The 141,652-nt window shown below is 35.7% G+C and overlaps 10 protein-coding genes across 12 annotated transcripts; 6 read left to right on the top strand and 4 right to left on the bottom strand.

Annotated features, from left to right (window-relative positions):
- Nucleotides 1-13,942: 13,942 nt before the first annotated feature.
- On the top strand, nt 13,943-28,450 carry LOC124531064 (protein abrupt-like). Of its 3 annotated transcripts, none has more exons than XM_047105510.1 (14): nt 13,943-14,027; nt 14,835-15,064; nt 18,093-18,235; nt 18,824-18,939; nt 19,028-19,169; nt 19,459-19,631; nt 21,466-21,598; nt 22,110-22,269; nt 22,343-22,387; nt 26,141-26,282; nt 26,383-26,520; nt 26,589-26,782; nt 26,898-27,083; nt 27,168-28,450. In XM_047105510.1, exons 2-14 carry the CDS (start codon nt 15,049-15,051, stop codon nt 27,578-27,580), a joined length of 2,001 nt encoding a protein of 666 aa, XP_046961466.1. In that variant the 5' UTR covers nt 13,943-14,027; nt 14,835-15,048; the 3' UTR covers nt 27,581-28,450. The 3 variants fall into 3 exon arrangements, with proteins under 3 accessions (XP_046961466.1, XP_046961465.1, XP_046961467.1); XM_047105509.1 differs by having other exon boundaries at nt 18,078-18,235; XM_047105511.1 differs by lacking the exons at nt 26,141-26,282; nt 26,383-26,520; nt 26,589-26,782; nt 26,898-27,083; nt 27,168-28,450 and adding an exon at nt 23,159-23,515 and having other exon boundaries at nt 18,078-18,235.
- A 2,536-nt stretch (nt 28,451-30,986) lies between these two features.
- LOC124531065 (mitochondrial fission 1 protein) lies at nt 30,987-34,048 on the bottom strand. Its single transcript, XM_047105512.1, has 5 exons — nt 33,789-34,048; nt 33,598-33,711; nt 33,291-33,461; nt 31,845-31,981; nt 30,987-31,329 (listed from the first exon to the last, which is right to left on the bottom strand). Exons 1-4 carry the CDS (start codon nt 33,831-33,833, stop codon nt 31,859-31,861), a joined length of 453 nt encoding a protein of 150 aa, XP_046961468.1. The 5' UTR covers nt 33,834-34,048; the 3' UTR covers nt 30,987-31,329; nt 31,845-31,858.
- Nucleotides 34,049-37,100: 3,052 nt separating this feature from the next.
- Nucleotides 37,101-41,792, top strand: LOC124531029 (ubiquitin-like-conjugating enzyme ATG3). Its single transcript, XM_047105434.1, has 7 exons — nt 37,101-37,325; nt 37,638-37,826; nt 38,184-38,297; nt 39,092-39,241; nt 39,661-39,810; nt 40,814-40,941; nt 41,530-41,792. The coding sequence occupies exons 1-7, from the start codon at nt 37,254-37,256 to the stop codon at nt 41,681-41,683; spliced, it is 957 nt and encodes a 318-aa protein (XP_046961390.1). The 5' UTR covers nt 37,101-37,253; the 3' UTR covers nt 41,684-41,792.
- Nucleotides 41,793-44,610: 2,818 nt separating this feature from the next.
- Nucleotides 44,611-74,143, bottom strand: LOC124530880 (transmembrane protein KIAA1109 homolog). The gene is made up of 53 exons (XM_047105235.1): nt 73,991-74,143; nt 73,678-73,901; nt 72,599-72,742; nt 67,164-72,296; nt 66,941-67,086; nt 66,372-66,871; nt 66,114-66,294; nt 65,884-66,045; nt 65,672-65,797; nt 65,461-65,566; nt 64,970-65,026; nt 61,904-61,996; nt 61,300-61,442; nt 61,009-61,186; nt 60,775-60,933; nt 60,482-60,693; nt 60,126-60,249; nt 59,835-60,044; nt 59,135-59,342; nt 58,940-59,068; nt 58,685-58,852; nt 58,412-58,589; nt 58,162-58,335; nt 57,840-57,986; nt 57,597-57,726; nt 57,381-57,511; nt 57,141-57,263; nt 56,930-57,073; nt 56,428-56,527; nt 55,814-56,031; nt 53,450-53,554; nt 52,619-52,883; nt 52,176-52,292; nt 52,013-52,092; nt 51,693-51,916; nt 51,448-51,588; nt 51,208-51,371; nt 50,988-51,135; nt 50,747-50,911; nt 50,523-50,664; nt 50,140-50,374; nt 49,870-50,071; nt 49,507-49,766; nt 49,290-49,434; nt 49,071-49,153; nt 48,578-48,995; nt 48,297-48,505; nt 47,576-47,752; nt 47,141-47,491; nt 46,762-46,947; nt 46,511-46,641; nt 46,331-46,422; nt 44,611-46,247 (listed from the first exon to the last, which is right to left on the bottom strand). Coding segments are annotated over exons 1-53 (13,983 nt in total). The 5' UTR covers nt 73,993-74,143; the 3' UTR covers nt 44,611-46,054.
- Nucleotides 74,144-75,344: 1,201 nt separating this feature from the next.
- On the top strand, nt 75,345-84,026 carry LOC124531159 (cilia- and flagella-associated protein 43). The gene is made up of 31 exons (XM_047105632.1): nt 75,345-75,406; nt 75,520-75,683; nt 75,763-75,861; nt 75,943-76,105; nt 76,499-76,709; nt 76,805-76,933; nt 77,481-77,668; nt 77,743-77,845; nt 77,938-78,189; nt 78,266-78,401; nt 78,478-78,641; nt 78,748-78,901; nt 78,985-79,206; nt 79,288-79,499; nt 79,573-79,719; nt 79,869-80,026; nt 80,123-80,342; nt 80,428-80,548; nt 80,634-80,752; nt 80,921-81,088; nt 81,300-81,473; nt 81,539-81,666; nt 81,794-81,988; nt 82,121-82,246; nt 82,325-82,430; nt 82,517-82,675; nt 82,796-82,909; nt 82,997-83,140; nt 83,210-83,362; nt 83,437-83,573; nt 83,645-84,026. Exons 1-31 carry the CDS (start codon nt 75,345-75,347, stop codon nt 83,784-83,786), a joined length of 4,770 nt encoding a protein of 1,589 aa, XP_046961588.1. The 3' UTR covers nt 83,787-84,026.
- A 2,601-nt stretch (nt 84,027-86,627) lies between these two features.
- LOC124531225 lies at nt 86,628-90,347 on the bottom strand. The gene is made up of 6 exons (XM_047105723.1): nt 90,128-90,347; nt 89,941-90,055; nt 89,781-89,866; nt 89,557-89,710; nt 88,831-88,955; nt 86,628-86,824 (listed from the first exon to the last, which is right to left on the bottom strand). The coding sequence occupies exons 1-6, from the start codon at nt 90,137-90,139 to the stop codon at nt 86,693-86,695; spliced, it is 624 nt and encodes a 207-aa protein (XP_046961679.1). The 5' UTR covers nt 90,140-90,347; the 3' UTR covers nt 86,628-86,692.
- Nucleotides 90,348-91,121: 774 nt separating this feature from the next.
- On the top strand, nt 91,122-95,866 carry LOC124531367 (phospholipase A2 group XV-like). Its single transcript, XM_047105917.1, has 6 exons — nt 91,122-91,544; nt 92,179-92,553; nt 92,629-92,856; nt 94,104-94,275; nt 94,819-94,941; nt 95,585-95,866. The coding sequence occupies exons 1-6, from the start codon at nt 91,460-91,462 to the stop codon at nt 95,805-95,807; spliced, it is 1,206 nt and encodes a 401-aa protein (XP_046961873.1). The 5' UTR covers nt 91,122-91,459; the 3' UTR covers nt 95,808-95,866.
- Nucleotides 95,867-100,995: 5,129 nt separating this feature from the next.
- LOC124530881 (TBC1 domain family member 20) lies at nt 100,996-108,012 on the bottom strand. Its single transcript, XM_047105236.1, has 8 exons — nt 107,762-108,012; nt 107,478-107,606; nt 107,238-107,344; nt 106,829-106,966; nt 105,850-106,052; nt 104,991-105,207; nt 104,789-104,898; nt 100,996-103,643 (listed from the first exon to the last, which is right to left on the bottom strand). The coding sequence occupies exons 1-8, from the start codon at nt 107,910-107,912 to the stop codon at nt 103,451-103,453; spliced, it is 1,248 nt and encodes a 415-aa protein (XP_046961192.1). The 5' UTR covers nt 107,913-108,012; the 3' UTR covers nt 100,996-103,450.
- A 1,179-nt stretch (nt 108,013-109,191) lies between these two features.
- LOC124531393 lies at nt 109,192-110,059 on the top strand. The gene has a single exon (XM_047105962.1). It carries the CDS (start codon nt 109,242-109,244, stop codon nt 109,953-109,955), a length of 714 nt encoding a protein of 237 aa, XP_046961918.1. The 5' UTR covers nt 109,192-109,241; the 3' UTR covers nt 109,956-110,059.
- Nucleotides 110,060-113,428: 3,369 nt separating this feature from the next.
- On the top strand, nt 113,429-130,772 carry LOC124531409 (transcription factor SPT20 homolog). Its single transcript, XM_047105992.1, has 6 exons — nt 113,429-113,584; nt 124,736-124,850; nt 127,839-128,054; nt 128,361-128,585; nt 128,708-128,911; nt 130,359-130,772. The coding sequence occupies exons 1-6, from the start codon at nt 113,574-113,576 to the stop codon at nt 130,503-130,505; spliced, it is 918 nt and encodes a 305-aa protein (XP_046961948.1). The 5' UTR covers nt 113,429-113,573; the 3' UTR covers nt 130,506-130,772.
- Nucleotides 130,773-141,652: the final 10,880 nt, after the last annotated feature.

The raw sequence follows: 141,652 nt of genomic DNA, 5'->3' as shown, positions 1-141,652 counted from the left end.
TTCGCCCGTTATGCTATTCAAAGTAAGGAGATGACATCTTATTAGGAAATACATGATTTCAACTCTTTCTGTACTCGACTAATGTTCAATTTTTACAACATAGATGGCTTATCACGAAGTGTTACCAGTTTAAATTAGTTAAATTAACATAAAGAAAATATAAAAAAAATTGTACCTAACCATTCAATGTATATAATTAGAACCACAAAAACGCAATAGTTTTAACCAAGGAATCTGAATTCTAAAGCGGAAAAGTGCTACTCATTTTTCATGTGCTTTTGAGCAGCTATCACCTCGAAGAGAGAGGAATTATTTGATTAAATAAAGGACATTTAGTTCTCTTCTTTACAAGATCTGTACATGCTTTAGTATAGGTAATTATCGCGTATATATTATATTCATTCTTCATCACAAGTCCATCAGTGGACCTGGTCCTTGTCGCATAGTGTTGTGCCAAAAGATTACGCTCACTGGAGCACGCGTCTCATGTTGTCCTGTACCAAGTGATCTGTAAAACCGGATTTCGATACCTCGTTAAGTTTTGATTACATAATTAATCGTTTATTTAATTAAATTTAAGTCACAAATGCGATATCATAAATAGTATATTTATTAACCCTACGTAAATCATACGAGATCAAATTATATTATTTAAAATAATACGAGTATTTTACCTAGGTATTTATGTATTATATAAAGAGATATAATATACTTAACATTTAATGTACATATCATAACGCTTACAGAAGTATTGCACAATTTATGTTTTCTTCCTAGTGTAAATAAGTATGTTACGACGATTTATATTATATTAATAATCTTGCAGTTCTCTTAATGCCAGATTAACTTTCCGATGTTTTTAACAAGGATACAGGTTACTAGGAGCAGACAGAGGTTTACCAGATAAAACGAATAGTTTGCCATCTTCAAATATAATAAATAGAGCATATTGAGGAATGGTTTATATATAATAAATATTCTTATCTATGGGTACGCACATCACGATAAAAGTAAAAAAATTAGTAACACATAAATCAGTTCGTCAATAAACCACTAATAACGGTCGCCATTTGAATAATATCACGATGTCAATTAAGGCAGCGCCCAGCACAGCCGAGCACTTAGTAAATAAAACAGCGGGAAGGCGGCGAGCTCTGGCCGATAACTCGCTAGATGTCGTGACGGACGCGCGTTACGCTGCGAAGACAACGAGGTGCGGCTCAGGCCTATTGACCGCGGTTCACTCGTAAACACCACCAAAAATCTTCACACATACAAGTAAAACAATACAACTATCGTATTGTACGACGTCCATTTCCCGCTGAGTGAGACCGACTCATCTACGATGCGGAAGCGTGCAGCGATGGATTGCATGGGCAACAATACATCAAACTCGCGCTAACTCTCGATGAGTGCGTACAAATCACGTTTCGCGCGAATCAATACTTAAGTTCAGGCGATCGTCCCCCTGTTTATTGCAGGGAGTAGTTGGAGGGGGGATGGGGTATCGACCGCACCCACCTGACCGTCACTAATCAGGGCTCATCCCGTGGACACCTAGAACAATTGTACGCTTTATTGCGCGTGTGTACCTTGGGGGGGTGTACGGTCGCGTACACAAACACAAGTGAACGGCGACAGGTCCAACTGTTTTGAACTATAGATTTAATCTGTGCAAACCCGATTACGATGACCCCTACTTTGATATCAAGTATATCGAAGTAAGGGGATGAGGTCTTCAATCAATCCGCCTAGTTTTCTTTGAGCTTATCGATAGCATAGTAATTCTTCAACTTTATCAGGAACGGAACCATTAGAGAAAGTTTAATTATTATTTTTGCTTTCATATAATCGACTGTATAATAATTGGATTTACATATTTTACGATAGTTTATTAATTCGAATTCTATAACTCAATTTGAAGATTTATCAAACTATAATACACTCATAAAAAAATAAAACTCAGTCTTCATAAAAAATACATCAAATCAAAATCTATATCTCATATATTTATATGAGTATATTTTTCATATTCATAATAGCTTTACAAACTAACCAGAACTACTTAGTTTTATTGCATTTTCAAAGAATAAATTCATACAATTAACAGCCGAGATATTGTTATTTACAAAATAACTCGTATGGTGTTGGAAATGTCCGTATTTTCATTGTATGTTTGATAACAATACTTCCTCTCATGTAACCAATAATCTTAGCATATCTATAAGTGAAGAAAAAAAATGTAATGAAGTGATAGGATAAATCATTAATTAGAAAATTTAGACAAAAATTTAATTTGCAGTTTTAACACTAAATCAAATTCATTAAATGTTGCAGCAACGGGGGTTAACGCGAACTATTTACCATACAGGCAAAGGCAATCGAGGGGCAATTTAGTGGCGGAAGCAAATAGAAGTCATGTCGGAGCAATCGCAGGCGCGTAACGCGCCGCGCCGCACGCGACCGGGAAACCGGGACGTATTACACCATTACGTTATAAGGGTTCCGCACACTTATTAAAAACTACGAAATCAACGCAGAATAATCTCAAGAAATATCGGAAAGTCATATGCAATTGAAACTATGATAATCATAACATTTAAAGGTTAATAAAGAAACCTCATATACAAATAACGAATGAAATTGATTTATGTATCCATACAAGACAACAACCACAACAGCCTGTAAATTTCTCTCCCCTTGAAGAGAAGGTTTGGAACATATTCCACCACGCTGTCCCAATTTGGGTTGGTGAAACACACATGTGGCAGCGTTTCTATGAAATTAAACAAGTTTCCTCACGATGTTTATCTTCAATATATATCCATAATTCTATTTAATTGGTTATTTGGTAAAATGCCTACTCACTGTTGCTTGTGGGAGCATACTTGATAAAAGTTAACTTTAATTTTGATTTTTGGTTATGCTACAGTAACAGTCTGTTAATACTCCATTGCTGGCCTTAGGCATCCCGTCCTTCGAGGGGAAAATTTGGAGATTATTCCGCCTAGACAATCCGTGCTCCGCCGAGCACCAGATGAATTATAAACGTAAATTAAACACGTGTAAATTCAGTGTTGCTTGCCTGAGTTTGAACCCACAATCAACATATAAAAATACCAAGTCATGTCAGTTAAATACAGTTATATACGTATGTAATATACATATACTGCATGAAAGGCAACAAGTATTAGCTCCACGCTTTTTTACAAAATATATAATTATGTGTGTAATTAAACGGTATTACTTCTTTTATTCATTAAACTTAATAATTATTTAATTCATCTGTCTTAATTATAGTCTCACGTATACAAATAGTATGTTAGCTAAAAAAATTTAATATTGGCTGCTACTGAATATTTTAAATATCTCTTTACCGACCAATATGTGACAGGTCAGTAGTTTTCCGCATAAAGCTGACCACGTAACCTTCAAGTCTTTAAGGAGCGAACTAACTATATCAGTTATTAGATGAGGGTATTTGCTAACTCGACCAATGGAGCGAAAACACTTCCAAACGCCTTTATCACCCTTCTAACTTATATATCTATTTTTAATTTATTCGTCTATTTTCCATTTTACAAAATTAAACCATGGAATCATTAAAAAAACAGATTCTCTATTTATTGGAATATTCCAAAGATGAATAATTCAAACTCTAATCCCTGGGCACTTTAGAATCTGAGGTTACCAGACATTCCTACAGAACCCAAGCCCCGTGCCTCCGTAAGGGCACGCTAAGGCTTACATTATTGGCCCTTAAATTGTGTAATTACTCACTGCGTGACCCCGTGCCTTGTTCGCAATTACCGCAACCATGGAACTAAAATACAATTTGTATTTGGTCTCATTAAAACTCGAATTAACTTTGTACTGAACGCGTGCAATCGTATCCTCTGGAATTAGAACCGCCCGATTAGGGCATATTATCGCTTATACTTTTAAATTAGAATCTAATTAGTTAAACTTAAATATACGCAATTAGATTCAAAACCAAATTATATAATACAAGCTGTGCCCGCGATCTTGTACGCGGTTGAATAAAAAAAAAATATTATTGTAGCTTACTTACTTTACTCCTTGAAATCAATTATCCCATGAAAGTCCTATCTAAATCGATCCAGCCGTTCCAGAGATTAGCCGGAACAAACACACAAAAATTATGAAAAATGTTATTTTGGTATATATACCGTGTATACATTCCTATGCATTGAGTTAAATAGAGCTATTTTTATATTACAAGCAGACACTCAAATTTTATCACAAGTAGGTATAGAAGATTTCAAACAAAATTATAAAAAAATTGCACAAGACACATATAAATGTAGTATCAACCAGAATAAGGATATTTAATTAATTGTATTTGATATATAATTTAAATAACTTTATAATAGGACATTAAATATTCTTAAGGTTTATCTCGTTGTCAAGAATATTTATCAGTACAGAGGAATAAAAACAAATTTCGAATTTGTTGCACCTCTGTCGGTCCGTATCAAGCGGAAGCCAGTCGATAGTATATCACATTTCGAATACTTTTATCTCTTGAAATGAGAAGCGGCTTTTATAAATAAGAAAGCATGGATTCCTTGAGTTTTTCTCATATGCACCTCCCATTCCTTATACTGGTGTACTTTCACTACAATGTTAGATATTTGAACACTTTTAATTGTACAAATCAAACAATATAGTATTGCACCATTTATAATTAACACTATTTATTAGCGTAAAATATATATTTTTTAAATATTATAATCAGGTTTTACATATTTACCGTATGTCTTATTCCAGGATAGATAGTTTTTACTTTGACTAAGTATCGAATTTTTTATTAGAAGCCGTCTAATCTTTTGCGTACCTACATTAAAATTAATAGCAAAATAAAACATACAATTTACTCTTTTATAATTTATCTCTATGTCTTCTATTACAGAGAGCAATATAAATAACAATTATTATCACACAGTTAACCTGCCACTGTTGCTTTCATTATTTACGAAATGTAATATACAGATTGAGACAACATCACATACATTACTCTGATCCCATTGTTAATATCTAAAGCACTTTACACACTAAACGTGTTATGAAAAATCAGACGTAACGACGTTACAAACACCCTGACCCAGGACAACATAGAAAACTAATAATAATCTACATCGACTCGGCCGGGAATCGAACCCGGGACCTCAGAATGGCGTACCCATGAAAACCGGTGTACACACCACTCGACCACGGAGGTCGTCAAAACAGATTATGACATAATACTCCTTGATTATCTAAAGAGGATTGAAAAACGACATATGACTGTTAACTGTCAGAAGAACATAGCGTTGATGATCATCTTCAGTATTTAATAATTAAATTAAAGGCCTCCGCCTAGTGGTCTATATGAACTAATAATAACGTATTAGAGTCAAACTGAGGTGAATTATGTAATAATACAACACGTAAAACCGTTGATCTTATGCGTTAACTCTATCTAGAGTGGCAAATTTGGAGAGAGAAGGAATAAGGGGCACTTGTGCTTAAAAGAAAAAGGAGCCGATATGACCCAGTGGTTAAAACGCGTGCATCTTAACCGATGATTGGGGGTTCAAACCCAGGCAAGCATCTCGTGCTCGGCGGTGAAAAAAGACATCGTGAGGAAACCTGCATGTGTCTACTTTCATAGAAATTCTGCCACGTGTATATTCCACCAACCCGCATTGGAACTGCATGGTGGAATGTATTCCAGACCTTCTCTTCAAAGGGAGAGGTCAGCAGTGAGAAATTTACAGGCTGTTGTTGTTATTGTTGTTGTGTGTACACACACATGCACGGACTGAAAGCAGTCAGGAGGACAGAATTATCATTTCTATAAAAATTACCGCACTTATATTTTATTAAATTCGAGGTGGCGGTGATACCGCGGGCCAACGAACGGAAGATTATCATCGTACTAATATTATTAATGCAAAAGTTTGGATGGATTGACGTTCGTTACTGAATCACGCCAGAACGGCTGAACGGATCTGAACTAAATTTGGCACTGAGATAGTTTATAGTCTGGAATAGTATAAGTTACTTTTTATACCTAACACCTACCACCCACAAAAAAAATTAGAAACTTATTAATTTATATTACTTAAAAAAACGCATAAACCTTTAGTATACCACATTTTCAGAGGGTAAACTGAAACCAACAAAACAAAAAATAACTAATTATTTTTAATATGTAATGATAAAAAAACTACTTTTTTTCAGTATCTAAAACAACAAAAAAGTTTCATTATATTCATGCGAAACTATCAAAGGTTTTAACATCAAAATGTCTTTTACGTAAATTTACAGCAAAGCTACGCATTCGACCCAACTGTCACAAGAACAAACAAATTCGGGCCTCGTCACGGGGAGGGGGCGCTGTCCACCCCGGCTATATTTAGAAGGGAGAAGGGGTTACGTCGGAAGTGAGGCGATGTGCGAATCGGATGCGTCTGGCTTGATGTTTGCCCACTACAATGGTTAACGTTCAATTTTTTGACAATATTTAATGACATTCTTAAAATAGTAGCTAATGCTCTACTTGGGTTAATCCCCCTTAATATTATCATTTGATCGCGCGACGTTGAAATATTTATGTAGACGAAAATATTTATTTACTCAGAACAATTGGTAACTACTCTCTTTTTAAAAAATATTGTTCTCTTATAACAAAAACACTACACTTATGTATGCTGTGTATGTCCTTGTCTAACTCCCAGTCTATTTAGTGGTTAAAATGTCATTACTACGGTTTCTTTTTTTTTTTAAAGAAAATTATGAATGTCCCATTTTTGGAATTACTTATATTCCTAATAAGCTTAGTGCTTACGCATACTAGGAGTGGGTCTCCATTTTTAGCTTAAGCTTAAGCACTAAGCCAAATTAAAAAGATTAGCTAAAGGATTCAGAATCGCACCTACGGATTTACTAATCGCGTTGAAGTTAAAACTGTCCAAAGGGACTAACTTCGATTAAGGAGATGAATGTTTTTCCACTATTACTCCACAGTCTTCTGTGGTGACTGAAATGCAGCTAGCATTCCTTACATTTCATATCAATAAATGAATTAAGTATACTTAAATAGTAAGTATCGGTCTGTATAATACACACTTACTCTGCTGGAAGTAGCCTAATTATAATAACTACTTCCTTTTGAGAGGATTTGCTTCGATACATTTTAGGTCTATGCAGCCTATGCAAGTTTACGGACAATGTGTTCACCTCTGAGCATGAGATAATTAAAGAAAACAATTACGCACAAGATAATTTACTGATAGGTGCCCTAAAATATGCATTATTTTTTTTTTAGAACCGTACATATAATGTAGGATTACAAAACCTCTACAAACATTATCTTCTCGCTTCACACTAATCAAAATTTAAATGATGATGAATAATTTAATTTAGTTTTCAATTTTAATGTAAACATTTTTATTGGTTTAATTCATCCGTCTGTTATTAAGGAATATGAATTGCCACTTTTTTAAGTGACAATTCATATTCCTTGTAAAATACTTTGGCATTTCCTATATTAAATGTCAATAACAAATATATTAAAGTGTTATTTTACGTATTGTTTGAAATACACGATTAATTATTCTGTTTACGCGGTCACCGCGGCGGCAGCGTCGCCGGCGGCGCTTGAAAAACATCACATTATACATAAAAAATATTTGGAGGATATCTTGAGAAATCTTTTATATTTAGCAAAACGAGTATTTTTTATATCAATTACAATTTAAAAATCATTTTTTATTCTCTTAATGTGGCTATTTGTCTGTGATAGAGCAACCTATGCGGTATTTTTATTAGAAGAATCGGCGAATTGCTAATATTAATTATTAAGAGTTTTTAAACATGATTGTGACATTTTATATTGAAATACTCGCTGGCCGTCTTAACTTCGTCCGGTTTAAATGAGAATTTTATTTATCTTCCAACCATTTATTGGGTAGGACCCAAAGATCTAAATCAAACCCAAATACATAAAGAAAATCATCGAATAAATTGAACTATATAAAAACTAATTGTATTAAATATATTCTATTCTAAAAAAACTTTATTATAGGAAAACGTTACAACTGCAGATTTCGAAAGTTTTGGTCCAAGTAGAACACAAAAATATATCTTTAAAAATTCCCATAATTTAATAATACAAGAAAGTACGATGAATCAGCATTTATGCGAAGGTAAATACGCAATGATTCATGATATTCTGCGTTAAAACAAATGAAATAACTCGGTTGGCGTTACAAATAAACGCAAACACTACTTGATGGTAGGTTTACACAAAGCCCTCTAAGCGTGAGTAAGTAAGTGTCCAAGCACAAGGGACATAACATCTTAGCTCTCAAGGTTGGTGGCGCATTAGCGAGGTATAGTATGGGTCATTTTATTTACAGGGTCAACGTGTATGCGTCCCATTAAAACAACATCCATTAATTATTGATTATTATAACTTTCTAATACACACCTTCAACGTGCGATACAATTCTAATGTTTTAAATACATTTAGAATATTATAACTTGAATACTATACTCAAAACAATGATTTCGTTTGTTTACATATCGAAAATTCGGTCAAAAACCTTTTCAATTATTATTTTTGTAACACTAAACACACAAGATATTAGCATTTCGTATAATACGTTTAGCTTTCCGATATTCGTAGCCTCAGAACAGTAAGTATCCAAGTAATTATCCTGAGTTACGGTTTGTAAACAATTCTACTAATAGTAAGCAAAACGAATACTTACTTATGTAACATACCTAACACATTTAATGTGCGTTAAACGACCAATGCCAAGACAACAAAAATATGATAATTGTTCTTTCTTTGATAAGTTTATTTTATTAAATGCCGATTTAATGGGAATGGCGCGCCTTCATGTTGTAGGTAAATAGATCTATAGTAAAAAATTACGTCATGGTTTAAGAACCCGAACTTTGAATATAATTGACTCGTTATTCAATGGCAAGCTTGTACAGACGCATATTATAGGATCCAGTATTCGAATCCATAATATAGCACAGGAAACAAATAAATTCTCGAAATAATCTAAACAAAATAGTCATAAGAAATAATTATATTTTTGGTCCATATAAATGTATGCCAAATGGGCCACCTGATGGTAAGGGGTCACCACTTCCCACAAACATTGATGCCGTAAAAAATAATCACTCCTCATATTGCCACTGCGCCCTGACATTGGGACCTAAGATAATATGTCCACTAGCTCACTCGCCATCCAAATCTGCTTGATGGTAAGTGGTAATAGTATGATAAACCCATACACCAAGTATGTATAGAGGTATATTTTAGGTCGATTTAATGTTTCTTATCCGATATATTTAATTATTGATATATGTCTGGTGCAACTAGACATAACTTATGGTACATTTGGGTTAATTATCATAAATTCCGCGATCTGTTTGAATACTTCTACAATGAAAAGATAAAAACCATTTTAATCGACAAATCAGGATACCATAAACAGGAATTATTCATAAATCATTTAAATTGGTTTATATATGGAATTTACTTATATTTTATTAATTTATGTAACGTATTTTAAATTATTAGCTTAGTAGGAAGAATGAGGTTGAAGTTAGGGTTTTTGTAATATGTGAAATATTATTGGGTAAAAGCGTCTTATGTGCCAGTGTTATATGAAATACACGCAAAATAGGTGTCCATTACCATGCAGGTTTAATAACGACGTATAATAAATATGTGTTCTTAATTTAAAAAATCTAACCGTGTCTTGATTTAAGCCAATAAAATTCATTTAATTTCACGTGTTATCCATTTTGCGAACAAAGCGATGGTGTCTCTAAATTGTTATAAACAAAATGCAACAAGTATCAAGATGCAAGGAAAAAAATAAGCAAATTCCGATATCCTATAGCCAAAACAACGAAAAATACATTTTCATCTTATCACCACATCAATAACGTTAGTAGTTAGATACAATACAACACTCCCCCCTTCCGCCCTCCCGAAGCCCCCACACCCCCTCTCCCTGCACTCACAGCTACTGAGAATCAAACGGATACATCGATTCACCGACAAAAGCCTTCCGCAGAGTACTTTTACAATAGTAAGACTCGTGTATACAATAAAATGCGATTATTGAACATTTCAGTAGATTCTATAAGAAATTGTGCTGTAACATAAATTCCTCGTCAAAACATATGAATCATAGAAGATTAACGAAGATTTAGAGAAGACATATATTATAATTGATTACTTAATAAAGAAACTGACAGAAATTCAGTAAAAAAGAAATTATTTCATATATTTTTAAATATTATCGTCTGACTCTACATAGAATTCTTTCTCTGCTCTACAAAGATATTCGATTTTACATTTTTTTAAATGATTGTCACTGATTTGGATAATTCACTTGTTTGGATTATACTTCGTATTTAAATTAAAAGAAAATTGTCGGCTAGTTTTTTTTATCTTTATACAATTTTATCTATTAATATGTCCAATTTTTTTTTTTATTTTTTAACATAGTGATTTTTTATAATTTACTGAATTGATATATTGAGTAGAAAATATGGACAACATTTTTTGTACTTGAAGTGTTATAAAAAATCCTTCGGCGATATAATAAAACTAATTTAAAATTAACATATTTTAATGAATGCAATTCAATAGTTAAAGATTATTCGTGAGAAAACTCATTACCTAAGAAAAATCGTTTATAGGGTTGCAAAAATCTGAATTTTAAAATAAGTTTAATGACACGCGGGGGTTGTCAGCGACACCGGCCTTCGTGACGAATCACCCTCTGGGATGGGGTGGGTAATGTTTAACTTTTTGTGCATACTAGATAATTAGTTATACCTCCCCTTGCGCTCTTAATAAATAAGTCATTGATCTTACTGATAGGTTTAAATTGTTCATAAGTTATTTTGAATACTCTTTCAATTTATTTGCAATAAATAGTTAAAATAATGCATACGAAATCATGTATAAATCTTAGATAAAAATAAATAAAAAATCGCACTGTCACACTTCAATACTTTTTTATTTTTTTCTAAATTTAGTTAACTTTTTTTATTTAATTCAATACAATAAAAAGGAAAGTAATAGTGTTGATCACTTTTTCCATCTAATAATTAGTGGTACCCATTCTTATTTTTCCTTCCAAATAATCATCTTGCTTCTGTGAGTTGTTACTACAATAGCCCATGAATCCAGACAGGAACATGTGACTTTTACAAGACTAGACCACATGTATAGCCGTGAGCTATTGAGGCTAGAAATAATAAAGGTTACATTAATAAAGTAGCACTGTACTACACACCTAACAATATTTAATATTATATATCTATTAGTACCTACCTATATAATCTGAAAGTCGATATTGTTAGCCATATTCAATTACAGATTAGCAAATCACGTAAAATACCTACCTAATAGATTATAAGAATTACTCAGCAAATACCATAAAAAAATCTGGACAACGATAAAAATATACGATGGTGTACACGTTACAACGATTCCACTAAACTTACGCGTAGGGGTGTTTACCCCACAGTGAAAGATGACCGCGGGCGATGACAGGGGGCGCAGCGAGGTCAGGGCGGCGCACAGATTAATTATTGTCCATACTTATATTTGCAGGTGAACAACATATATAAATCACTACTCTATTTTATAGTTTTCTATATTAACCATTAATGTGTTGTCCCTTTAAATGTTACAGAAATTGGACAATGGAGTGAATACAGCCAAGATCCGAAATAACTGATTAATAGGTAAAGAAATAAGGAGCTAAACTGTGCTAAATATATTTATAAAATTCGGTGCTGTCAAAAACCTGTGCTTCTGTTCGTCGTATATAAAAAAAAATATATATCCACTCTTACCTCCGAATAATACCTTAAATGGTAATTAGCCAATAAGCTGGTCAACCTTGGCAATAAGATATAAAAAACCTCCTTTATGCATGTAGTATTACTGTTTGACAGTACAATATGTGCCAACCCAAAAGGGTTAGCACAGTACGAGAAAAATATGATTAATGAGTAATACAAAAACATTTAAACCGGAAACGATATCTTGCACAATTCTCTTCCTTTTTTGATTATAAACAGATTCGTCCAAAGAAATCGAATCTCGAGGGATTTACTGGGAGGCATTAAAGACTTCTGACCATAAACTGTTATACCCATAATCAAATCAGGTAGCTTTTTTCAAATTGACATTCGAATTATATAATCATGTAAATCAGTAAGTCACTATGATTATTATAAATAGATCTCTCCAGATTTGTTTACAGAGTATTTTTATTAGTTTTTGCAACGGAATGTAATATAAAGTGTGAATAAAGATTTTAAATGTTACCTATATCGTTAAGTTTCGAACGAAATGAATAATTGTCGTATCGAGGATTTGAAGTTTAGTTGTACTGACCCGGATTTGAACCCTTATTATTTATCAAGATCTACGTTTTTTTTACTAGACCAACTCGATTAGGTAATAAAAAAACAAGATATGGATAATTAAGGCGTGATTTACAATCAATTGCTTTTGGCTGCGTATCCATCGTATTTTATTCTATCTGAGAATGTGTTAAGTTACGATTACGTAATGTTTTGAAAACAATAATTCAGTAAGTTAAGAAAATATTTTAATTGAAAATATAATCTATAAATTGACAATTGTATCTTTGTAACATCAATTTCGATTTACATTATCAAAACTTCGAAACAATATATCCATAAACTAAATAATTCTATAGGACTTATAAGTCTTAAAGGTCATAAAACATATCGTCCCCTAGATATCTATCTAATAAAAAAATAAATCTCACCAAGCAGGTATCAATGTAACGCGCACCGCAAACGGCGCAGTACCATCTATTACGCTACAACTATCATTACGACCACTATTGATTCCTAATCCGCACTTCCTGATGTTACGTAACACCCCACCCGTAACACCCCACCCCACCCCACTCGTAAGATTTACGGCCGCGCGGCCCGTTTGACGAATGATTGGCCGGTCGGTTGCCGCTGAATTTACAGAGATCATTTCTGTTTTGTTTTCGGATGTTTCGATTGTAAATAGGATTGGATTACGGGTTTTGTTCGACTAATTTAGGCCTGGGAAATATAGAGTAAAATTAAATACCTACGTTTAAATAAAATTACATATATTTGAATATAATAGACCAAATATTTTAAGTTTATTTATTTATTTCTTCATACATTTGTACAAATTAATAAAAAATAGGCACGCAGTATTCTCTGTTGATTTCTTGAATTGTTTATTCAAAGCGTATATAGAGAGCTCAATTAATTCTCAAATATCCGTCGTCAATAAAACTCTAATAAATTTAAAGACAACGTACTAATTTATTTTATAAGTGTGAAAAAGGTTTACCATTTTGAGATTAATCGTAAAATATTTTCACGAATGCGATAATGATAACAACAAACATTATTTTCAAGCGCCAATATTACCTTAACTTTATCTCTAACTTTTGATCTTCATAAAATGTCATGGCGTACATGTCCAAAATCAGGTTAAAGAGTTTTGAAAGTGTTTAAATGCTCGAAAAATCGTGTAAGAGTAAAAACGAGTCTAAACGCAGCGCTCGTATCTGAACGCATAGTAAAAAAGCTCTCATGAGCTGTGACGCCGAACGCTTTTCATGTCCGCGTCAGTGCGTCTCGGTGCTGACACATTCAACACTCCGCTGCCGTCGCGCTTTTCATGCAAGTATCGCCGGCCGTCGTGACGCCGTCCGCTACCCGCTGCCCGCTGCCCGGCGCGGCCGCACTCGCGGGCCGGCCTGTGGGCGTGCAGGCTGCACCGCCCCGCCCCCCGCGACCCCCGCACGCTCACCCCCGCTGTTTATTCTCGGCCGAGTGGCGGGGCGACAGTCGCCCGCGTGACGCGCAACGGATAGCACGCGCGTTCTCAACTCGCAAACATAAACAGCGAGGTGCATTCATTATCGGACGTCGCCGGAAGAAAAATTGTACGAATTTTTAATACGTCCGATCGCTCCGACGTAAATTATAACCGGAACGCGTGCGGGGTGAAAAGCGGTGGTATCGCGGAAAATGCATTTCCCGGGTGCAAGGCGCAGGCGGTACGGACCGAGGGGAGGGTGCAAGCGATGATGGACATCGTATTGATTTCTATCTGCCCGCTCCTCCCTTATTGTGGCGATGCAGGGCGCGCCATCGATCGTTGCACCGGTCCCTAAATTAACACCCCTCGTGATCAGCGCGGTCGTAATTGCCCCGTACCTCGATTTTTGCGCTGAAGTGTTCGAGTGCGTGTTATGTGTTAATCGAGTTTTCATTTTCGTCTCCGTCACGTGGACGTCGACGTACGTTCGTGTTATTTGGACTTTTCGGAACGCGAACGATCTTCAATAGTAATTAATATGACATCATTATTTATTAATTGACTATAAAACTCAGCGATTACCCAAATTACTGTACAATTAGACTCTCGCGGAGTACGCGTAGCTTGCTTTTATTGTTAAAATTTCGTTGCGTTATGCAATTGAGTGCATTTGTTCTGTTTTCATTTAATTATAACAATTGTATTTCATATTTTTTCTATTAAACATTAGGATATAACGTGACTTCATCTGTGTTTATTTGACATTATAAAATACTTTATAAAATAGAATATCCAAGTGCATATATTAGCAATCGTTTAAAACAAATTATAAAATAATAAAACGGAGCCGCCGCTTCTCACCCCGCACTGCAAGAAAGTCATATAAAAGTTCCTCAAGAATAAAAAAGTTAAAACCAGAAATTATTTTCAGGAATCCAAAACAAACAATACTCAAAGCTTTACAATAAAAATACAAACAAGGGTGAGCCTTGCGAACGCACACACGCATACGGGCCATAGAATAAAAATCGGCAGAAGTGACAATCGCTAAAGTGGCGGCGCTAGGAAGTCGTTTGGAATGCGCGGGAGATCTGTTTAGCGCGCGCGCACGCCCCGACACCGTGCCGCCCTCCGAACAGCCGGCCATGGCGACCGAGACCGGTGAGTATCGTCCCACGACATTAATCAATGTGTTTACTGCTACAATAAATATTTCATAAACAATAAATACGCAGACGATGATGTTACATTGTTATGAAACCGTAATATTTTTTTAATTGTTTATATTTGTATGGCTTTTTACAAATAATGTAAAAAGGTAAAGGTGTAAAGGTATTAGGAAAAATTTAACTTCTTAAAATAATTTAAATTGAATTTTTACATAACTTCAAAATATTTAAATAACTACCGAAGTAAAATAATAAGATCAGCGGTTGCATTTTAAATTTATAAACATAAGTAAGTATACATATGTAGTTACAGAAAATGATAGAATATATAATTTGCTACTTAAGGAAGTGCTTGTAAAATATATTTAACAGTGAACATAGGAAGATACTCATTACAAAATATTTCGAAGTTGCATCCTAGTATGAGCCTAAAAAATTAAATAAATCACATCGAAATGATTGAATTTTCCGAAATCGTATGTTAAAAAAAAGGAGGTACTACTATCTTGAATCGCGTCATACTTAATTCAATTTTATATATATTTATATATTTAATAAAAACACAGTTTACATGTGTTGCATACGCTTAAGCGAATACAAATTACAAATTTCTAGCTATATAAACTTACACATAATTGTAACAATTAAAAGCAATTCGTCAGAATGAAAACGTAAATACCATACAATATTTGTACGCGATACGCAATTGTTTACCAACAGAATCTATATGAGGATCGTAAGCGTCCAGTCACTCGTACGGTACATGAGTTCGTTGATATTCAACCCCCACCCCCACCCGACACCCCCTTGAGATCCTGGGATGATCCCCCAGGACGAGGGAGGCAGTCGTTTAATGACAACGCTTTTATTTCAAGATTTCGAATTGTGATATTCTTTTTTTATTCTTTAAACGTATTTTCTTTATCGTTTCTTTTCCGCTTCCGAATTCGAATCGAAGATTTATTCGATTACAATCGAATGGTAATCGATTTTATTTTTCACATATGTAAATGCATTATAGAATTGTTTTGTACGCTGTGACACTCAACAAATTAAATAACATATAAACTATCCATTAAAAAACTATTTACTATAGATAACTAAAACACCACTAGTGTGATGAAAATTGTCTAAAAATACTTATTTTTATGTAGGTTGCTTGATTTTTACTATTATATTATTTTTTATTTAATAATTTGGATGTAAATATTCTATTGCAAGGGGTCAATGAGTAGCGAAGAGGTCACAATTCGACAGACTCGTTTGGGGTCGAGGGAGGCAGACTTGAGCGCATTCACACTTCAATGTTTGTACAATTAGAGAGTTCTAATAAAGACTTTTAATTTTTATATATTATAGAAACGGGAGCAACATAGTTAAGATATATTCGCGAAATAAGTAATTTAAATTCCTAAATATTGTCATTAAATAATATAAAAACTCTAGTTAATGAAAAAGTACGTATTTCAACTCTTTGTTAATTTAAAACAGACAATTATAAAAAGCTAATGGGTAACTTGATGGGTACACTATATCAAAAAAATGTAAGTGATATCTATTGCTATTGAAAGAAATATTAGGATCAACGTGAAAACATATGGCGCATTTTTAATTTTACTGTTATGCAAGTTTAATCAGGTACGATAAATAAGTACCTTGGGAGAGGATTACTTAAAATATAGGATTCGTTAAAACGTAGTATAATCAGTGGTATTGATACTTTATAATAATAAGATGGATTTTCAATTTCCGAAGACTACCTATAAAATATGATATTAAATATTAAGCTTTGAATAGAGTCGTTTTTTCTAGTACCTAATTTAAAAAAAAAGTAATATGGATGCATTGCTTTATTTTATTTACAGTAAATTCACTACCTATTAGATAAAAAACCTGAAACTAATTGATTTTCCTTTTAATTAACTAGGCTTTGTTATAGTTTCAATTAATTTAAGGGCTATAATAATTTTTTTGGCTGTGTAATAGACTGCCTTAAACAAAAAAATCAAATCAACTTGAAACTCACATAAATGACATTTATTTCAAACATAATTATTAATTATACCTACTTACTTATCTAAAATAATATGAAGTCGTTATAGCAAGTACCTACCTACTATTATAATTTTGACGATATTAACCAACCAATCCGTAAAAATCAGTAAAATAATTCAAACTGCGTATAAATAATTTATATTTGACGCGATTTCAATTTCAAAACTGACCCGTTTTTTTTTTTAAATTTCGCATGATCTTTTGATTTAAACTCTTTGAAAGGTCAACGCAGTACAACGCTGTAAATGTAAAGGTCACTTTGAAATACAACAGATTCAATAAAATTATATTCATAATTTTTCCGCGCCATTTTTCAGCGACAGACAAACAAAAAATATTTTCTATTAATAATTAAATTAAGGTATCATTATTTTACTTAACTTTAATTTACAATTTTGAAAAACTGTTTATTTGATTTTATTATATCACATCCAATTAGTTAAATATTCAGTGATTTTAAAAGGTCTTCAAATTTATTAACATCATAGATAGGTGACATAGAAACTCTATACTCAATTTTAGACTTTTATTAAAAACTTTTAAATTATTGAAGTAACATTATAGGTACGTAGCTGATTAAAACCTCTAGATTTAAATTTAGTGTTGCTATAATGATAATTATTAAGTTAATATTTAGTCATGTACCTTTACTTAATTGGTTGTATAAATTTAATTAACCATAATATTTAACCAAGTAAATACATGTTATCTACCTTTAAATCTACTCATGAAATAAATACACCTTTTTAATTTAATTGCAGTTTCAAATAATTACAAACTACCAAAAAAATAAAACCTTACAATACAGCTTACCAAAAATATGACATAAGTAATTGGCTTTGCTTATGAAATTATGATATTGTATAATGTATAATATATTTTTACTTTTTAAATAAATGTAATCGTGTAATACTTATCGATGTCTGTACATTACCACGGGCGTCTAACAGCTCGGTTGCACGCAGGCGCCGCGGGCGAGCAGCAGTACTCACTGCGGTGGAACGATTTCCACTCGGCCATGGTGTCGTCCTTCCGACGGCTCCGGGATGAGGAGGATTTCGTTGACGTCACGCTGGCCTGCGCCGGCGCAACGTTTACCGCGCATAAGGTATTGTGACAACCCAAGACACTGAAGGTTTACCTACATTTTTGGAATATTTCTTTGCTTAAATCGATATTTAAATTAACCGTATCATATCAAAGTTAAACTCTTTATTAAATATAGAAACGTTGCACTTGCTTGTTGACTGTCAAAAATCTACCCTCGGTTCGAAAGTAATGACTTCGGATCTAAGGAGAACCGTCGAAAGAAATTCGGCGGGTTTTTTTCCTTTAATATTTAGCAAGTTGTCGGTCTTCCAATGACAAAATTTTAACGAAGTTCGATAGTAAGAATAAATTCGATTTTCACTCTTTGATATGAATAAATCTGTCTGTACTGAGTAATTTCCTAGCGAATCTTTTTAAATACATATAACTTCTCTGAAATTACTGTCATGGTTTCAGGCGGACGTAAAAATGAACAACATACCTATATCAATATTATGTTTGAGCCAAAAAGCAAGTCGAGAAACGTGTACATATCTATAAATAAGCTTCTATAAATGAACATAGTTTAAATGAAGATATACCACATTTAACTCCTATACCTAACCTAATTTGAATTTCATTATCACAGAGATCATGTTTTGCCCAGGTGGTGCTATCAGCCTGCAGTCCGTACTTCCGAAGGTTACTTAAGGCTAACCCGTGTCAGCATCCGATAGTTATACTACGAGATGTACACGACAAAGATATGGAGAGTTTATTAAGGTAGAGTTGAGATCTGTAGAATCTAAAACAATGACATCAGTCTTATAGTTTAAATATAACAGAAATCACACAATTCCAAACATTACAGGTTCATGTATCAGGGTGAAGTTCATATTGGACAAGAGCAACTAAAAGAGTTCCTAAGAGCCGCTCAACTTTTACAAGTCCGAGGGTTGACCGATGTTCCTCCACCCGCGCCGCTGGCTACGCTCGACCAGAAGGCGTCTCCGGTAAGAGGACGAGCCGATTAAACAATATCGACTTCGTTTAATACACTCATTAATACGCTTAAAAAATAATCGCCAGACGATCAATAAAATTCTCACATAAGGACATCGCGAACATTTCGAATATGGTTGAACGTGTATTTTAATGAAAATAAAAAAATATTCCAATTTAAAAAAATATATTTGTTTTAAATTTTACTGCCATCATTAGAAAAGTTTGTAATTGAAATCAAAATGAAGGAATACAATTCCAAATGTGAAATGTGCGCTCACGCCCCACTCGCGCCCGCAGTCCGCGTCGTCGTGGACGGAGACGGGCAGCGGCGGCTCGCGCGAGGGCCGCGAGGGCCGCGACGCGCCGGCGCGCGAGGGCCGCCGCGCGCGCCGCGCCGACGACGCGCCCTGCACGCCGCCGCCCAAGCGCGCGCGCTCCTCCGACCTCTACCAGGCGCAGATGAAGACCAGGTTGCTACCACTGCACTGCTCACTCAACCACCCCCCCCCCCCCCCCCCCCCGGTGACTCACCGTCGGATTGGTGACGATGTCGAGTTAGCTTCTAAAATAATTCAACTGTGGCGTCATTTTGGAAACGTGGGCGGTGATTTGTATTTACGGCACTTAGTCGTATATTAAAAAAAATAAGGTGAATAGTAGAAAACGAGTGAGGTGAACCAGTTACTTGTGGAAGGAGCATAAAATCTTAGAAATGCTTAAAGAAATGTGTGACCACAAAAAATATGTAAATTCTGATTGTTTGTACAGAAATGCCGTCATCAAACCGGTACAGTAATTGCAGAAGACCATGTAGAGAATAGAGATGCGAATTTAAATTGCTATTTGAAAATTGTATTATTAAAGGCTGATTCTCTGAATTTAGGCAAGGCCTATAAATGGCTCACGTGAGAATTGTCTCGCTGATTCATTAATAGGTAATGAACCAAAATATGTGATTATGTCGTAGAGCTTAAGGTAAAAGAATCATTAACAAATATTATGGATAGTCTTTACTATAGACGACGGACTTCGGAGAAGCATTTTTCCTTTAATAGAGAGGTATAAATAAACTTTTTCCTATTCCGGACTCGTGAATGATATCATCATTTAAATTGAATTATAAAGCATATTGCCTTTATGTTTCTGAATCTCAATAAACAGTAACGATTTTAGAAGTGAACTAAGCGATCATTATTACTACCTCTAAATATATGTAGGAATCTATTCTCTAAAAACTCGTAACTCACCAAAAAATACCATCGTAAAATTTTCCAAAGTTGTATCTGATATGCAACATTGACTATAAGTTATAAAACTTAAAAAATCGTCTTAATATCATATCACCGTAAGAGATAGCGCGCACCGGTGATTTTTGTCAGGGTGACTGTTTCGTCACTCTTGTCAAGTCCGTGAATATGTATGGATTTGCGCGCATGTTACGACGTGACAATTGGGTGACATTTGTGTCCGCTGACCGGCGAACACCGTGACGAAACTGTCAGCATCTTTACGTTTTTTATAGCAATGCTCGCACTAGCGACAAATCTGTCACTGTCTTTCGCCATTTGCACTTAGACTGACGACTTTGGCGCGCGCAAATGGACTCACCGTCTATTCAAAACGTAAACATTCAGAAAATGAAGACGATATTGATACTGATGTTCTAATAGAAGAAATGGAAAATAGACCAGCTCTTTATGATAAAAAATTGAAAGAGTATTCAGGTATTCACGTGAAAATTAAAGCGTGGGAAGAAATTAGTACCCAGTATTCTCTTCGCTTCCTTTTTCTCCCGAGTGTCACGAGTTCACAGAGAACGACCGTCTCTTCGAAATCCATAGTGGCAAATTCAATTCGATGTCGAAAATGTCTTGTCACTGTCTCTATTAATGAGCGCACTCCACTTTGGAAACGTGACGCAACAATGACAAACACTTTTAAGTCACCGTGACAAAAATCTAGCTCTAAGTCGTTTTTCAACATTTCCAGAATGACATATAAGCAGGAATAATTTTCTTACAGAATAGAGCTCTAAAGTTAGTTTAAAAACATAGGTTTCTCTTTGTTCCGCAATATTTAAAAAGCCCAATAAGTTATTTTATACTGTCGTTACTTGTAGTGACTAAGATAAATTATATTTTATTATAAAATTATCCATTAAGTAAACTTGTCAAGCGATCAGCATTGCTTGAGCGGTCAACGCCCACAGCGTCTTAACTCAGATACTCGTAGGCTAGAGGTGAAGCAAGTCGGAGTTGGTTCATAGTGAGCGATGCTTATAAGAGATTCCCTTTACTGGTGTAGGACGGAGCAGCTGCTGGCGGCGCAGGGCGCGAGTCCCGAGCGCCTCGGCACCAACGGACACGAGCTGGCTCTCCTCAGCCAAGCCCTGGAAACCGTACAGCACCCGCACCTCTCCGGAGTCTCCAACAATTTGGTAAGATTAGATCAAAATCAAATCAAAATATATTTATAACTATACATATCTCAAAAGGGCCCTGTACATCTAAACTAGGAGAACCCGTATCTTCGGGGCCAGTGACTTCCCAATCAGTGTTTTTGTTCAAGATATTGAGTTCTTGTAAACTTAACATTCAATAGATTTCCTATTTGAGGCAAATTGAATGCCATTATAACATGGCGCTAATTGATATAGTCTTTAAAGATTAATTTAAGTATTTCATAATATGTTACAATTTACTAAAGTTAATTGCATAGTTTGATTAAATCAAAATAATTGATAGCTACCTCAGGGTGCTACATGTACCAACACTACGGTGATGTGTAGATAATACATACAAACATACATTCTCTAAATTTAGCGATAAATTTATTTCAAATTGTTTTTGGCAACAGGCAATTATAATGCGTTTCATATGCACAATTAGGTACAGAACTTACAGGCCAAATTCACTGGACTGGTCATACTCAATTTGTGTTATTTATAGTCAGGAGATGGCGAAGAGTCATCTTCAGACGCCGGCGCGAGCGATACGGAAGGAGAAAACAGAGCCAAGCAAGAACCTGTGGACTACGACGACCCCGCGACCATGGCCAACACTAACGGAGCGCTCCCTCACAATTTCCCCGGACTTCTAAATTTACCAGGTCCGTAAGGCACCCGCATAGTAGCTTTGCTCGAATAATCGACACAGGTTAAAGGTTACATTTAATATTACAGGATTTCCGGGACTCCCAGGGCCTTCAGGAATACCAGATAATTTCGGTGAGTACATTCATTTATGCACTAACATTCTCATTACGTGACTCAGTAGCGACGTTAATCGCTCACCGATCGATATAATTGCAATTAGATTCGACAAAAGAAATAATTCGAAACCCAATAACGCTAATGATTCGTAATTCAAAAACTATCGCCGTCATTAATCGTTCATTACCGAGTCACGTATCGCACGTTTTCAATAACACTAACAATCGAATGACCAAAATGCGACCGATCGATCTGTATCGCTAAACCGAATCGTCAGGCACGAATAGTTCCAAATCGAGAATCGATAACGATAGCAACAATGGAAGTGTACCGGCGACCCGTGTCGGCCGTGTCGTGCGGTGCCGTGTCGTATCGCACCGCGGACGTATCGGAGCGCGCAACTGACGGGAGTCGTCTGCCCCAGGAGCGAGCTGGGCGGGCGAGGCGGCGGGCGCCAAGGACGAGCGCTTCTTCGGCGCCGGCCTCGCTAACGGTGAGCCCGGCAAGCCCGCGTGCCCCGAGTGCGGCAAGCTGTACAGCAACAACAGCAACCTCAAGCAGCACATCCTCAACGTGCACGCGGCGCGCGACCTCTCGCACTCGTGCCCCGTCTGCGGCAAGGGCTTCAAGACGCGCCAGTACATGCAGATACACATGAACTCCATACACGGCGTCAAGCAGAGGAGGCGCGAGCCCGCCCCGTCCGCGGAGCCCGACCGATACACTCACAGTAGCGCTTAAGCGACCGCGTCGCGGACTGTTCTAACCGCCGCCTCTGTGTTACAGGGGCGGCTCTCGCGGGCGGGGCGGCGATGGGCTACCGGCCGCAGTGTCCGCTCTGCGGCCGCGTCTACTCCTCCACCTCCAACCTGCGCCAGCATATGCTCAATGTGCACTCGCAGACCGACCGCGACCAGTGGTTCCCCTGCCAGCACTGCGGCAAGAAGTGCAAAACGAAGCATTACCTCATCAACCACCAGCTGCAAGCGCACGGCATCCGCCAGCGACAGAACTCCTAGAGTCGGCGCGCGCCCCCCGCGCCGCCGGGGCCTGTGCCCCTCGGGGCCCCGCCCCCCGGGCCCCCGTCCGCCGTCTGGTGGTAGCGAGGGCCCGTCTCGTGCCAATGACCCGCCGTAGGGACCGCGGAGCGAACTTTACCGATATACTATATTTGATATAACGTAATATTTTTAGACCGTTTATCGTGAACGTCGTCGCGTAGTAGGGCCGATCGTCGGATTTGCCAACCGTTCTCGACGTTGAGTAATTTAGTGCTGTGGGCATTGCAGATGCCGCGGCGCGGGACGCGTTGGCAAAGCCGGCGATAGGCGAATACGGCGAGGGGCGGGGGGCGGGGAGCGAGTTGCTAAAGTACCTGGAGGGGGGCGACTGCAAGAGCTCGCGGCTGCAGTGTCCGCTGTGCTTCGTGAGCCTGGAGTCGCTGGCGCTGGCGCGGCGACACCTGGAGGCGCACTACCCGCGGGACAGCCCCGTGTGCCCCGTGGCGTCCTGCGCGCGATACTTCGCACATCCGAACTCGGTCCGCAACCACATGAGGATTAAGCATCGGCGCCAGTGGGAGAAGATGAAAACGTTGAAATGGAGCTGCGGCTGGGCCAACTAACGCCCGCGACGCGAGCCGCGGGGGAGGGGGGACTTGTTCGCTATTCGGCAAAACTTGCTAAAACGGCTGTGAATCGGAACTACGAGTGGGGCTTTTTATATGTTACTGAGGAACCCAGGAAACGATGATCTCCACGATGCATTTTCATATTCAGCATTAAATATGTTCGTACGTAAACGATGTATAAACCGGTAGGGTAAATCGACTGAAAATTATTTTTGTAGTAGTTATAGACTGATATTATTTAAGTATATGTATATCTCGGGAGATGCTGTAGCGATCTGCGAACGATGTCGTTAAGTTAGGGCCATATATACGGCTGATATATTACAGAAAAGTCATTCGATTTTTTTGCATCGAGAGCATTTAGCTACAGATGTTCTGAGCGTTAGTTTTGTAAAGCGCATTATGACTTGTGATGATTGGTGCCATTGATAGATTACGAAATGCAACTAAGTGAGACGACCATTCTGTATCTTTCTCGAATGTGTCTAACTTCCATTGTTGCTATTATTTCTTGTAGGTTTGTGTTTTATCTGTCGTTATGTTCCTAGTTATGTCCTGATGTTACTGTGAGACTCTTTTATTGATTTGAAGTATTTCATAGATTATACATTTGTTCAATATGAACGCACAATATGTTCTATATTTATTTGATATTTAACTAACACTTTTGATATTTTTTTGTGTAGCAATCAGGACCTTTCGAACCCATCTTCGGTTCATAGCAGAGTTCGGTACAGATCCTTCTAAATTAGTACTAGAATTTTATTACAATGAAGATTAATTTCGGCTAATAATTGTCACTGATATTAATCATTTTATAAATATGATTATAGTTTTTTAGTGGTTGCAGGATTACGAAGTGCCTAGAAAAACTGAAGTATCTGCACCGTGCTCTGCTCTATGTATATTTTCGACCATAGATAAGACAATACGAAATAGATTTTAATGAAATCGAATGCCTTTAAACGCAATAGTTAATATGTTCACAAGTGATAGGCTTTATTTTTTAAAAGATGTTCGTTTAGAGCCCTGTAGGCACAGAGCACAATCAAAAACATATCTAGTCATAGTAGAACGTATGAGAATAAATAACACGAGGGATTTATTGTAATTGTATATAAAATTCATATTCCGTTCGCATATATTTTCATACAAAAATGCTATAAAGAAAATACACCAAACAATAAAATTTAATATATATATTTTTACAATATAAAATTTAGCTAGAGTACCAGGCCTAAGTTGGCGTAAAAATATTTAATGTATAGTCTATGGCAAAGTCAAACGCACACAAATAACAAAACTTTCATTTCCATCGGTAATTGTTACTATTGTAATAAATAACATAATTTTTTTGGGATTTTGTTTTTTGATTCCGACATTATTTAATTATTCCGAAATCAGGAACACAATACTTTTGGTTTTGTTTTTTTTTTTAATCCATAACTATACATCATAATATATACCTCTTTTTATAATACACATATATTTATGATGTATATTTCTTTTTCGTCTTTATAGATATATAGTTAATATATACATGAAATATAAATGTAACGGACAAATAAAATATATATGCAATAATGTACTGTGTAAAGACTGCTAGTGTATACAACGGTCGAATGCTAAGGCCGCGTGTGTCGCCCACCGTACGCCTACAAAATATATGCGATAGGAACTCGAACATAGATCTCCAAGACGATTAAAATAATATTGGTAAAATTTAGCGAGTAGTTAAAATTGTTCCTGACGCCTGTGAGGCAATGTCGTATATCTTTATATTATAAAATATTTCTAAGCGTACAACAATGTAATTAGTCATTTCAATAACCAAATGTTCAATGTGAGTAAACGATTCTAGTTGCGATTGTCTTAGTGATACGATATATACGTAATAATTTAATTTTTACCCGAAGAAATATTGTCTGCTTATATGAAACATAAACAATAAAACTACGAAGTAGAATCAGTGCATTTTTATTTGAATTTAGTAACACGGCCACGGTACACGGGATCGGTTTTAAAAATTACTAACCCCTAATTTATTTTATTAGTTAAATAATCAGGTAAGATGAAATCACCCGAAGCCAAATGAATAACGATTTACAGTCTGTAGTATATCTTTTCTTTATCATCAGGAGGTTGTCGCCGAACACAAGACCTGCTGCGCGTGAGAGCCACCGACCCGAGGCCTTGCCCGAAATGTGGGAAGATCTATCGATCGGCGCACACCCTGAGAACTCACCTCGAAGATAAACATACAGTGTGTCCCGGTTACCGGTAAATAAAAATATTGTCTAATCTTCTTAAATTTCTTGATATTCTAAAAGAACGTGCACCATCGTTTCAACTTTTATCTAACGCGCTGAATGCCCTGCAGCTGCGTGCTGTGCGGGACGGTGGCCAAGTCGCGCAACTCGCTGCACTCGCACATGTCGCGACAGCACCGCGGCATCTCCACCAAAGACCTCCCAGTGCTGCAGATGCCCACACGCTTCGACCCGGAGCTCGCAAGCCAGTGAGTATGATTGCGGTGCCCCGGGGAGCTCGCTGGAGCGGCCCGGCACTGAGCAGCGCGTGTTGCAGGCTGCTGGCCAAGGCGGGCGTGAAGGTGTCGGCGGAGCAGCTGCGCGCGCGCGCGTCGCCCACGGGCCCGCGCCGCGCCGACATGAAGCTGGACGCCAAGTCCGCCGCCTCCGAGACCAGCTCGCTGTGCGGCGACAACGACGACGACCTCAGCCAGTCCAAGTACCAGGACTCGCTGCCCGTCTCCCCGCCGCGTGAGTACCGCCCCTGTCCTTTGCGGCCTAGCTCACTCGCTCCGGCCTGGACCGACTCGGGTCGGGTGGTCCCGTCTCTCGTAATCGATACCTAATTGATGCTCTACGTTTTCAGATATAAACAACCTAACGAATACGACTATCACTAAAGTGCCGGCGGTGCGAGCGGTGACGGCGAAGGCGGTGGAGAATCTACCCCACGGCCTCTCGGGGATGAAACATGATGACTACCCGCCGGGATTCGGGGGCGGTTCGGCGATATTGGACACCTACCTCCAGTACATTGGGGAGAACGTTTTTGGTGAGTGAGCTGTCGCTTCCTTTTGGAGAATAATTATTTAAAATTTTGGACGCTCAATACTGACTGACACGTGCTCATTTTCAGGTATGAACGCCGCTAAATTAGCTCAAATGAACGCTATGCACATGGACAGGAAAACTTACGACGAGCCCTCCCCTCAAATGGGGTCACTTCCGCCTCCCCCGACGACACTAGCCCACCAGCGTTTCCTGAAGCAGATGCAGCGGCAATACACCGAGAACATGGGCAAGCCAGACATCATGCGCGACACCGACGAACCCTTAGACCTGGGCAAAGAGAGACAGAGGAACGACAGCATCAGCGAAGCGGATATCGACAAGCAGGATATGGACAAGGACATGAACAAGGATTACTACAAGGGCTACAATGACGACGACAGGAACCGAGTCAACAGCTCGGAGGCGGACCACGAGACCAGTGGCCACGACGACGGGGACTACTCCGAGGACGAGCACAACAAGATCGCGTCCTCATGAAATGATGTCCACGTCGGGTTGTCGAACTAGCATGCGAGTGAAACTGTTCCGACAGTGTTTTGTTGATGGTTACGAAAAGGTGCTTGAGTGTTATGTTACGTCGTTAGCTGATTCATTTTAAACGTTTTATCGTTGACCCGTGGAATATCGTTGGTGCCATTGACCGATGTATGTAAATTTAACTTTAAGGGTCGGGTCGACCAGTATCGGTCGCAACTAGGTTAACCGGGAGGAGTAAAAGTTATTTGGCTTAAATGCCAGTAACGGACACGACCGATCGGCGGTTCACGTCGACGGCCGGTAGTTACAAGATGTTAGACATTAGGAGGTTCGCCCGAACTGTGCCACAGAGCCGTCACCGACTAGCGAGACCCGCGTACACATTAGATATACCGTCGACTCGTCACTTGTGAGATTGTTTAGTAGTAAATAACTAGTGAGTAGTAACTTTTAACTTATGTGTAAGGTCCCTTCGCCGAGGGCCTCTTACATAGTAATTCCATCCAACTACCTCAACATTCGGGCCAATAAGGCGACGTTATAAATAAAAAAAAATATCCACACAAATTGTGAAATTCCATCCATCTACCTCACTTCAATAGATTTTATTTAATATTTTATACAATTTATAGATATAATAACTGTTGTTTTATGCATTTTGCAGATTGCATTTATATATACTATATAGAGTATATCGTAGGTAAAATATAAAGCAAGTCATTAGGTGGTTGTTAGCGCTGCCCGTAGGTTATATCTGTACCATTTTATTTTTATAGAAGACGCACTCACTAGAGGAAAATTAGACTGTCACGACCGTAGCGAGTTGTATGTTACCTTATATGAAAAATGCACCTATATTTAGGAAAATTAGAAAAAAAAAAAACAAAATATCTTTGTATACGAACAAAAATAACAGAGCTTAAAAACTTAATAAATATTTATCGATGTGCGTAAAAAGAGATCGCCGATTTTTATATCGTATTGAAAGGACGATAATGTTATTGTTTAAAACATTACGAGAATTTTTAAATTTTAACATCTACTGCCTCGAGACTGAGTATAATTTCAAAGGGTAAGTATATTCCGATTGCGGTTCTCGTTTCGTAAATTAAATGTTCAAATTCGACCTTAAAAAAACGATGCATTGTATATAAACATGTGGTGATATGTAAAGTACATAATGATAAACAAATAGTAACAAAAGCAATAAATAAAGTATACCTTGATGTTGCCTTCGAGTACGTGTATATATGTGTAAGTGATAGTTACGGATTGCGTTGGGTCGCGGGCAGACCGACCGACCGACCGACTAAACGGTGGAAAGTTTTATTCTGTAGTAATGATGAGGGCTCGTTACTTGGATAACAATTACTGTGATTACAATCTCATAATTAGCCTTCGATAATTATACATATTTTTTAGAGTACAATGTTATAGTTATTTAGTATATTGTAAGATTATATGTAAGCGAGTCACAAAAATATTTACTTCCCGATACATTAGAATTCACTTTATTTAAGAATTTAGAGCGATAGGTGAAGCATTTAATCTTTTTTTAATGTGAGATAAATATGGACGTTTTTGAGTTTTTCGAGTCGCAACACTGCGCCGTGGTTGTCACGCGTCAGTTGGCGGACTGCGATTCGTAAGTTTAAGAGTACGGGTTGATTGAATATTATTTTTAGTGTGTTAGTGAGATTTGACGGGTATCGTCAGTTTGGTTTGAATAAACAATAACCTTGTTGACAGTTAACGGTGTTGCCATAGTAAGTAATTATTATTTTTGACTGTAAATAAGTTTTGATTGTTTAGAGAGAAGTGTGCTTATTTTTCTCATTATGTTATAGAAGATTGACTTCTTTATTTAGATGATACGCAGATAAATAGATGTTGAAGCACGGTACACTTTACAATAGTCAGTTACCAGATTGTGATTAAGAAATATATATTTTTTCAGAACACAATTTTGCATACCACATTTTAAATATAAGAGACGGTACTGAAGTTACATCGAACATGTAATGTTTTTATAAAATGAGGCTATTTTATGAGTAAATTATAAACATATACATAGTTAAAACGTTTTGAGCCTGTCGCTGGAAAAATCTGTTGTCGTTGTAAGCTCAACACTATTCGATGTAACTTCAAACAACATCTCGACGTTGTTGATTATACTTATAATTATATACCAGTGAAGAAATTATGATAATTAGGACTTTAAGTCGATCATTATGCTCTTATTGTGTAAAAAGTATGTTTAGTTACCTTTTGAACTTTGAAAGTTCGATATTAGCAGTTCTTTATTTTTAGTCACCCGACTATACCTCATTAGTCGCATAAGACTCATAACTTGTTTGCTGAAATGAATAACTAGTAAAGTTTTTATTGTTAAGTCCTTTTCAATATTTTAGCAATTACTTGAATTCATGAGAAGCAATAATTTAAATATTGAACAAACCATAGTAAGTCGTTTAAATGTTTTGCAATATTATGTTTCTGTTAGTTATATTACAATTTCCAATAGCTTTTAACATGATTTGAGTAAAGGAATATATTTTACTAGAGAGCACAAATCATTAAAGAATATTCCTTGAAATTAAATTGTATACAATCACTAGTTGTTAGATAAAATACAAATGTTTCCATCGCACATGACAAATGCAGGTTGTTACTATACCATAGAATTATTCCATCTCGGCATAAGTTTAATTTTATATGCACATTTAGTTTTTCAACTTAGCAAAAAATATATTTTGCTGTCGTTTAAAAAAGAAAATATTATTTATATTGTAAGAATAATTCTTATTTATCTTCCAACTTTGAAATTAATTAAGTGGCCCCACTATATACGATAGAATACTCTTGCCACTATGAAAAATTCAAAACTACTATTTAAAAAAAAATATGTCTCAGTTGTTGATAGTATAAAAAGTATGAAATATTTTTTTAATTTTAAATCAATGCCACGCCTCTGCCATTGTACATTAGTGTACTAGATGTATGCTGCTTCACTACATTATTATAAACAAGATAATAAAAATAATTGTTTTGAAATTCCCGTTTTTTTTTACTCAGCTCTTAATCCCATAGATAATAGACAATAAAAATGTTTTCATAATAACAAATAGCTACTCAAACTCGGGAAAAAACCAAGAGCTAGATTAACATTCTGTTCTTGATTTAGGGGCTGTTTTGGTTCACGTTGAAGGTTAACAATTTGACAATATATTTTTCTATTAATTTAATAATTTATTAAAAAAATCAACACATAAATGACATCAATGTATGTATTCACATATACACATACTCGTTAAAATGTAGAAATATTTTTTAGTCATTATTTTATTAAATACTTGAAGTGTATGTGTATTGAATTGATGAATTTGCTTAAAAGATATAAACCATGTAAAATAACCACATTTATTAAATGGAATTACATGTGCAAAAGATTTAATCACTTGTTCTTAACTACAAATAAGCCTAGAGCTAGAATAAATTATAAACATTTGATGACACATATCAACTATATTCATTCTTATAAAATAAATACACTACAATTTTTAAATAAGACATTATAACCTAAATAGCTTTTTTTAGAGTAAAAAGTATTTACTCTTTCATACACTTTGGATAATCTAGCGTACAGTGTGAAAAATTCTTAAATTTGTGAACATGGAAAATCCCACTAATCCTCTTTTAATTTCTTCTTCTTCGTCAGAAGATAATGAACACCAACTAGAGCATTCATTCTGTAACCAAATGATGAATGTAACTTATACTGAAATAACAGTATAATACTGTAATTAAAATATCTTCTCATTATGATCACAGCACAATGCTCTGAACAGTTTTTCTATATAATATAATAATCATTAGAAACAAAATAAAATTTGTACATTTGCCAAAATTAACTATAAATAAAAAAATAAAAATTACTTGAAAACAAAACTCATTACATTCTAATGCATTATAAATATACATGTGCCAAGTGCATTATTCATACACTATATAACATAAAATGTATGTACATATATCTAACCAAATACATTACTGTAATTATCTACAAATAAAATTATTACAAAAAAAATCTGACCAGAGTAGAAATGGTATATTGGTGTTGCACTATTTCAAATACTCCATTATGATTTATGGTGCTTAGTTAGAAAAAAGAGTTTTCAAAGAATTCATCAATGTTAATTACAGTTGCACTTTTTTCATTATTATGAGTTCTAAAACAGAATTGTGGTTTATAATCAATACTCACATGAAGGCCAATTGCTATTTCTTTTTAGAGGCGAGCGCTATGCCGAGGCCGACGAGACCGCCTATAGCGAGGACCGCGCCGCCCGCCACCGCCATACCCATTAGGCCCTCCTTCTCCATGCGCTTGTTAATTTGGTGCTGGAATATAAAGTTTGTTTTATAATTCTAATGAATGTATTTTCTTATGAATTTAACATACATACGTAATTTTACATAAACAAGTTTAATATTTTCAAGATAAACATATTTGTTTTTTATTATTAGTAATAAAAATAATCCTATTTAAATTTGGATGTTGTAATCTGTTTTTAATTATTCTGTTTTAAATTAGTCAAGCTATATGTAAATAAAATACTATATAATTTGTCAGTTATGACACAAAGCATTTGGCCATTATCAAATTTATAACATTAGCATGCTACATTTGTTTCAGCACATTAACTATTATCCAACAAAATTTTAAACAAATCCTAAAATATACTTATAATTTCTATGGAATTGGATTCTTTATCCTCCTCTCTGATCCCTTATTCTATTCTTGACCTTTAATACCTTATTTTAAAATAGTATGTTTCAAATAGTCTTGCGGGATGTGTGTTATGTTCTCGGGTCTGAGGTGTTTATATGCATTTTGGGGATCACTTTTATTTTTCTTTACAAAAGTGTAATCCTACTATACTGAATAAAAATTTTTACCTTCGACTAATGACTATGCACAACACCGAAAGTATAACTTTAGAACAAATATTTTTAGAATCTATGAGATCATCTATGAGAGTATTTATTGTATCAGCACAAAGTAAGGCCAAGTTTGAGTACAGAGACATCGACAGACATCTTCATATTTACTTCAAAGATTGGTTGGTGAACCAGTCCATTACAACATTGAATTTTGAATTTAAATCTTTTTTAAAAGATTGAAATGCTGCATAAGATATGGAATATTGCTCAAATTTGTTATTTCACCAAAATATTATTAATAAATATTTCATCATTATATTTACATTAACAATTACAAATACAAGACAACACTGAACTGTAACATTTTAAACTGCCCTTATTGTTCAATGCCTATTTATAAATCTTAAATAAACAAATAAAACAAATATTTGCTTTTATAAATATAATGTACGACTTAAGGTTATTGATCGCTGCATTCAATTCTATGTGCTGATAAAATTTTGTTATCATAAGCAATAACAACCAATAATGATTTTGTGTAAGGTCTTTTATTATTATTGTTTTAAAGATAAACCAACACATCTATAATGTTTACCATATATTATTATTACTTATATATTATTTGGCCTAAATAATGATAAATGAAATAAATTATAATCTTTTACCCATAAAGTATGTATCACTTCATTAATTAATTATATACCAAACTGCAAAATATTTAAGTTTGTTTAAAGAGCCATAAAAAATAATTGTCAACAGATCATACCTCAAGAGCCAACACCTGCTGGTTTGCAGGTTCAATTTCAAGGAATGACTTAACATAATGCAGTGCCTTATTATACTCCTTAATTCTGGCGTTGCCAATAGCAAGGTAGAAAAGGTAGTCACGTTTGCCTTCTGAATGAGAGTTAAACAATTCTTTCAGAAGTAATATGCCCTGTAAGAAAATGATTTTTAATGAAAAAAAGAAACAAAGTTATGATAAAATATATCTACGAATCTTACAATGCATTTGCACCACAATGGTTCCTTTGTTTCTAAATCGTAATATATCTAGAGATAAACTAACATACCTTTCTAATATCGGTCGGATATTTGCTTCGTACCAAGCACCACGCGTATTCGAATTGAGCTTTGGGCGTCACTTTACCTTGATGTAATTGTTCATGAAAAATCTTTTCGAATTTCTGCATAAAAAAAGAAATACGAAATTAAATAACACGTACATCATTATGAGTCATGTATAATAGTCACAAAAACTTACTTGTAAATCTTCCGAAGAAACTACTTCGTCTAACACGTCTTCCATGATGATGAAATAATTTAAATATGTTACTTCAACTACACTGTGAAACGATATTTCATTATTTTACGTTTTATCTAAAATTTCGAGTTAACTGTGAAATTGACGGTGCCACTGTAAGTAAAATCACTCAGTGATTATATTGAAATTGAAACTGACATTTGTGATTTAACAAAATAATGTTTGACAAAGTGACAACTGCAACTGACAGACTGTTAATACAGCAGGTTAGGATATTCCTTCATTTAACTATGAAATAAAATTGAGACTATTTATTATTATGCCTCGAAGCTATTTGATAATTTACATTATTCTTTTTATAACTTCTATTGTTTTAATCAAATAATATTTTTTTTATTATATTGCCAAAAATATTCAGCTAGAGTGTACAAGTTGTTAAAACGGAACAGAAATTTTACAAAGTACACAGTATAAAACAAAGCTTTTCATCTGAATTCTGAATGCTTAGAAATAGAAAGAAAATCTTTTAAACTACGTAAATTATATATTTAAATATACAACTTTCTTAGTCGGAAACGAACGTTTCTTTTTATGCTTAACTTATACTCTTCTGTCTAAAAATTGTGTATAGTTTTTTGTTGTGCACTTATGACATGGCCGTAGGCAGGCGGGGGTTTTGGGGGTTCAAACCCCCCCCCCGAAATTTTTTCGCTAACCGCTATCGTATTATCAAAAAAATATTTTGCGCTAATTAAACAAACAAAACGTAAGTATTTATTGGTTTCTTCAGAAAATTAACCCGTTTGGCCTAGATACGACAACAAATCTAAACAAAATGAATCATTTTACGCAAAGACTAGAGGCAATAATAATCATACCCTTATTCACATTCTATTTAGATACTAATTTTTAATGTCATAATTTCATGTTAGTAATTTTAGATACTAAAGAGGATAAACCTTTTACAGAGTGCCATAAGCTATTATTACATTTTGAAACGTGTAAGACTGATTGTAAAATTTCTGATACATTCTATATACAGGGTTATTAGTAATTCGACGTAAATCCGTTAGGAGGTGATAGGGGACCCCCATATATATAAAATCCCATATAAAGTGACCGAGAAGTCATCATGTTTTCTACCTTTTTAAAAATTTGTCAAAAATGCAACTTCAAAAGAAAAAGAAAAAGTATCAATTAAAATCTAAATTTTTTTTTTTTATAAAAACGATTAAACACTGGCTATTTGTCAATATTTTAACAATAATTATCAGTCCAAATTTAAAAATGCGAGACGGAAAACGAAATTATTTCACTATTTTTTTGATTTTTTTCCTCAATATAGCCTTAAAAACTAAAAAAATCATTATAAAACTTGGCTTGCAAATTATTTTAAAAACATAACCGTTTTTAGCTTTCCAGAGATGTAATGGATTTTAATTGTTACTTGTTTTTTTAATTTTGAAGTTGCATTTTTGGATTATGCATATGGGGGTTAAAATTATTGTAAATAGTCACCCCTATCACCTCCTAACGGATATACGTCGAATTACCAATAACCCTGTATATTTAATTGAGAATATTTATACTACATTATTAAAAAACGGATAGTCGGCGCTCTTTACCAAATAGTCGCCGACTATGAAAGCAGCCAAACTGCCGGAAGACTACTTCGGTGTATCCTATCTCTAAAAAGAGCAACCGCCCAGACCCGTCCAATTATAGGCCAATAGCCATCACCTCCTTTTTTGTTGCCGTCGCCAGGGATCTTCTAGATTACCATAGTCATAGATGGGCGGAAGCAGTTGAGAGCAAGGGGGAGGCATTGGCGGCCAGTCTGGATATAGCGAAGGCCTTCGATAGCGTATGACTCAAATCGCTTCTTTCGAAGCTCCCTTCCTACGGGCTTCCCGGGTAATTTTGCAATTGGATCACCAGCCTTTTGTCAGATCGGAACATTTAAGTCGTTATATATGGTGCATGCTCTGATTTAAAATTCGTTAATGCCTGTGTTGCACAATGCTGCGTTCTATCACCCACTCAGTTTCTTCTGCATATCAGTGACTTGTTGCAAATCTGTAACATACACTGCTATGCAGACGACAATACTGTAGACACCTCATACACCGGCCGGGCTAAGGTTTCTCGGGAAAACGTCGGAGAAAACCGGAACAAACTTGTCTCTGAAATCGAGTCTTCATTAAACAAAGTCTTGAACTGGGGCCGGCTAAACTTAGTCATGATTGCTATTTTGCTATTAAAATATCTGATGGCGGGGAAGTACTCTCCCTTAGTAGTTCCTTAGGCTCACTTAGTAGCTTCGGACTCTCCGACTAAAATTAGTCCACTTCAACCCCCAAAAAGAGGCAAGTTTGTGCGTTAGCCGCTAAAAAAATTACCATTTCTCGTATCTCCACGATTTCAGAAGATTCCAATAGCCACCACTGCTAGTATTCGAAAACTTGACGTGGATACTTCGAGCCTCGTTCAGTTCCGTGGTCGATTTGAACGCAAAGCCAAATTGGCATCAAAAAAGCTCGGTGTGCTCAGCAAGCCAAGACAGTATTTCACGCCAGCCCATCGCCTAAAACTATACAAGGCGCAAATTGAACCCCACATGGAATATTGCTCACATCTATTGGCTCCTCAATACCAACTCCTTCCATTTGTCCGTATCCAACGCAGAGCGGCTCGAATTATCGACGATCAAGCCCTTTTCGACCTGCTTGATTCTTTTGGCTTTGCGTAGAGATGTTACAACACTCTGCATCTTCTACCGAATATTTCATTTCATCGGCATTGTTCGGATAAATCCCGGCTGCTGAATTTCACCTTCGGATATCTCGTCAAAATTCAAAGTTCACACCACCTTAATGTTCAAAAATCCACATCAGTATGATTTTTGAGACATTTTTTATCTTGCACAACCAATCTGTTGAACCTGACTTTGGAACCTTAAAAAAAAAGAGCGTACTCCTTCCTTAAAGACCGGTAACGCACCTGCAACCCCATGCCCATGGGCGGTGGTAAGCACTTACCATCTCGGTGAGCCTCATGCTCGTTTGCCCCCTATAAAAGAAGTCGTCTTTTGAATAAATGTGTATAAATTATGCTTATTTTAAAATAAACCTGTTGCTTTTTTTCCTGGAGCACGAACCCCCCCCCCGAAATGAAATCCTGGCTACGGCCCTGACTTATGAAAACATAAACGTCGCAAAACAGCTCATGTAATCCAAAATAAGTGTGTTTATCAAAAACTCAATTTGACAAATGACATGCTGATTGCTGATATGACATCGGACGAATTGATGATCATTTTGACAAATGACAGTTATTGTGCGGAGAAGACGGTAGTTCATTCCAATTCGCTTTGTCCGGCTTTTGTGTAAATTCATTGATATTACAATAATTATAAACAAGGAAGTTTCAGTTTTGTTAAATATCCTTCACGCATAACGTTTTATAATGCAGAGTGTTATAAACACTGTAAAAGGTACCGCCCTGGGTGTTGCGGGATATTTGACGCCTGTCCTCAAGGTATTGTGCAGCCTCTCTTTGTAAATAACTGTGTATTATCAGAATTTATTATTGTAATATAATCACTTTGTGTAAGGTCAAATGTCTATATTACAATCTGAACAAAATAAAAAGTCGTTTATAGTTGTCAACGCAATTTTAATTAATTATCACTTAATATTTAATTTATACAGTCATTTTTTAAGTTAAAAAGTTATTTAAAATTGTTGAAAAATGAAATAATATAAGGTCAAAGTACAAATAGAAAATATTAAAATTTGTAAGTTTGTAATATAAGATTCTGACGAGTCTGGAAAAAATATTACTTACCAGGAATCAAAGTTTCAAGAGACTGGTGTATTGACTCCAGAAGAATTTGTAGCAGCAGGTGATCACTTGGTTCATCACTGCCCCACCTGGCAGTGGGCCAAGGGTGAGGAGTCCAAGATCCGATCCTACTTACCACCAGATAAGCAATTCCTCATTACCAGGAATGTACCATGCTATAGACGCTGCAAGCAAGTAAGAACATACTGTATTAATTAGAGCTCTTTTGTATTATCTTCATTGTTGTAGGTTCACACAAGTATTTTCGAATATTCATTTAATAAGTGATATTTAAAAATAAAGTAAACACTGTTTGGAATGTACATTTTACTAAAATCTAAATAGAATACTTGTAATAACATTGTATAAACATAAATAAAGCTACATTGAATTTTTCATTGTTTTGTAAATGACTTAATTTATAAATAGGAAATAACAAAATGCTAATTTAAAAAAAAAATTAACTTAATTTTAATTTAATTAAAAAATATAATTGTACTGTTTATAACTAGTGAATTTTTAATTAAAAATATATATTGTACTTAATTTCAGATAGAATACTGTGAAGACAATGAGAAGGTCATAGAAGACGAACATGATGAGGATGGTGGTTGGGTGGACACACATCACTACGAGTCCTCCGGCTCACCCGCTATTGAAGAGAAGGTAATACTATCACTTAAAATAGTACTGTTCATTAATTTCATATGAAACTGAAAAGTGTTATATAATTAGTTTATACTAATTATGTCATTAATGTGAAAATAACTCTATCTGTCTGTCGCTCTTTCACGATGAAACCTGAATTTGATGAAAATTTGTGTGAAGCAATCTTGAACTCCAGGATCGACATAGGCTTTTTTAACTAACATATGATAACCAACCTCCATAACGTAAGCAAAGACGCTGGCGACAACTATTGTATATAAAAATTTAAAAAAATAGCTCTTAATATCACAATTCTAGGCAAAGATTGTCTCATGGTGTGGTATACTGCTCCAATTGCTGAGCTATATTATTCATTAGGTAGTGTAGGTAAATAGGGTCCACATTAAGGTAGATCTAGGGCCCTTGGTAGGTTATAATTATATAGGATTAAGAACAATTTTTAATGAAAATATTGATAAAAAATCGTTTTTGAGTGATATCACCTTCCTAATATAGAAAAATATCTACATTATTATGAATTAATTTGCATTTTGATAGAATAATATATTTTATCAAGTAAGGAAAATACCAACCTGTTTTGGTAGTCAAAATAAATATTAATGGCGATTTGTAGAATAGATCATTAGTGCAAAAAAGGTTTTAAAAATGTTATTTGAAAATTATATTTACGGATTGAAATTTGCATTTTAAAACTCAACCAGCATTTCATGAATTTCTTTATGATATAATTATTAAATTACATCCTGTCAAAACTGTGCTCCCCGTAAGCTAATGTATGTGGGTGGGTGCAGGTGTGCGAGATGACGCTGGAAGCGGCGGAGACGGGCGACAGCGACGGCTCGGCGGGCGGCGAGCGCGACGACGACGACGCCGACGACGACGACGAGCCCGAGGACATGGAGCGCTTCCAGGAGTCCGGCCTGCTGGACGAGGTCGACCCTGTAAGATACAAACCCCCCCCCCCCCCCCGTTACTGAGTAGCTGTATGTTGGAAATTTTTAATAAACGTCACGAGTGTATCTCTGACTCTATTAGTGAAAACCGTATCAAAATGAGTCGAGTGGTTTAGAAAATTAAGTTTAGTTAAGTTTAGAAGGTTAAGTTTAGTTAAGAAAAATGTTTAGTGGTTTAGAAGGTTTAGAAGATGTTGATACAGGCAAAAACAATTCCACTTTGTTTTATTCTATTTATATAAGCACATATAATTCAGAAATTTATGTATTGTATACATACATTGGTACCAAAAATTTGATTGGATATAGTAGTAGATAGATAGATTTAGTATTTCAATTAAAACAATACTCGTAAGAAATTAAAAATTTTGCACAGATTATTAATATAATAATAATAAAACTAACAGTCAACAGCATTAACGACTCGCAAGGAACCGAAGGAGAAGAAGCAGAAATCTGATGGGGATGAGATAATCAAGACTCGAACCTACGACCTGCACATCACGTACGACAAGTACTACCAGACTCCGCGCCTGTGGCTCATCGGATATGATGAGGTCAGACCATTATATTAATGTAAAAAAAATCCTTCCAACTCCTATGATACCTATGATGGAGTAAATGTTGCAACGTTTTGTGTGCCGTCTGGGTACCCCCCTATTCAATTTATCAACCGAATGACCAATCTATCTATATAACTGTTGCTATTCAAAGTGTTAGTGAGCCATTTAATAACATCTTAAATTTAGTGGTTAGCAAATTAAGGTCTAAGTATTGTTTCAAATTTCCTTCAGTGCAAATACCATACCTGTATCATGTATGTATGAAAAATACAATACAAAAAGTATGGTGAACTTATTGTTATTAATTCCAAAGCAATCACAATCGCAATTTGATGATTACAATCGTTCATTCATTATTCAGTAACCTGTTTCTCGCGCCTGAGAAAAAAAGGTATAAATGATTGATCTTTGCCGTTGTTTATGAAGTACACATTGTGTTGTTATATAACTTGATATTATTGATTATATAACTTGATATATGATATTATTAGTACTATAGGCTATTTGACAATGCGAAAATAAATTGTGAATTATTGTAATCAGTGTATATTATGAGTTTAAAAATGGTTATTTACTAACGAAAATTGATACTTAATTTATTCAATACTCCATAAATAAAAATGCATTATTTCAAACGTTTGTAACGTGACACAAAACGCTCCTGATTGGCCGGGCTTATGATGAAGTCGCTTTCTTGTAAACTTTGCTTTTCTACTATATGTACCACAGATTAAAATACAGGAAAGTGATGTCACCGAATCCATTGCAGCGCCATATTGTCCAAGTATCGTTTTTGCGCGCTATTTAAATATAGAATTTTTAATATGATATTTTTCGCAAAATATGTACTAGAAATAAAAAAAAACACAAATCTTACTGGGTTCCTTAACTTCTAATAAATAATACAAAAGGGATTTTAAAAATCAGTCAAATAGCCTATTATAATTAAATGCCGACAACATAGTGTGTGGTGTATAGTAAGGCAAGGTGTGCACAGGAGCGGCGGCTGCTGAGCGTGGAGGCGATGTACGAGGACGTGTCGCAGGACCACGCCAAGAAGACCGTCACCATGGAGTCGCACCCGCACGTGTCGGGGCCCAGCATGGCCTCCGTGCACCCCTGCAGGTACCAGCTGTGTACTCCCAGCCATCGTGAAAATATACTGACCTACATTGTATGCCACATACAACTGCCACTTAATAAATCAACACTTTATCAGTTGCTCAATCAAACTTTGTATCGATTTGTTTCTATGCGAGCCAGTGTGAATACAGGCGCGAGTTACATAAAATGCCATCATATTAGTAATAGTTCCAGTGTAAAGATAGAGGTTCTGTAGCCTATTCCTTTGGGAGTAGGAAAAAAGATAAACCAACCTTAGGTTGCGCTTTTAGTTTGCTCTTCGCAGCTATATAGTACTACTAAGAGTTTACGATAGATATACCTTTATTCATAACACAAGACTATTTCAACTACTTTATTTTAACTACTCACTTCCACTTTAATTTGACTTCCAAAATTCTGATAACAGTTTCGCCGTCGTTCAAAACGCAATTTTGTCGGAAAATTTCAATGCATACATACAATATCATAGATTAATCAAACTCTCGACTGATAATATCGCGTCAATCTATTTGATTTTGTCACATTATGGTGGGAACAGAGTATGTATCTTTAGTGAATATGAAATGTGAATGGTATGTGGTGCGGCAGGCACGCGGAGGTGATGAAGAAGATAATCGAGACGGTGACGGAGAGCGGCGGCGAGCTGGGCGTGCACGCCTACCTCATCGTGTTCCTCAAGTTCGTGCAGACCGTCATCCCCACCGTCGAGTACGACTTCACGCAGAACGTCAACATCCACTAGACCGGCCGACCTGACCGGAACACTCAAAATGGGCACCGTTCATTTATTATGTAAGACCATTTTAGCGAGTTTCTAACCTCTCCCTCTTATTATAAGAAAAATTAAGAATAGGCTGGACCTCCCCCCCCCCCTCCATATTTAATATTTATTACATAAGAATCAAATGGAATGGAAATTATGCATACACGTTTGGTATATTTTTCATAGCGCAAAAAGCGCGGCAAATGCGGCAATTTTCACTTTGGGCATTTTTTATCTTAAGTAAAAACTATCGAAATTCCTGCCCACCCCCTTGTAAGAAAACATAAGACATAATCGACAGCCCTTCCCCCTAAATCGTCTTGCATAATACATGACTGGGCCCTAAATGAGCTTAGTTTGTTCACTATGACGTGTCCCTCACTGTTATGGCTGTATATTGTATGTTATATATTTTAAACACTCAGGGCTTTACCTGTGAACGGCGATCATGGAGCAGGTTAAACGATACTGTCACTCGACAGTCAACGGGATTGTGAAGTAAACCAATATGTTAATATCCCCGTTTTCTGCCTTAATAAGTCATGCCGTTATAAAACAATATGCGATTGGTCATCGAACAAAATCTTCATGCTCAAAATATCAGTAACACCTGGAGTTACAATTGAACCACCAATTGGAAGAAGGTAATAAATCCAAAAAATAGGAACGGAGAAAAATCTTCATAACTTTGTGCTTTCAACTTATAAACTTATAGGATATTAATGATTATTAAGAAAATATAAATCCTGATTTATATACCGACAGACCTGCCTTAAATGTATAATATTTAGCCCTACGTCTAAAGAATGTAAGAGTGTATAAAAGTGAATATGTCAAAAAGTGGCGTTTATTCCCTTCTTCCAATTGGTGATTCAATTTACAAACAGAAACAATTTTACAGCAATATACCATTCATTTAAGCATTTAAAAACTAAATGTAATAATCAATTCGACGATTAATTTTTACATTTCAAAGTCCGAATAAAGCTTGAATACGATTTATAACAGACTATGCATTTTTTCGTATACATATAATTAATTTTCGGGCATTGTTATCTTTATTTTGTAAGTATGTATTTGTTCTCTTATATCTAATTAACGTAATTAAGAACGCACTTTTTTACATTTGTATTGTAAAATTGTATTTTTCTTTTTGCAATGAATTCTAGTTAAATTTATAATGATAGCTTTACGTGTGCCATCACTTCGCCTGTTATATCCAATTTAATCTAGAAACAGCACAATAATTTGAATTACTATTAAAACAAGCTAAGTAAATGTTACGACGTCTGTGGGCGTTTTTTTCTCCCAGTAATTGGTAAAGGAGAATAATTGCCTCAATTATACAATTTAGAGTTAATTTAATGTGTGGTGCGCTTAGTGTGGTGCTTGGTTCCGTATTCGCTAGAGGTCGTCCAAATGTGCCATTGATGACCAGTTGGGAGTGGAATTTCTAAATGTAATTTCTAAACGTCAATTTATTGCTTAGCAAGAGATTTGAAATTTAGAATGCAAGCAATACAGAGGAATATTCGATTCGATTCTAATGTTGGTAATTTTAAGCTTTCCATATACAAACTATCGAAATTCAATTTATAGGATTTACGACAGCTTTATGTACGACATAAAAATCAATTAACTACACAGTAACTGGCATAAAAGTAAAGCCATGATATGTACATTTAATGAAAATGGGTTTTAGATAACAGCAAACACAATTTTAATAATAAAATAATATGATAAGAGAAATCTTACTATATTATAATAAAATAAACACGACTTGCAAAAATTTAAATTCCATACTGCCGATAAATTGTAATTTTTTTTGTATAGCTAATGACACTGTTATAATAACACAGGAATGGATGAATAAAAAAAGGCCAGTCATTTAAGTTGTGATGGAATAAATAAACTCCCAAATAAACAATTTTTTGACAGTCGTGTAAAAATTATCAATTGTAATATTGAGGATATATTTGTAAATTCCATTTTAAAATTTCGGTCACACGAAAGATTCTTGTATAATCCAATGAAACATTTATGAAATTGTCTATATTATATATTCATATAAATACATAAACGGGCTTTTCGAGGCTAACGTTAAAATAATTAGCCATTTTAAATATGTAAATATATATATATATATTTTGTTAAACTATAGTGGTTTTATATAAAGATGTCGAAAATTGGTAAAATTGAAATGAAATTTTTTAAAATAAATTAGCAACCAATATTTTGCTATTCTTAATGTTGCTAGCGTAAGTTTTCAAACATATTATGTTGATATTAAAATATACTTTATAGTTATGTAAATAGGTTACAAATTCATATTTGCTTGATATGTGAATTAAAGTTAGCGTTAGGTGTGGCGCGAGTGTGCGCGTCGTTGATAGTTTTTTTTTAAATAAATTATTTTGCTGCTACTGTTGTTTTTTTTTAATGACATTATTATTATTGAAATTAAAATAGATCTTATGTAAGTAGGTTTAATCAAAATCAATATTCAAAACTCATTATAAAATACGTTTTTTATTTTATATAACATGCCACGTTGCATATTATGGAAAATGTGAAGTTTATGCCGTTTTAGCACAAATATACATTAATTTCGAAGTGGCGGTAGGGCTATGTGCAAGACCGTCCATCAAGTCCATGTCCGGTGATGTAAGGATAGGTTAATATTTCCTACAGCACCTTTGTCCATGGGCGGTGGTGACCACCTACAGGTTCCCACTTGTTCTAGCGCCAAACTTTACCATAAATATGTGACAAATCCCATAAATATTTATCCCATTTAGCGTCCGCTGAAAATTAAGCGCATACTATGTTAAGTGTTTGATATATTAAAGCATGCCAGAAAAACGTTTGGGTTAAATTAAATGTTTTTGTTAAAATAATACAAGAAATATAGTTAATATACCTTTATTCGTATCACATTCATTATTTACAAATCACGTTCCGTAATAAAATATATCAAATACATAATTATAAGTCTGGTGTGGCAGACCTTACTTTTTCCCTCATCGAGGTAAAATATCCGACTAAGAAGCTGCTCATTATAATGGAGGACGAAGAGTACAATATCGATCAATTATTAAAAAATTATATTGAATAACATTCAAATATTGTAAAATTATTATAAAACTTTTATTATATTGTGTGTTTTCATTAAATAATGAATTATATTTTTAAATCTTGGCAATGAAATTCTAATATACAGTAATAAATATCAATATAATCAAATTTTTGGTCATTTTTGATAACAGTTTTGTTTCCTATACCCGCCTCATTATTTAATTATCATTATTTTAAATAAATTACATTTAAATATATGATTATTTAATATTTAAGATATTTATAATTCGAAAATCGCGCTACTATATTAACAACACCTACCGCGCTACCTGACATTGCAAAGTGGCCCTTATTTATAATGGAATAAGTTCTATGTAGGCCTCGTCCACTATCCATCTATTCCTAAACCCAATACAATAACTACTAAACTAACAGTCAATAGTGATCACAATGAAAACACTTCTACAAATTATACACATTAAAAACTATGTAATACAGTCAGCGACATTAATATGCATAGAAAAAATCAATATTAGAAAATTATAGTAATTGTAAGTTGTATTAAATTAATCCGAATGGTATGAGCATATTCACGACTGACTGTACATTACAATATTAAATACATTCAAAATAATAATTACATAATCGAATTACACGCATTTGTACTTAAATAAAATATTTAAAAAAAAATCATGCGACGCATTCCGCAATACTTACATAAATACTTATTAAAATAAATCACTCTAAATGAAAGAAAGTCTTCGAATGTGTAAGAATCGGCGGTATGTAAATGAGTACTGAAAACAAATAGGGAATAAATAAACATTAAGGACTACCGACTGTACCCTGCAAACGTTATTTAGCGGGTGCTTAGGTACACGTAGTTATCTCTTTCTCATTTTATATTCGAAAGAAGAAGGCACAGCATTGTTTAACTAGTCACCCTCAAATAACGTCCAGTGATAAAGCAAAATGTCTGGAAGGAAAATTTTATTTATTAATCTCACTAAGAATTGATTGTAATATTTAAGGTTTCATATTAAATATTGTCTATATCTCGTAGTATAATCTGTATATGGACTAAATATTATAGTGATGCAGGAGAGGATTACAAGTGAGGATCATTTATGTTTAATTGGATGACTGCTTCCATCTAAATAAACTGTAACGGAGTATAGACCCACAGTTGAATTAGCGTTCATCATATAATTGAATTGCAACAAAAAATACCTTTGATTATGTTTGAGTTATTGACGCTCGGGTACCGATACGTGGTCATGGACACGGCTTGTGCGGCACGAGCGCCACGAGGCGGCGCAGCACGAGCGCCAGCAGGCGGTCGGCGGGGTCGAGCGCGCCGCGCTGCAGCCACTTGGGGATGGTGGTGCGCGCGTGGCTGAAGCCCAGCTTCTGCAGGATGTAGTCCACGCCGTACGGCTCGATGGACTTGCCGGCCCACGACAGCAGCCTGAAACAAGGCCCGGGGTCAGCGCGCCGGCGGAGCGCGCGGGAGGTGGGGGGGGGGGGGTAGGGCGAGCGAGGCGTACGTACCGCACGGTGGGCTCCAGGTGCCACGTGAGGCAGCGGTAGTCGCGGTAGTCCTGCGGCGGCTGCGCGTCCGGCGCGCCCGCGCGGCCCGGCATCTGCGGGAGGCAGCTCGTACAGTGTCGGCGCACAGGCAGAGCACGGGCGGCGCACAGGCGGCACACAGACGGCGCGCACTACACTTACGAATCGCTCCTTCTCCTTGATGTACGACGAGATGAGGTCGTGCAGGAAGAGGAAGGCCTCCGCGTCCACCGACACGAAGATGTGGTCCTCGAACTCCGTGATGAAGCTGCACTCCACTACTGGTTTTTCGTCTGAGGATGGATTTGTAAAGAATAAAGGATTATTAACTTAAATTGACTTTACATTTAATATAATTATATATAAAAATTAAAATGTAAGTATTCGCAGCATTTTGTTTTCTGTCCGTTTACCGCGCTCGGTGGGCGGCTGCGCGTCCTGCAGGTGGCTGGTGCGGAGGTGCATCTGCAGCGCCGGCAGCGCGAAGATGACCTCCCGCGCGTGCCGCTCGGCCGGCTTGGTGGCGGCGGCGCTGGCGCTGCCGGTGCTGCCCGTCGTGCCCGTGTTCTCGCGCTCCAGCGACGGGAACTGGTCGATGGCTGCAAGCCCGGTCCCATATTTAGTACACACGGAGCGAGGGAATTATTAAGCTTTATTTTTTCACAATTTCGATCGATTATTAGAATGGAACGAGCAGTGATTTTAGTATGCAACTTTGTGCTTATAATCTATCTCGTGCTCGGTCGGAGAGGAGCTCGCGCGGATGGCAGTCGCCGCCACAAGGGTACTGACCGTCGATCTCGCTGTCGGCGAAGGCGTAGTGGAACCACTCGTGCAGCGTCTTGAACTGCGGCGGGAACAGCACGGTGCGCGAGATGCGGCACACGGTGGCCAGCGACTGGTGGCCGCCCGCGCCGGCCGCGCCCGCGCCGCCCGCGCCCAGGCTGGCCGTGAGCGACTGCACCACGCGCGTGCGCGCGCCGCGCCCCGCCTCCTCGGGCTCGATCTGCTGCGCCTCGGTGGCGAAGCTGATGCACGGGTCCTTCAAGCTGAACAGCGCCCACGACTTGGCCTTCAGGCTGTTGCCGTGGAAGCACGCCAGGGAGATGTTCGACCCTTGCAGCTCGAGGGTGCCGCCCAGAACTGAAAAGTTGGGGGTGAGATTTACGATTTGTGCGGCGTGGTTAAGCGCATGCAAGGAGTACACGGATACTATCGAGCACTGACCGTGCGTGTTAGGAGCCGCCGACACCAGGCGCAGCACCCGTTGCCAGTGGCGGTGGTGTCGTAGCTCGCCCGTGCCTGTCCCTGTGCTGGGTCCTGCGCCTGCACCTGTACCTGCGCCTGCGCCTGTACCTGTCCCTGTGCCCGCACCCGTAGCCGCGCCCGCAGCTGCGCTGGCTTCTATATAAAATAATATTAATTGAAAACTAATGACAGGACTATGAATATGTGTTTTATATTATATAAGATGCATGAATTAATGTTATTAATTATTGAGCCCTGATGTATCACGCCTGGATAGAAGGCGTTTCTTGATTTACTAAAAATAATTAAAAGTTAAAGTTTTACTCTGTAATTTATGGCAAGCTTTTTTCATCAATATATTGTATTTAGTTACCTTTAATGATGCTGACCTTTTCTGTAATAAGAATGTGTGAACCATACAGCGACATACATACATATAGTGACAGCGATGAATGGGTTAGTCGACAGTCTTAAAAATATGTAGGGTCGGAGTACACCGATATGCTCAATAAATATTCTTAATTGATGAAGTGAGTTTATACCATGGTACTGGAAAAAAGGTAAATAATCTGCGGTTTTGATGGTAACGTAGTAATCGCATCAATGTAGGTGACGCCTGATGCCGCCGAAACGAATATTTTTAAATTAACAAATAATTGAAATAAATAAAACCATAAGGAAAATGGGAGAAAACACTCACGGTCTTTCCTGTCTCGCGAGGGTCGCGCCCCAGGCGCATGCGCGGAGTGCAGCGACGAGAACACGCGTTTCCCGGACTTGAACTGCTGCGTGAAAAACTCCTCGAGTTTCAGCTGCATCTTCAGCAGCTCCGGCGTCGTGCTGCGGCTCATCAGGATCTGCAGCTGCTGCCAGGTCAGCGTGCCGTGCGCGATGATCGTCGCCGGGCGCCTGGGGACGGAGCGGGCGGGTGAGGGCGAGCGGCGGGGGGTAGGGGCGCGGGCGGCGGGGCGGCGCACTCACCCGGGCGGCGCGTGGCGCCAGCGGTCGCGCAGCGCGGCCTGCGGGCGGCTGAGGCGCGCCAGCAGCGCGGGCGCGCCCATGTAGTCGAGGCGCAGCTCGAGCGCGGCCAGGCGCAGCGCGGCCACGTGCGCGGGCGGCTCCTGCTGCAGCAGCGCGTGCAGGCGCGCGCCGGACAGCGCGAAGGAGCCGCCCACGATGCCGCCGCGCGCCTCGAGCGCCGCGCCGCCCAGCGCCAGGCGGCCGGCCACGGAGCGGCGCCGCGCGCTGCCGATGCTGAGGCGGCCGCGCGCGCCCAGCGAGCGCGACTGCCAGCTCACGTTGCCCATCACGTTGCCCATGTTCATGTGCACGTTGAGGCGCTCGAAGTTCACGGCGAACAGCACCAGCGTCTCCCACGCCGCCACCTCGGCCTTGCTCTCTGCGGGCCGCCCGTCGGGTAAGTTCACGGGAAACATTTCGTTCCGAAAGGCCGTCATCGTTATATCTTTCTTACCCTTGGGTTTCTGAGAATCGTTCATTTTAGATTTTTCTCGTTGCGGTAGCACCGGGGACAGCGGCGCGTTGTTACTTGACGTTCTGTTTAAAAAAAGAAATATTACATTATACATACTTAAATACTTAATTAAATACTACCAATTGTTAATTATTACGTCATGTAAGTTACATATATAAATATAAAAAAATAAAGTAACACCGAACGCTCCGTACGTACCCCGACTGTGGACGCTGCAGGCTGACGTCCCCCAGGAACAGTCTGCGCACAATGCTGCGGCGGTACCACGCCTTGGGGAAAGCCAGGATCTCGCTCAGCCGCCGCATGTCGTACTTGAACCACGCCGATCCCACGTCTACGATGGCTGCAAAGCAAATATTGGCCATGTATTCATAAGTATAATACACTTGAACAATATAACACAAATGAAACTCACTCGAAAACCTGACGGTGGCCTTGGACTGGTCGTGATCCGTCTGGAAATCGAGTTTCCGGAAGCGGGAGAGGTGGAACTTGACGAACTCGACGTTAACGGACAGCGAGTCCTTGCGCTCGGTGTCGGCCAGCGGCGACCACTGCGCCTCCTTGAGGCTGGACTTCTTGCCACCATACGGGTGGAAAATGTACACCGAGAAGTCGGCCAGACAGCCCGTCACACTCAGCCCGCCCATCGCGATCGCTGGTTCAGCCGTCTCTCTGCATTTTTTCATCATTAGTATAATTATATAATTTATTTTTAAATGCTATCTGTATGGTATGTAGTAAAAAAAATAGTAGAATTTTTAAATTTGTGACTCACTCATCGCCGGCGCGCTTGGAACTGAAGACGATCTGCAGGCTGGGCAGCTGCAGCAGGCACTCGACGCGCGAGGCGGGCAGGCAGCTGAAGCGGAAGGCGGACGGGCGCGTGTGGAAGTGCACGATGACGTCGACGGGGAACGACGCGTACACGTACTGCCCGTACGTGCCGCCCTCCGCCTCGCCCTCCGCCGCGCCGCCCGCTGCAACGCACGCACACTCACACTCGGCCCCTCCGCGATACACGCAGTACACGCTAGGCGCCACTCACCTGGCATGGGCGGGGTGAACGAAGCCTTCGTCGGGATCGGCTCGAGGGTCTGCTCGAGGAACTCCAGAATGTGCGGGCTGATGATGGTCTCCTCGGGTATGCTCTGCAACGTGATCCAGGCGAACAGGGCCGCCTTCTTCGTCCCTACTTTCCGCACGTTCGGGTTCAGCGGCATCGTGGGTATCGTTTGTGGAGACACGGACTCCTCTGGGAGGGTCTTCGATTCGTAGTGCACCTGCTCAGAGTGATAACAATTTTATTTAATTGTCGTAGAAGATAAGTGTACTTTCGAACTGCAACGGTAAAAATATAATACAAACAATAGTGTCCATTAAAAATGAGAAGAAAATGACATTAGAAAAATGCTCCATAGGGTTACTGACCTTGAGCTGCAGGCCTGGCACCTGGAACACGGTGAGGTCGGGCGGCGGCGGCAGGCGCGCCCGCCGCGCGTCCAGCCCGCCCGACGCCGAGCGCCCCACGCGCGAGCGGCTGCCGCTGTGGCTGCTGCCGCCGCTGCCGCCCCTGCGGGCACGAGTCAGGCTGTCAGGAACGTCAGTCGCCAGCCTCTAGCCGGTCACCTCGCGGGACTTCCTACGCCACTCACATTTTCATCTCGTCGTCCCGAGAGATATCCTTCGTGTGCAGCACGCACTTGCCGCTGTTGATGTGCACCTTGACGTCGAGCTCGAAGTCGATGTTGGGCTCGGCGGTCTTGGTCTTGGTCTGCTTGCTCTCGGGCGGGCTCGGGCCCGGCGCGTCCGGCGGCGTCCTGCGACCGAGCAACGTATGAATACCATGGAATCGTGAGCATAAAGTCTGGGCGAAACGAATTGTAAGGTACGCACGTCTGCGGGGGCGGGTCGCGCTCGTGCGGCGGCCAGGGCGCCGGCAGGCTGCTCTGGCGCTGCACGCCGCCGGAGAAGGTGACGCGCGCGCCGGGCCGCGGCTCCCCGCGCGCGGCGCGCAGCGACGACGAGCGCGACGGGCCCGCGCCTGCGCAGAGGGCGGTGAGGGCGGCGGTGAGGCTGCGGCCGCGGCGCCGGAGGGCGGCGGGCGCGCACTTACCGGTGAGCCCGTCGCTGTCGGCGGAGCTCCAGGAGGCGCCCTCGATGATGTCGGCGAGGCGCGTGTCGTCGTCGGCCAGCAGCAGCGTCTCGCCGGACTCGCCCACGGCGCTCGCCATGCCCAGCGACCCCAGCGGCTCGGACGCGCTGTACGAATTGAAACATCTTTTAGAGCTCGTAGATTTGAGGATACCCGTGCCGAGGACGCGGGTGGCGGGCGGGGGCGCGAGTGTGCACTGACTGATCGAAGTCCATGTTGGGCTCGGCGGGCGGCGCGGGCGCGGACACGAAGGAGCGGCTGCGGTTGGAGCCGAGGCCCAGCTTGCCCTTCGTGATGGAGCTCGCGCGTACGCTCTGACGACGCAGCTTCTGTATCATGTCCCTGTAACAAATTGTGTAACAGTATAAGATATATTTTTAACGCACTGTCTGAAAGCACAAAAAGAGATCATGTTTTACTGTTAAATTTTATACGAAAAGGCTCACCTCCGGAAGTCCTTGAACACGAGCGCCTCCAGGTCGTGCAGGCGCCTCAGCTCGTACTCCACCGTGCTGTGGCTGGCGCCCAGTGCTCGCAGGTCGTTGATGATCTTGGCCTGCTCCGTCATCTCCTTCTCGATGAGTTTGGACCGCTTCTTGGCGTCGATGCTCGGGTCGAACACGAACGACGGCAGGTGATCCGTGTATTTGCGACGGAACACAATACTCTCCTGTTCGAAATTATATTTCAATTAGTTGATTGATCGATCTTATTGAACGAGCAGTAATAGAATAAAGCTTTTTTTTTATAATTCCGAATAATATACCTGAGAGTCTTTGCTGTTATCCGCTTCATCGTCCAAGTCACTTTCGTAATCCATTTTCAGGGGATCTTCCTCCTCGAAGCCTATGAAGTAATAATATCAGCATTCTAATTCTTCAACGCACTTCTAATTGCAAATACAAATAACGTGCACGTAACGTAATTACCAGTCAACATAGTCAGAGTGTGTCCGAGGGCCGACAGCTGCTTGCCGACATTCACGTCCAAGTGTATATCCACGCCTTCCATTTGCCACGATACGTTCAAGAACCATTTTGCGTTTTCTGCAAGACAAATATCTTTGAAATTCCGTTCGTAATTTTTATTCGATACAAGTAGGTCGAGGAGTGTTATCCTATGATACAAGGAATTGGCGGTTGTAACATTGCCCTTGCCCGACCTGTATCAGATGAAGCTGTGGCATTATTCCGGTTATATAAAAAGTGTCTCCGGGCTTACAGTGTATCTCACAATATGTTTAGTAGCTCTTAAGTTGATATAGATTATTTGTAAAATTTTGTGTACTCTATGGAGCGACGTAGTCCAAGAAAGGACCAAGCTCCTTAAATTAAAGAAAAAAAAAAGAAGAAAAATAGGTTGAGGAGCGCACCGTTCTGTTTGGCCGCCGTGGTCCGGCTGCAGACCTCGTAGGTGCCCTCGGAGACGCAGCACACGTTGATGCAGGCCTCGCCGGGGTCGGGCTTCCAGTCGTCGAGCGAGGCCTCGAAGTCGTCTGCGAAGCGCAGGCAGAGGCCCACGAAGCGGCCCTTGCTGACGAGCGAGCCCGAGCTGCAGGCCGAGATGCTGGTGCTCTCCAGCGTCACCACCACCGCGCCGCGAGACTCCGCCTCGTAGCAGCCGCGGCCCCACGACGACTGCACACATACCAAAATGTTGGAAACAGTAGTATTTAGTAGTGTTGTCTTAAATTTTCGCGATTATTACACATTTAAATAAAACTAGTTATACCGGATTTGAATCGCGTATATTAATTATTTTTGGTACCCGTGGTACCCGTGACCACGAACGCTGTAAAGTGCTCGAAACGTCGGGATGCCAAAAATAATTAATATACGCGATTCAAATCCGGTATAACTAGTTTTATTTAAAAGTATTTAGTAGAGTTAGTAGTAAGAGTAACTATTGATTTTCTTCTGTTTGTACAGGTTATGTTAATAACCCATAAAGGATAATAAGTTTCAATCTTTTTATTGTGCCAAACCACATGTAAATAGAGTACTTAGCTAATAGTCATATTTATTTTGTATACTCATATTATATAAGCTTATTTTGTAAAATTTCTTTTGCACCAATAAATTATTATTCTTCTGTTTGTACAGTGTCCTTGAATGAATATGAATAGTTAAAATAAAAACTTTAATATAGTCAAAATAAAAAAAAAAAACAGTAATAGGCACAGATAAAATTATTTGTATCTTACCAGCGGCAATTGGTTGAGAGGCAGACAGATGCCGATCTCGTCTACGTTGAGTTGCAAAAACAGAGTGCTGAGATGCGGTGGCGTAATGTTCGAACTTAATTGTACCTTGTAGATAAATGAGAATTCAATTTTAACTGCATTTATATTGTTGTAATCATTTATTTACGAAGCCTATTTAAATTAAATGATATTATTTTATTCAAAGTAAGTTGCTATTTGAATGACTTATAGAACGACACAACTTAGATGTCGCATCGGCAAAATTCGTAAAACCGATCACACCGAATTGAGTACGCTATCCCAAATTATCAATATTTATTTCTCATGCGAATATGATCTTTGCACAAACGTAATAACTTGTAATATCATATGACCTAATATATTCGTCAATTTGACGCGTCGATTAACATGCACTTGCTTTCTCTGACGCGTGAATCTATAGCGACGAATATCGTTGAATGGCGCGATAGGGAGCTATTTCTATTGGTTGTGTAAATCGGCAGTAATCGGTTTTATTTTCATTCCATTGCATTTTCCGATGCTACATCTAATTTGTGTCGTACTACGTCATTCAAGTTGCTATTTGAATTTTTTTTTTATAATAATTTTAAGCATAACATATAAAAGTTATGGTTTAAGAACTTTATTAATTCCTCAAAAGAAATACATATATTTCACTTACTGAGAAACTACATATATAAAATAAAACAATTATAAAAGAAGCGTACAGAGATAACAAAGTAAAGATAAAATAAAATATCACACAAAAGAGGGCAGACAGATCTTAAAAAATAAACACCGTATACATGCATGCATGTTTCAATTATTAACTTCATAGATTAATAAGTACCAGAAGTGACATGGATGGATATTGTTCATATGGAAGTTAAGTTTATAATGTTGCAATAAATTACCTAAGCCGGTATATGTGTGTATATGTATAAATGTTAGTATGTTTTGTAGTGTAAGTGCATGCAATTATTAATATTATTATTATTATTATTTTTATTATGTTTATTAATTAAATTTAAATTTAATTAAATTTTAGTGTAAATAAGTTATATTTTTTGTTTTAAGATATGAAATTTGAGTAGTTTTTTGAAACTTAACATTGATTTAGTCTCCTTTATTTCCTTTGGTAAAGAGTTATATAGCTGAGCACCTTCATATTCAATGTTCTTTTTACCGTAATTTGTTCTAGATGGGCATAATATAAGATTGTTAGCATTTCGTAATTTAATTTTTTGCACTTGTGATTTTTTAGTAAATGTTATCTTAGTGTGTATGTCCCGGTTTAAAATTTTTCGTACTAATATACATGTATAATATTTGTATGTTTGTTTTATATTCATAATTTGTGTGCCCGTGTAAATCTTTTGTGTTGGTGTCCGAAAACGATAGTTAAATAATATTTTAATTAATTTATTTTGAGTCTTTTGTATTATATTAAAGTTTGACTTAGCTGCCGTTCCCCAAATTTCTATCAAATAGTCAATATGCGGCTTGATTAGGGAATTGTAAATGATATATCTTACTTTTCGCGGTAAACATTTCGTTATACTTCGGATAGCTCCTGTGAGGGAGATTAATTTTGACTTAATTTTTTGCAAGTGCGGTTTCCAATTCAGGTGATTATCTAAAGTTAGACCCAAATATTGTTCATGCGTTTTTCTCTCAATAATTTCATCGTTTATCATGATTTGAAAGTTACTGTCAATATTTTTGTTTTTCGCGGAAAATATAACATATTTTGTTTTTGAGATATTAATTGTTAGTAAATTGTTTAGAAACCAGTCACTTAAAGTATTTAAATCAGTTCTTACTTTAGGCAAAATAGCGTTAATAGAGTTGCCAAAATAAAAAAGGCTTGTATCATCTGCATATAGAGATATGTCCCAATGAAGACCAATTTGGGAAATATCATTTATGTATATTAGGAACAACAATGGGCCCAGAATTGATCCTTGAGGGACGCCATATTGAATAGATTTAGTGGAACTTTGGTGTTGCCCTATTTTAACAATCTGTTTACGGTTATGTAAATAAGATTTTAATATTTTAAACGCGTTCCCCGTCACACCAATATTAGAAATTTTTCTCATTAGTATTTCATGACTGACCCAAATAATAAATATACCCAAACCTATTTGCTTTTTATCTATTTTGTTTTTAATTTTAGTGATGAGATCAATGGTTGCCTATAGCGTGTTTGAGTGTTTGCGAAAACCGTATTGCTGTTTATAGAAGAAATCGATAGAATTTAGGTGATTTTCTAATCTAGAGTAGATAACTAAAATAGATAAATAAAATAAATAAAGTTGATAATTTAAAAGTCCAAATATTCGTTAATCTGCAAATCAGTACCTTCTCGAAGACCTGCTGCGTAGCCGTGAGCACCTCCTTGTTCAGACTCATGCGTTTCTCGTTCCAGTACTCGTACGCGTTCTTGTAGTTGAGCCACACGAGGATCGCCTTGTCCACGGCCACCGGCTGTATGTAGATGAGCGGCCGCTTCAGCGTGATCAGGACTACCTCCTTATCCTCCTCGCAAACTATTTCGTCTTGAAAAGCGTTACGCATCGCTGGAAACGTTTACATAGAGTTAATTATGTGCCGAGATGGCCCAGTGGTTAGAACGCGTGCATCTTAACCGATGATTGCGGGTTCAAAGGCATACACCACTGAATATTCACGTGCTTAATTTGTGTTTCAATTAAATAAATAACTGTTCATCTCGTGCACGGCGGTGAAAGAAAACATCGTGTTGAAACCTGCATGGGTCTACTTTCATAGAAATTCTGCCACATGTGTATTCCACCAACCAGCATTGGAACAGCGTGGTGAAATATACTCCAAAATCTTTTCCTCAATGGAAGAGGAGGTCTTGGCCCAACAGTGAGAAATTTACAGGCTGTTGCGTTGTTGTAATTATTTAGGGCTACTCTTATGGTATTGAAAGTGAATCGTCGCGCAATTACCTATTCTGGTGTTGAAGAAGGCGTACTGCTGGAATTCCGGCTCGGCTTCCTCGAACATAGCGTTCCTTATAAGTTGTCCGAGGCTGAGGTTTACATCGACCTATGAAAGAATTTATCGTTTTGTACTGAAGAATAAATAAGCAAGTCGGTTAAAAATTAGAAAAGGAACAGATTGTTCGATAACACAGCGTAGTTAGTCACTTGGTGGTAGAGCTTTGTGCTAGCCCGTCTGGGTAGGTACCACCCACTCATCAGTTATTCTTCCGCCAAATAACAGTACTCAGTATTGTTGTGTTTCGGTTTGAAGGGTGAGTGAGCCAGTGTAACAACAGGCACAAGGCACATACCATCTTAGTTCCCAAGGTTGGTGGCACATTGACGATGTTTCCATCGTTAATATTTCTTACAGCGTCATTGCCTATGGTTGATGATGACCACTTACCATCAGGTGGCCCATATGCTCGTCCGCCAACCTATAACATAAAAAAGGCAGCGGCCAGACCTGCGCGCGCGCGAAGAGCCGCAGGCCGTGCGGGCCGGCGGGCTGCGGCACGTTCTGCACGCGGTTGGACAGCTCCAGCTCCACGGCGCCCGTCTCCAGCCGCACGGCAGAGTTGCTGGGCGTCGTCGCCGTCAGCTGGATGCGCTGCGGGGCGGAGATCTGGGTTTAGCAGACGGTTCCGAGGACTACCGATGTTAATGGTGATCTTTACCTTTATTCTGATCAGAAGGGAGAACAGCATCCTGCTAAAAGCAGACGAGGATACTTCTTCCTCGTTCCACAGCGGCACCGGTTTTTCGCCGCCGTATACTTTTTGTACCACTTCATTGACTTCCTAAGATTGTGAAAAAAAATCGGGTAACAAACTAATTTGTATGATCGATAAACTGTTCTAACAATATCAAGGTCTACCAAAAATTATCATAGAACAATTATTAAAATATATATGCACCTTCATAAAGACTTTTTGTACGAAAACCAGATGATTCAGCAGGTCCGTAGAGAGCGTGTGCTCGAAGAGGCCGATGTCGGCCGTCGCCGACAGGTAGCGCCCCGCGCGCAGCACCACGCCCTCCGGGGCCGCTGGGGACATCGACACCTTAGAAACCACTCCGACCACTCGTCGAGGATCATTGTCACTCAGGCAGCGGTTAGCACGCAAAGTCACCTCTGGCGTCGGCCGTGTCGGCGGAGTCTGCGTCGCCGCGCTCCTGCGGGTCGCAGTCCAGCACGCGCGCCCGACACGACACGGCGGGCAGCGCCACCGACGCCGCCGCTGGGATGTTGGCCTCCGTCACCTGCACACAAAATAGTCCCATTTAGTCGGTAAGCCCTAGTGACATTCAATAACTAAGTCAAGTAGTAAGTAAGTCGAGGTAGTTTAGTCTCTCAGAAAGGAAGGCACGCTGACCTGCAGCTTGGTGACGAAGCTAAGCGAGTGGTGCGGCAGCTCCACCGTGAAGTGCGCGCGGCCCGCCGTCACGCCCGCGCTCTGCACGCGCTCCATCTTGTACTGCGCCTGCAGCGACGGCAGCAGCGCCGCCGTCACGCTCAGGCTCTGCGACACGCGCGACCGGACTCGTATTGTTAGTGCGTAAAACTAGATAAAAGGTGGCTCGACCTCCGGTCGCGAACTCAGGCACATAGAGGACTAAAGAAACAAATAAAGTAAAACGTGGCCAAGGTTGTCCCCCGGTTTATATATAGGCAGCGGTCGAGTCCGACGGGGGTACCTGCAGCACGAGCGAGAACTGCAGCTGCAGCGGCTGCAGCAGCGGGTCGGGGCGCAGCGCGGCGGCGGGCGGCGGGCGCGGCGCGGGCGGCGGGCTGCCGTCGTCGTCGTCGTCGCCCGCCGCGCCCGCCGCGCCGCGCGACATGCGCGACGACGTGCGCGTCACGCCCAGCTCCTGCACACGGTTGCTCATTTGTTTATATACTTCATACGCGTCCGCCGGGCAGGGCCGGGGGAGTAGTTCCACCCACCTGCAGCGTGGACGACAGCTGCTTGCTGGAGCGCGTCATGACGCCGTGCAGCGCCACGGGGTGCTGCGGCAGGTCCACGCGCACGCCGCCGATGGCAGCCAGCGCCGTGGCACCCAGGCGCCCGCCCTCCCACGCGTACAGCGCCTGCGACTTGCCCACGCTCACTCGAACCACCGTCCTGGGGGAACGAAAACGGACGTCGATACCGATTCGGTTTCGAGGACCTCCAATGGGTCTAATTAAGTGTAAAAATACTAAAGGGGTAATACGTACTGATGATTGGGTGCCGTTCCCTCGAGCAGGACGATAGCAGTGCGGCCGAGGTTCCCGTTCAGCGACCACTGGCGCGCCCGAGACGCCGACAGCGACGCCTGGAGCGACGTGATCTCCGCCTCGAGCTTCAACCCCGACAGCGAGGCTAGCAGGCGCGTGCGATGGATTCTAAAAATATATAACACCCTTGTTAAAGCTCTGATAACATTTGTGATTAACTTCTGATAACAGTTGCGAATTCCGGTAGCACGATACCTGGCGACGCCGACCACGACGATGCCCATGCCGGTGGCGCTGGACGAGGAGTTGCTGGCGTTCTGCTCGCGCGAGCTGGGGCGCGCGCGGCCACGGTACGCCTCCGGCAGCTCCGTCGACACGGAGAACCTGCAACCGGCGGCGGACGTCACGGGCGGGCGGGGGGCGGGGGGGCTGGGGCGGCGCGGCGCGTACCTGTGCGTGATGGTGTCGGCGTCGGGCATGTTGGCGTAGAGGTCGAGCAGCAGGTACACGGTGCGCCAGCAGCGCGGCGCCAGCTGTCCGCGCGGCGGCGGCGGCTCGGGCGCGCTGGCGGCGAACATGGGCGTGTGCGCGCCCTCGCTCAGCGAGCTGTAGCCTGTGGAGCGCCCGCGCGCGCCTGCGTTACTCTCGGGGATCTTGACTGCCGGGCCATGGACAATGGAAAGCGTTAGATCCTCCGTGTGCGAGTGCTGCGCACTTCGACTGAACTGAATTGCAGATCGTTCACCTGACATTAGTGTGGGTTATCCGTTAGCTCAGTGTGGGCACGTCCAGGGCGGCTTATAGTACGAAAATCAAAAACATAGTATGAACCTGGACTTAAATAACAATTCAGTAGTCGAGCGAGTGAAATGACTAGTTTTTCAAGTGAGATCAAGTGATGATCAATCTGTCAAATTTAATATACCTTAGCCGTAGACGGTAGTAGATTACACCAAAATTACATGAAGAAAAATGTAAACACCATGAAATTAACGGCGCTTACAAGATTAATTGATGATGATTCTACCCCTTACTATTATTTAAATTTCATTTTTAAGTGTTTTAAATGTTTCAACACTGAGGGAAGATAATTCCACTCGGATTTAATTTCTAACCTCTCACAACCCTACCTGCCTGTACATATACTGACCGAGTTTCCCCTTGACGGTCTTGCCGGTGGAGCGCAGCTTCTGCGCGAAGGACTGCGGGCGCGGGCGCGGCGGCGGCGGCGTGCCCTTGTCGGAGCCCGGCGCGGCCGGCTCGGGCGCCGCAGACAGCTCCCACTTGGGCTCCAGCGTGGCGTACTGGCTGTCCTTGTCCAGGGACGACATGCTCACCACGTTTTCTGGGAAGTCGGACACTGAGGAAACACCACATTCAATAAAAAAAAATATCACAAGAATAAAAAAAACTTTATTTTTCTATCGTTAAGGAATGATACCAGAAGGATGTTTGTCGTGCCGGCGCGAAGAGTTGGTCTGCGTGCGAAGCTCGCTCTGCGTGTCCTTTACGTTCTGGTACATGTTGCTGATCTGATGCAGCAGCCGCAGCAGTGGCATGTTCACCTGCACGGATACATTTGTACAATATATTAAACGATAGCGGACAAAATGATTTATTGGAACTACTGAATTCAAAAACAGGATGTTTTTGTAAATAAAGACTTCAAAAGAAAGGCTTTTTTAAGTATCGACTATGTATGTATATATGTAGTTCTGTGAGTTTGACAGCTTATGTCTTTCAGATGCAGATATGGCGATGACCAATTATTATCGACCACTAATATTGGTGACCCACCTGTTGCGATATAAATCGAATGCTGATGTTGAAATTAAGCATGGTGCTGATGTGCTTCTTGAGCTGCCCGCGCGATATGTACAGCACGTTCTGCCGCTGGATGAGGTCGTCCACCGCCATGTCCGCCACTTTTTTCAAATCCACATCGATTGATATTTTCTCGCAAAGGAATGCGGGAGTTTCCGAAGGTATGTCCGCGTGAGGATGATTTGCTGAACAAAAAAAAACATTAGCATCAATTTATTGCCATCTCAGTCAAAAACAAACTGAATCTCGTGTACAATGCGCCGTACCCTTGCCTTTGCTGTTCTGATGCCTTCGATCGCGGGCTAACTCTCCGACCACGATATCGATGCGGAACATGTCCACCCAGGCTAGGAGAGACAGCTTCGAGCCCAGGGAATCCAGGCCCGAGCCGGCCTCTGCGCCGACGCCTTTAACCTTCGATTCACCTGTAACCATCATGTTGTTAATAAAGTGATCGGATAATACATGAGGATGGAATGAGAGAAGAGTAAGGTTCGTACCGTGCGCCACCTGGTGCGGAGACACGCCCAGCGCGGACAGGAAGGGCTGGAACACCAGGTGCGCGTCCAGCAGCATGAGCGAGCCCTGCAGCGGGTACAGGCTGCAGTTGGGCATGGCGGCCGACACGGCGCGACCGGGCATCTTCGGCGGCATCATATGCTTCTTGCTCTTCGGTTCCTGGCGGAGAATATCCCGGATAGAATCGAATATCGAGTAAAATAAAACTGGCATTGAAGGCCCCCGTCGTGGGGGCAGCGTGGGGGTAGCGTGGGGGTAGCTATAGATCTCACCACTTTGATGGGCTCCTGTTTGGCCATCCACTGGTAGAGGTCCTCGCGGGCGCGGTCGTTGGCGATGTTGTCGTGGCTGCCCTGGGAGTACAGCGATGGGTTCGAGCCCACTGTCGGTAGATCCTCTTTCAACGTTCCGTAATCTATTATTTCAATAAAACAGTTTAAGATAACGAACCTTTATTTTAGTAGATATTTCATTTGTTTTAGAAAACAAGAAAACATGAACTCTCGCTAGGGATCCTTTTTTAGGAAATCGCTTTTTAGACCGATCTTTGGCGGGTTTCTATTCTAAAGGTATATCATCCGCAATACAATCTACCGCAAAACAACAATGCGTTCACTTTGCTCTTCTGTGTAAAGCTTATGTTAGTCAGTGTAGTTGCACGCACGCAAACTGACATGAATATTAGCGCGCTGACATGCTTAATGGCGATGACAAGGACCAGTCAGTTCATAGATAGTATGTGACCACTTACCGTCAAAGTGCTCATCTGATCTGCTTTCTTGTTATCCATGAAAAATTTTCTCATTATAGATATAGTTACATTAATTGTATTACTAAATACTTGATTATTATTTTTAATATTCGTAATATACTCACTGGCAATAGCGTCGTCTTGGAACGGCGTTTTTCTGGTGGAGAAAGGTAGCGATGGAAAAACTAGGCTCGCGCGACTGCTTTGGGCCGCTCGCACTGTTGATTATTTTGTTTCATATAATAAGTCATAAAACAATTGGTAATAAGAAACTATGTTGAATGAAAGAATGTTTGCATTTTTGAAATAAAAACAGAAAACATTTGTTAGACAGATCATTAAAATATTGTAATGATAAAAATTGTCGAAAAAACGATTTGATGAATTTGTTATAATACATATGACAGACATTACCAAAAACGATATTATAAACTCTTAAAATGAAAAATATTATAATCTGTGGCGTATAATAAGTGCAACATTTCAATGCATTAATTGGACATAGACTAAAATCTACAACAAAGCGGATTACTACTATTATCAATATCATATGAATAATGAAATCACCGTGCATTTACTGATTCAAATGCGTTTATATAGAATAAAAATAAACTTTGCCAAAGTAAAGAAATCAAAAAGTTTGAAAATCAATCGAACCATGAAAGAGCACATACAACGTTGAAAGGGATATATTTAAAATGATTAATATTAACGAATCTGGACTGCAACACAAATTAAACATAAACATAGACAATAGATCTATTCACTATCGAAGGCATCGATACTAGATCTCCAGGCTAATTTATCGGAGTTCATTATTATGACACATTAGACGCTCGTGCTTATTAGATCTTCATGAGCGTGAGATTACTCATGTAAGTTTGTAAAAAGAAAGGCAACCAAAAAAAATACAAATTACATTATATTTGTTGATGCATACGACGAAAATATTGGACGAAAAATATATGTGGACGCGCCTCGGAGAGTGAACAGATCTACACAGACAAGGAACACATAGATGTTGCCTTATTGCTAAGACAGCGATTTCTTTCAAACAATTTTAAGGTAGAAAAGAAAAAAATGGACCACAATTTTCTTCTCTTATAGTTAAAATAATATAAATGATCATATTCCTATACCTTCCGTAATTTATGGAGGAATGCCCGATATGTTTAAAGAAGATAACTGCTAGATTTAACGGACGCAACAAAATTCCAGAACGCAATAAATGACGTAAATAAATCCAGATTAGTTTAAATAAAACTAATTATAACGGATGAATCGCGTATATTAATTATTTTTAAAACATCCCGACGTTTCGAGCACTTTGCAGTGTTCGTGGTCACGGGTAGACTAAGATGACATTCGTCTATTTGAAGAACAAAGGAATATTATTAACAACTACCGCCAACGATTTCTCAATTGATATCTTGAGTAACGTTCCGGTTGCACGCAGAAGGCACTAACTGTATCTTTAGGTCTTGCAGTCTGTTGGATTTGGGATTTCAAATTTTTAATAAGTGGATCCCAGGTGTTAGAAAGTCTCCAACCATCTTCTCTATTGAAGTTCGGATGTTTTTGAATTTCAATAGCCTCGCGTATCATCCTAGGAATGAATCTGTGTTCTCTAGCGAGGATCTGTGGTTTATCAAATCGGATAAAATGGTTAGGTTTATCCAGAGCATGTTCACAGACTGCAGACTTAGAAGAACGCCTATTTTTGACATCTCCTATATGTTCCTTGACCCTGGTACCGATACTTCTCTTTGTTTGGCCTATGTAAGATAAACCACACTCACATTCGAGTTTATATACTCCTGCAGTTTGTAAGGGAATATTACTCTTGATAGGTCTCAAGAACTGGCTCACTTTCTTATGAGGCTTGTAAACGGTTTTAATTGAAGCTCGCTTCAAGATGTTGCCAATCCTGTCTGTAACTCCCTTCACATATGGTAGAAATGCAGGTTGTCGCTCAACTGTGGGTGGCTTGATACGGCTTCTGCGATGCTGGCGAGGCACGGGCAGCTTGTTCTGGTGGAGTGCAAGCTTGACCTGACGTAGCTCGTCCTCTAGGTGTTCACTAGAGAACACAGATTCATTCCTAGGATGATACGCGAGGCTATTGAAATTCAAAAACATCCGAACTTCAATAGAGAAGATGGTTGGAGACTTTCTAACACCTGGGATCCACTTATTAAAAATTTGAAATCCCAAATCCAACAGACTGCAAGACCTAAAGATACAGTTAGTGCCTTCTGCGTGCAACCGGAACGTTACTCAAGATATCAATTGAGAAATCGTTGGCGGTAGTTGTTAATAATATTCCTTTGTTCTTCAAATAGACGAATGTCATCTTAGTCTACCCGTGACCACGAACACTGCAAAGTGCTCGAAACGTCGGGATGTTTTAAAAATAATTAATATACGCGATTCATCCGTTATAATTAGTTTTATTTAAATGTGTAATAATCGCGAAAATCCAGATTAGTTAAAAATAATAATGAAGGAATAAGGTTCAATTAAAACGTTACGATTAATAACAAAAAAAAAAATACAAAACATTATTAATGCTATTTTTTTTTTGGCTTTAATATAATTCAATTAAAATAAACCGATGATGATTTAGTACGTATAAATAGAAGGTATAAGGTACAAGGATTCACGGACAAAACAAAAATCAGGTATAAAAGATTACTCGCATAACGTGCAAGTTTAGAGGCCTGTATTCACCAAAACGGATTCCGACGAAGATGTATGCAGTACGATGTTTCAATGGTAAGGTAAAGTAAATATAAAATTTTACTTTGAATTGATGTGATCAGAGGTCGAAATCGGAATTATGTTATATTATTAAAATATCCGAAAAAACCATTTTTAACGACGGCAAAGTTGTTATCGAAACTGTTAAGGTAGCGTTAAAAGTTCAATAGTTATTCGTATAAATAGATATATGTCAATCAAATAGTGTACAATACAGTTGAACTATATTAAATAATATTTAAAAACAAGATTTATTTATCTTAAGTGCATAAGGCATTATTGTGGCATAGCATTAGTTGCTATGCCACAATAGTTTCTCCCATCTTCTCCGGCTATCCAATTCGTTGGATACAGGCCGTAAGCGTATCGCCATAGCAAAACAACACTCATCATAGAAACCATAATGCTCAGGATGAACGAAGCGTACGAACCGGACGGAGGCGTGGACGGGTACGAGTGCGGGCGAGCGCTGGGCGGCGGCGCGCTCGCTTCACAGACCAATATGGCATTAGTAGGTTTAAGATACGATTTCTATGCATTCATTTAATATCGTACCATAGAGAATATTGATAATAATATTATTTTAATCTTATACTAACTTGTGCGTTAACGTAAAGCCCTGATTATCTGTTATGATTAATTTCCCTGATGTTGTATTAATACAAGTATACGACGCTCCGTAGAACCGATATATCTGAATACTAAACTTATTAGATTCAGACTTCGGGATATTTCAACATATAAGCCACAGCTTCAGCCGCCCACGCACACGCTGTGTCCAAATACAATTTTACTCAAATTCATTTACAGGTACTAATAGCTTGTTCGTGCATAATCTGTGCGTTGCCAATTTTATTATACGTAATACCACACTCTGAAAATTAACTATAATTACATGTGATACTGGCAATAAATGACTCACCAGGAATTTGATTGGTAAGTTTGTCCACGTCCATGTTCAACAAGAGGCAGTTTTCGTCGAGCGCCTCGTTGTCGAACTGATATTCTTGCCAACCCTCTACAGAATCCTGAACGAGGACATTTTTCAGAAATTATGATTATGACTTCTTTATTACTTTCAATTAAGCATATTTTTGAAGCAAAAAATATTTAAACTTGTTTTGGTACCATACCTCGAGTAAATCTGGCAAAGCGAAAGTAACGTTGAGTGGTCTCATAACTTTGCTCTTGTAATTGTGCTCCAAAAGAAGCGGGGTATACAGAATATTTTTCCATTGTCTGGTGAGAACTATAACTCCCTGGAATTACATCAATCGAGTATTTAAATCAATCCAATCTGGGCAACACTACACATCCAGCACATAAGCACAAACGAGCGTCGCACCTGACGCAGCGTGGACAGCGAGGGCAGGTGGCGCTCGGCCAGGTCGGCCTGCACGGCGGCCGCGTCCGCCTGCAGCGCGTACCGCAGCAGCACGGCGCACAGCTGCAGCGACGGCTCCTCGCGCAGCTGCTTGGCCATGGGCGTGTGGCGCCCGTAGCGGCTCTGCGGACAGCGGGCGGTCAGCGCGGCCGGCTCGGCGGGCGGCGGCGGGGTCGGGGGGGGCGACTCACCTTGGGCGGCGTGTGGTCGGGCGCGCGGTCCAGCGCCGACGCCATGAGGCTGGCGGCCGTGGCGGCGAGGCGGCGCGCGCGCGCGCGGTACAGCGCCACCACGCGGATGCCGAGCCGGTTGCACGGGTTCATCCACGCGTTGATGGCGGGCGACGCCGTGCTCAGCAGGTTCCAGTCCAGCCTGGCGGTTGAAAGAATTACGTTGTATCGAGATTTCCTTTGTGAGTGGCGGCGCTGGCACGTCGTTGCAGCTGGTACCTCGTGTAGTCGATCTTCTTCGTGATGGGGGTCCTCGGCGGTGCGGCGAAGTTGAACCAGACCACTTTGAAGTCAATCGAGCACGACGACGTGTTGCCGCCGTCCTTGACGGGCACGACGGTGTTTGTGCTGTCGTTGGCGGGGTCGTCGGGCGCGGGCGTGGTGGGCTCGGGCGCGGCGGGCGGCACGGGCGGCGGCTGGGCGCTGCTCAGGTTGGGAGTGCTGGGCTTGGAGTTGGATTCTCTTTTTCGAAATAGCTCCTCGATTCCTGAATTGCGTAATCCTTTCAACTTCTCCTTGTCGGGCTTCGATTCCTCCGCAGATTTTACGGATTCGCGACAGCTTTCGCTATCAGTTCGTTGTTGTTTTTTGTCTTCGTTCGGTTTATGAGACAGTGAATGTTTCGATACCTTAATAGAAACACCTTCAATTCCACATTCGAACATAATATATCCGATGGAGTTCTCTTTTTGACCCTCTGTTGCTCCATTTTGACAACCCTATAAAAGCAGCATTTTTATAGTAATAATTATGTATTAAAATTACATAAGATTGTCGCAAATCCTTACCATATTATCACATCCTTTTCCACACGAGTCTCCTCTAATAAATTTGAATGAGACTTTTGAATGTTGACAAGGAATACCAGTAATGGTGGCATCTTTTAATTGTGACGACTCATTTCGAATACGGCGCAACTGCCCGTGGACTTTTCCTGTAAGACATAATTTGCTATACCTTATGATTTCTGACAAAATTCAATTCCAAATTAAGACATTTAGTCATACGTACCAATGTTTAATTTGATTGTCGTATCCTCACATTGTTGTTGCGACGTCTCTATATAGACCGGTTCACCCTTTTCTGGCCCTCGTTTTCTTCCTGAGGATTGCGTTGAGATCAACGCGCGTGGTCCTTTCATAATTCCAAATGACTTCTTGCTACCCAGCGCTCGAAGGGTCGGTCTATAGTACAGCTGTACTGATTCTAGGGTCTTCTTTGTGCTGATATATTTGGCTACGATATTTTCGACAGATACACCAAACAACGAAACACACGTCAAATCCTGTATGTTATCAAGTGCAGAAAATGATATCATGTCTTCAACGACAGAAGACTGAATAAAAACTATATTAACTTTAGGCACCGTGACCGTGGCTTGGAGTTGATCGCACACGGTCTCTTCGTATATATTCGAATGCGGTATCGTCGCAAGTTTGCATTTGTCATCTTTTTCCATTACTATACTAGACCCATTAGTAGCTTGCATTTGGGGTAACCAGTTTAGTACATACTGTTTTTGTTTTAATACGTTCGACGATTCCACTGATGAAATACAAAGTAAACGCAAGTGGTTTATAACAGTTATAGGGTGGATATTTGCCAATACTGGCGTCAAAGATTCAACGAACTTTTGAGTGCTTTCTAAGACTAGCGGTGTGAGCATAACATCGACCTCACCGCGCAATTTCACGAATAGACCGTTTTTGCTGTCACTCGTTGTCGTTATTGTAGATGTACTACTTTTATCGGTTGTATTTTCTTGATTATCTTGCACGTTCTGTTGCAAATCCCACCACGCTTGTGGGTAAGGATGTGATTTAATTTGAGTGTTAAAATGTGACGGTAAATTGGAATAAGGGCCATGTTGATTTTGACTAGTATGAACGTCTTTCTTTGCTATTAATTTCAATGATTGCACTTTGCCCACGTGTTCAAAAGTTGGAAGATACTTTTGGCCGACGTATACTAAGGAGCCATCTTCAGCTCTCTTAAATAGCGGCAAAGTGAATACGTCACTGCCACTTGGCAAGGAACAGGTTGTCCAGTTACAACATCTATACTGCGGTAAATTGTTTATGTAACTCGACATAAGTAAAGGAGAATCTACAATGGGCTTGTTGGTTTGCATATGAAGATTGACTAGTGTCATGTCTTCTTGAGAAGAAATAGCAGATATGAATGAAGTTGATGACACCGAGCCACTCTCAGAGTCAGGCTGAACGCCTGCACTTAAATTACTTATTGTGTCGTGACCATCGATTATTTCTGACCTGTGTCCGATGTTTAACCATTTTTCACTATTGCCATCTCCAATTCCATAAGACGTGTGTTCTTTGGGATTGCTACGGCGACTACCAAAGGAATGTTTTAAGCTTGATGAACGACTAGGGAACATATCTTCATCTGCTGAAAAAAATGCTTCTGAATGATTCTCGCTTGTAATCGAAATAGTTCGCTGGACTTCCGGTACCATAGCCTCTTCTTGCGGGGGTTGTGAATTGAGCGAGTAATGAGAGTCGGATACTGCTACACTTCTTGGTGGTACTCTGGGTACTACAAATTGATCAGTGTCGGGAACAGGTCTTTTAACATTAATATTTGTACATTCCTTCAAACCACAGCTAAGCGCTAGTTTTGAATCAGAAACACTGCTTTCCATCTGAGGTACATTTAGAACAGTTTTATTTAGTTTAGAGTCGCTGTCAATTTTCGAACTACCCAGAGGAACCGTAGAATCTACTAGGCGGGCGTATGGAACATCACTTTTAGTACTTGACACTAAAACATTATTGCTGCCCTTACTCATGCTCGTATAAGAAAACCTTCGAGTCAGGCTTCTTCTGTCTATGCTTTGCGGTGACTTGCTAAGATTTTGCGGCAAGGGTGATGGGATCAAAGTAGATACATTTGTCGGTTGCAAACAGACATTTAAATTATTATACGGTGGCGTATGGAAAACCAACTGTCCAGGGTGAAGTAAGCTTTGACCGTAACCATATTCTCCAGGAGACGTTTCTATTACGTTGAATATAGCTATGTTTATTCCCTCGAGTAAGTCCGAAGAGCTTGGCTTCAAAAAGTTAGCACCATTTCTATTAGAACCGAAAAATTTACAACCTCCGATACATCCGCACTGGGTACCTTTACCTTCACTTGGCCACAAGAACCACAATCTTTTAAACTTTTCATCGTGTAATTTTAAAAACTTTTGCTGGACAAGGTGTAAATTTTTTGGACTCTGTGGTAATGACGAAGCAGCTTCTATAAGCAAAGGGCCCAAAGACATCGATCCCACTCCTACCCAATTTTCATTTTCAGGTACTTTGTTTGCTTGACTTCCATTGCTTCCACTGGAGTGGTGATGAGTATTAGCTTGCATGTTGGTCTGTGTATAAAGTGCGAGTTTAATATTTGGCAATAGTCCAGTAATGCCGGTTCCAAAACCAGACCCATGTAAATTACAAAATGATAATCTAATCGGTGATATCCACGTTTGGAGAGTTGTATTCGTGTCGGCGACGTAAATATCGATCAGATCAATTGCAACTCGAATCATTCTATATTTTATTTCATTCGGAGTGGGACACCGATATTTAAGAGCTAGGTCTGTTTCTGGACATAAAACGTTATTTAATCCATGGTGGCATTGCTTAGCGGTGTTCGGAGGCGTCAGCTCATTTTCGTTATCACTAATCAGAAGCAAAAATGTTTCCAGTGATGAAATAATTTGATACAGCTGTGGTAATGTCAGTCGCCCAGTCAATTGACCCAACTGTAGTTCCATCATCCAAGCATACTCAATTGTTTCTTCTTCGACAGATCTATTCGTGTCACTAAAAAAACCATTCCCTCTCAGCTGGAACGACGAAAGCATTAGATGTCCTTGTTGAAGAGCATTTGAACTGTTACTACCATTCGAATTAGATCTGGAAGGGTTGTTCGAGGAAACCAATATCGATGGACTTAACAAGAGCTGCAGTTTAGTCTCACGAAAACTTTTATCCATTTCAAAACCGAATCTTTCGATCAGTATCACAGGACAGGGTGGTTCATTTTCACTACAATTTTTAACCAAATGTGCTTGTATATCGTGAATTATAATTGACACGGTAACGTCTAATGGGCGACATCGGCGTGGATCGAAAGGGCCCTTACTGGAATCACTCGAGTCATCAATCGAGATCTCGTGTTGATTTATGCTACTCCTATCATTTAGCTTCGTAGGGTTTTCACTGGACCAATAATATGTGTCCATATTAGGTGTTTTTTGCATGTCCGTAAATGACTGGTCTTCTCCAAAAATATTTTCCAGTAAGTTCATGAAACTTGTGATTATAGTTCCATAGGCAAGAAGAATAGACGGCCCTACCTCGAGTTCAACACTTACCTTATCTGGGGTAAGAGTTGTACGATCAAAGTTGTTCCCATCTAAAGCCCAATTTATTTGAGGTTGCTTTCTCATTCGGGGTATTCTCATGGGTGATAAAAGTATTTCTTCCTTTTCCGGTGTTGTAATATCCGCTTGTGGCTCTGGTCCCAGAGGTGGTATAGGATGGTAATTGTATCGAACACTTAGTGCAACTATTGGAACAGACCAACAGTCTACCCAACCTTGACTTTTAACACATTTCCTTCGCCACTTCGATGATTTTAATCTACATGGAATGAGTTTCATGTTTTTATCAATGGATAAAAGCAAAAGTCTTGATGTGTTGACTTCTGGCAAATAAAGACTCATGTCAACAGCTTCCCCTTGTACCCATATCTTCAGAGGAATGACGTCCGGCAAGAAATCCGTAAAGGGTAAGTCGAAAGACAAATCCAGTAAGTCACCACAAAAAGCAACATGATTATTTTCCTGATTAGTTGAACTGCAATCTATCCAGTTGTATTGATTACTTACTGTGACCACTTCGCATTCTTTTAAAAGCAAAGATATTTTCCATGTGTAAGGGACAAAATGTAATATATCAGGTCGAGCTTTGCTGGCCCAGTCATTAGTTAGATCTTGAAAGAAGTCAATATGAGTGTAAACAAAGTGAGCTGTAGCTTTACATCCAGTTAAAGAAAGCTGCCAACATTGGTGATGATTCCATACAAGTGGATAATGGCATTTGACTGTATATTCTAGAGTCTCACTTTCAGCTAAGCTCCTATATTGAAGACTAGTGGTTGCTTCCAGATGTAACAGCTGCCCAGTAATTTTTGTTGTATATCCATCTTGCAATACAATCCATGGTAAGGTAACTTCAAGGTAAGACCCTGCTCCAATATTTATATGAACAGCATTGGTTTCTTTATTTTTTGTAAACAATATGTCTATGGTGGCCTCATTTAAAGTCGATAATCGAATATCGAAAGACTGCATCTGCCTTCTATCACCGGGTTTTGGCTGTGGAGTTACTTCCAAGTTCTTGTAATTAGGGGGAAAAAAGAATTTAAATAAATGATCTCTTTGCCGGTCAGCCCAAGGGCCGTAACTGAAATCAGTTCCTTTACCACACTTAATATCCACACCCCAAATAGGTGGCGCCGATTCAACTATGTCACCATTCGCTAACTGGAGTAACACAGGTTGTTCTGGCACTAAGCCAGGCTCATCCATATAGAAGTAAACTTCCATGTAGTTAGAGCTCATAATGACAAACCCTTCACCCATATATCTGGGTGGTTCATCTACCATAGCAGTATAATTAGGACTTGGTGCCAACATAACTTTGCAATTTTCAGCTTTAGCCTTTACAAAGTGCATTAGATGGTCTAAGCTCGATGCTGGTGGCTTTGTACTGTACATTAAGTGTGCTTCTTCTATACTGATTGATAATGTTGTTGGTACCAATCGATTACCAAAAACGACACGTCCAGAACAAATATCAATTTTAATAACAGGTATAAGGTCGCGCCATGTTCGAGCCATGGCTGCTTCGGATCGTACAGTATCTTGAGCTCGTCTTCGTTTTTCGTTTGCATCGTTCATGGCCTTGTCCCGATCGGCCGAATCGTCGTCATCGTGTTGTTGCTTAATGTACGGATCAAGTCCAAAGGTTTTTTCAAGTTCAGCATAAAGATCACATCGGTTGTAAAAATGTAATTCAAAGCCATTTAACATAATAGAGAGACGTGTATCCGAATGTGATAAATCTGAAAACATAAAACCCTAACTTAATAAAGCTTTATTATAATAAATTTACTGGAACAAAGAGTCTATATTTGCCACTGAATTACTTTTGTACTGTATATAAAAAGATAAAATTGTGACTAAATCTGAATGTGACATGCAAGAAACACATTCATGTATAACTTCAAACAAAGTAATATATTGAATTCAATTCAAAATCAGTTCAGAACAAACATGCTCTTAACATTATTGCACAGTAAAGATATAATGAATAAGATAAACCAATCATTAGCTTTTAAAATGAAACATATTATACATTAAATACCTTCAGCAACATCTTTTGGTACATAGGAACGCCACCATCTGAATATCAGGTAACCATCTTGAATGCGAAGTGTGTAATCATAGTTTATGTAAACAATATCACGAAACATGATTTTGCCAGAGAGAGCATTAAGAGTAAAAGAACCTGTAATAAAACAAATTAATTCAAATTTTAATTAATTTTTTCAAGCATACATAAGTCCTTTATGACTTTAAGTATATACTAAGTTAACATTTATCAAGTGTCTGATTGTTTTTTTTTCCCTTATGACTAAATTAATAATCACTGAATGGTTAGTAAGTGTTGTAGAAATTAGGTTAAATTGTAACAAAAATTTTCTTATGTGGTACCGCGTCAGAAAAAGTGGAAAGCAAATTATCTGATTGGAAAATGGCATAATGGTTAGGCACCTAAGAAGCTTGGACGTAGCCTATACTAAAGTGTATAATATACTCTTAAAGAGACGCACCAAACTTATGTACATGCTATTAGACACACTCAATGTGAAAATCAATAATAAAACTTAATGTAACAATAAGGTTTATTGAGTAAAGACTTTTTTGTAGTTTCACACATCATAGACATATACTGGTAAAATTCTATAATGAAATGTATTAATAAGTGATAATCAAATCAAATGTGTAATGTTTGTTTTCTATATTTGTGCAGAAATTTATAGAACAAATTTTGATATTTTTTTCAATTTTCTTAAATACACTTTTGTTCTTGTTGAGTTTTAATTAAATTATAATAGTATTGTAATGAAAACATATTCCTTTTTTAAGGATTTCATAAAATGAACTTAATTCTACATATCTTTCTAAATAGACACAATTGTGTCTTATTAGAGTATCAGAATATCTGAAATTTTATCCTAATAAAATCTATAAATCAATTAATTTAAATGTAATTAATGTATTTTAGTGAAACAATCTGATAACAGATATTACTTAGATTATATTATCTGACTGTAAAGTACAAATGTTTTAAATTATATTGTAGATAGCAATACACAGAGCGCTTATAAGCTTGTCTTCAAACATTGATTGTTTCTTTAATATATGATACTGCTTACTTACCAATTTTAAAATTCTCATCTTGAAAGTAGAACTTATTAATCAATCTTGTTAGTATGTAGCCAAGAACACGACTATTGTAGTACGTTATATAAACTATCCACAGTATCGCTGATATTAGCGATACGAGCAACAGCGCAAAATTCCGATCCATGGTGATCTCGGCGAAGTCCGTCGACGAGAAGTTCCATCCCTTCGCCACCGGATCGAGCGATCCGGTGTAATTCCTAAACATGAACCAAAATAATAAACTCTTTATGTGTCATCATTGTTAATATAATAAACATCAATGGCATACGCAATTCTATAGACTCACATTGTTAAGAGAATTTGTTTACTAAGATATTTCACATCGTTTATAAAGTATTGAAATCTCTAATAATTTATACACAGTTAACATTTCCAGTTATTGTTTCTTTATCATATTATTTGCATTCACTTAATTACTCCGTTCTGACAGATCTATAGATCTCCCTTACACTACGTACGTTTCATTTTGCGCATGACACATTCATATAAGTTTCAAGCAGCTGTCAATCGACAATTTAATAAATGCTTAATTATAAGTACAAAATTTTCTTGTTTTATCAACATTAATTATTCATTATAAAACGTTTTTTTAGATGAAGTTTTAAATAAATATATAATATCAAAATTAAATATTTCCATTACACAAATGAAACCGCGTGAAATGGTGGCAACTGGCAAGAATATTATGGGGAACTCCGATTCTGTGGTTGAAAATTCAACATACATATTTTTATCGTGTAAGCTCCTTTTATATCCACATTGCATGAGGTATTCTCCTTTATAGGTAATGCATTTAGTTTTAAGCTTTATGTTGTTATTGTTACTAATATTGTGTTAATGTATTTACTCCTGGAGGATCTTAATAAATAAATAAATAAACCCTTATCACTATTGAACTACTTCTGACACTCATACATATATGCATTAAAAATATCACTGCTTTTATAAATAGACAGCATTTCAATCTACATTTTGTAAATATGTACAAAATATACACATTACTAATATACTAATGAACCGAAAAAGTCCCCATATTCGTGAATCTTTAATCGATAATAATAAAACCAGATTTTGACCTCGAGAAGGCTGGGCTGACTGAAATCCGGGCTACTAACAAGTAGATACGATAAGTCTTCGTTTTACCAGGTTGCCCTTTCTAAGAAATTAAAAGCTTTTTTTTCACACATTTTCTAAATTATACCCTTTTAGGGCTAAGCTAAGTGTAGGATGCCAATTACTAATTTACTAAAACCGACTTGTATTGGGTAAAATTTTGTCTTTTTCAAACTACCTAGGTGATTTCACGAACGGTGAACACAATAATACTGTAAATAATATAATAAACATATTTTAACTATATGTAACACTTCTTAAAAGTGTTTTACTGTAATTATTTATTTATGTATACTTTAATCAGCAGTTATAAGGGAAAAACCTTTAAATAAAAATGTTAGTATAAAACCACAGATATAAAATTATTTTTAATATCTTTTTTCTTGTTGCTAGACAACTAGATTCCTTTATTTATGACGTCGTCATAGATACATACCATCATATTTTTTCTTAGCTACTTCATACAAAGAGAAAATACGGTTTGGCGATTAGATTTTGAATAAATACAAACTTATACTAAGATAATAATGGTCGGAACTTCTGAAAGTGATGCCGATGTACAAGATGAAACTTATAAACCGAACGTGAGGTACCTATTATTACTACTTAAACTTACCGAACTGTTAAAGCCGATATATTTGAATATAAAACTGATAATAATATTTATTTTACGTAATATAATTTATTTATTTTTTAATGTAGATGGGCGATACCCCAAAAGCTGAATAGTATGACTTTTGTTGGAAGAGATGTAGTCGCGGTAGCTCACGACATTTACATAATATTCTTTAATTTAAAAACGAAAACTGAGTTAGTATATGTTTCTAATGAAAAGAATAAGGGAGATGGCGTCGATGTTGTAGCAGGTAGGAAGAGCTTTAAAATGTTATCGACATTTGACATCGACAAACAAATAATCTTAAAGTGTCTGTAATTTAATCTTAGGTCACAGGTCCCATCTTTTTGCGTTTGCTGAAAAAACGAAGAATCCTCGAATTTTTGTTGTAAACTATCCAGTTTTTCAGATATTAGCAGAATTAAAAGGTAAAATCTGTTTGGTAAATATTAAAACTTATTATAATAATTAACTTGTTCTCTATTTATAAAGTGTGTTTATAAATTCAGACAACGACGTAAATCGATACAAAGGCCTCTGCATGATGGAGTCGGACTTGATCGCGGCCTTCAGCGGTTTTCCCAACTACCTCATATCAGTGTGGAGTTGGCGTACTCTTCAGCGGCTGATTTCGATTCCTACCGGGGTAGTGCGACGAAGTCAGATTTACATGTGAGCTATGCCGTTTTATATAAAAAAGAAACAAAAAAGGTAGATAAAAAGTATCTTTAAAATGACAAGTTCAAATGTCTCTAAACCTTACATATACCCATGACTAGCATCGATATATTTTAATTTTTTTTATTTACCATAATCTTGGTTTGGATATTTAAGTTTTCCTAAAATAAGACAATAATTTGGGCTAGGTATTTAAACGAAAAAAAAAAAACAAAATAATGGGCCTGGCGTAAATTGTTTCTGTGAGGTGAAAAGAGTCCAGACTTCAGTTATATATACATAAGTAAAAATATTAGGATTGACTTATGGTATCATTTTCTATTTACATGGATGTACCATGTGAATAGAAAATCATAACAATAAATACAATAACAAAGTATTTTTTAGGGCCAGCCGTACACATATGCTATTGTGTCAATGCTGGGGCGAAGGTCTCACCGTTTGGGAGGTGGCACAATGCTATAAGCGTTGCTTGATGCTTAAACGTAAAAAGGAAGAAGTGACAGGGTGGGATGTGCCTGACCCTAAACTCGTCAATGTGTGCTGGAGTAACGAAGGACAATTATATGCCATTGATGACGAAGCCAATCTCTATAGTGTAGGTATCAAATTAAAATAATATGATCGACCCACAATTGTTCGTAATGTTAGACAGTTTAATATTATGATTTATAATATTGCTTTAATTTTTAGTTGCTGTCTGATGGAATAGGTATGGTCACAAATTTGGAATGGTCAGAAAAAATAAAAGGCACTCATAAGCCTTGTATGTGTTCATTTAGCAATGGCATTCTGATATACGGTCCTGATTCGTGCATTCGGGTACGTGGTTTTCAATTCACAAATATATAAAAATCTTAACTCATTTACTGGCTGAATCATCAACCGCCAATCTATATAACGCAAATTCAATAAAACTAAACCTACCAATCTCAAGAGGAGTAAAGTCAAACGACTTTAATATTGAATTAATTTTATTGCTCGTAACTAATAATTTATGATATTTTTGATTTAGACTTTTACTCCTTCTTCGATAGGAATAACGTAAATCCTAAATCCTAACAATAGGAATATAGCAAAACACTACTTACTCAATTCGGTGGGTTTTTGTAATGAAATTTCTCATAACTCACATATTGCGAATATCTTAATTCCGAAGAAATTTAATTCTGAAAAAAATCATAGAAAGCTAACTATTTATAAACAGTTTTTGCAATTTTTAATTCGAGCGTAAAGCCATGGGCAGTAGGGAATCATCATTCAACAATATTAAATATAGGTATATGTATATTATACTCACATCTGCTAAACATTATTTATATGAATTATCTATATTATTTGTCCTAATAAGTTGTTATGCTTTACAAAGTCTCTCAAAAAAGTTGAACATAAATGGCAAGTTGTTTGGAAGTACATTTCTGACGATGTAGTGGTACGTCTGGTGTCCAACTCTTCCTCAGATGTCGCTATAATGTGGACAATGAAAGGTTTTGTTTATAAAATTACTGGCGAGTCAGAGGAGAAGATCGAAGTTAATCTTTTTACTTTTAAACAAAGGTATTTATAACAAATGTACTCTTTGATGAAATGTCATCGTTCTCATTTGTCAAAATGTCTTATTTAAATTGCAGAAATATTAAAAAAATACAATTGATCGCTCCAAGTTATACTCACATCGCAACAATGAATAATGTAGGCGTTCTTTGTATTTACGAAGTGGCAACTGCAAAATTAGTAAGTTTTAATAAGTAACTTCATTTTGGCAAAATTATTTTTTTGCGTAAAAGCCTAATTGATTTGGTATTATATTATTTTGGTAATTTAAGGTACTTGTCAAATACGTAAGTGGAGATGATGTATCTTTTGAAACCAGCCCAGTTGATCCACTGTTAATAATTTATGGTGAAGTTGGCCATAATTACGGGATGGCTCTCTTTACATATGACCCAGAGGAGGGCCTACAAAAGGTCGGCAGTATGTGCTTAACACACCAGATCGTTTCAAGAGTTGTATTTTCAAGAACGGGAAGAGAATTAGTCGCCGCTGCTATGTCCGCCGGTCATATATTTATTCTAAAGGTAAGTTTAACTAAATAATTAAAATGTATACCAAATTTATTACATATTTATTTATATTAAAAATGTTGTTTGACAGTTATCAGAAGATTACAAGCTTACCCTAATTCGATATACAGAGTTGGGTCGAGGTCTTGCTGACTGTTATCTCATGAAGGTAGGAGAAGCAATCCGAGTGTTCAGCCTCGTTCTTTTCTCAGACAAATACGCAATAGGTATGGTTATATATTCTATCAGCATTTTTGTAAATAAATATGACAAATTTTGTAACGTCTTTTTTGTTTACAAAAGGTGAGCGTATAATATGCATAAATGCAGTGACGGGCAAGGATAATAAGTTTGCGGGCAAGATGGCGGGTCCATATGCGCAGCTCTTGCCTCTTCATACACGGGATACAGCTCTTGCAGTCCCCCATATGTCTTCGCAGATGCACGTGTTACGACTCTCTGGGGACGTGAGTAAACCATTCGAAAGTCACTATGGCCATAATATTATCATTTGCATTTTTTTTATTTGCTTTAATAAGGTAAGCTAATAAGTTACATTTCATTTTCTAACAGAAAGGTATAACAGTATCTGTGAAAATGGGTCCAGTGGTCGAGACAGGACATCATTTAAAACATTTTCAAGCGTTTTTCAACAATGGCGCTCTTCTTACTTATGGCGCTGATGGAACTGTTATACTTCGGCTGCCAAACGTTTTTGAGGAATATGGTATTTATTTATTATTTTACTTTAAATTGGTTGAGGTAGCTACTTTCATGTCATCAATACGCAGATATGTTTTACTTTTACAGAATTGCAACTAATAGTAACTCATCGGTATGAATCCAGTGTCGAACAAGCTCTTATCGATGCAGATAATCGCTTCATCGTTTCTCTCGCTAATAACAAAACATTTGCGGTACATTTCCTTCGCAATAAGAAATCAGAACGGCATGAACTACAGCACACTCCACCCGACGTAGATCTTTTTAACGAAAGTACAAATACTATTACTATCATCGATAAAAATGATAGTAAGTTTTTAATTTATTTAATTTATCAAAAGAAATTAAACTATTTGCTCAAATCTTACTAAAAGTTATTAAAATTTCTAGAAAACTACTTGGATCTGCAGGAGGACAAGAAAGTAAAAGAAGAAGCTATGGATTACAAAAAACAACGTGAAGATGTGGTTCGGTCACTAGAGACAGTACAGTCGCGACTCGTAGAACTCCTCGAAGAGAATCTCGCAGAGCGCCCTTTGCACCAACTTTCATTGTCTGAGTTTAACTTACATCTTGAACACAAGAAAGAGCGCATAAAACAGGTAAAATAAACTACAAGAACAAGAATTGCAGTAAATGTTTGATTAAGCAAAATTTAATAATGTAAAATTATAGGCAGAAAAAGAGCGTGAACAAATTCGTCTTGTGACAGAAGCACGTATCCGTGCACAGGATAAAGTGACAGCGTGGATCAAGTCACAATGTTGGGATACCATGCTAACTCCGAGAGTCAAACTATTCGCCATATTCAGTCATTATCAGGTATATTCTTTCTCTTATTATAATTAGGTAATAATTAATCTATCATTCATGATAGATGTCCATACTGAACTTAAAATCCAAAAATATTATAAATTTACAGGATTTAAATTTATAGTCTAAATAAGTCAGTTAAATACGATTAATCACAGGTAGAGAACTATGCAGTACTTCCGACGCAACGAGATAAGTGGCCTGAACTACAACAGATCGAAGCATTGCGTAGCATTGAGATGGAATGTGATACTAACCTGTTTCGACCGTGGGAAGAACACGCTGAGAGCTTTAGTATAGAAGAAAATCAAGCACAGTAACTATTTGAATTATTTACCACCACTAATTTAATTTTACTATTTCACTATTATTTTCTCAATCACCGTAACTTAATTCTCTACTTTTAAATCAGGATGGGTCCTCAATCGATGTTATCGGTGAAAGAAGGCCGTAAAAGTACTGAGAGCCAGCTGATTCCAGAGATTGTTGAACCAGACGAGTCCCTGGAGGGCGAACCCTATGTTCTCTCCGGCTCGAATGCACACCGGTTTATCCAGATACCAACATTTATGATCCCGCAAACAATGGCCTACAGCTTCCTACATATGAACTGGCTGCAACATATTGTTAAAGTATTTATCCAATATTTATTTATTTGTAATGACCTTGGCAATGCTTTATATAGCTTCTCTTGATGATGATATACTTTTTTATCAGTTAAACGTTCAGAATATGCGACTTTGGTTCAACAAAGAATTCGACGAGTTAATGAATCAAAAGAAACGTGAGATTGGTCTTGTAGAAGAAAGGAATGCTCGTCTTCGTTTCATAATTGAGGGTGACCTTCTGGACTCCTATAATACTAACAAATAACTTGAAAATCAAATTCAGTCAATCATAATACTATTCGTTAATCTTTACAGAACTAAATAAACTATCTGACTTACGTGGAAGTTTCCATCATTTGACTATACAAATTCGTGATCCCGAATGGAAACAGGAAGAACAACCACACCGACTTATTAAAGTGGATCCCGAAGAAGTACGGTCATTTAATTATCAAATCAATCTAAATAATTCAAAGTTTTAACAGAACTTTTTACAAGAAAACATTCAATTATTAACGTTTCTGGTAGCTTTCGAATATTGACGTCGTTTGAGACGGTTAGTACTCTAGTTTCTTAAGTCAAGATTGTCTGTTTCGATTTAGTGCAGTATCGAGCCGTACGTGAGTCCAAGCCAGGTGGTGATACCGCCGCCTGAACCGCGACCTCCGGACGATTTTCGCGAACGAGCTCTCATGTATATGATGGATGGTGTACTCGAAAAACTCTGGCACGAGGAGATCAAGAAACCCATTCCTATGCCGCTCTGCATGGTCAGTGACTTTCAAAAACATGCATACGACTTATAATTTGTACGTATTTACTGTAAAAGATGATTCTGGAGTTGAATCTACCTATCTATCTATGTACGAAACTGATGTTGATATTAAAGACTTTTTACGGATGAAAAACGACTATTCGGGCGTTGGGTCTTGGTATTAGTATGTTATAATCATATATAATTTTATTATTATATGTATATAGTTGGAGAAAGATCCGGAACATTTTAATGAGGATGACTTGCGACTGGTTTTCGATTACGAAGCAAAGGTTAAATTTAGAAACGAGGAACGAGACAAATACAGAAAAATGCTTCACGCGGAATATGCCAAATTATCACAAATACTTAATGAAGGAATTGTGAAGTTCAATCAAAGGGTAAGCAAAATAAATCTTCCGCAGTTATTATAACTCAAACGCTACTACTAAAGAAACATTTATAGGTAAAGGAAACGTGGTTAACAAAGTTAAGAGTTGACTCAGTTATTGGACAAGAAAACTTAAATCTTATGAGATTACGCAGAACTAATTTGGATCGCGTTGAGATGGCTGAACAATTAGAAGAAATGAGGTAAATTATATGTAGTTTGTTTTATTTTAAGCGCAAAGTGTGTATTGTCGTTATAAGTTAATTAGAAAATCAGTAACTGGCTCTAATTACTAGTAATTTATAAAATGTTTAATTAACAACATTTCAGAAGTGACATAAAAAAATATGAAGGAGAAATAGAAGTACTACAACGGGAATTGCATTTGATCCACGAACAAAGCGAAGAGTGTCAGGCTGCGTACGACGCTCTCACACAGAAGGACAAATACCTAGATCGCACCTTTAAGAACCACTTTTCTGATCTCTCACCCATTATAGTTGACCAGTGCTACAAGTTTTTTAAGTAAGACTTTATCAAAATTATATTCAAAGGAAAGATAACTAAAAAACGAGAGCCAAACATTTAAAAATAGTCAAGATAATTAATAATCTGTAAAAATGTTAATGTCATTCAACTTGTACGTATATTTTACAGAAAGAGGCCAAAATGGCATCAACGTGCAACGATGATATCGGTTGTACTCTACGACTTAGCAAACGCTGTATTAACTGGAATCCGTCCTCCACTTTTACATGTAGACTGCGTCGAATTCTTTAAGGGGTTGGTAAAATATATATAATAAAAAAATATTTATTGTTAAAATAACTCTTTTGTTCTAATGTTTTCATGTATAACTAGTGTTGAGCAGTTGGACCAGATAAGCAACATGCCGCCAGTAATGGACGAAGGTCTCTGGGCGACTATGTGCAAACTCCGTCGAACTAAAATCGAGAACGAAATACGTGTACGTAAACATATTAATAAAATTAATTAATAATGAATAGTCCTCATATGAATATCAAAATACATTATTGGCGTTGTACTGTTTAGATGCGCGCGGTTGCGCAGGAGATGTCGTGCGTGGAGGCGGCGGCGGCGGCGTGGCGCGCGGCGGTGTTGGCGCGGCGGCAGCGCCTCGCGCGCGTCGCTGACGACACAGCACAGCACAGACACGCCGCTGAGCTGGCCGCCAGGAACTACACCATGCAGGTAAAGCGCCTTGGACAACTACCAACGCCCAAAGATTGTTTTTTTTATACATGCTGAGACTATTCGCTGATTCATTAACCACAATATCGAAATACATTTCTCCGATGAAAAAAATTACAGCTGGTATTACCGGCGGGACAAGTTGAAATAATCACAACGGGTCACATTGAGGATTTCGAGGATGCTACTCTTATACCTCGAGAGGAGATCGAGAAGGTCAACGATGTTATTCTGGTAACCGAATGTATCCTGTAAATAATATGTTTAATTCGATCAAAGTACTGCGACAGTATTTTCAAACATTCTTATTATAACCTTTAGAAAGTAGGAGACTGGAAATTAAAAATGATGAGAAAGCAGATAGAATTTCGTAAAGGAATTTTGTCGAAAGAATGGGAACACGCACAGATGAAAATGAAATTGCGCCATATGGAGCAGGAACTTCAATCTTATCGAAGACTAAAGGTAACATAGCATCGAGAAATTACTTATAAAAACTGAATTAGTTCGTCATTACAGTGTTTAATTTATTAGGTACCTAAAGAACTTCAAAGTTATTTGAAAAACCTAGAGCTAGGTTACACAGACGAACAGGACTACGTGCGTATGGAAAAAGAAATCGAAGCATCAAAAACCTCTGTCAATAAGATAATTAATGAGCAAATACGTAAAGTTGAAGAAATGGAGGTAGTGAGCGTATTCCGTTAATAATTTATTTTAAATCTTAATCGTTTAATCTCCTGGAAACAACTTTCATGTAGGTGAAAATAAATGCACTGGATGCTCAAGCTCAGCAATTGGAGAAATCAATAGTTTCGCTAAATGTGAAAGTTTCGGAGAAGAAACTTAATGAGGATCCCTTAGAGCCAATTCGGATTCGACGCATTTTCAAAAAACGGTAAGTAGGTAATAATTCTGCTAATATAAATTTAGTTAAATTGTATATATTTAGATATATTTTTGTGATAGCATGGAGACGCTGGTGATGCGCAGCAAGCTGGTTCGCGAAGTACAGAGTAACCACACGCGCATTGTACTGCTGCAGACGGAACTGGAGTTGCTGCGACTGAAGACGTACCCCACGCTCGCTAGCTTCCGTACCATTAATTAGGACTTAAAGTTTGACAGATAAATAGATAATTTGTTTCGGGAGTGGATTCCAGATATGCAGCGAAAGTAGCCTGGTGGAAGACGCCTTCCACGCTTACAGTCGCTCACGGCTTCCTTTTCTTATAAGTCAGTTTTTCGTTGAGTACAAAAAATATAATATACCAAAAAAGAGCTTTTGCTATATTGATTCCGCTATATAAACAAATACAGTCTGTGATCAGGCGAAAAGTTCCAAGCTGGAAACTAATAATGTATTAGTTTTAAAAGCCTTACAGGACCGTTTGAATCCAGGGTGACAGACGACATGTGCGGAATCCCAGACCTCTTAAAAAAATGTAGGGAAGAGGAAATCGGCAAAACCTTTTTGCACCCGGAGACTCACTGTTACTAAGACGAAAGATCTAGAGTAGATAATTTTAGTTATGATTATTAAGATTAATAGGAAGTGCGTCGAATCAACAATGGTTTTGTTTTACCTACCACTTATTTATATTGGTTTTGCTTTTTTATTCATTTGCTTTGCAATTAGGATATCTTTTCACAAGAAACATTTTAAGTTACACTATAAAATGTGTAATATTCAACTCATTAAATGAACATGTAAAGTCAGATTAATTATTTTATTTTTGACGTTACGGGTAATTTTAGGTTACTGTTAAATAAATACTGTACAATAAAAACGACTTTGAATTCATAAACCTTTATTTTTAATTACAAAAAGAAACAAGTAGGTATATAGAGAAAATTCATGCAGTTGCGTACAACTAATTGCTAACCAAAACTATTAAATAATTTGAGCTTTAATGATTCCATCTGGCTGTTGCATTGAGCACACAATTATATTTTGTTCACATACGCTAAACTTCAACATAACACGTTCTTACCACGACGATAGTAATTAGTAAGTAAATAATAAATCTCATGAAAACAATGACCCATCCATTACTAACGGGGCTCAAGGTCAGCGCGCAAAGTTACCTAATTTGCAGTTTTCGTTAGTTTATTGTATAATGTATTAAATACAATTATTCCATCAATCGCTATTGTTAATGGGGCTTCATTTAAAATAATTATTAGAATGAACGAATATTTCATGTAGCATTTTTAATATGAATTATTTCGACAGTGATTTCCTTACTTACTCACATTAGTCTGCGTAAAGAACATCGTCTGCATAAAAAAAAATCATTTGACGATCTCTGAAGTAACATCAATGGGAATGATCTTAGCGCGAGTGTTCAACGGGTGTTTCGCCATTAGCTTACTCAATTATAAAAGTTCCATTATAAGACATCAACGATTATAAACTATGTTATAAAAATCTATACAAGAATGTATATATTAAATGACTGCACGTAAAAATCTAATCTACTAATTATTAGCCCTATAATAATACTAATTTAAAAGGGACGCATATAGAAGTACAATCGCGTACAGACTATTTTAACATGGCAACATTTAATATTTAACTAAGCACTAATTATTATTATATATTCAAAATTCGACACTAGCAACACTGACCAAGATCAGAGTACTTAAAACCTTCATAAAATCAGCTTACAAATTCATCTACCTACGGTTTACATCTATTTTTACGAGGAATGTTAAAATCGACTTTTAGTTTTGTTATACGCAAACCTAGAAATCGTTATCATAAAATTACAATATTCGGTAATCATTCGCTGAATAACTTAACTGCGATAAAATTTCGTAACGTGTCTTATTAGACCACCTGATAATCGGTATCCTTTAGAATATAAAAAAGTCGAAAGGTTTTTTATTCAGGCCCGTGAAAACTATAAAAATGGCCCAACAATGTCTACACCTTCTTAGAAAAGCAGCATATAAAATAATATTGAATTTTTGAATAAGATTGAATCGATCGAAATAATTTTCACAGTTCAAATAAAGGTCCTATATATATCCGGTGGTATAATATGTTATTGTCAGTTTTACAATAACGTTAACACGATTGTACGCGATTATACGTGAATTTCTTATAAAAACATTCGAATTAGGCCACAATTTCGTTATTAAATTATATCACATGATTAACAATCACATTTTTGCCAATTTTTTAAATTTTCGCAAAACTTTACACACTGACTGTCTTATTAGCTTCAATAATAATCATTAATGTGACCTCAGAACACAGTGTGCATTAGAAGCGACATGTGCGATATCAGCATTTTGTCTATTTATTTATCAACAGACGTTAAAAAGTTTTACTCTATATCCAATTCGCACTAAATTGTATTTATGCCATTTTAGATATTATTAATTGTGCCACTTCTATATAATTCTCTGTTCTGAGATTATAACGGTACAACGTCTATGTGTGCGTGTGTTTTTATTTATTATAATATATATATTTTTAATACAATATTATTGTATATCTTAACTGATATGTAGATGTAGGGGATACTAATTAGAGAAATATCTACAATTTATAAATTAATGAAGTAGACAACAGAACAAGTATACGAGTGGAAGGATATGCCGCTAACTTTATTCTATCCTAATTTCAATTCTTTGAAGTATTGTCCGGGCATAAAACGATGGCGCGTCTATTTTAAAAATGTCACTAAAAATTCAAAACGATTCTAACTCCTGACTCATGTAATACATATATGTATTATCGTCTCAGTTTGAACTAATAATTCTAATTAAATCGTTTAACAAGAAGTACCGTTAACTTGAAGTCTTTTTCAACTCTCAAATTTGGTCCTCTGTAATTTTAAATTCTTCGATTTTCATCACTTCTTTTATTTTATAACAATCTTATTTACTTTTAACTTGGAAGTTATTACTTCAAATAATATCAATACAGTCTCAGATAGTAGAAAGAAATCACACAAGTGTGTATGTGTGTGTGTGTGTGCGTGTGTATGAGTCTCGTCCGCTGGCTCAGAGCGCCGTCCTCTGGTCGTAGACGATGACGGCGTCGGCGTCGAAGAACTGACTGTGAGACTTGCTGAGGGCGATGATGGCGGCGTGCTCGTTACGCATGCGGTTCTTATACTTCTTGCTTAAATTTACCTATAAACATTTGATAACATGACACAAAGTCATTTTGTTGTTATAACTTCGATATATTTTTGTTGCTAGAAAAACTTATTTAAAAGAAAATATAAATACTTATATACGTATCGCCGCTGTAACTGCACCATGAAATACAATTTAAACATTCTGCTAAGGAAACAAAATATTTCTTTTCACCTCCAATTCAAAGCTACTCTCATTGCCAGGAGTATTTTTGCACGTTCAATGGCCCAACAGCGCATTATTTTCACATATCACATTATCTATCATTAGAAATCTATATATATGATGTCCATTGAGGCCACATTATATTGATTTGGTTTTGATTAAAAAATAAGAAACAATCAGTAAAAGACTGTTTGAATTATTTATTTCATTTTAAATATTAAAAAACTAACAGCCTATAAAATCATCATTCTCCTGCCCTTATCCCAATTTTATTTGGGGTCGGCACAGCATGTCTTCTCCTTCCATACTTCTCTGTCAGACGTCATCTCACAAGTAACATTCTTTCTAGCCATATCGTCTTTCACACAATCCATCTATCGTTTCCTTGGTCGTCCTCTACCTCTATATCCATCCACATCCATGCTCAAGGCCTTCCTCACAATGTGTTTCTCATTCCTCCGCATTACATGTCCATACCATGATAGCCGCCTTCCACATAACTTCTCGGCTATCGGTGTCACTTTCAAACTTCCTCTTATATACTCATTCCTTACTCTATCCATTCGCGTAACACCACACATTCCTCTCAGCATTCTCATCTCCGCAACATGCAATTGTCTTTCAGTCATCCGTTTTGTAGCCCAACACTCTGATCCATACAGGACAGCAGGTCTGATCATGGTCTTATAGATCTTCCCCTTAAGTTTAAGGGGAATACGGGGGTCACAAATTGTTCCCGTAACCTGCCGCCATTTCATTCACCCTGTGATAATCCTGTGCTTCACCGTTCGATCTATTTCGCCATCGCCTTGAATGAGTGAACCGAGATACCGGAAGTCGGAGCAGACTGGAAGAGCTGCGCCATCAAGCGCTATGGCTTCAGGACCGGAGAGACCGCCGAAATCGCAGAACATGTATTCAGTCTTCGTTCTACTGATTTTCAGGCCAACATTCTCCAGTTTCCGTTGCCAATCCTCCAATCTGCTCTGGATCTCAGGTCCATCTTCACCAACCAGTACAATGTCGTCGGCAAAAAGCATGCACCAGGGTGCCTCCTCCTGTATGTCCGCCGTTAGAGCGTCCATAACCAGCAGGAAGAGGTAAGGACTTAGAGCCGACCCTTGGTGCAAACCTACAGCCACATTGAACCGGTCCGTGTTACCGTGTTAACGGCAGACGATCGGACGTAGGTACAAGATCCCTTGAACATAGCACGAATTAACTCCACATACTTCCCAGGCAAACCTTTCTCTTTCAATGCCCACCATAACACTTCACGAGGAACCCTATCATAGGCTTTCTCGAGATCAATGAACACCATGTGCAGGTTCTTGTGAGCACGTCTGTACTTCTCGCACAATGGCGGAGTGCAAAGATAGCGTCCATTGTCCCTCGACCTGGCATAAACCCAAACTGATTTTCGGTTATTTCACTCTCTTCTCGCAATCTTCTCTCTATAGGTAATAGAGACTCCCATACTTTCATAGTATGTGATATGAGCTTAATCCCTCTATAGTTGTTGCAATCCTGTACATCTCCTTTATTTTTGAAGATGGGCACTAGTGAACTACTGCACCATTCTTGTGGGATGGTTTCTTCATGCAACAACTTATTGAAGAATAAAGTCAACCACATACATCCTTCACTCTTTAATATCTTCCATAACAGCCTATAAAATATGATATAATATATACATACTAATTGAATACTGTAGAATTTAAATTTGACTGTGCCACAAGGTTTAATTTTAGATGTTATATTTATGAATATTTTTAACAGATCACAGTAATACTGGTTTTGTATGATTTTCCCAAAATATTCCACATTTATCCTACCTTAGCATACAGCTGATGTAAATCATCTTCCGTAGAGAGTGGCCGTGGCTTGGGGCGTAAGAAAGCAGGCAGCGAACGTGTTTTCAGAGCATCAATGCTTGCAGCTCCTTCCATCTCATCTAACACTACAAATATTAAATATACACTATTAAGAAGGTGCTACTTTATAAATTATATTTAAGTGTATTTAGTGAATTGGTATGTGCTCAAAATCAAAATATACTTTATTCAAGTAAGCTTTTGAATCTTCATTTTCAGAAATGTATTAAATTAAAAGATACCCAGTGGTAGTTCAGAATGTAATTCCTAACAAGAAGAACAGAAAAAATGCAGTAAAAAAATAGAGGCTTTGCTCAAATCTACCAGTAAATGAATTTAAGAATATGGTATCAAAAATAAATTGTTATGCTTTTGGTGATATATTTTTAACTAATATATAAAATACATTGGTAAAGAAGGCATGTTGTTGACATATGTATTATTCAATACAAGAGTAATTAATGTTGCCTTCTAGGCAGGATATATAACATAAACATATTTGTATTTAACTAACATGACTTTGCATTTTTAAATGTTGAATATCATACCATCGAATTTCTTGCTGGTTCTTCCCAGTTTAATCTACTTTCCAGTGGTAACTTCACTTAACATAAGTGGTAAATGACTATTCAAAGTCTCGTAAAAGCCTAAAGTATATTTTGATTTGATTTATTGTATCACACTTACTGCCGCTAGAAGCATATTGTACAGCATTATCTCGTGGTGTGTCTGGTACCCGATTAACATAGCAGTGTGTAGGTGCTCGTGTAGGCTCCCTCTGCCGTCTGCACTCTGCATCCCCTGCATAGCTTGCAGGCCGTACATGCCTCTGAACTTGCACCTAAAAGCAAAAAGTGTTTCAATTATGTTGTGTTTATGAAATTAAACCGAAATATGTTGCATAAATTTACCTCAGTGTGTTTAATCCTATAGTTTTCCTGACTTGTATATCCATGTCCTTCTTTAATGGTGTAATGTTCTTTTAGATATTGTTCATCTAAAATAATATTTTAATCATATAAAAAGATAGTATAAAATAATAGGATAAATAATATTCTGCATAAAACTTACCGAAAGATTTCTGATGTCGCGGCATTAGGCGGCAGTAGCATACAATAATTAACAGAATAACGACACCGCAAATTCCTCCAATAAGCCAAGATAACCAAACAATTATAATGCGACCCTGCAAAGGTATTTTTTTTAATTATTTTCATACTTAGTAAAATATTGATTTTGCATTTTAATTTTAACTAACCTGCAGAAACATTTCAATTATTACCAAGAAGGCGAATAACGCCTCTTTTTGATCCCCTATTAAATTTATCGCCTAACATTTTACTTTTTTTACCTTAGGAACGTTCTATCTAAATCTAATAAAAATATGGTAAACTTAAAAAATGTATGAAGCTATCCTTTCATTTTTGTGACTTTTATTTTGAAACTATCATGATTCGCGCCTGCGCAATCTACCCAAAAACAAGTGTTGTTAGCATAAAATATATTTTGTATTTGTATAACATTACAATTCAAAAAAGTAAAGGGTCTACTGTCTAGATAATTTACATTTAAATTATCCTTTCAAACTTCATCTTTTTATGATGTCGTATTTATTAATAAACAATTATTTTCGATTTCTGATATTAGGATGTAGCACTAATATATAATAATGAAATTGTAATTTGTGATTTCTATGATTTACCTTACATTTTAAAGTGTTCATAGTTTTATTTTGTTTAAGTTCTTCATTCTTAAATGTTGTATGCATTAGTTTAAAAATATAGTCATGACTCATTATTGTTTTTAATTTAATATTAGAAGTAAAATATCCAGAAGTTAAATGATTGTAGGGCTTTTATCATATATTCTATCGTCAAGCAACTATAACTATACCGTTTTGTTGCAGTTTGGATCCATATAAATACAGGAATACAGAAAACCAATCCACATCAAACACATATTACTTATCAAGTTCACATTTGCGACGTTTTAAAAGTTTTAAGTATATAAAAACACCTTCAGTGTAAATCACGTACCTCCTCCTTATTAAACTGTATTAAATCATAAATCTTTTATTTATATATACAGTATCACCTTATCCTAAATGATATACCTAATGATATAAGCCGGCGTCAAAAAAGTAATGGAACGTATATAGTTATATACCCATATGCAATACTAATATTTTGTCCAATAACGCTCAATCAGTATCCAATAAACATAACTTATTTTACACACAGAGTGCATAAACATTGCGTTTTAATCTTACATTAATAATATTAAACAAAAATAAATTAATCTTGTTATTGTAATTTGTAAACAGAGTTTCCAGCTGATTGTCTCAACATCAGTAGACGACAGACGTCAACGTGTGTTGATAACAACCACAATAATTATCAATCTCATTTCTATTTAGTACAAGTTTTGTGTTCATCGTACGATGTAACGAGTAACGTCATTGCAGATCGTTCATAGCTGCTTCGGTTGTATTAAATATTGCGTAAAAAAGCGGAAATTATAAATAAAGTTTATACATAACGAACGACGGACGCGTTCCATATTTGTTTATTTAATTCAAAATTAAAAAAATATGTCAAATTATAAGTGTTACTTTTTAATAGTTGTTACACTTCTAGTGACTAAAAATTCGTTGGGATTATCGCCGGTTATTTTTAGTAAGTACCTACTAATTACATTACATTGGTATTTATAGTTAACCCTAGTTTTTCCAGAATGTTTAATATCATTTTAAAATATGTTGTTGATTGAGACAATAATTCAATAATGTTTTTTTTATTTTGACTTTTTATGTTTATTTTTAGATTTTGAATAATTATTTGATTCATTGAAATACAAAAGAATTTAATTGATTTAATTTAATTTATTATTTTGAAATGGATAGTATGAAATCCAGAAAATAATATAATACCACAAAACTGTTATGTAGTATGATTATATAAACTCATAACTACAATAAATCTGTCATGGGATTACAGAACCATTTTTTTTTGTATTTAATATGTAATTTATATTGTTATCATCATTGTAATAAATATCTAGTTAAATCTATAATCCCCTTATTGGTAACTAGCACTTATATCTTATGAGGTTATTCTGTAATGATATATTAATTATTTAAATACTATGTAGTTCTCAGTAAGTAAAGAATCAGGTGTTTTTATTCACACTGCTATGGGTTGGGTTAACGGATAATATTTTCTTTCCAAAACTTTTATTAATATTTATAAAATAAATAGTTAAACAATGTTCTATTTGATAAACTAACAATTACTTGTATTAATTTACCAGTACCAGGTGATGGGGGAAGCCAGTTAGAAGCTAAGCTGAATAAAACAAATGTAGTTCACTACATTTGTGCAAAGACTTCAGATGATTATTTCAACATATGGCTTAATCTAGAACTACTCGTTCCATTCGTTATTGACTGCTGGGTTGACAATTTGCGCTTAGAATATGATAATGTTACCCGAACAACACGTAATCCTCAAGGTGTTGATATCAGAGTCCCAGGGTGGGGTGACCCAGAGCCTGTTGAGTGGTTGGATCCATCACACGAATCAGCTGGGTCGTATTTTAACACTATTGCAGATTCACTTGTGAAAATAGGATATGTTAGAAATGTTTCCTTGAGAGGTGCTCCATATGATTTTAGAAAAGCACCAAGTAAGTATTTTATACTATTAAATTACATATATTTGAAAGATCAGCTTAAAAATAATTTTAATATAATATTTTCAGATGAAAATGGAGAATTCTTTATAAAGTTAAAATCTCTTGTTGAGGAAACTTATGCATTGAATAATAATTCAGCAGTGACATTAATAGTGCACAGCATGGGTGGATCCATGGGTCTTCATTTCCTAAGACTACAAAAACAGTCCTGGAAAGATCAGTACATTCGACGGATGATATCTCTTTCCACGCCCTGGGGAGGTGCTATGAAAGCACTTAAAGTGTTTGCTATAGGTAAATTATAAATATACACTGGGATTTTTTAAATAAAAATCACTTATTTCAAGTAAAAAGAAGTCAATTTGCATTATTCTGACAGTAATAAAATGAAAATTAAAAAAAAGAATTAATAAAATTATCAATTAAAATAAAATTAAACAATAAATTAATAACTGTAATAATAATATAAAATTATAAATTTTGATTAAACATTTACTTCAATGCCAATATAACATGTAAATGATTTAAAATGAAGTTACAAATAATTAAAAATGAAAATAGAAGTAACTAGACAAACAACATATGAAGTAAGATAACAATTTCTTGCTTTTATATTATTGTTTATCTTTAAACCAATGAATGAACTCTCAAGCAAACTGAATATATCATCACTTTTAGATTTATCATTTTGATATACAAGTATGTTTCCGGTTCATGAGTACCCTCAGCCTGCACCTATTTGGTGAAAGAAATTTGTTTTGTGTGTAGTGAACATTTTTCAGAGAAAATTAATTAAAATATTTTAATCATATACACAAGTAAGACTAAATTCTATTTCGGTAATTTTTCAATCATTGTAATTTATAAAATAAATTTAAATTATATTCAAATGATTTGTTTTTAAATAAGTACTTAAAGCATGACTATGCATTATGAGTAACTACTAAAGGAAAACTTAATCCCTATCAATGTAATTTACCTCCTTCATCAATGACTAGGCAGTACTCAAAGAAATGTTAATTTATTTATTGATCAAAACAACAGGAAAAAAACATACTGACCATTGTGTAGTTAGAGACCTATATAGCCTATTCCAACCGCAAGCGGTATAAAGACAAATAAATAATAAACAAATTTGACATTTATGATTGAATTGACGCGAAATCATTCACCGACATTTTGAATGTCTGAACGACTGTTTTGAAGTTCTTATCGAAACTGAAAATAAAATTAAAGTGGATATAAGTAGTTAAGTGGAATAGCGTTGTATTGTAAATATTTATCAAGAACTATTTTTAGGTATACAATGCACAAACTCAATTAATTAGATTATGCTGAAGTTTGTTTGCATTTACACCTTCGATTGGAAAAATAGTTGTTTATATTTTTTGTATTGAACGATTAACTTGAATTTGACATTAGATAACAGTTATAAAATTCAAAATTATATTCGAGTCTTAATATTTATTATTTTGATTGTATTCCATTCTTACGTTCATTATAAGAGATAACCCGATTTAATGAGATTTAATGATATCCAGGCGATGATCTCGGCTCGTTAATGTTGAGCGAGAGTACATTGCGGACGGAACAAATAACTTGTCCCTCCCTCGCGTGGCTGCTGCCTTCACCCAACTTTTGGAAACCTTCCGAGGTGCTCGTACAAACCGATAAATTCAACTATACCATTAATGATCTCCAGAAATTGTTTACGTGAGTATATATTATTATTTTATATATTGCTAAAATAAACTTTTGCATCAGGAAACAGTAGAATGAAACTTAATTTGTTTATTTAAAACTAGACTAGAAATACGAGTATACGTGTTTTACATGAATAGTCTCGTTAAGTAGGACGCGTAAGCAGCACGAATATTCAAATGTTATAACACTTTAAAATGGCTCATTTAACCATTCGAACGTATTCTATATTATAATATGTTAGCGTATTTGTAATTATATAACGGATAAAACTGGCGTAGGTGTAGTGTAGGTTACACGGGGCTGCATGTCGATTGACGAGGTTTCCTCCGGGCGTATCTGGCTCGTTGGTTTAAATCTGTTGTTCGCCGTCCATGTCTGATCCTAGGATGTATCGAACACCAGCGCGAGTTATAGCGTACGATCTTGCTTATTAAAGCCAGTAAGGTTCTTATTAGAAATTAATAAAACAACTATTTTTATTTTAAGTAGTTTTCAAGTAATAAATAACGATAAGTGTAAAGTTTGGAGAGTGATTAGTTAGCCTTGCCACAGCGACATGGAGCTGCCGAACGCGTGGGAGATGCGGCGCGACACGGAGGAGTTCTCGCGGGACTTCAGCGCGCCCGGCGTCGAGCTGCACTGCCTCTACGGCTACAACGTGTCCACCGTCGAGAGGTACGCACGCACTACGCACGCACACAAACCGTTCCGTCTACTTTGTATTTTATTGTTCTTGTTTAATAACAAAATAGCAATGTAGGAATTATATTTTTTTTTACAGTATTATTTATAGTATAAAAATAATAAAAACGAAATATACTGATTTTTGAGCTTTTGAAAGAACCTAGCACGACTAAGTACTTATGAAGTTAACATTTTATTAAAACAAAACAATTAACGACAATGTCACCACTTAATCTTATTATTTATCTGAACTTGTAATGTCGGTTTTGACATTTGACCTTTTAATATAATTCAACTATTAATTATTTATCATATATAAAGGAAGAGACTAAATAAGTCACGAGGGTTCGTAATGTAAACGTTCAGATTTTACGTATTTTATACTGAGGTATACCTGCTTAATTCCGTCTACGTATGCCACCGTCAAGCAGGTGCAGAAAGGTAACTTACGAGCATATATATATAATTAATATCGATTTCCTCAAGCGTAGTGGGCAGGAAAGTTTTTTTTATTTTATTTATTTATTTATTTCTTTTTATAATATAACATACACATTAATATATTTTAAAAGCCATTAAACCATTTTCTGGTTTGTATTGGCTAAGAAAAGTGGTAACGCGTGTCGTGTGTCAGGCTGGTGTACAAGGCGGGCACGTGGCTGGACGGGTCTCCGGCGCTGGCGCGCGGCGACGGCGACGGCACCGTCAACCTGCGCTCGCTGAGCGCGTGCGAGCGCTGGCGCGCCGCGCCTCGCGCGCACCCGCTCAAGAGCCTGGCGCTGCGCGGCGCCGAGCACCTGCGCATCCTGCACGACCCGCGCGTGCTCGACTACCTCGCCGCCGTGCTGCGTCCGTGATCTCACCCGCCCGGGGCCTATCTTAGGGGTTGTCCATTAATCACGTGAGGCTTGAAAGGGGGGGGGGGTTTGATAAATCACGAAAATAACACAACGGGGGGGGGGGGGTAGTAAGATATCTCGTGTATTTATTTTTTCGTCTAATGCGCGATTTTTAATTTCAGAATAAAATAAGATTATAGTTTATACCTGTATTTAAATTAAGATGATATTCAGAAAATTTTAAGATTCGTTGTAGGTACTAAAAATACACGTGATGTTGAGAAGGGGGAGGGGGGGGGGTGTTCTTAAACCTCACTACGTATCACCAATGGGGGGGGGGGTTAAAAATGCTAAAAAAGATCACGTGATTAATGGACAACCCCTTACCGTAAAGTGAATGTTATTATGTCTATTTTACATGTCCTGTAGGTCTAGATATCGTACGCGAGTGGGTTGCATTTGCGAAACGGTTCGGTGGTCAGTTAGTTGGTATTTGAAATTATTGTAAAAAAGGTTTTACCAAATAACGGAGTTAGGAATATCCTATCGCCAAATATTTAATATTTTTACTTCAGCGGTACGTTGTAAGGGTATTTCTTGATAAATTTAATTAGAATTAGAATAATGTAAGGCTAGTCGCAATTATGCCTAAAAGGTTTTTTTATGAACATTGATTTTGCAATGAATAACTAATCAGCGTCCAGTTCTCTTAAATATTTGAAATGCTAATGATAATAATAATTCCAATCCTAAATATCTCATTGATAATCTGATCTGTCGTAGGCCTAAAGAAGTTCAAATTCTATACAATGCAATTTTAAATAATGTTCTATGCGATTAAATGTGATAGTATTTAAAATGTGATTAAAATATGTTAAGTTTTCTAGAATTTTATTAAAATTAAAGTCCAGCCACTAAGATTTTTCGGTTAATGAATCACTACAAAAGTATAAATAAATTGGGTTATGTGGAAAATTATATCATTAATTGTAAGTTAGCAACAATTGATTAATGATAGTATTATTTAGTATTTAGAATGCAGGATAATTCAATTAATAAAATCTCTATTTTGAAGTTATCGGCTTGCCAGGAACGGTACTCTTAGTGGTTGGACATTACTTAATACTGTCTTACTTATTAACATTGTAGTGTGTGAATATTTAAAAATGAAATTTTTTTCTCCCTGTGATCACTTGACATAAGAAAGTGAAGCATTATTTCTATACAACGTTTTTCAGTAAGGCGGTTATGTATAAACTTGCCAAGAATATATTTTTAATATTTGTAATTTTACATAATTTCAGCTCTCTGCTTCAGGATATTAATTTATTGTAGAATTAATTACATGTGGTGCAATGTTTTATTTTTATAAGCAAAAGTCAATCAATTTCTTTTATGTAATATTATTATAAATATAACAATAAATTTTAATATATATGTATACATTATATATATAATTCATAGTTATGATTTTTAAAATTATTTCAGTGGAATCTTTAGTTTTAAACAAGTGTTGTAAACTTTTTTTACATATAAAGAAATCCAGAGTTTTTTTATGTTCATGGTTATCATAAAAAAAATAATTGATATCCAGCTCTCTGTAATATTTGGAAGTTTCTTTGATTTTACTTCTGTATGAAACTTTTCAGCCCTGGCCTGATATGTCGCACTCACTAATGTTATGGTGGCATTAACATGGGCATGGATAATTTATGGAATAAAATACTCATAATTCTGCTCAAGAAGTTAAAGCATTTTTTATAAACTCATAGCAGTCCTACCTAGTTACTCCATTTGGTAGTATAATATCAATTATAGCATATATAATTGTCTAACAACGCATGAATAAATATATGTGAATTTATAGCATTCAATTATTTACCTTAGCTTTTATGGCTGTGATACAATAAATTGAGAACTTATTGAAACTAGCTATGTTCTATTTAGCAATAGGAAAATCTAGAATGACCAGTCTTTCTTTCGTGGTACAATATATATATTATTATGTATAAGTGTTATATTTTCAGTCTTTAATATAAATAATAATTATTTAAATATTTACCGATTAAAAAAAATGTTTTAGATTTACAGTCGAAATAAATTAAAAAGAAAATAAGTAACGTAACACCATGTTTTATTGTCACCCTACATCACAAGTCGTCCTCTCGCTCCCTGCGAAGTACAAAAACAGATAATATTAAAATTAACTTAAAAAATAAAACACGATTTCATAGTAAACATGTAATAGAGAATACTCGAGTTATTCATATCGATACTTCATTATATTAAAACATTTAACACTATGATTGAATGGTTTTATTAGCAAATGAAAACCTGCCACTATAATCACCTGCCACTCATCAAATACTACCATCAAACGGTCGCATATTGTTGCGTTCTGTTTGGAAGATTCAGTGAGGCAGTATAATTACAGACAAGGGACATACAATCTTGGTTCGCAAAGTTGACGCTACAAAAAAAAGAACTAACTAATTATGTTACCAAAATTGATTTACAGTGAAAGTCCTAGCCTTACGGTCAGCCTAACTCACCAGCATTGTATATAATAATCGATATATGTTACTAAACATATACAGTAATTCTTTGTGTATTTTGACATATTGGACTATTATACATTTCAGTTGTAAACGTAACAGGATTAGAGTAAAATATGAATTTACAAATGTGAATTATTAGAACTTAAAGCAATTAAGTAAACATAAAAGGAACCTATATTTGTGTTATTGATACAATCTATATCAATATGATAAATGTATGATTGTCGGTAGATATAATAAAATATATACAGTGTAAACTCCATGTAACGTCACTCGATTTAACGGCAAACTCTCTAAAGCGTCGAAATCAATTGGTTTTAGTTGGTTTAGCTTGTATTCTATACAATGATACACTCTACATAACATCACACCCACTCTCAATAACGACAAAAATTGAGAAATAAAAATTAAGTTTTTTTCCTTTTAAATTGCTAAAATTAGAAAAAACTGCGCATCTGTGTACGTTCTTTTGTCGCTTTATTATTCTAGCCCTCAATAAACTCGAATGTCGGCACCACGCATTAGGAACTTTCTAAGAAATTCGTTAATTTGTTTACAAATTGGGATTGCTTGCACGTGTAGACTGTGACCATGCCTAATAAGTATGAGTCATGGATTACAACGTTATCATATGTATTCTACGATTGATGAGGTGGAAACAGAACTTGAGTTTGATAGCGACGACGACCTTCCATTAACTGAGTGGATTCAGCAGGTCAACTTTCAAACCTACATCGAAGTAGACAACTGCCTGTTTACAACGGCTTCACTCACAGACATAGAAATTTTGGATTCAGTGAGAAAAAACTGAGGTTCAAGAATAAAGAGATGAAGAAGATGAGACGGATGAGCTTGAGCCTCCGCCAAGCGTTAAAAAAGTTCTGAAAGCAGCTAAATTATTGGAAAATTACTTCCTTTATATAAGATATAAATAAAAAAATTAAAAATATACAACAAAATTGGTCGTGCAGCAAAAGGCGTCAGACAAAAATAACAGAGTATACGCAATAGTGTTCAAATAAGATATATATATTTTTTGTACATAACTACTAACAATAGACTAAAATAAACTTTTTTTTCGAATTCTGATTTTTCTTCTCTTCATTTAACGACCACTCTTTATAACGCCATAAAATGCACAGTCCCTTCAGTGTCGTTATATAGAGTTTACACTGTAATTCTTTTGACACAAATTTCAAAATTTGTATTGTTTTGAGTCTGATAAAGATGTTTTGATTGACAACTTTACTTTTCATTCTATTTTATTAGTGCAATAAATTTTTTATAAAGTACATATTATTGATATGATAATCTTTAATGATTTTTTGTTAGAAAAACATAAATTAATAAAAATAAATCCGCTCTAAATGCTGATAGGTTGGGACCTGAATAAAGTGCCGATAGCAACGCAATCAAGACATCTATTTGTATGTGCTTCTCTATTACTACTATTTACACATTTAAAGTGTATATACTGACTAAATAAAAAAAATTATTCTGACTACACATATTAATAGGTCCTATAGTAGCAGCATTTATAACAGATAATATTTGAAGAAATAATTAAATAATCAGGCGCAAAATTTGCACAGCACATATTTCAAGTAAGGTGTTTATTTTCATGGTAATATTTAATAAAATTTCTAAGAATTTTTATAATCATTAAACCACATATAAAGTATAAAATATGCATTGGTGATAATTTCCACCGTTTTTTAACAATTCAGATACATTGTTTTTCAATTATTCTTACATTTTAATTACATACATTATTTATCAAAGAAGATACAGAAAATAACTAACGTTATATTTTATAGCTTAGTACAATAAAAGTGAAGTAACTAATTAACTAGAATAATTGTTTGGTTAAATAATTTATATTAAGAACTACAGAATATGCATACATTAAAATATTTAAACATTGGAATTAATGATTTGTTTTATTACAACAATTATAAGCATAACTTCACATTTCCACAATAAACAAAGTGTAATTACATTCAAATTCTTCAGATTTTATAATCACAATAATGTTTCAAATACTTGAAATCATACAAAAATAATAGCTTTAAAATAACTCATATATGTATTTACAATTGAAAATAGCACTAAAAAGACACCAAATGTAATAAAATTATGACATGGATGAAAAAAAAAAACAAATTATTGTGCCCGTGAACATTTTACTCTTATTACTAGTGCCGTGCAATCTAGATGGTTTTGATATCGATGATTTTTTCATACTCTAGTTTCATAATCACTGGCGTCGTCAAATATGACAAGCATTCCTCGTTTAGTAACTTATGTAGAATTGGAATATTTAACTGTTAAAAAAGCACACAAATCATAATATCATTGTGTGTAGTCTGTAAATATGTTTATGGGGTTGGTGGGTTCACATGTGCCGGATGAAAATCTGGCAATCTGTAATAAGTTCCTAATTTTCATCTCAACCGGAGACACAGGCTGTTACTTTACTATGAGTACACACACTACTGCTCATTAAACTAACATCAATTCAGAACTCACTCCTCACACATATAATAATGTAATTAAAATTATCAAATTGACATAAATTAATAAATGCTAATACTTTCTAAATATACACATAAATATTTAATGTGTAATAAGTTGCATGCCCACTGAAATGGCAGTCAACTGTATCTGTACTTGCTATTGTCATTGACAGTCGCAAACAATTACACATATTTCAAATTTTGTTGGCAACTCATCAATTTGTTGGAAATCTCAAACAGTGGGGATGCATCTTCACACCCGAGACATGCAGGATATACACACTACGAACTAACAAATATTAGGAATTAAATAACTTTCATTTCGTTTGGATAGCATACATTTATTAACAACATATTGTAAATATGCACTTATTTGTAACAATAAGACAATGCTTAGTAATAGTAACATTGATATAGACTTAGTTGTATTAGAAATCATATGAAAACAGTTCATTCGAAATCGAATTATTACTTTTAATTTGTGTTTTTGTCTAAATACTAATGGTTTAGTTCCTATTTGAGAAAATCGATTTTCTTACATTTACACGATTAAATAGCTTAGACAAGGTTTTAAGTTTATCTTAAAATATGACAGAAATAAAAATATTACTTTCACTCATGTGAGAAAAGGATAGCAAGCTTTTTAAATTTGTCAAATAGTATAGAACAGAATCACCTTATCAATACAAGATAATTATATTAAAGCACTTATACATTTAGTAATGCTATAAGTAATTTTTTTTGTTACATAAATACAAAAATTTAGAAATTGATTTTCCGGTAAAATCCGGTTTGTAATCAGACTAGGGAAGAGAACTTTTGTTTCCATTTCGTTAAAATAAGTGATAAATAATAATTGACCGTATTTATGTATATTTAATATTTATTTGACCAGTTAAATACTAGCAACACACACAATCCTTTGATGTTTACCGCCTAAAACGAAGTCAAGATCCTCTATATTTTGTTTACAATTATTTAGGTAAACAATTTAACTATACATTGATAACATAAATATATCCATTTGTGGAGACTCGACTATACGACTGCCAACGAGAACAGTACAAATAAGACTTTAATGAAGTCTTTACAAATATCGCCAATGATCTAATCATAACTAATGAGGAATGAATGAATGAATGATCAAACGAGCTTAAAATAAATAATATCACAATTGCATAAACACATTAATTACACGAAAACATAAATAATTTACAACGAAATGCCTAAAGTGATAATTTAAATCCAAAGTACAGTTAAACCATAAACTTAATAATACGAGCTATCTGAAAATCTCTTCTAAGGTGCGTTCAAGGTTACCTCAATAGATACCTCCTGTCCAGTGTTGCCAACGTTACAAGTTAAATCGAATTTATACGACCTTTTTGGCTCTTGGACGATGTGCGATCAATTAATTGAAGTCGTACGCAAAATATACAATCATATTTCAAGGCTATTTATTCATTAATGTTCGACAATTTTCTGTTCTTGGTGTTCTTATTTTTGCTTCCCTTTATTGAAATTTCATTACGTACTACTTTCTTCCTTTAAATGTTGGCAAAATACGATCTTCCAAAAAAATAAAGTTGGCAACATTGACAACTGTCGTTTGTTTAACAAGAAAAATGCCAGTTGGGTGTTGCCTTGCAATTGCGTAGTTACGAAGGCGGCTTTTTGTACTCACAAAGAAATCCCATTGTCTACTCGTATCGTTTATTGTTCATATGCTTGAACACTGATAAAATTAATTGGTTTAAAATCAATTAAAGTTAATTTAATTTGAGTGTTTTTTTATAATTTTTTAGTTAATCTGTATTATAGAGATCATGAGGAAATACAGCGAGGGCTTCATTCAAATAGTGGTTACATACATTACTATGTTAAATTAATTTAGTACTCAAGTGAGAAATGACAATAATTTAAAACATTAATAAATAACATAGAAGAAAGTGTTTTTGTTTTCTCCTTAACAATTACATTTTACGATACCTAACAAAATTGTAAAAATGTTTAAAAAGACATTTTGGTACTATTTTATATTTGAGTTAAAAATAGAATAAAGTTAGAATAATTTCCTTTCAAATATACACAGGTGAAAATTAACATTTTTAACTTAAACATAACTTTCAATTGCATTTACTTCTGTAATACACATATAAAATACATCATCAACCCATTAATAAAGCTTGTCGCTAGCAAAGGCAGTTTAGTTATTAAGTAAATTTTTAATCGTTTTCCTAAGGCCTGCGCCTCGAGCACTACCCCTACAAGTCTGCGCTCACCCGGCAGTCTACGTGGGACCTTACCTGTTATCGCGAACAAATTACTCAAGCCAGTCCTCTAATATAGCGCAAGTACAGTCGCGTGCACCCCTACTAGAAACCTAACATCGGAGTCCTCACTCACACCGCGCCACTCGACCGTCGCCGGACATCCGAACCGGGCCGCGGCTCGTCCCGGCCGGGCCGCCGCGAGACGCAAACGAAACTACCCCGCTAAAGAAACAAAGTCAAGCAGAGGCGAGGCGGGCGGTCTCGCGGGCGCGCGGCGCCCAGAAGCGGAACAGGACGAACCGGTAGGCGTGGCGCTACCTGAAGAGGTCGGGGCGGTAGTACACGTAGACGGCCAGCAGCGCGGCGGCCAGCGCGAGCGCGGCGCGGCGCGGGCCGGGCCGCCGCAGCGCCGCCGGCAGCGCGCGCCAGCCGCCCGCGCGCGCGCGCCCCGCCCGCTCCGCCGCGCGCCGCCGCATGCGCTCCTCGTCCGCGCGCCGCTGCTGCTCCCTGCCGCGACCGATACTTAAGCTCATTGCTTCGGATCCGAAGCTTTTAAAGCTTTTTAAAAGCCCCGTCCGAAAATTATCTTTACCCTACGTCGATGAAACAGCAGGCCTTTGAAGAAGGCGGGATTTTTAATACCGTAATCAAATGGGTCTCTTACCGTAATGATCCATTCTTTTATAGATAGGTGTCCCCTAGATTCAGTATTGGGACTTTCATGAAAATTGTCAAAAATTTAAAACTATCACCTAGTATGTCTCAATCAAAATTGAGTTAGATAAAAAATACTGAATGTAAGGATAATTCTCTATTGATTAATTTATGTTAATTAATACTTTAAATTTATATAATTATGTCACCGTAAGATTACAAAAAAATGTTAGATTACAATCTATCTCGTTAGATTGTAAACTGTCGAAATAATGCACCATGAAATATGATTACAATTTAACGCATTATTTTTCGCTATATTGTAATCATCATCAGCCCTTTTTTGTCCACTGCTGGACATAGGCCTCTCCAAGTGCACGCCACTGTGGTCTTTCTCCGGCTACTTGGAAAATATACTACTATATTGTAATCATCGAGGTTAAACTGTCAGATTACAATCCGTCCCGCGTCAAATTCTCAACTGTCAAAAGCTCTTCCTGATTGGCCGATCTTATTGTAAGAACTTTATTATTCGGTAGTTTACAATGTATTGAGGTAAATTTTAGTTAAATTATAAAAATCCTAACCTAACCGAAATATTATGAACTATGCACATAATGTTCAACCAATCAGTGCGTGAGATGCATTCCGTTCTAAGCCAGTTCACAATTTGACCGCTATCCATCGATAGATTACAATATATAGCCTAAAATAATGTGTTAAATTGCAATCATATTACACGGCTTATAATATTTCAACAGTTTACAATTTGACGAGATATATTGTAATCTAACGATGTTTGTAAGCTTATGGTGACATACACACTTTTAAACGGCGGTTCTTCCTCTGATAATTCCACTTGGAGAATTAATTTTAATGGAGGCTGTATTGGATCGATCTGATTGGCACTTCAACACAAAATATGGTATGGTATAATATAAGTGGCATAATATTAGTGAACAAAAAATTGTGCAACAGAAGAAATGCAAACCACTCACTCTCTTTTCTCTAGCGCGGCGACCTCGGGCTCCAAGTCGGTCGGGTCGTTTTCGTCGTATAACTTTTTCGCCGTCACCAGGATGTCTTCGAACGGCAAGTCATCCGGTAACTGCAACAGAAGCGACAGGGCGTGAGCGCGGGCGCGGTGCGAGGGTGGGGGTGTTGCGGGGGGCGGGGGGGCGTGTGGGGTGAGGCGCGTACCCGGGACAGCAGGCAGTGCATCATGGCCATGTCGCAGTCGCAGGCCAGCACGTCGGGCGCGCGCTGCAGCACGAGCGCGGCCGTCACGTACACGGGGAACAGCGGCGCCGCGCACAGGAAGTAGTCGTACAGGCGCACCACGTCCGCGTAGCGGTTGAGGCTGTGCCCGAACCACGTCAGGTACCACGGCAGCGCGAACATCGTGCCCACGCCCGACCTGCGCGGACACTCGTGCCATTAAATAAACAAGTGTAACCAGCACATACATATAAAAGAGCCTTGACATTACTTAATATCCTATTTTAAAACTGGATATTAACTACATTCGGCGTTAAAAGAGACATTGGAAATAAATAAATATAGCACGTCTTTAGTATATTTGCACGATTTCTAAATTCTACTTAAGATAGGCGCACACTGAGGCGGACCGCAACGCATAACAAAAATTCTCCTGAATCAGTTTCATACATTTTGTATGGGCTATCGCACACCTCAGGCTGGCCGCGACGGGCCGCATCGCAACGCATTGGCGCATCGCTAGCCAGGCGTATTTTTGTGGCGATGTTATGCGTTGCAATGCGGCCCGTCTCAGTGTGCGTTAGCAGACGCAACAAGTAGACGGCTAAATGAGTGCTGTGCGTGAATTACCAAACAGAAACCGAATCATCAACAATATTTATTGATTGCCAAAACCTGACTGATTATAAGATATTGCGTTGCGGTGCGGCCCGATGCGCCTGCTATATGCTTTGGCGCAATTTTCCAATGCGATGCGTTTAGGCCCGCCGCGGCTATAGTTTGCGCGAGCCTTTATATGACAAATAATACTAAGGCTTTAATGAAAATAAACCTATCTTACTTTTCTAAGCAGTCTGCCAGTCTCTCATCAGCTCTGCGTATCACAGGCAGCATATAGTTGAGCAGGTGCTGTGTGGGCTGCATTGTAGTCTGCATGAATGGCGCTAGCGGCGCACTGGGCCCGTATGACAGTCGACACAGCAAGGGAAACGAAGCTTTGTCACCACACACCAGAAGTAACGTAATTGCTACATCATGGTAACCCTAGAATATTAAAAATAAATATTAACGAGCAAGTAATACTTGTATTTTTCAATGTTCGCAATTTTATCTGCAGATTTCCTTATCAATCATATTGATTCCATTTAAGTATCCATTATTACATCGTAAATATAAACAATGCATGTGTACATACTTATGAAAAGGTAACCTTTAATATTCAAGGTCAATAGTATTATTGTTATGAAAGCATTTTAACTTGAACATTTAGTACTATAATTATTTTTTTCTTTTTACTACGAGCAAATAGTTTATTTGGTCTTATGTGGCTTTACATGAAATTTATTGGTTCATTTAATTCAATTCACTAGTAATCATAGTGAACAGGAAGTTAGATGTTATAAAAACAAATCAAAACTTCTGTCATTCTTCATTATTAATGTAATAATAAAATACAATGACAATCATTATATATGTACTATTGTTATCAAGTATATGACACATAATTGATTATATATTTTATTCAGATAAATTATTCACATTAATAAACCATAAAAACCGTCCAAATACAATGTCTGATTGTCTTAAACTAAACAATTTAGAATGAATAAAAAGGGGGCTTATTTCTATTAATTTTTAAAGAATTAATAATAATTTATAATAAAAGTGTTTGTCAATATAAAATGATGCTGATAGTGTGTCAGTTCATTTATTAATAAATATTTACTTTGACTATAAATAGACAAGAATATGTTGCAAATAAAAAAAAACAGAACAAATTCCTTTGAGAATACTTGTTGTAGTAAGTATAATATACTAACTTGATAATATTTCAAATGCGGGTATTTCATGATAACTCGTAAAATGAGCACTGTCAGCTGATCCTGGAGAGCCACTCTCTGCTCATATGGAATGCCAGGGGGGAAACGCTTTAAAGATCTATTCACATCCAACACAACCTATAAAATAGAAGAACATTATTTTAGTATATTTAGGCATATAATTGTAGTTAACTAACATGACTGTATTATTAAATGTTGAAAAAGAGTAACCAATGAGTTTCTTGCCGGTTTTTCTCTGTAGAATCTTCCAAACCAGTGGTAGTTTCACTTCATATAGTTGTTAAAAGACAATTCAATAGTGCTTATAAAAGAATGAATAAAGTATATTTCGATTTGATTTAATAAGTTGACTGATGGGTTTGTGACCAAGTAGATACGAAAATTTTACCTGATTATATTCAGGGTGTGTGGACAGTTCATCAAGTGATGGTGGTTCTGTCATTTCTTCTTGTGTAACACCAACTAGTAGAGGCCATATTTTTCTTCTATATTCATCTACACAAATGATTAAATTTGGTTAAATGAACAACAAAACTCTTATACTTAGTTCTTATTAACATCATGAACACTCAAAGTGAAAGGCGATGTGAAGTTACATTGTGCATAATTTAAAAAAAATTAAACTTACCAGAAATTAAACCAGCTTTACTTTTAGCAAAGTTTACCCATTGTTCTAAGTTTACTACATCCGGGTTTGATAGACATTTTTCCAGTTCTTTTCGCTTCTTGGTGACATCAGGGTCCTCGAACTCAAAGTCTAAATAAACAAAAAGGAAGTGACAGGAATTGATCTTCAATTTTTAGCCTGTTATTGAAAACAAAAAATGATACTTTCTTATCACTCTCGTTAATTGCTTGATAGTTTCCGAGTTTAATGGAAAAATAATAAGTCATAATAATTGTTTACAATACCTTCATCGAATTTCAATTCAGAAGGCGTAGAGATGTCATCGATATTTTTTGCGTGATTTAAGCTGTTGGAGTCCTTATTTGAAGTCGGTGAACAGTCTCCATTAATAGTGTATTTATCACCACTATCACCATCGGGACTAATAGATTCCATCGTAAGAAAAGTAAATTTAACCAACCGAAAACATTACACCATCCTTCTCTTGAGAATGTGATGACATTTCTTATTTCTCAAACCTTAAGTGTCAAATAGTGCATTTAAGATAATGATATAATTAATATTTATAAAGTATGAAAACCGATTTGACGTTTTTTTTTTAATTATTTACATAAAGTTATAAAATAAGAGATGAAATAAACTTCAGGTATTAAACCGAAAAAAAAATCAATACATGAGTTTAAAAAGTTTTTGAACGTATTTTAACGTTTCGTTTCACGCCCAGCACCAACTATTAAATTTATAGTTTACCTTATAGGATTACTCTCTTTTATTACAATTTTTATAATATTAATAAATATATATTTTTACTTATTAAAAAAATATATATAAATTAATATTTTTGGATTTTTATTAAATTGCGATTTACTAGAAGTAAATCGCAGGCAAGAACGCATCCCGCGTAAAATATAATTTATAAATGTAAATTTTCCCAAATAACAGGTACTATTGAAATATAAAAATCTATTTGAAAAATTAAACCATTGATCTATATAAAGTTTTTGCTCACAGTGAACAGTCATGTGAACATGGAAACTTTTCCTACAGTCACATAGTATATTCGTGGAAAGATTTTTTCTTATTTTGATTTTGAATCCCTATCATAGAAGTACGTGTAATGTTATCCAATCTTTACCGGTATATAATGCCATATTATCACAGGTGTTTTTTCGTTGTTGGAGTGTTTTTATTATTTTCCGTATCTACTTAAAATCTGATACTGTGAATGTGATCGCGGGAATTATGGTTCTTAGGTGAAAAATATCTGAACATTTTTTATAGATTATTCCATGATCTATAATTGTCGTTTAACCTTTTCTATGATAGCACTAATCGTTTACGAGAAAACACGTAAAACCAATGCTTTTGACCTTAGACCTTAAATTTGTTTTTAATATTATTTTTAATACCATGTATGTTGACATTATATATTACATATGTAATACATAATATTCCTACCAATTTAAAACTAAAATAATTGATTTAAAGCGTACCATTAATTTTTTTTCTGTTTTAAAGGCAATTTAAGGCAATATTCATTACATTTTTATGTAGGTATTTATAACTACAATTCGGGCTTGTCTGGAAATGCATTCACTAATTTGTCTGGGTATAATTAGGACTATGTAATGACACTTTTTATTAATAAATAATATAATTAATGTCATTGTCAAAAAACCAACCCGATCAGGGTAAAAATATATAAAATAAAAAATTAATAACGTGTATTCATTTTATTAAAATCAATTTACTTATAAAAATATAATGGATATTGAACTTGATACGCAAGATAATATCGTAAGAAAAATCGAAGATATTATAGATATTCAAAAAGCAAATGGTAACATCAATGTCCGACAAGTTGCGTTCAAGCTACCTTCCCAAACAAATAGTAGCATTTCAGCTAATTTAGGGAAAAGCTTAGAAACTGGTCTGTCAATAGTTAAATCAGAACAATTCAAGAAGAAGGATAGATCACGACTAAAGTACCAAAAAGAAACGTCCGACGTGATATCATGGCCTAGCGATTCTGATATCACTGTATTAAGAATGAAGCTACGTGCTAACGACATGAATGATAAAATGGATAATGTGGCTTTGGGAGACGGTCTTCACCAACCCCACAGCTCGTCTATGGTTAATTTGGCGACACTTATGTTACAGTCGCAACGTGCCTCTAAACATAGTCTTGATGTTGAAGAATATTTATTACCATTGACTTCTTGGGAACACGCGAGAGGTTCTACTGCGTGCTGCGAAAATACAAAAAAACAAATAACTCAAGCTGTTTCAAATACATCAGATATGCATAAAAAAAGAATTGTTACTAACAATATTTATCAAGATGGTGACATTTCATCAAAATTTTGTGGCAGCGATTCGGACATTACTACTAAGTCCAAATTTGCAAGATTTTTACGCCTATACTTTTGTCCTTGCTGCACTTGCCTTTATAAATTGGAAATGCAAGAGAAGTAATTACTTTCTCTACCAATTTTTGAAGGAAAATATTAGTTGGTGTCTCTTTATAGACAAAGTATATGAAAACTTTGATTTCAATGACATTATAATATTATATTGTCGTTTTAAAGCTGATTTTGATTTCTGTTTTATTTCTTATAAAGAAATATCTATCTATACGAATCGAAGGCACTTTTTCAGACTAAAAAACAACAACAACCTGTAAATTACCACTGCTGGGCTAAAGGCTTCCTCACGATGTTTTCCTTCACCGCTGAGCACGAGATGAAACATAAAGACAAATTTAGCACATGAATCAGCGGTGCTTGCCTGAGTTTGAACCCGCAATCATCGATTAAGATGCACGCGTTCTTACCACTGAGCCATCTCGACTCGACTAAAAAACCTATTTCAAAATTTCTTGATGACCTCTGTTCTATATAATATGTACTCACACTTTTTTTCTTTACTTTTGTTTTAATATAAGTTTAGGGCATTCCTGGCTAAGCTAAGAATAAATCAATATATTGTCGGTTGATAAACACGTCTAAGCGTTTTACTTGATCTAAAATCAAAGAGATCTTTAGAACTTTCCACATATGATTTGGCATCTGGAAGTGGCTAAGATAAAAACAAATTGACTTATGTATATTTTAAATAATGGTTTCACTGATATATGATAAACCACAATTTATTGTGAAGTGTAAGCTTAACCACCAAAGTTTCCAGTATTTCTTCTCTACATATCAGAATCTAAAGAACGAACAGTTTTGTAAATGAATCTAAATTTTCACGAAATTGCAAAAATATTTACGTATTATTTTTCTTTCGTAGCTAAAAAAATATAGTAGTTGCCTTATCTAATTAGTGCAACTCCTCAGGGGCTTGTGACCCACACCTTAAAAAACACCGTTGTAAGCTATAATTACTAAAACACTGTTACTAATAACATTCTTTGCATTTATCATTTAAGTACCTGCATATTATTATAGGCGAATTATTCTAGTCCTCCAATCGAAGTTTGGCCCCGTCGTTAAGTCCCAAAGAAGACAAGAGGACCTTGGCGACGAGCTGAGTTCTTACAAATAGCAGTGTAGGAACAGGACCGGTATACGCCTGAAGGGCTAATAATTAATCATAACAGTGACAAAATCGTAACTCTGGATTCGATATAATTATTTAAAAACTCTATTGATATGCCTGATATTTATTAACGTATTATGAGATTCGTACTCCAGATAACCTTCTTAAAGCAGGCTACTAGCATTCCTATTCAATTATTCAGCATTCCTAATCAGCATTCCTAATCAGCATAACAATGGTTATCCTCATATATAAAAGTTGATACCATGATATTTCAAGTGGTTAAACATTTTTGTCAATAAACAGGAAACAATGTTTACGACTCTGATAATGATCATTTATATAGCTATAAGTTTAAACTGTCTTAAAATTCTTATTTATTTTGTTCACGGAGAGAAGTCATCAGTTTCGTAATCCACCTTCGCATGTTATAATGTCATCTTCATCTAATAATAATAACATTCCGACCGAATTTCTAGCATGGTGGTCAAAGACAAACAGACATCAACGCAGATTATTATGTACTAATGAACTAGGCTTCACTATGTCTTATTACCCCTAATTATTGCAATAGTATAATAGGAACTCCAATTACTCGTAGTCTATTGTTCATTCGACTCTGGTTTGACCTCGGGATCTTCAGCCTCATAGAAGAGTCAGCTAGCGATTAGGTTATGAAGGCTGCAGAAGTATCGTGGTTCTTTTAGTCCATTAAGATAATCTTTCTGATAATAAGGAAAAATATAGATTCCTAATTTAAATTTTGAATATAACATATTAATATAAGCAGACGTATTAAGTGCATAATAAAAACATTGCCATTTTATTTTAGGTGTATATATGTTTATTAATTGGTTTTATTTGCATACTATTTAAGTATAATTTAAAGTATACTTCATACTTGATCCTGGAGGATACAACAAAACGTCAAAATGCATCTTGATACTGTCAACAATTTTATGACCTCCTTATTTCTTGATGTTGTAAAGTGGAAATAACCATGTCGAAAACATTATTTGCGTCAATTGCAACTTAAGGCATTTTAGAAAAAAATAATTATTATCTAATAATTCGATTAAATGTAATATGTATCAAGACGAATGTTATATAATAGATTTTTTATGAATTTATTTGTAATTACCCTAATATAAAAATAAATCAAGCACAACGTTTTTTATCCATAAAAAATTCTAGTTCATTGAATTAACATTTTTAAAAAGTTCATAGTAATATACTTATTGATATTAATAATTTTGGTTCGTTAAAGATCAAAATGTATTAATTTACTCGTAAATATGTAAGCTCACACTGTATTGTTACGGCATTTTCCACGATTTTCGAAAAAAAAAATTATGTTACTTTAGTAGTTAAGTACAGACTAAAATAAACTTTTTAAAGATATAAAGTGCAGGAATAAGCTATGAGATGCTTATTCTATACTATATTGTATATTTGGACAGATTGCAAAAACATCGCATGAATATCCCGAGTTGATTAAAGGCAATTTAAGAGATCTACTAAGCGTAGGTTTGTGGAAATAAATATTGAGACCTAATTTTATTCGATTCATAAAGGTCTTCTTGCAAATTTCGTAACCATAAGAGAATATACAATGAGAGAGAATTCTAATCACAGATTAACCACGGGAAAACTCAGTGCTAGTAGTAAAATCTTAAGATCTTTGATTAAGACTGTCGTGTCATCTCGGATCGCAATTACCTACACGTAATACACTTTTTTTATATATATAAAGATTGATTATAAGACATGGAACGGACAAACATTAGTTTTAAATTTTAAGAAGCTAACTTTGTGTGAAGTATGAACGTATTGAAGTGTATATATTTTATTTAATAAAAAAAAATTATTTATGAACTGATATTTACTAAATAGAATAATTTTCATAGAATATTTTACAGAATTAAAAACATCACATCTACTATACATAGTAAATGTTTTTTTACTAGAATGCAGACGCGTGTAAGATTTTTAATTGAGAGTAAAATTTTAAAAAAGTGCGTAAAATTTATTGAAGAATCAAATTATTTACGAAGCGACAAATAAATTATACAGCAAATGAAATCGTATAATTAACCTGCAAAGCGTAAAGTACTCCAATTGTCACACTCAAGTAATATTTAAAAGTTACTACGTTTCATTCTGAATTGCTGTTATTATATAATATTTTTATGGAACAATACCTTATAATTATGTTATCATTTTAAATTTGACTTTCAAATTGTAAAGCCAAAGCGAATCTATTTTAATAAGCCGAGAAAAAAGATACAATTGATACCCGACACAAATTAATTTGGCCTTTCCACTTTACCTGAGCGATATTTTTTTTCAAATTGGTTCGATTCGCGTATTATTGCCAAACGGTTGCATTTCTTCGGCCCCCGGCGGTTCAGTGGCGATGCTTATATATCATGGTGAAAGCACGTAGCCGCGCAGTCTTCTATCGCACGCTCGTTCCCGCGTCGCTGTTCCTTGCCGCGGTTTTTGACATTTAATTATAGTGTTGCTACTATACGGATATTTTTGTGCATTATAATGAATATGAGGTAATTATAATCTTTTTTTCTTCGGTTAGTGATTTTAATGTTTTTATGTAATGATCATGTAAGGATAGAAATCGAGATGGTTGGACTTTTGTTTTATGATCGTTACCATATTTGGTTATAATCGCAGTAGTCACAAATTAATTCAACATTTGTTTTATACAATAAAATACAAAAAATATTTAATTTAGATAACTAGCGATATTAATTTAGTTACTGTATATATACTTATACCTACATATGTGTGCGGAATAGTGTCCATATTTTTAACAAGTTTCTACAATGTATTATGTGCTCTGTCCTGTTTAATTTCTAATAATCATGTGAAATCAATAACTTTCTCTGCACACATACTTAGTCTACGTCGCATCGTTCAAAACAATTTCTACAAAATTGCAAGCGCGGGAGCTTGAAATTACTATTATACATTGTATAACGTTTTTTTTATTGTTTTTTAATATGTAAAAGGTCGAGCGCCGTTTGATCTAGACCTGACATTGACCTTTCGTTTTCATTTGTGAATTAATAAATTTGAAGATCAAATTTTTACATATAAATATTCTAATCTGAGTATTTCTCAGCATATTTTTTGTAAGTTATTGATTGATTCAAAACTGCTTACATAAAAAAATAATAGCAATAATGTAGTTAGATAAGAATATTGTTAAAGGTTTTTACAATTTGTGCGATTACCAACCTTATTAAAGCTTAAAAAAGATATATTTAAAAGATACTAGTTTTGACCAAAAAAATTATAGGTTAGACAAAATTATTAGAAGATACTTGATTGGTATTGACGAAAGTTTTCTTATTTGAAATCGCTCACGATATCCAATTTTATAATAAGAAAATCTAAAATTGAACACTTTGGATGAAATCGCACCGAAATGAAAGTAGCTCCAACTTAATTTCTTATGCTCCGTTTGTTTGACTCAAGTGAAAGTATTATATTTGTTTTATTTGCATCTTTAATACAGATATTTATAGCACCGATGTAAAATATATTTAATTAAAAGAATTATTTCACCACACTCGTAATAACCCGTAACAGTCGTAAACTGTCCTACAGCTGGTCAATGCCCTTCTTAAGGAGAAGAATTCGCAGTTTAATACATCATGCCATTTAAGTATTGATGTACAATATGGATACTTTAAGTACATATAGTATACAAATACAGGTTGGGACAGCTTTGTAATTATTTTAGGAATTTAACATTTTAAGAGGTAATTTCTTTTACCAAATAATATTAATTGAACATTTGTTTAATACAATGGTAATATTACAAAATGTATCCCATATTTCTTTTTTACTAATTCTAATTCATGATATATTTTTAGAAAAAAATCAAATGTGCATTTATACTTTTTAAGGTTAAAGGGAAAAATTTAAATCATATGTATTTTTTTAAAACCCAAAATAATAGACAGCAAAATTAGTTACACTAAACTTAGTGCTGACTAAACTCTATTTATAAGAGTGAATGTAATTGTCTTATCTTATAAATAGTAAAATAAAATAAGACAAGTTTTCGAATTTACTTTCACAAGAATCACATTCAAATGGCTGAAGCAGTAAAACATTTCTACCGGTGCGCCAATCAAAAGCATGTCGCATAATAAACGAAAAAAAATACTTAATTTTTTTAGAGTTATTTTTTTGAACTATTAAGTTAATATAATTATGTGCTACAAATAAAAATAATAGGAACGTCAATGGCCCTAAATGACCGCGATGTGACATCTGTCATTTGAAAATAACAACTCGCAAAAAAAAACATTTACAGCTGTCATTCATTTTGATAAACATTAATTAATAAAAGTTAAAATGTGGGGACACAAACTACTCCTTAAAATATTGTTAATGATAAGTAGGTAATATCAAAACGATATCTGCATTTGTCTGTAAATTTCTGTATTCCTTTTTTCATATAGCATGCTTGCACTCCTGTCATTAATTCGGGTTAAATATGACTCAGAATTATTGGCGCGAATAATTAAGATTATTAAAAAAAGCTTTTGGGTCAAAGCTTTTTTTGGGAAAAATATTTTTGGCTCAATTTTACATGATGAGGGTTAGACGTGGGTGCATGAATTTATTAGAGGACAAATTGATACCATCAAGAACATAAGGTTAAGGACCAACCCACATAACCCACATAACAAACTGCCAAGGACATATTTAAAATTTTATGAATTTTTGGATTCATACAGTTCGAAAAATTTTTTTATAAAAAGAAATCCAATCATCAATAACAGAAATACCAACAATTCAATTTATATAAAATAGGTACACAAGTATACTAACACTACAAGTTAAATGAATAATATATACAACATTAGTGATATATTATTTCGTAATTACATCCAAACATAGCATTACATATCCACATAAATATAAGTACTTAACAATGTTAAAACTCGCATGAAACATTCGATTGATTTTGCGTGCGTACGAGAACCTAGATATATAATTTTATTGGAATTCAAAAGCTATTAGCGATAATTTAACTACATAAAGTTACTTGTTTAACTTAACTTTAAGGCATCTAAACAAATTTTGTAAAACAAAACCAGATGAAAAGCGTAATCGTAGAGAAAATTTCCCAACGTCTAGAAACATGATAGTACATTAATAGTAGGTATAAATATTGAATCAAACATTAAGATATGAGATATACCTATTTGTCGGAGTAACCGCAAAAGCTTATAAACGGGATCAAACCCGCTAAGTTTTCACACGAACCGCAGCCACAGGTGGTCATTGCGAAACATTCGTATCAAGTACACGGCTCGATCAACGTTGCAAGAAGCTAACACACTTTAGATAATCTTTTACGCTATTTTAACCCTTACGTCATATGAAATAAATATCTAAATTGCATCTGTTTCCTTCTCAATTCATAAATACTAAAACAGTATTTGATTTCATTAAAGATCCTATATTAACTATAATTTAGTGTTTTTCGTTAAAATTTAATTATTACCGTATTTATTATCCAATGTTTGTTTTAGTTACTCCTCAATTGGTTATTTACAATTAATATTCAAAACAATCATTTAATTAAAATAAAAACGTGCTTTCAAATCCTTGATTATTCGGGAAGGAAACAATTTAGTAGAGTATCGAATCCAATTAGTATTATAACCATTTAATTCGGTAGTAAAAACGGATTTACGTGTAAAAATTTAAAATCGCAGACATCGCGTGTAGGAACTAATTAACCGGTGTTTAAATATAGTAAACACTAATATTACAGAGGAACGCATAACGCATTAAATAATTTCGAATCGTAATAAATCAACAATATTACCGGATAATTAAACAGCGTGATGTTTTAATAATCGAATAAGAAAGCGATCGAATAAAATTTTTGCATCGATTCAGGATATTGACTAATTTATTTCCTGGCGCTAATGATGTGAAAATGAGTGTGACGGTCAATTTTAGATAAATTGGTGTAGATTGAATTTGCATGGAAAATGCTTCTACAATTCTTTTTTATTTTCTCAGAGATTCATTATTAGTACAGTGTATAGCTATTTTTTAATAAGCCAAGATTCTTAGCGTCCATAATTTGCACAGCACTTAAAGTCTTTTTTTTTTAATTTTGTTTAAATCCTCTTTTGACATAATAATGTACTTTTATAAAGTAATTTATATTTATACCGCTGTTGTTAAAAACAGCTTAAACCTTTCGTTGGATGTCGGACGTTAAACTTGAGTTATTTAGTGATACAAAAAAATGAAGTTATAATTTTATTGAACATCTTGTACACAGCCCATGTCTATGTATCTATGTGGTACCTACATGTAACTTATTCAAAGAAACACATTGACAATTACATGCGAATCAAATTAACAATTTCTCAATCGAATCATGACATTTGTTACTCAATAGATCTTGAACCAAACAAATCGTACGTTGACAAAAAGGTATTAGTCTAAGAGACATCGAATTAAGTCCAGGGTCATCTATGGCAAAGGGTTCGCTTTGTTTAAACAGATATGACGAACTGGGTTACCTAAAACTAGTTATTCCAACAAAACCCATTTAATAGTATTGATCAAAATAACGTCGGAAATACAACAAAATTGTAGATGAAAACGAATTAAGATTTTTTGGTCATAATTATATTGTAAAGGATATTATACTTTGTTTATTAAGCCAAATACACGCTGTGACTAATGAGATTATCACGCTCACATATAAGATTAAAGTTTGATGATAGATTATAAAGTTTCAAATGTCACAGAAAATTGCTTTTATGGCATTTGAAATATATTCGTCGTCAATTAAAGCGACTCCATTGCAGGAAATCCGGTCGCTATTATGACAAAAACTGGATAAAATAGATACACTTTTGTAATCTTCATATAATATATATTTATTGCGAAGTAAGTTGTTATGTCTCATGTGTCCGTAGTTACACCGGTTTACCCACTCTTTAAATTGGAACTCAAAAATACTACAACTGTTTAGTGGTAGAAAATATGTTGATTGGGTGACTAACCCCAAGTAAGTGAGTCCCTAAAAAAAATCCGCAAAACATTTATATCTGAACATATATGAATCAGTCTGATTTGTTTTTAGTACAATATTGATTAAAATTAAAACAAATATTACCACACAAGTAATGTTAATTAAGATTAAGTAATGTGATAAAAAGGAATGGCGAAAGATTTCACGAATAATACAATTTCTCAGAATATTGTCCTATATCATAATAAAGTACGTTCCCATTGAACTTAAACTTACAAATTAACAAAAAAAAATAATAAAGGTCTTAATTATTCAAGTAAGTTGTGCAAGATGTCGAGCCGATTGACACACTCATGATTTGTCCAGATGAGACAATAGCTTTGTTTTTGTGAGACCTGTCAAACTGGATGCTGAATGGTGTCAATGTCTCGCATTACCTAATTCGATACGGTAATGTTAACTGATACACTAACAAGACCTTGGTGTAACATTTTCTTTTGTGACACAATGAAAGAAATTGAACCTAAAGGCAACAAAGACATACATAGTAACGATGATCGATTATTTAAATACCGTGCCCGTTAAATATTTGTACTTATCATGTCATTTCGTAACTTCAATTTGGATAACCCTAACAATTTGCAAGAATCTCTAGTGGTTTACTCATGTAAATAATAATTCCCGTATTTAAAAACATAATTTAATCTATATTCCGATAAACAAACTATTTACCCGAACTATGTACGGGAGGCATTACGTAACAGTGGAAAGTGAAATCGGAAGATAATGTCACATCAGCACGCGAGACTTGCGCAGGCGCACTCGTCTCAAAACAAGAACATAACGGAGGCAAGTGACTCAGCACATGGTGCCCGTCATTATGTCACTGACTTATCGTAAGCTATTCGAATGTAACTCAGAAAATAAGCAATCATTTACACTCTTGTTTATTGATTGTTAAAAAGTAATTAAACTTTAGATCTCTCTTACATAAAACCAATTATTTGCAATACAAAAGAGGTTTAATTAGCTTTTGCCATTATCATTAATAGTATTGCAGTGATGTGCAGGTTTGAAATGAAATCTTTGAAAATGGCAAGCAATAAACGCACAGTCTATAGACGTTGTAAATTATAGTATCAAGTATCAATAAATTGCTTGTCATTTCGGTCACGTTAGTATTAATTTTAAATATTATGTATAACATTATTATAAGAGACACATTAAAGTGTGGATAAACGTAATAAATACTATGATATGACACTGATTTTTTTATTACTAATTAAAACTGGCAATTAATCTTATTTTATTTTACAAGTTCTATTACCGATATAATTAGGTAATAGGCTCTTATTGAAATGAATGGGAACTTCAAAATGTCAACAAGAATTGACTCATTTTGTTACATTTAAAAATGTTTTAATATATGTTACAATCGTGTATTAGTACAAACAACACTATGGTATGCACACGTACAAACCAAACTTTGTGTTTGGGATTAATGCAATTTCTAAGTTGAGTTAGCCAGTCAGTCAGTTTTACTCATTTTGATATTTGTTTACCTCATTTCGATAACTTAAGAAATAATCATGGATTACAATGTTTTGTTTCTACGTAGTTTGAATTATAAATTATATTCGGTTCAACTAGGTCCACTGATTGTTGTTTTTTTCCGTATCTATAAATTTCCAGTTTTCCTAGCAATGTCGTCTGACCTAGGGGCAGCCCGCTGCATTCACGTTTACCGTCGTGAGTTTGTAGTTACAAAATAATTTACCACTGATTTAAATACGCCTGCATGATTAATGGTGAGATTTGTTAACGATAGGCATTTCGTAGTCTTATTGTCAAATGAATAAGACGAGGTCAAATCTCTTTAATTAATGTTTGAGCAACGTACTGGATCTAATTCGTTGACGTTTTAAAAATAACCTTTTTATGAAAAAAATACTTAATTGAAAATGTCGTAAGTCCTTTTTACTTCAGTTTACAAATAATGATTCATAATTTAGTTTATTATCGCTATAATTTAGTTTCATTGTTTTGTAAACGTATACAAGCTTAAAAAATACCTTATTTACCTATTAAAATTAATTGTAGTACGGGCATTTCTCAACGTGTGTACTGTATTGACATGTTAGACCACAATTATTACCTAACTACAAAAAGCCTGCTACACTTATAAATACCTATAGTTTTACTTAATTATATTTAATTATTTTAAATTTATATAACTTGTAAGGTTTTCCTTAAGTTTCACAAATAAATCTCCTTAAAAAGAAATGATTGCAGATAAATAATTCGTTGATTCATAGCGTTGTCCGATGTCGTAAACCCGTATAATTGTATTACATCGGTAGATGTATAAGGTTTTGGTACTATCAGTAAAGTATCAACAAAGTTATTTGGGACAAATATCTTCGAAACAAGAAATAGAATTATTACTAAGAATAATAGTTTATATACCTGTAGACAGGACGGTTACAAAATGTAAGGAATTTGTGCTCCTACACAATATCAGATATTCCTTAATTCAATAATAAATGGTCGTCAAATGGTCGCATTTTGCTGGATAATTCGTGTTTCCATTAAATTTACTGTCTAAAAGTAATCGTTTCGATTGATTTTGACTTCTTTCTTCTATAAATGACAACGACTACTTTACTTCCTACAAAGGAAGCCAGCATGCTGCTCCAATGTTACCCACATTGGTGAATTATTGGTATAATTTAACACAAGCAGATTTCCTCGGCATGCTCTCAACATCGCTAAGTACGAGATCAATTTTAAACTCAATTTAAGCGACGGATTCCTCAGTGGCGGGTCTTGAGTGGAAAACTTCTGTCACTATCCTTATCAAGAATAGTATGAAACTATGTAGAAATAAATCTGTTAAAATAACAACTTAGTACAAGAAACACGGACGAGTATGAAAGTTACTAAAATTAGGTATTTAACTGAATATAATAAGCAATGAGAGGCAATCTCGTCACGGACCAGATAGCCTGGTTCAGGCTTTGTTGCCGAGATCAGTTGTCTAGTGGACAATTAACAATTAGGGTAGAATACGCAAGATTATTTCACGATTCGATGAATTTAATACTGATAGATCGTACTTTTATTATAAAATAAATTCTACTCGATATTTTGTAGAAATATATTTTAAAGTATTACATAAATATATAAACCTTTGTAACGTAACTCGACGGTGGTTATTTTATTACAACTTAACGTAATAAGTTGTGACAGAAAAATATTTTGACATTTTAAAGTCGGTTTATAACTTTAGTAATCAGGAAGTTAGATGATTTAAGTTTATAAGGAAATTATATTAAATGTCGTAGTGGTCATAATTATGTTGTTTAACATTAATTCAACTGACTCATTGGTTTAGTGGCTAGCTTATTACACAGACCCTGAGGTCCTGGGTTCTAAAAAGCTATAGCAATAAATATATATTTTTTTTATCAATAATTACTCATTTCTCGTTATTCTAGTCATATGCTTTTATCAGCATCTTATGGTTTAGAAACCTACCTGACTTAGAAATCGCGAATAGAATGCATTTAGTTTTCTCGTACAATTATGGAATATATCTGTAGCACAGTTGTAGGTATCGCCGTGTAAGAAATAGTTCATATACATCAGAGAAGGTACATAAACCAAAATAATGAGTTTTCAAGTAATCACTAAAGTTACGTAAGGCTATGAATTGTAGATGTTGTATTAATGGTGAATCTGCAACCAGTTAAAGCGAGTAATATGCAAAATATATGAATTATAATAATTAATTATCAACGCAATTTATATGTCTGTACGTTCACGTAACACGCGTCTTTCGCTTCCTTTGAATGCGTATAAAAACAATTTTAAAGACCGTTGCGTAATGGTCATCGCCATAAATAAAACATCGTCACTGCCCCGAAGCTGCGATACATTAATTTTTAAAAGTCATGTAACAGCTTTCTTCAAACCTAATTACAGCGAGACTCTATCATCATAAGTAAATACCATTCGGGCACACCCATGCTACGCCACGCAAACCTGTGCTGCATTACATTAAGTGTATACGGTTAGACAGTGTAACCTACATTTGTTGAACTTAATTTTCCTTTTATAATGGTAAAAGCTGTAAGGTAACATATTTGTAAGTATTTATTATTGTTTATTTGCTTATATCGGTTGCGAGTACGTGGTAAAATACTCTGCGACTTCATTTATTTTGATATAAATATTTTATTTATTGCTTAATGTTTTAGTACTTCGAGTGTTTATGCATCTTGCGACAACGAACATATAGATCGACGGTCAACAGTTTTTATCAAAATTAAATTTCCGTCAATTAACTAAAGTTTATTCGATAGTCTTTTAATACACAGATTAAATAATGGCTTTAGTTTTTAAGATCATTATTTAAAATAAGAATCTGCATTCTGTTCTGACCTTAACTTGCTTACCAATATTTTTGATCATTATTGAACTTATTTTATACATACATTAACAAACCCAACTTAAGAGGTCTGCAGGCTTTGTGCAACAAATGAGAATGAACACGGCTCGTAAATATTTTTTAAATAAACTAACCAGTTTTTGAGTTGGGGCTTTTAATAATTTAACACGGATCGAGTTACACCTACCCGCTTGGGTACATATATATGACGAAATTTATATTTTTATTTGTAGATAAAAATAAATGACCAGATTTAGAATTATCTGGTTTGGTATCCTCTTGTGAAGATGTAGCCTCTCTAAACACTACTTTCTACTTAATTTATTTAAATACATATATGATAATCAAATATTTAGATATTTTTTGGTGCGTTAAGACGATTATGTTGTTAAACCAACTTTCTGTTATATCCAGTTTGGTTACTATTTACAATTATTTCAGTTTCATTCATTGATATTCTACTTATTTAAATTTTATTAAAGTCTATATATAACTTACTCACGCTTAATCTTTGTAACTGAGCTAACCAGACACACTTTTTAATTAAACTTATATTAATATATACTAATTATGAATACTTTAATTATCATTGAAAGTGGAGACACCTTAATTTGTGTAATTTAAGTTTTAACCAGAGGCTTTTGAAATACGGATGGCAAAATTTACGTTAAAGGGCCCGAGTGTCGCAGTTGTTCGTTATTAAGAAACATCTCAGGAAATAATAGCAGAGCATTGCGCCTGCGCCGCCACTGCAACGCATTATTGCCTGTGATCGCTGGTTACGCTACGGTTGCCAATCAATGGCGTTTAAGATTTAAACTGCTTTCTGTTAATGAGTACTGACCTTAAAAACAGGGTTTGTATTAGTTTTGTATCGAGAAAAGTATAGTAAAATAACAGCTTGTAAATAGTCCTCTTTTGGGCCAAAATATTCTGTCCTTTATGTGAAGATATAGAGCTAAGTCATCCACGTTGCTTCAATACGAATTCGCGAAAATATAATAATATTTAATTCTTCTAAGAGTATTTTGTTAATTGTTTTCGTTTTCTCCCAAAAATATCATCATATAATAAATGGTGATCAAACTTTTTTAAAATAATCTCGTATTCTACATATCGTAAGATTAAACATTAATTAAATGATAATATGAATAAAAAAAACATGTTATACATTATAGGTAGAATATAAGCGAATGTTTTGAAAGTGAAATACTTTAATAGGAAAGCGAGTAATAGCATTGTATTATTCCACTTCGGTAGGGTTACCATTTCATGATTAATTAACACCTCAACAATTAAAAAAATATCAAAGGCTCATATTATAAAATTTTAGATTTTGATGCGATTAATATCGAGAGTGTCAGATTTAGTGGTGTGTAAATTATATCACTGACTAATGTGGACTCAAATCTCTAGTGTAGTTTTGTATATTCGTGTAGCCGTAATCAAAACGAATCTTTGTCTAATAGAAGTGAGCTGTTGGCGAACTCTGTAATCTAAGCTACCAACTTTCTTTAAGAAAATAGTTTTAAGAAATTAACATATTAATTACCGGTCCAAACATCAAGACAAATTCGAACTTTGGCAGCCCTACACATGAGAATATCGTAGTTAAGTTGAATTTTACTCTGTCGTATATATCGTATTGTAACTCGTGTACAAAATTCGCTTTGAATTTACGTCGTCACATCAATATTTTATATCCTAAAACATTAGAAAGTTTATTCTGTACACGTAATAGAAGTATTGCCGTATTTGGAACGAAGGACGGTGGAGTCAATATTTGATAACTCTTCAGAACTTCGACTAGATTTAGCACGATAGGTTTTCCTGTTATCCAATAAACTCGCCTTGCACTTTCTAAATACCGCGGTAATTATAAAACCAGAAGATGCAAACGATTATAAGTTAATGAGAAAATTTTGTGCCTTATTACGTATGTAAGAGTATGTTTCAGTTTAATTACATAAATGTATCAAAATGTTTTAAGAATCATTTTATTAACTAGTATAGTTTCTTATCAAGTTTATGTTTTTTTAGAAATGTAGATATATTTTTATTTTTCATGTTTAATATTTGAATATCGAGATAGCGAGTATTATTATCATTTATAATATGGTGAATAAATAAGTGAAAAAAAAATATCTCTATGGTTTAAATATTGTACAATAAATATAATATGTGTAATTAATGAAAATAATTTTTAATTTTAATTTGTTATAGGTGGAGTTTCCTCATAGCGCTTCTACTTCTAGGAGTTGCTTTCGCTTCTGAAGAAGAAGATGATGTACCCGACGCGGGCGTCGAAGAGGACGATGAACTATCTTTAGATGAAGAGGTTAGTTACCTCTCCAATTATTATAACATACTAGTTCGACCGCAGCTAGGTTGACGGAAGACTTCGTACTTTCGACACTTTCAAACACGACTGGTTATTTTGAATTTCGATAAAAACCGTCATTAATAATAATTACGTATCGAATCATTAAATTTATCTATGTAGGAAAATTCGTAAAAGATATATCTTAAGTACGAATATTATAGATTGGATTATATCATGAGCATTTGTTATGTTTCCGAGACGCGGCACGCCGACAACACGTTTTACTTTCATTCGGCATGTTCTCGACGATTATCTGCTGATGTAAGGCATAGCGGAACAGTCGATTGAATACTTATAGCCTATTTATAGATATCGTTGAACAAATCTATTGATCATTGATGCATCTTATTCAGATAATAAGTACCTAAATACATTGGTACATTCGTAAGAAGACAAGTAGGAATAAGAATAAACTTATCATCGCCATAAAAGGCTATTCGTAGACATAAAAAGTGTTGGTTCATTTTTCATCCATTTAGGTAGTAGTCTTAAGTTTAATATTGTAGCCAATTGGTGGTCTACACTTTCGCTTGTCTTGTTAAAACTTGACTATTATATGTTTTTATAAGTTATCTTGTTAAACGATTGTCGTTATTTTTATATGACAGTAAAAATACTAACCACCTTTCGATTCTAGAGAAATCTAAATAACGATAGATTTCTCCGCGAGCGAATAGATTGTTTTTGTTATATGCAACATTACAAATCAATCTTCGTCATATTTTTTATCTTGTTGCAAGAGTACAATATTTTTAGTGAAAGTAGAAAATAAGTAATTCATCGAAAGTATCTTGGACATTAGATCGTCAGATGTAAGGAATAAAATAATATTTATAATAATATTAATATAGATTGTCCGTTACGACTCGAGCTGTTAGAATACAATTTTTAAATTAACGGTATTAGGTATGCGTAATAGTAAATTGTAAACGCTTTTTATCGTTCTTGTTATGCCAATGATATGATTACGTTAAAATTTGATACACATGAAAATAACGCCTAAGTAAAATTTTTATTAATTTAAATTCAAATTAACTAAATATTAAAATTGTTACGTTTTATTTGTTTAAATTTAAAGGATTAGTGAGCCAGTGTGATGAAAGGTACAATAAGAGATAACATCATAGATTACATGTTTAGTGGTTCAGTCCAAGTTTTTAGTCGAGAGGCAGAGTCGATGGACGAAGGGAAAATATTATAAAAACAGATTATTTTTAATTTCGAGGATTTGCTTGTTAATTAAACGATATATAAATACACTTTCTTCTACTGGTGAAAGATGATCTTACCACGATGCTTTATGCTGAATTATGTAATTGTTACACTAACTATTTCCTTCGATACATGTTAATTTACTCACGGCTCACGTTGACTACAAATATAAAACACATGTGAATATTGTTGACAATGTACGTATAAGTAGGTACGTATGTTAATCATTTTACTATCAATATCTTCTTCGAAACAGACACAAAATGACATAATTATGCGGATAGAAGTATTTACGTTACGTTTCAATTTACAAACGGCGCGCGTCGCAACGCACGAATGATTTATCCGACTTTTTTTTCCCAGAACACGAACGCACCATTGTGTCGCGTGTTATGGAATAATGACAATAATGAAACCTATTATTCAATTGATAACCATTACATGTCGTAATAATTGCTACATTCTTTAAAAGCAGAAAAAGTAATGCTTGTATTGATTTCATGTTGTATTTATTTTGTGAAGAGAAATAAGTGTCATTATGAAGCTTTCTTGGTCCATAAAATTTTACCTAAACATTTAATTTTGGAAACAGATCACGTAACGTCGATTTATAAATTGTTTGTAACATCTTTGTAAATAACTAAAATGGCATATTTAAATTTATTATTTCAACATCACCATCGGTCCAAAATTTAAAAATAAAATATCTGCTAAAATAAATTTGAATTGCAATCCTTTTAATTTTACACTTAAAGCGTTATTGATCCGAGGCCTTAAAATAAAATGAACTAAAATAATTTAAAAATCATAAATTTGATTTTATAGCGCTTCAAGCAAGCAGGTAATATCCGAAACCTCAAAAATAAAAGCTAAGCTAAATTACAAACTTATGGTAATTTATTTGACACGTGCTTAAAACCTTTTTAAATGTTATAGAATCAGCCAGTATTAAATAAAAAAAAAAATTAAAGCAGCCTTTGAAAACCTAATGCTTTTTATGTTCGTTGTGTAGTATTACCGTGAGATAACAGATCGCTAAGCTGAAGCGTTAATGATATTCTTCAACTCGTACGCAATAATTTATAATCCTTTAGTAACACACACACGTGGGATGTGGGTCTGTAAATGCAAACAATGGTCGCCCACAACGTTTTGTAACGTTTTCAACTTATTTCAAGCCTATAAATAGTACATATAAATCATTTGATAGCGAAACCTAAAAAGTTTCAGCGTTTATCTAAGTATTGACACAATCGTAAATAAGATTCATGTTGCAACTATCGAGCCGACGCAACGGTCACGCCTTTTGTAACTTAGATGGGTTTTCCTCATTACATGATTTAAAATCAGCCTTTGGTCAATTTACTTACGTATGACTTTAATTGAGATCAATTACATACAATGTATACAATTTTTAATTAATTCTAAGTGCCTTTTTCTTAAAAAAACAGTTACCATTAATTTTTGAAGACTTCACATTTTTTTATTATCACTATTACTTACCTACACACGATACTAAAAACGTGTTTGGTAAAATATCGCCTACTTTTGTTCGGCTGAAATTCTAAATTTATTTTGAGATATCTTTATCTGTAGTTTACATGATATTACTATAAAAGAAAGTTTGAATTACTATTTTTATAAGAGTTTGATAATTTCTGGTACTCAATTAATTATTAGTAAATGTAAGTGAGTATATTTCACCACTATCATCTTTTTATTATTTTTCAGGAAACACGTAATCTCAGACCGCGTGCTTACACTCAGTCTGGGTACTCCAATACACTTCCTAGTGGTTTCCGCCCCACGGCATCTCTCGCTGAGCTGGCCGGCTATCAACGTCCTCAACAGGAACAACAACAACAGCAACAGGAATACATCGTCCCTGCAAGACCTCAAGCTTACGTTGAAGAGCAGAGACAACAAATAAGACAACCACAAAGAAGGGTACAAAACTTTTTGGTACTATTAGAATAATTTAAAATATCAGCTATTAAACCGCCAAACATCCTTACTTACAGTAACAGTAAATGAGGCAGTGTAAATGCTGGAACTGAACATATTATCTCCTTATCTTATTCTCACGGTTGGTGGTGATGAATAGAATTGTTAATAGTACTTAAAGCACTAATGTGTATCGACGGTAATGACCAACAACCATCAGGTGGTCCGTTTGCCTATCCGCCAACATATACCATTACGAAAAAAAAAAAAGGAGAAATCGTAAAACAGTAATCTAATTTTGTTTAACAGCCGCAAGATTTTCGTCCAACAAAACAGCAGCTTGAAGAAGAAGAGGAAGAAGAGAAGGAAGAGCCAGATCGTCTTTCGCAACTGTTGCAGCAATCCAAATTCGATTGTGTTAATAAGAACACCGGATACTACGCTGATCAAGAGCTCAACTGTGAAGTCTTCCATTACTGCCAGGACAACGCCAAGCATTCCTGGATCTGTCCCGATGGCTTCACATTCCACCAAGTAGGATTTATTAATTATCTTCAATTATACAATACCCATAACTTCATTATAATTTATATTTATGTAAAATGTGGTTCATGTATTTCGGATCAAATATATTGTAAACTAATCTAATATTTCAGGTTCATTTAATCTGTATGCCGCCCACACAAGACAGCATTTGCCAGAAATCCGCCAAGTACCACTTTGTCAACGATTACCTGTACAGACCTATCAATGAGGAAGAAGTACAGAGGAAGCCCAACGTATCCCTCAAGTACTCCGACCGGTATTACCCCTCTGAGGTGTACAGGGATGACCGTTTCGAACAAGACGAAGATGAAGAGGCAAGTGACAAAATTACTTTCATTCCTTCAAAATGAATTTTCTAAATAAAATTGTATCATCTTATAAAAAAGCTACGTAAAAATTTTATTTGCAACTTATAAAACTCTACCAAAAAAACAGAAAATGTTAAGCTTATGGTAAATTATTATCAGGACAATTCATCATTGAAGATTTATCTTCAGTCAACATATCTTTAGACTCTTACTTAAATTAACAATAATAAATTTTTATAAATAAAAAAAAACCGCCTTCAAAAATGAACTAAAAAGAAAAAAATGATCAGTTACATCCATATCCAATTTACGATTTTTTAATCACCTCTCAAAGTCGGTGCCAGCATTGCTAATATAGGTACATAATACATACATACAAAAACTAAATCTATTTATTGTATAGATGACACCATTATTATTAGACAAACCTTACTATCGATACAAATTAAACGATTTCAATATAGGAATTTATTTACTTTGTTGGCACCGACTTCAAAAGGTGATAAAAAAATCGTAAATTGGATATGGATGTAACTGATCATTTTTTTCTTTTTAGTTCATTTTTGAAGGCGGTTTTTTTTTATTTATAAAAATTTATTTACTGCTTTTCAGTGTTGTTTTGTTATTTATAATTACAATTGGTAGTGTTTGTCATTCACTTTATTATACTCAGTACATTTCGGCTTTCGACTCTAAACATAACTCAATGCCGTTTCAATACGATGTGGACTGCAACTCAAATGAAGCGTCACCTAAATTACAATAGCCTAATGTTAACTGTCTCATCGCCAATTAGACAATACCATTTTTCCCGATGCAATGCCGTTAATCATTGAGGAGTTCTCCTGGTAGTCCACCATCAGCTAGACTTCATCATAGGCATGTTTACTAACATCAATTGCTTGACGACTATCTTAAAGAAATAGAACTAAACCCGTAAAATAGTTACTTACTAATAGGTTCTGATTACCAGTTGTGGTCTTCATCATCAGTTCCACTTCATCAAATGTCACTTTTCGTGAGCATATGACCAAGGCACTTTGAATAAAACCAAAATCACTATAGGTGTGCATATAAAATTTGAGGAGTTCCCTTGATTTCTCCAGGATCCCATCATCAGATCCTGATCTCCTGACAATGGGACCACCTGTAAAACATGCCCTTTCAAACAAAAAAAGAATTGTCAAAATCGGCCCAGCCATCTTCGAGTAATTCGGTAACATACATAAAAAATAAAAAAAAAAAAAAAAAAAAAAAGGCCCCGACGAATTGAGAACCTCCTCCTTTTTTTGAAGTCGGTTAAAAATAATAAAGCTATTCGGCACAATAAATAATTAAAATAAATACTTTGAAACAACTGAGATGATCCGACAGTTCACTAGATTTTAAGTAATTAGACTAATTGCTAATACTTCTGTATTTCGAGGCTTTAAATATTTATTTAAATTTAAAGGAAGAGGAACCCCGTCGTGCTCCGGCTCCTCAGCAGCAGAGACCAGCCAGACTTCAGTACCAGCCCCAAGTCTTCAGATCAGCTGAAGAAGTTAACATTCCTTTAGTGCAGAGGCGTCCTCAGCGCCCTTATGATTTCGAAAATTAAGTATTTAACTAAATATTTAAATACTCGTTCGAGTACAGTTTTCTAACTCAGCTTTGTAATTTGCGAAATAATTATTGTCATTGGCAATGTACTCATGTCAATTTCAATAATCACAATTTTATTTCAATTCATTTTATTAAGTTAGAATCCAAAAATTCACCATCATTCATTTAGATGTAATGTCAAAGAATTTATTTATACTGTACAATAAATAACTTGTAATAAGTTACAAATTAGTTATAAGCTAGTCCTTGTATAAAAATAAATTAAGAAAATAAAAAACATTAAAATAAAATATACTGAGCTTTTATTTATAACGATAATGTTTTAAATAGGTAGGTACATAATTTTACTGTGACGAAGTATTTTACTGTGAAAGTAGATATCAAATATTACACACAATACATAATTTAGAAAGTAATTTATCAAAAAATCTTTGCACACAAATCAATAGCATTGAATTTACTTTTTCTATGTAATTTATTTTTATTAATGTTGTCGATACTTTGCGATTTTTTTTTAAACTGTACAGTTTTAATCCTTTTTTCTTCTGAATAAAATTGGGCCTCCCATTGGCGTGTCTTTGACATATTATGTATTTTTTTTAATTTTCACATAGATACTCTAATATCAAAACTTCCCAATTGAGTTTATTATTTAGTTCTTCTGTGTCTTATACGACATTTCATTCCTTCAACCTTTGGTTTTTTATATTTCTTCATTAGGAAATGGATCTTTATCTATTATTTTATAACTTTTAAGTATGACTTTTTAAAAGAGTCATTTGTAAATACTTTACGGCATACATTTAAGTTGTCATCATCATTTTTATCGAGAGACTCTTTATATGTTTTGCAACAGATGCAGGATGATTGATTATTATTATTAATAGGTTGATTAATTTCTTCCATGAACTTAATGTGTTTTTCGATTGATGATGAATCGAATGAGTCACTATGTTTAAATACACATGGTGGACCCGTTGAGGAACGATATCTGTACAAAAATTTCAATTACTGACATGAATGATTTTCATGATCTTTGAATTAATTCAAAAACAAATAACCAAATTCCGATTTGCAAATCTCGTGTGCCTGTCAGCTTCGAATAGAAAATGATGAATTGTGGAGAAACCGATAAGAGGGGTAGTTGAAAAATCTTTCATTACCCTTCTTAACAGATAAAAAGGTTGTCTAAATTGAAGATATATTGACGTATATTAGTGCCATTGTAAACTTAGCTAAAATAAAAATGTTGTCACTAAGTAATACCCTACACGTGTGCAACTTTCTTCACAATGTCAGGAACCTTTATGCAAGTGCCAATATTAATATGCTACTAGATTTTAAATACATCGTATGGAGGATAATAATATAAAAAAGGTATGATTTTTTTAATATAATATAATGATAATATTATCGATTTAATGGGTTGTAAGAGTTAATATATTTGCACAAATTCATGCACTGTATGGGTTTACTAGTAATCAACATCAGCTGAGATTGCCCAGTGGTTAGAACGCGTGCATCTTAATCGATGATTTCGGGTTCAAACCCGAAAGCACCACTATATATATATATTTGTACTTTGTTTGTGTTTATGATTCATCTCGTGATCGGCGGTGAAGATCGTGAGGAAACCTGCTTATATCTAATCTCACCGAAATTCTGCCACATATGCGTTCCACCAACCCGCATTGGAACAGCGTGTTAGATATGTTCCAAACCCTCACCTTAATGGAGGCCTTAGCCTAGCCAGTGAGTAATTTACAAGCTGTTACTTTACTTTTTTTTTTCCAACATGAAAATACCTCAGCTAAGTCGCCCTTCCCATATCAAAAGTCAGTTTGTAGCATAATCCACAATATTATTCGGAAATCTTAATGTTAAGCTACTAAAATAAATAGAACATAATTGTGAACAAATATTATTCTTAAGTCTAACCTTTTAATTTTACCAGTTTTAAAATAGTCACAAGCTCTGTCACATGATGGCATTTGCGTGAATCTACAAAAACAAATAATATTACCGCATCCATATACAAATATAGAAATATGTTAGGATTCATAAAAGTATAAATACTTTACCTAGTAGCGGTAGGAACTCCGGGATCTGTTGAAATAAAATACAAAAATATCAACACGAATTCACTCGGAACAATACAAAATGTATATATTATACAAATACCTCTAATTTCAATTATAGAAGAAATCATTTTTCTTACACGACACCGTAGTCTGTGAAACGAGAACACAAAAATGTAATGATGTACATCAAAAATATAATAATATATAAGTACCCAGAACTACAATCATTGACACTACTCACTGTTTCATATTTAAAAGCTGTTTCATGTTCCCAACGTATACTTGATTACTACGTTCAGGATGTTCTCTGTAAAATGTAATTATTTACGAAAACCATACAAATGATGAATTTACAAACGTTTTACTATATTCTTATACATGTTTAATTTATTTTAGGTATAAGCTCAATTATAATTATCATTATAAGGTATTTACCTTATAATGATAATTGGATGGAATTTTCCATAAACGAATATTTATATTAGTAGTCGCTAAACTTCACATTTATTCAAAAGATTTGTTAGGACTTTTGTAGCTTTTTGCCGCTCTATATTCTGTACTATCGTCCCATAATCACTGGGTCAAAAATCTGCTGCTATGCTATTAATATATAGGATGGCATGGGGCCTTATAATTCCCGGTCTATCACGTTCAGTAGGTGACAAATAAGGTAGACATTTTTATTTGTATAGATAAAGTAACAAATTGCACTTTGCATTGCATTTGCATTTTTTATTCAATTACATACATTGGAATCAAATTTAAACGCAGTAGTCACTAAATAAATCATTAGGATGTTATCTAGTTAAATCAACGAGCAATCATATTCAAACTCACATTTCAAACGGACATATCTGAAGTTTCTGCCCCTCTATATCCCTTAAGACGGTTTCTTGGATCTCAGAATACATAACACGAGAGATCTTTCCGAAATTAATCTTTCCATCCGGTTCTATTTTCGTTTGTGTAGACACTATAAAAAATATTAATGAATACCAAGATATCACAAGTAATGTCAAAAAATAAATGATAATCGAATAGAAGGGTACTTTCGGTGGTGTAATATAAATTATGAAAGTTGATAAAATTTAAAGATTATATACAAATATACTTAAAAATTCTGTTTTTGAGTCATAAAAGCACATTATTACTTTATTATACTATATTAAATAGTCTTAATTTTTAATGTATATTATATGATATGTCACGTGACCTAAAATACGAGCCGTCATGGTGTGACGCAAGTGTGGCAAATACGGTCAGTTCAGTGTTAAGTTATTAATTAACAGCTAAACTATATCTATCAACGTTAACTTCAAAATTCTCAAAGTAAATTTTATTTATACGAGTTTATTTATTAAAATGCAAACCGGATTCGTAAAACCAGAAAGCCGGTCGTATTTATGAATATGGACTGTTATTTTTACAGGTGTGACGTCCAAAATGAGTGACAACGTTTTTTGCGGGAATACATTTTTTAAATTTTAATTTCATTTCATCAGTGTAATTACACTGTTTGCGCACACACTTTTGTACCATCTGTGACTTAACGCTACAGTATTAATCACCCTTACATATGATATTCAGAATTGAAAAATCACATCATCATTTTATATAACATAATATAATTATCCGATATTGCTATAAGCATATGCAGTTTTGGTCCAAATGAAATATCATTTTTTAAATAGCAAAATGCCTGAATAGCCAAATGGCTAAAAAAGTACCAGATGACTACCGATCCAATGTCGATCAAACTGCAACTGGCAATTAAATTCGATTTGATTACGATAAAATAATAATTTTGAAGTAGAATTGGAACCCGGGAGAGCATTATTCATGATTTCATGTTGATAACGGTTACATATATTTACTCCACACTGTCAATTTCGGTCCAGTCGTTCCAGAGAATTGCCGGAACAAACAGACAGACACACAAATATTGTAAATTAAAAGTTATTTTGTTATATGTACCGTGTAAGCTTACATAAGAATTTAATAAAAAGCTGTTATTTTAATATAACAAACAGACACTCCAATTTTATTATACTTAGGTGTACATGAAACTATGGTTGCCATATGTACTTACCAGTACAGCTGAAAGAGTTGCAACTGGGAATGTCATCATCTTCCTGTTTAATAATAATAGTAATAAAAATGAAATTAATAATATAGAAAATAAATAATTATATAAAAAAATAAATATGCAGAAAAAAGTTCATTCTATTCAAATTTTAAATGGATAATTGTTATATTTCTAAGACATTTGTTATCAGAAACCTAGACGTGATACCTCATACCATCTCTTCACAATGGGGAGATATTAGGCCAGCAGTAGAACATTATGCATCTGACTATAGTCTACTCGGTGATAGGGCTTTGTCTGGGTAAGCCCTCACGAAGCAATATACTTAGTATTGATTTGTTCCAGTTGGAAAAATAAGTGAACCGGTATTCTACAGGCCAAGGGGAAATAAAATCTTAGCTCCTAAGGTTGGCGGAGCATTAAAAATGTCTTAGCTTCTTACGGCGTTAATGTATAAGAGCAGTGGTCACTTATCATGGCTGTTTACCCAAGTTACAAAAAAATTAGTACATGTTTGTAAATACCTTTATGGGCTCTTGGGTCAAGGGTTCTACGTTAGGGTTTTCAACAACTTTAGGCTTTTCACCTTCAGGCTGGATCACGGGCTCCTCTTTAGGCTTTTGACCTTCAGGCTGGATCACAGGCTCCCCTTTAGGTTCATCAAATTCAGTTTGCTTCGCGAGCTCCTCTTTAAGCTTTTTATCCATATCGGATTCTATATCATCAACTTCAAGAATTTTGTGTTTACTTTTTTTAATAATTGGTAAAAACCTAATAAAAATTGTTTAAAATAAAAATATAAAAATATTTAAACACTTTAATGCACAAAAATAAGTTTGTCAAAGAGCTCGTTCGTTGCATATTAAAATTAAATTTTAAAATCTAAAAATAAAATGAAAACTACTTGGGATATTATAAGTTCGGAGACAGGTAGGTTGAAGTTTGATGCAGGGCAGTTATCCCTTAATATAAAAGGCAAATTTGTAGGTAAGATTTAAGTGGCCAACCAATTCGAAGAAAATGTCTCTAATATTCCTCGAAAATTACTAAAGGATTTAATGCGTCACCCAATGACGCCTTAGACTTACTTAAGCGTTACGTTCTCCAGAATGAAGTAGAATTTTCTTTTGAGAGTACAATTCCGTATGAAGTATTAAAAATATTTAAAAAATTTAACCTTAAAAACCAGTGGGATTTATCAGTTACAATTATTAATAACGTAACTGTCGACTTGGCTCCCTATTTCGTTATCATCTTCAATATCTATCTATATATATAATAAAATTGGAGTATCGGTTTGTAATATTAAAATAGCCCTTTTTTCTCAATGCATACACGGTACATGTACCAACATAACATTTTTTACAATTTTTGTCTGTCTGTCTGTCTGTTTGTTCCGGCTAATCTCTGAAACGGCTAAGCCGATTATGACGGGACTTTCACTCGCAGACAACTGATATAATAAGGAGTAACACAGGCTAAAACGATTTTTTTGCTAAATTCATACGCTTAAAAGATCGCGGGCACAGCTAGTCTTTAATATATGTACAATCTAGTATTTTTCCTGATCTGTTAAAATTAAGTAAAGTTATCCCATTATTTAAGTCCGGTGATAAAAATGACCCAAACAATTATAGACTGATCTCTATTTTACCAGTATTGAGTAACATTTTCGAGATAATCAGGATTAATCAATTGTTATTATACTTTAATTCGAATAAGCTATTGCATTCTCAACAGTTTGGTTTCACTAAAGATCGCTCGAATACTAATGCGGGTGTAGCTTTTGCTGAGCACATTTATGATGCGTGGAAGAAGTCACAAAACGCTATTGGAGTTTTTGTGACTTATCAAAAGCTTTCGGTAGCTTTAGGTATGACATTCTTCTAGAAAAACCTTAATATTATGGTATCAGGAGCCCTGCATTGAAATTCATTTCCTCCTACCTTAATGAAAGAATTTTGAAGGTTGTTGTTAATGGTGCAAAATCAATTGGCGCAAATGGGTGTACCAAAGGGTTCAATTTTAAGACCTCTATCGTTCTTAATATTTTGCTTTTTTTCAAAGCAATGCTAAAAAGACTAAATGTGTTTTGTTTTCCCTGAATCGATCGAATTCTTCTGCGCTCATTTTGAAAAATGAAAGGCTTGAGTGTGTTCGAGTCGACAGTTTTTTTAGGGATAACCCTTTACTCCAAACTACTTAATCTCCTAATCCAAAAGGGTGTCCTAGCAAGGAACTAATTAGTGCCGTTTATGCAATAAAACTCGAAAATTCACGGACATAAGTACTGCTAGCCTAGTTTATTTTAATTTTTTTTTTATGTCATATGAAATGTTGTTATAGGGTAATGCAGCAGATATTGAAGTTGTTTTTATTCTGCAGAAAAGAGCTATCCAAGCTACTTACAATATTAGCTCTAGGATATATTTACGCGAGAAATTTAAAGAAATAGGTGTACGGCTGCTATATAATGTTTATACAATATAATATAAAAAAGTATTCCATAAAAGCTGATATATATATATATATATATATATATATATCAGCTTTTATGGAATACTTTTATATATATATATATATATATATATATATATATATACGCATATATAATAAGATACCGGGAGATATAATCAATTTATCATTTTCAAAATTTAAAAATATAATAAGACTAAATTAATAAATATGTAAATCATATTATTCATTAGAAGAGTACTTTTCAGCAAGAAACGCCTGGAGTTAGGCTCGGGTTCCATCATGGGATACTTATTACTGTAAATAACAGCATTGTAAATCTGTTTATATGAAAAGTGCAATTATGCGAGTTTCTTGCCGTTTCTTCTCGCTAGAATCTGTTTTCCGAAACGGTGGTAGTATTTAATTATTGATAGTTCAAAAACGCTTCATTGTGAGTTTACTTGAATAAAATTGATTTCATTGGATTGTAATCCGCAGTTTTATCAATATTTAATTGCATTGTTTTCAATAAGGAATATCAAAATGTATTTATATCTTCTAATTGCTGTAATTTATGATGAAACAACTAAACAGTACTAACCTAATATTCATGTTTTCACCAGGCCTCAAATAATGGTTACATCGAGACAGACATACTAAAGGAGCCTTTTTTCCCTGAGCTGTAAATTTAAATTTAACTATGGGTAATTGATTAGCATGGCCATAGACAGAAATATATTTTGAATAGGGTTTAAATTAAAAAAAAGGATATTGTAAAAAATAAATTAATAGATAAATACAACAACACAAACTGTTATATACAAATTCATAGTATACTATACAAATTAATTATTATCTACATAGGAATGATGACGATGAATTACAAACTGATACACGATGAATTCTCATCAAGCTCAATCTAGTTAGTTGTGACTGTTCTGTGCTTTCTCAAAAATAATTTCAGCCAGCAACGAATAAAAGTACTCCCTAAGGCTTCCGTCGGCGTAACAAGTTTACGAGTATCTTGTGAATCATAGGGAACATTACTTACTACGTTACAGTTCCGATAGGTCTAAAGATAGTGGCTAGAAGGCTAGAGACCTAGAAGGAAGTTCTTTAAAAACAGAATTCGATATTGCATGATAAATGCAAGCAACGACAAATAAAATAATGACATGTAAATAATACTAGATTAACTAAAGAGGTTTTCATCTTTGGGAAGCCGTTTATGTCTATAATATGCTAGTTTATTTTTCTAATGTGTTCCGTATTTTTGATACTTAGAGCTAGCGCGCACTGGTGATTTTTATCACGGTGACTTGTTTTTGTCATTGTCACGTCACGTTTCCAAAGTGGAGTGCGCTCGTTAATTGAGACAGTGATAAAACATTATCGAAATCGAAGTGTTATTTGCCACTATGGATTTCGAAGAGATGGTCGTTTTTTGTGAACTCGTGAGACTCGGGAGAAAAAGAAAGCGAAGAGAATACTGAGTACTAATTTATTCCCACGCTTTAATTTTAAACTTCATACATATTTACAGACTTGACAAGAGTGACGAAAAGTCACCATGACAAAAATCACCGGTGCGATACGATTGGCGAGATGACTGTAACCATATTTATGGCGGTTCGCCTGAGACGATCTATATGACATTTTAAACCCTTTGAGCGAGTATATTGTTGACAACAATATGGAAACTTTGTTTGTACCGATATTATTGACTTTTTGATTAGGTCTATTTATTTGATTAAACTAAGCGTCTTTATTTATTTGACGCTGACTGTACAGATTTCTACCAGTTTGATTTCATTATTTGTATTGATATAGATATCATCAATATACTATACTAAAAAGCGAAGATAAACGTCTGTACTAGATGGTACTTCATTTTACAACATACTTACAAGCCAATTTGTTACACCTTTTTTCTTCTTTATCTTTCCTTATTTTCAGTCTGTTAATATATGATATTACTTGCGGAGATGTTTTTCCCTTTGGATAACCAAACAACCTCTGACAAAAGTACATGTTCTTCCATTCATAACGCAATTCTGAAATGATGTATATAAAATTAAAATATGCCCATATAATGCGACCTAGTAAATAAAATAATTATAAAGTAAGATTTGTGTTAAGATAAAGAATGAATTGCTTTCATATATTTATTATTTACTGAGATTGATTTTCGTTTGTTTTATTGATTTAAAAATCAAACGATGTCGGTCAATATTCAAAATGATTTGCGTTCAAGAGACATTATTATATTTCTAAGCGCAGCGTCTTGTGATTATGCATAAAGCGGGTTTTTATTAATATTTTCTTTACTGGCCAGATGGAAACTTTTTTTATAAAAAGTGGTCAAATCCGAGAAGAATCCACGTGGAGATGAAACACTATTACGATATAAAAATAACAATAAATTAACTATTTTGGTAACCGTACCTGCTAAATTAAAAATATTACGACCCAAATATGTAAGTAATGTAAAATACTCTAAAATAAAAATGTAAGAAAACGTGTAACCCAATCGTTGATGTGAATGCACAAAATAAGACATAGGAAAAAAAAAAATTTTCATAAATTCGTTAAATGTATATAAGCAAAAACTCATATCCATTTAACGAATTCCCGTAGGAATTTAAAGTTTCATGTCTTAAATATTTTTAAGATTTTACCGCTTGAAACAAAAATTGTTTGCTATTATTATAATTCTTGTATTTGTACTTACTCCAAGGAATACCACTCGGCCCGAGAACAGAGTCTCCTCTGCAAAAACACTCATCATAAGGACATATACAGTGCTTTACAGGTGGCCCGTCCCAAGTTAAAAGAAATGAATCTTCAGGCTTAGGTGCCTACAAAAGGGAAAGTCACTGCTAATTTTTTTTATTCATACATATTATACATACTAGCTGACTTTGTCGAATATCGCCTCACAATATACCTCAAAAAATAGACTACACAAAAAAACTTATTTTAAAATGTGCTAGCTTCTTCTTTAACTACATAATAAGTATTCTCTCCTTGTTTGAATAATAAATAAACAATATAATCCGTAACACTAGGTATTTATAAAAAAAGGAGTATAGTTACTGGTCCAAACCGTAGCATTTTTGCTTCGGGTACGTATCGAGAACATGCTTTCAATCTGAAATATCTGAATACATATGATGGGTTCGGTTCATCGACCGTATCCCTCTTGCCAAAGACGTCTTTGTATTTCTTCGTGACCCATTCTTGATCCGCGGTTGGTTTTTTTTTAATCTGTGAATGCTGCAATTTTTTTGGTACAGCTTTGAGATATTCCATTAGTTGTTCTTTTTCTTCTTTTTTTTTCCACGACATCGAAACCATGTTAAATGGTATAAGAATACTGTTTAATAGTCTCGAACACATATTGGGTTTAGCTTTTTTAATTTCACTAGTATCTATTGCTTGTTCCTTTTGATCTTCTTGTACCTTTGTATCATCTTGTAACCTTTTATGTTCTTGTTCCTCTGTATTACCTTGTATATTTTGATCTTCTTGTGCCTTTTTATCATCTTGTATATTTTTATCACCTTGTAACTTTTGATCTTCTTGTACCTTTGTATCATCTTGTAACCTTTTATGTTCTTGTTCCTCTGTATTACCTTGTATATTTTGATCTTCTTGTGCCTTTTTATCTTCTTGTATATTTTTATCACCTTGTAACTTTTGATCTTCTTGTACCTTTGTATCATCTTGTAACCTTTTATGTTCTTGTTCCTCTGTATTACCTTGTATATTTTGATCTTCTTGTATTTTTTGAAGTTTTTGCTTATTTTGATTATCCTGTACTGGTTTATCTTCCGGTAAATTTTGAACTTCTTGTGCCTTTTTATCTTCCTGTACCTTTTGAGCTTCGTTTGTCTTTAGATCTTCTTGTGCCTTTTTATCTTCTTGTACCTTTTGTTCTCCTTTTACTTTTTGACAATCTTGTAGCTTTTGTTCTTCTAGTATCTTTCGATCTTTTGGTTCTTTTTGATCATCTTGCGCCTTTTGATCGTCTGGTATTTTTTGATCTTCCTGTGCCTTCCCATCCTCTTGTACCTTTCGATCTTCTTGTACATTTTTATCTTCACTTGTATTTACTTCTATTTTATTAACAGATGTATTATTTTTAGTATTCTTAGCTTTCTGATTCATTTTGAGACATAAATTTAAAGTTGACATTTTTCGTAAATCATGTAGTTATGATGATCTGATTTATTCGTTTTTTTTTTCGCCTTTTTTATGATCCTAAATTGACACTCGACTATTTTAATATGTCAATTTTTGTCAATGTCAATGATCTTTAACCAAATAGTATAGTTAATAAATAAATTTATCTTACGGAATGTTTTGAAAGAGGATTTTAGTTAAACTCGATAAATAAAACATGGCAAAACTATTTCTCAAATGTTTAGGTATAAACTTCGTAAAATAACTTGCAGCCCAACAAAGTTTATTTCTTTTTATAAATAATGTGTTCTTTTTTTGTTTCGGTGCTTAACA

The sequence above is a fragment of the Vanessa cardui genome, chromosome 7, assembly GCF_905220365.1.
Source record: "Vanessa cardui chromosome 7, ilVanCard2.1, whole genome shotgun sequence".
NCBI classification, from domain to species: Eukaryota; Metazoa; Arthropoda; class Insecta; order Lepidoptera; family Nymphalidae; genus Vanessa; species Vanessa cardui.
The sequence above is the reverse complement of the archived record's forward strand: the minus strand, read 5'-3'. Positions and strand labels throughout refer to the sequence as shown.

Coding starts and splice junctions, on each gene's coding strand:
- LOC124531064 (XM_047105509.1), top strand. Junction 21,599..22,109: donor CCGGAGTCTCCAACAATTTG/GTAAGATTAGAT, acceptor TGTTATTTATAG/TCAGGAGATGGCGAAGAGTC. Junction 26,783..26,897: donor GCTGCCCGTCTCCCCGCCGC/GTGAGTACCGCC, acceptor CTACGTTTTCAG/ATATAAACAACCTAACGAAT.
- LOC124531065 (XM_047105512.1), bottom strand. CDS start 33,833: ATGGAAGACGTGTTAGACGAAGTAGTTTCTTCGGAAGATTTACAA. Junction 33,712..33,788: donor TTTCTTCGGAAGATTTACAA/GTAAGTTTTTGT, acceptor TTTTTTATGCAG/AAATTCGAAAAGATTTTTCA. Junction 31,982..33,290: donor AGCAGGTGTTGGCTCTTGAG/GTATGATCTGTT, acceptor TTTATATTCCAG/CACCAAATTAACAAGCGCAT.
- LOC124531029 (XM_047105434.1), top strand. CDS start 37,254: ATGCAGAGTGTTATAAACACTGTAAAAGGTACCGCCCTGGGTGTTGCG. Junction 37,827..38,183: donor GCTATAGACGCTGCAAGCAA/GTAAGAACATAC, acceptor ACTTAATTTCAG/ATAGAATACTGTGAAGACAA. Junction 39,811..40,813: donor GGCTCATCGGATATGATGAG/GTCAGACCATTA, acceptor AGGTGTGCACAG/GAGCGGCGGCTGCTGAGCGT.
- LOC124530880 (XM_047105235.1), bottom strand. Junction 58,336..58,411: donor AGCTGTCGTCCACGCTGCAG/GTGGGTGGAACT, acceptor AACCGTGTGCAG/GAGCTGGGCGTGACGCGCAC. Junction 48,506..48,577: donor TGGCGCCACGCGCCGCCCGG/GTGAGTGCGCCG, acceptor CTCCGTCCCCAG/GCGCCCGGCGACGATCATCG.
- LOC124531159 (XM_047105632.1), top strand. CDS start 75,345: ATGGTCGGAACTTCTGAAAGTGATGCCGATGTACAAGATGAAACTTAT. Junction 76,934..77,480: donor GTCCTGATTCGTGCATTCGG/GTACGTGGTTTT, acceptor TGCTTTACAAAG/TCTCTCAAAAAAGTTGAACA. Junction 80,549..80,633: donor TCTTCGTTTCATAATTGAGG/GTGACCTTCTGG, acceptor TAATCTTTACAG/AACTAAATAAACTATCTGAC.
- LOC124531225 (XM_047105723.1), bottom strand. Junction 89,867..89,940: donor GCGACATCAGAAATCTTTCG/GTAAGTTTTATG, acceptor ATATTATTTTAG/ATGAACAATATCTAAAAGAA. Junction 86,825..88,830: donor TACATCAGCTGTATGCTAAG/GTAGGATAAATG, acceptor AAATGTTTATAG/GTAAATTTAAGCAAGAAGTA.
- LOC124531367 (XM_047105917.1), top strand. CDS start 91,460: ATGTCAAATTATAAGTGTTACTTTTTAATAGTTGTTACACTTCTAGTG. Junction 92,554..92,628: donor TGATTTTAGAAAAGCACCAA/GTAAGTATTTTA, acceptor TAATATTTTCAG/ATGAAAATGGAGAATTCTTT. Junction 94,942..95,584: donor AACGTGTCCACCGTCGAGAG/GTACGCACGCAC, acceptor GTCGTGTGTCAG/GCTGGTGTACAAGGCGGGCA.
- LOC124530881 (XM_047105236.1), bottom strand. CDS start 107,912: ATGGAATCTATTAGTCCCGATGGTGATAGTGGTGATAAATACACTATT. Junction 107,345..107,477: donor TAAAGCTGGTTTAATTTCTG/GTAAGTTTAATT, acceptor TCATTTGTGTAG/ATGAATATAGAAGAAAAATA. Junction 106,053..106,828: donor CGCATTTGAAATATTATCAA/GTTAGTATATTA, acceptor TTAATATTCTAG/GGTTACCATGATGTAGCAAT.
- LOC124531393 (XM_047105962.1), top strand. CDS start 109,242: ATGGATATTGAACTTGATACGCAAGATAATATCGTAAGAAAAATCGAA.
- LOC124531409 (XM_047105992.1), top strand. Junction 128,586..128,707: donor ATGGCTTCACATTCCACCAA/GTAGGATTTATT, acceptor CTAATATTTCAG/GTTCATTTAATCTGTATGCC. Junction 128,912..130,358: donor AACAAGACGAAGATGAAGAG/GCAAGTGACAAA, acceptor TTAAATTTAAAG/GAAGAGGAACCCCGTCGTGC.